The sequence below is a fragment of the Micromys minutus genome (genome assembly GCF_963924665.1).
Source record: "Micromys minutus genome assembly, chromosome: 20".
NCBI classification, from domain to species: Eukaryota; Metazoa; Chordata; class Mammalia; order Rodentia; family Muridae; genus Micromys; species Micromys minutus.
The window spans coordinates 52,158,281-52,302,028 of record NC_137955.1 but is presented as its reverse complement, the minus strand read 5'-3'; the positions used below and the strand labels follow the sequence as shown (position 1 = coordinate 52,302,028).

At 46.3% G+C, this 143,748-nt stretch overlaps 4 protein-coding genes and 2 pseudogenes across 7 annotated transcripts; 2 read left to right on the top strand and 4 right to left on the bottom strand.

The window, feature by feature from the left end:
• Positions 1-26,283: 26,283 nt before the first annotated feature.
• Positions 26,284-26,556, bottom strand: LOC308433554 (barrier-to-autointegration factor-like; annotated as a pseudogene). Its single transcript has one exon. The product of its transcript is annotated as a barrier-to-autointegration factor-like (transcript).
• Positions 26,557-29,142: 2,586 nt separating this feature from the next.
• Positions 29,143-46,553, top strand: SLC6A19 (solute carrier family 6 member 19; the record flags this gene model as incomplete). Of its 2 annotated transcripts, XM_080933767.1 has the most annotated exons (12): positions 29,143-29,344; positions 36,865-37,005; positions 38,075-38,212; positions 39,582-39,763; positions 39,867-39,977; positions 40,293-40,405; positions 42,104-42,232; positions 42,368-42,524; positions 43,898-44,102; positions 44,220-44,379; positions 46,020-46,182; positions 46,350-46,553. In XM_080933767.1, 12 exons carry the CDS (start codon positions 29,143-29,145, stop codon positions 46,551-46,553), a joined length of 1,905 nt encoding a protein of 634 aa, XP_080789893.1. The 2 variants fall into 2 exon arrangements, with proteins under 2 accessions (XP_080789893.1, XP_080789894.1); XM_080933768.1 differs by lacking the exons at positions 29,143-29,344; positions 36,865-37,005 and adding an exon at positions 37,389-37,446.
• Positions 33,704-34,699, bottom strand: LOC308433623 (U1 small nuclear ribonucleoprotein C-like; annotated as a pseudogene). Its single transcript has 2 exons — positions 34,147-34,699; positions 33,704-33,747 (listed from the first exon to the last, which is right to left on the bottom strand). The product of its transcript is annotated as a U1 small nuclear ribonucleoprotein C-like (transcript).
• A 3,651-nt stretch (positions 46,554-50,204) lies between the features above and the next one.
• On the top strand, positions 50,205-62,785 carry SLC6A18 (solute carrier family 6 member 18; the record flags this gene model as incomplete). The annotated part of the gene is made up of 12 exons (XM_080933702.1): positions 50,205-50,361; positions 52,090-52,230; positions 52,378-52,515; positions 53,385-53,566; positions 55,190-55,300; positions 56,377-56,489; positions 58,136-58,264; positions 59,216-59,372; positions 60,260-60,464; positions 60,872-61,031; positions 61,237-61,399; positions 62,594-62,785. The coding sequence occupies 12 exons, from the start codon at positions 50,205-50,207 to the stop codon at positions 62,783-62,785; spliced, it is 1,848 nt and encodes a 615-aa protein (XP_080789828.1).
• A 16,945-nt stretch (positions 62,786-79,730) lies between these two features.
• TERT (telomerase reverse transcriptase) lies at positions 79,731-100,152 on the bottom strand (the record flags this gene model as incomplete). Its single annotated transcript, XM_080933521.1, has 16 exons — positions 79,731-79,834; positions 80,276-80,400; positions 80,585-80,713; positions 82,185-82,246; positions 82,698-82,824; positions 84,367-84,555; positions 85,990-86,061; positions 86,273-86,386; positions 88,107-88,192; positions 88,700-88,795; positions 90,334-90,492; positions 91,137-91,316; positions 91,941-92,121; positions 93,158-93,353; positions 98,504-99,830; positions 99,934-100,152. 16 exons carry the CDS (start codon positions 100,150-100,152, stop codon positions 79,731-79,733), a joined length of 3,366 nt encoding a protein of 1,121 aa, XP_080789647.1.
• Positions 100,153-108,309: 8,157 nt separating this feature from the next.
• On the bottom strand, positions 108,310-124,568 carry CLPTM1L (CLPTM1 like). The gene is made up of 17 exons (XM_080933653.1): positions 124,218-124,568; positions 123,605-123,705; positions 122,306-122,495; positions 120,857-121,005; positions 119,755-119,833; positions 117,609-117,726; positions 117,180-117,274; positions 116,422-116,506; positions 115,201-115,304; positions 114,280-114,345; positions 113,751-113,801; positions 112,931-113,013; positions 112,109-112,143; positions 111,262-111,317; positions 111,132-111,176; positions 110,392-110,507; positions 108,310-108,874 (listed from the first exon to the last, which is right to left on the bottom strand). The coding sequence occupies exons 1-17, from the start codon at positions 124,377-124,379 to the stop codon at positions 108,790-108,792; spliced, it is 1,620 nt and encodes a 539-aa protein (XP_080789779.1). The 5' UTR covers positions 124,380-124,568; the 3' UTR covers positions 108,310-108,789.
• Positions 124,569-143,748: the final 19,180 nt, after the last annotated feature.

The following is a 143,748-nucleotide window of genomic DNA, read 5'->3' as shown; positions in this document are numbered from 1 at the left end:
AGGGTGTGTCTCCTCCTGCCAGGAATGGGTTTTCAAGGAAGCCTGGTGATCAAAAGGCAGGAAGGTAGGAGAGTCAGAGAAAGGAAGTCACAAAGATGTCAGAGAAACAAAGATACAGAGAAGTGTGGGTGGAGAGGCAGGGCTGTGACCAGCTACCTCTCTGTAAGATGACAGGTGCCCCACCTACCACATAGTACTAGGTCTTTTGGGCTTGGTGGGCATATGTGTATGTGTCAGGCCTTTCATGGAATGTAGAGGCAGCAAGAACAATTACCACTGCATAAGCTAGAGGCTTAGCCCATGGACTAAAATGCTGCTTCCCCCAAACCCAGTGTGGTTCTTGTAAGTCAGTCTCATTGGTACCCATTTGAGAGGGGTCTCTGTGTTTGGCTGCAACTACAGTAGGCGACAAAGATTGGAAGCCCTGTCCAGAAGAGGGCAGTGCAGTTTGAATGCTTCTATGGTCCTTATTTATCTTTGGGTCCCCAGTCACTGTCCTGAATGGAGATTTGTGTCATGTCCTGTGCATAACCAAGTGCTGATAAAGAAGCCTGGCCCTGAACAAGGAGACCCTAGATGCCAATCAGAGGAGGTTTGAAGCTTGCCTATGGTCACAGTCACCTTAGGACAGGACTATGCCTGGTGATGTCAGCAACCTTCATCACCATCCACCTGACCAGGGAGTAGCCTGAGAGATGTCAGCTGTTTTCATGCCCCAGTGCAGCATTTCTTCTCCACAGGGCAAGATCAACCAGATCTGTGAGCCAGAGGCTGCAGATCTGGTGTGAGCCAGGGTCTCAAGGGAGCCTGTCTGGTTAGCTGCCTTTGTGGGGAGGTGAGAGCAGGAGCTGTTGCTTCACACGGATATGGTGCAGATAGTGAGATCCTGCCAACTCTCTTGTCCATTGTCCCGTTCCTCACCCTGCACCATAGGTATTAAGGTGGACCAAATCCCAGCCAGCAGAGGGTTTGCGTGTACTGACTGTAAATATTCACAGATCCTTGTCAGTTTTGGAACTTGCCACCCATGATAACAATTCCTGGATGTTCTCATCCGGCAGGAGGTCAGCCTTTCCCCGAGGCCCCGTTCCCACAGTAACCAGATCCAGCCAGTTATGGTTTTAGGACACCCTGCTGCCAACCCTGAATTCTCAGAAAAACAATTGGCCCCTCCTGAGCCAAGGAGAAAGGAAAAGGCGATCTGATCCACAGTGTGCCACTCTGAGGCTTTCTGGGCAGAAAAGGAAAATTCCACTTAAAATGGCATCCTTGCTTACCACGTGCTCCTATGGGATTTCCTTTGATTTCGGCCTCCTCTTCTGGAAAAGGTATTTTCTCTGAGGTCTGTATCTCCAAGGCTTATGGGAGCTGCTTGCACTGAGACACCTCTCCTGGAAGTCTTGGACCTCATCTCCTTGTTTCAAGGAGTGGCCGTGTTGAAGGTGCCGAGTCAGACCTGGGATACTGAGGCAGAGCAGTCCCTCCCCATTCAGCTCACTATTCAGTTCACTCTCACTACTCCCAGCTCCACGTGGACAGGAGAGATTAGAGGGTAAGTAAAGGCCAGATGGTCCTGAGCTGATACTGGTATGTTTGTGCGGCTCGGCATTGCACGGAGGTTGTGTATAGCTCAAAGGGAAGCAGAGTTTACACTTGAGCCAAACATGAGTGACCACAGTCCCAGAACACAGATTCAGGTTGCCCCAAAACACCAGACACCAATGGGGAAATGGTTTCACAAAGCGTTTTAGTTATAAATACGGTCATAGATCAAGGTATTTTCCAAAAACATTGGTTCAGAGAGACTATGTATAGAAAAGTGGGGGAATCTCCAGCAGAAGTCTTAGATGCTATCTGATGACATTTTTAGGTTTTGGGTTGGTGAAAGTTAGCGATCTGCTAAATTAACACATTGCAAGAATGTATCTAATAGTCATAAGGACATTATTTCTGACACAGAGGTGGTCAGTAAGTAAGTAGCTAAGTATTAAAACCCAGAATGATTTGACTCCAGAGCTACTACATTCCAAATCTCTGAAATCTCAAGACACTTTTGTCAGCCAGTGTTCTGAATATTTATCAAAGGTGTGGCTTTTTTTTTCTGTGAATTCACTGGAACAATGGGAACAAGGTTGGGGAGACAGACATGTGGAATCTGCCTTGTTCTGTCCACTAATTCTGTAACTCTAAACTTCTCTTTAAGATGAGATCTAAACTCAGAGTCAAACCAATAGAACACATTAATTCTTGAGACACTGGAAGGAGTTAGCTAGCATCTTAGTTGTATCTGACACTTGGCCATGGAAGGAGGCCTGGGAGAGCTGGTATTTTCTTCCTTTATGACTCTGGAAGATGCTTTCCAGCTACAGGGGCCACAGTAGGTAGGCAAAGAGTCTCCTGAGTTTTACTGTGCATTGGAGCAGAAATAGGCTTTGTTCAAACAAGACCATAGTGGTATTCTTGGCACACATGTGTATGTGTGTGTGTGTGTGTGTGTGTGTGTGTGTGTGTGTGTGTGTGTGTGTGTGTGTGTATTGTACAGGGATTTTAATCCAACAACATATTCTGGCTGGAATATAGTCACACCCTTAGTACACCTTTAACCCCAAATAATGAAGGTAAAGTTAGTTTGTAGAAGGAAGCAGCCATGTTTGAAAGTGATGTTTAATGAAGAAGCAGAAAAGTGATGAATTAGAGGAAGATTAGACACAATAGATGTGCTCAACTCTCATGAGAACAGAGGGAAGAGAGGCTATGTAAGAGCAGCGCAGAGAGAAGAGAGGCAGTTTTACAAGGACAGTTGTACAAGAGACATGTTGCAGAGATAGAACAGGCTAGACACGGGTGAATACGGAATGAGCCAGAGAATGAGACGGAGCCAGAACTTTAGAGCATATTGCCGAAAGTCAGTATGAGGCCAAGCAGAGCAATTCGGGAGAAACCAGAGAAAGTCAGGTAGAGTCAGTCAGCTTGGGAAGAGTTTGAGCAAAAACAGCTGAGTTAACTCAGCCAGCCAGAGATCAGAAAGAACTAGGAAGTGGTGAGCTTACTCAGCAGCAAGTCTCAGAGACTGAAAATATTCTAGGACTAGATAAGGTTGTACAGAGGCTAGAAGCTTCCAGGATTAGGACTAAGTTAGACATAGTAAGCCTCTGAGACAATTATATCAGGTGAATAAAAGATACTTTTACAGGATATATATATATTTCATTCATGAAACCCCACGAGACTGGCAAGAACATCCCACATGTTTTCTTGATGTGTCATAGTCTGGCTATAAATGCCTACCTTTCTAAAGAGGTGCTAGAGCGTCTCAGCTGCTCCTCTCAGCTTTTGCTCAGCATGTGATGTTGGTGGCATCTTCCTAGTGACTTTGAAAAGGAACTTGGTGAGAGTGAGGTGTGGGTGCCGGTGGACCAGGCAAGGTGTGCTCATGCTGGGTCTACCTATGGGAGACACGGTACAGTCAGTGGAGGCGGCTGGGTTCTTGCCTGGGTTTACTGAGCAGTGGTGTCCAGAACCTGGCAGTCAGTAGGCATATCACAGGTGTTTGAGAACTCAGTATCAGTTTTAGGAAATCTCCAGGTCATGATGCCCAGATGCTCTCAAGAGGACCCACCCTACATCCCTGGCTGCACAACTCTCAGGTCAGCTGCTCAGCTCCTGGCTATGACCTCCCTGAAGAAGCCTGCCCACTTTGAGTAAACTTGGGCCTCTTGACATAACAACCAGGTGGGTCTCCTGTATTTCTTGGGTCCTTCCTTCCTTGGCAAAGTCTAGTTTTTCAGATGTCTCAACTGGCAAGAACCCTGAGTTGTCCTTGGCTCTGGCTGCTTGAGGTCTCCCACAAGGCTTGGAACAAACAAGAAATGGGTCAGAGTTTATATAGCTCATAGTGGGTTGAGCTCTCTTACATCAATTAGCAGTTAAGAAAATGCCCCCTCAGACATGCCCACAGGTCAATCCCATTGAAGCAATTCCTCAGTTCACAATTTCTAGGTGTGTCAAATTGACAACAGAAGCGACAAGATGCATCTTCCTGGTGGTTCCTCAGTGTTCTGGATAAACCAAACTTAGGCCAAAGATTTCTGGGTGAGTGGATGAGAAGGCTCTTCGACAGGAGCATACTGTAGCAGTAGTGAGGTAGGAACATTGGGACAGCCAGGACAGTAGGAGAGACCTGGGAGTCCCAAGCAGAGTCCTTATGACCTAAGTGGACTAATCCTGGGTGGCTTGAGTTGGCTAGGGGTGACACTTCTCATCAGGGCTTCCTGGACTAGTGTGCAGATGGCAGGTCTGGGGAGCTGATTATTCTTAGGATCCTGACTCTGTCTGAGGGGGCTCCTCCATGTAAATTAGATTGTCCCTCTGAAAGCATTAGTTGTAATTGTCTCCAGAGGCATCATGATGTATAAGGGCTACTCAGCCTGATGAATGTGAGACAGGCCCATCTCTAGTCCCATGATAAGGCAGTACCATTCCCCAGTGACCTAGAGAAATTTTGGCCAAATTTGCTCTTAGTCCTGTACTTCCAGCATGATCAATAACCCACACCCAAGCTGTATAAATCCCACCTTAGTACAAAGTTGTGAACTTGCTCTGTGTTGCCACCCTCTACTGGTCCAGTCATGTGGTTGCTGCAAGCTGTTTTCCTGGGTTAGCCTGTTCAGCACAAACCCACAGGGCTCCACTCCCTCCTCATTCCCCACTCAGTGCTCTGAACCATCCCTAATTAAACCTCCTGCTCCAGCACGAGGGTCAGAGCTGGAGTAGAGTTCTCTGGGGTCAGGAACAAGACTGCCCAGCAGCCAGTGAACACTGCCTATATGACCCTAGGTGGCTATTCAGGCTTGCCAGCAAGAAGCAGCCCTGAGGAGGAGGAGGAACGTGTCCTCTCGTGAGTAACAGTGCTAGAGGTGAGGTTGCCTGCCAGGTTGTAACTTCCCTACCACTCCCCTGGTCGGCTTAAGTTGTCTGGCTCTGATCTTTGGGTGATTTATCAAAGTTAGAGGTTTTGGTAAACAGGCCTCCCAAGCCTGTACACAAACCCCACTCCCTATCCTCCAAGTTTTCCTTCTGCTCTGCAACAGGGCACCTGCCCTCTCATTTCTGCCAGGCTCTGTCTGTCCAGAGCAGCACCGGCCTGAAGCCGCTGCCAGCAACAACAGGGGAGCAGGCCAGAGACACAACCCACATCTGCCTGCAGCAGCCGGAAGCAGTATTTTTCCTTTAGGGACCTCCTGTTATCTCTCTGTTGTTTTGCTTGAGACAGGGTCTCCCCACATTCCTGAAACTCACTGTGTAGAGCAGGTTGCCCTTGAGCTCACAGAGATCTGCCTGCTTCTGCTTCTTGAGGGCTGGGCTTAAAGGCATGAGCCACCATGCCTGTCTCCTTTTCCTTGTTTTTAAATCCTTTCTCTTTTTTTCAGATACTAGGAGGCTGGCTGGGCATGTTTCCTTTGATATTCTGGCATTACTTACTCTTTCTCTGATGTTTTCCCCCTCCCCTATGGGGATGCTTGTCTGCCACAGGTCTTCTTGTCAACCTCTACTCAGAAGGCATGGCTTTCTTCATCTTTGCCTCTCATCCAGGAAGCTATGGACATTTCCACCTTTCTACCTTGCTTGCCCTGTCCTCCCCTTCCCTCCTCTCCCCCTCTCCTCCTCTTCTTCCTCTTCCCCTTTCTCTCTCCCCCTCTCCCCTTCCCTCTGACAGGATATCACTGTCTACTCCTGCCTTGCCTAGAACTTGATATGGAGACCAGGCAGGTCTCACAGAGTTCTGCCTGTCTCTGCCTCCCTACTGCTGGAATCACAACTTGCTCACCCTTTCTAGTTCTTCCTGAGATCTGGCTGGCTGGTTCAACTCAGATGTTCTGGCTCAAGCTCCTCTCTAAGCTGACTGATTCAAACTGGCTTCTCTCTTGGCCTCTGACTTTTTGCTCTGCTTAGCCCCAAACTAACTCTAATCATCTGGCTCTGTCTCATTCTTTGGCTCATGTATGCTAAGGTCCAAGCCATGCCACAACTAAAAACAGTTTTTCCCCCCTGTAAATAACATAATTTCAGGGGTTCACAGTGTGATCAAATAGCATGTAATAAAACTTGAAAAAAATCTGATGGGTAATAGAATATGTGGCCATACCTTGAAATCCTTGAGAAATTTATGAACTGATGCTCAGGTTCCACTCACAAATTTTAGTTTAATTTGTCTAGAAGAGAATCCAAGCTTTGGTAATTTCTAAACTTCCCAGATGCTATTACTGGGTAGTTGTGATGGTTAGTCCTGCCAGTTGAGAGACTCATTTAGGAGACAAACCTCCAGGTATGCCTGTGAAGAATCCTGGAAATAGTGTTAGCCTCTGAGGGTATCAGTAAGGGGTTATCTTGAGTATGTTAATTGACATGGCCCGACTCAGCTTTGTGGGCAGAACCATCCCCTATGCAGGAGATGCTGTAAAGTAGAGAAAGCATGCTGAGTGGCTTTTTGCCTTCTAACTATGAATAGGATGTAACCAGGTGATTTTTTGACTTAACCCCAGCAGGAGAAACTATATCCTTGAACCAGAATAATCATCCTTTTTACTTTAACTACCTTCTCAGTATTTATCACAGGAAGAGGATCTAAGATATGATATAATTAATGTCTCATGTAAATGTAAATTCTTTATGCTGTTTGTTCTACATGTATGCTAGACATTCTGTCAAACCCAGTAATAGACTTGGCAAGCTTCAGTGACAGTAGATGCCTTGTGATAAGCAGGAAGAGTGGACAGCATTTCTGAAGAGTCCACTGATTGCTCTTCCAGAGGTCCTGAGTTCGATTCCCAGCAACCACACAGTGGCTCACAACCACCTGTAATGGGATCTAATGCTCTCTTCTGGTGTGTCTGAAGACAGCTGCACTGTGCTCATATACATAAAATAAATAAATCTTTAAAAAAGAGTCCCACTTTGACAAAAGCTTTTACACGGAGTATTGCCCAAGGTCAAAGGACAGGTTGGGCTGGTACTCTGTAGTTCAAGCTAGGCTTGGGCCTTACTCAATGAATGTGCTTCTGGGGATTGTGTGCAGTGGTTTTAGGGATTTTGCCCAGAATTTGGCTTCTATATTTAGCTGAGTAGTTTATGTTGATTGTGGCTGGGTTGTTTTGGTGTGTGTGTGTGTGTGTGTGTGTGTGTGTGTGTGTGTGTGTGTGTGTATGTGTATAGCCTTAGCACATGTGGAACTACCTATATAGATCATGCTGGCCCCGGTGATCATGTGATATACCAGCTTCGTCTTCTGAATATTTGTTCTAAGGGCCTATGATACCTCCCTAGGCTTTGGCTTTTTGGCTTTTTGAAAAGACCAGGTCTCATCTTATCTTGTGGGCCAGTTTCTTCTTGAATTTGTTGCACTGTGGAGACTGGCCTTGAAGGATCAGAATCCTTCCACCTCTACCTCCTAAGTAGTTGGATCACCTGTTTGTGATGCCCTACCCAGTTAGCATTTTATTTTCTTGTTGTCATTATAGGGTCTTACTAGGTAGCTTGAGCTGACCTGGAATTCTATGAGCCAAAGGATCCCAATTTCTCGAATGACAAACTCTAACATAATATTTGGCTGACTTTAACATTTTAGGGGCATATTAGCCAGCTTTTTAAAAAGTAAGCCTCAATTTGATCTTGCCTAAGATTGTTAATGACACAGCTCAAGATTCGTTTCATCAGATATGCACAGAAGGGAACACAGAGTGCCACTCTAGTTCAGTGCCATAGGACACTCAGGATACTGAAGTCTCCCACAACAATAGTGGAAACTGGGAGGAAGGGTGGTTCTTGGGCTCTATTAGAAGAATCAAAATCTATATATAAATAGTAACCTTGGGGTGCTGGAATGATGGCTCAGGAATTTAGGACACACACTGCTCCTGTAGAAGACCAGAGTTTGATTCCCAGGACCCACTTCAAGTATCTTTCAACTGACTCCAGTCCTAGTATAGTGTCAGGAAAATGTTAGTGATCCCCCCCCCCAAAAAAAAAATCAGACAGGAGTTGATCTGATGGAACTCACAGCAGGGTCTTTATTCAGTTACCATCCCCCCGCCCATATGCAGGACAGCTTTGGTGATGGAGGAGCCCCAAATATCTATCTGGGCAAGGCTTTATAGTGAGCAGCAAGTGGGGGGGGTAAGTGTGCAAGCATCTAATTGGAAAGCTACTGTGGCCTTTAACATAATTGGCTAGTACTGGGAGTCATAACATAAACTTAATTTCTGCTTCCCTCTGCATTGGTGGTCATTAGGCTGGGGATGGCTTGTAACCTGGGGGTGCAGGTTGTTGGGAGAATAACATGGAGATGCTGGTCTTGTTGAGGATTAGCCTAAAGACTAGAGCTAGGCTCGGGTTTTGTTGGGGTCAACTTGGAAACTAATGTTAGCTACCAGCCTGTTAGTTTACCTGAGTTCAAGCTTAGGTCACATTCTCTAAAATGGAATCTGAACCTTAAAAGATTTGGCCTCTCACTAGGAGGACAACACCCCTGGCACATGAACATGTGTGTGGATATCACTTGAAACAGTAAGAACAGAGACTTCCTCTTGGGGAAGCCTTCTTTCTTCCCTCTTCCTTTCTGCATCTTCTGTCTGTTTATAGTCTGTGGTGGGTTTCTAGTTTGTCTGTAGTTTGTGTTCAACCCTGTTGTTGGTCCCTAAAAATACCTTTGGCCTATTTTTATTGAGCATCACAAAGAAACCTGTTATGAGAAAGAAACAGGGAGCACTTTTTTAAAAAAATGACATATTTAACAGAGGTTTACAAGAGAAGTTTCTTTTTGGCCCAGGACAGCACTCATAACCTCACACAGATGTTATCAGCCTACACCCACAGACTACTTTCAACCCTTATGTGATGTTTGTTGCCTTTAAGGTTGATTTAAGTTTGTTGGTTGCTTTCAGGAAATGATTAATACCACCACAATCCACACAAACACATTCTGGGTCAAGGCATGGAAAAGTACATTATTTAAGAGTAAAGTTATACGTTCAGCTTTGGTTGTAAAAGTTGATTACATGGAGAATTTGAGGCATGGTAAGGTTTGTTACATTGTTTTTCTGAAGACACGTTATGTTTAAGCAGGTTGAGTACATAGTAGATAGAGTATACAATTTTAAATTACCTCAAGGTCTATTATCAACTTAGTTGCAAGGTTCGGAAAATGTTTAGTCTCCTCAAAGGCAAGAGGTATTTTTAGAAAAGCATACACACACACACACACACACACACACACACACACACACAAAATTTAAAAAAAAAACTTGTTTATGTTAGTCATAATACTTGGGCAGTCAGTAAACCCATTTGACAAGCACTTCTTAAGGGGTCTTCCAGCTCTAATTGCAAATGCTTCTAACTTATTTCTGGTCTGTCACCTAATGAGAAAGAAAAATTAACCTGTTTGCCTCATTGGTGGCTTTTCTTTAGTTCTAACAGCCTGTCTGATTTGTCCGTTTGCTCTTAGGAAACAGGAGTGAAGCCATGCTGCCACCTTGTGGCCATGTTTGGAGGCATGCTTAACTAGAAAAGAGGTGGGAGGGAGAACAGGTGAGTAGTTGAAGCCAAGTTAATTATGTGATATGTAAGTACACCAAGCACATTATCTACAAGTGACTGTCAGACATCTCAGCCTGCACCACAGAGCAATCCCCAGGGGGCACAAGGCAAAGGAGAGAATGTCTGTAATAAAAAGCCAAGTTTAAAATTTTTGTTACATGTTTATTTAGTGTGTACGTGTGCGTGTGCGTGTGCATGTGCGTGTGCGTGTGTGTGTGTGTGTGTGTGTGTGCATGTGCCACAGCTCAAGTGTGGAGGTCAGAGGAGAGCTTGCTGGAATCAGTTCTCTCCTTAATTGAGTATGAAATTGCAATTTCTATTTATTTTGAGATGGATGATGAGCCTTTCTTCTCTTTCCTCACATTTGATAGGAAGGCAGGGTTTGAACTTTTTGTTGTGCCACAGATAAAGTGCTCTAAGCTGGAAAGAGACAACTCAGGGTTAGGCTTAGGGAAGGATGCCATATCTGAGTATTGTATTTTAGTAACAGAGCTTGCTCCCAAAATATAATGTGCTTCAAGGTTTTCCTTAAACTTGAGCTTGGGTTTTTCAGAATCAGAAGTGGCAGTCTCATGTAAGCAAGAATGCATTTGTACTATTTCAGGGACCTTGTTTTAAGATTTCTTATGAAGACCATGAACTCGTCAAGGCCACTATAAGCCAAGCCAAATAGAAAAAAAAAATCAGAAAGTGTGACCACTGAGCTCCCAGAACGCTCCACACCTACCCCTGTCCTGGGATGGGAGAGACCCCTCACCATGATCTAGGCATGGTGAAATTTAATCTCTTCTTTCTTTCTGACAGGCAAGGGCTCCTCCTTAGACCATAGGTTCAATGCCTGCTTAGGAGAGCTGAAGGGTTTTTTTTTGTTTTTTTTTTTTTTTTTTTTTTCCAGTTAGTTCTGGTCAAGCCCCCAGCTGGCAACTATCCCCTTGGGTCCAGGGCAGAGAGGTCTTAGACTTAATATCTGATGCCTGGCTCCAGTGAAGTTTCATGAGGTTTAGCCTTGAATGGGATTTTCTTCATCTTTATTCTGTTAAGCATAGTTTTCTTTTGTTAGCCACAGGATTTTTGTCTGAAATTACTTTGTGCTCATCACACCTCTAAATGAAAATGCAATGGTCTGGCTCTGTTATGGGCTGGGGTCTGGGAGTCGCTGTGCAAACCACTCAAACACCAATCTCAGCCAAATAGGTGGGACTTGTTGAATGCCACACCCCAAAACTGATCAGTCAGGGCCACCAGGAGCTGGAAACTATGACATTGAGTCAAGGTCCTATAGGGGATCTTTAAGCCTAAACTCTATGAACACACGTACCAAGTTATTCTCCCAATAAGGATCACGTGCTTGTTGTACACTTATCGTGTTCCCGTTGGTTGGGGTATTCAATTGTAGCAGGGGACTTCCCTTGTCTAACACTCATGTCTCAACTAGCCAACCAGGATGTCAGTTGTCTACATATATGTCTCTTTCTGTTAAGTAGGATATCAGTTTCCAAGAAGGTCTTGGGAATCTAAACTTTACTTGACCCCTACTCAAAATGGAAGTCTTTTAAAAAAAAAGATTCATTTATTTATTATAAGTACACTGTAGCTGTCTTCAGACACACCAGAAGAGGGTGTCATATCTCATTACAGATGGTTGTGAGCCACCATGTGGTTGCTGGGATTTGAATTCAGGATCTCTGGATGAGCAGTCAGTGCTCTTAACCACTGAGCCATCTCTCCAGCCCCGGAAGTCCTATTCTAAATAAATGGAGGTGTTTCTCTTATGTTGGGGTCCATCCCAGGAGCAGCTTATAAAAACAAATACCATAGGGATTTATACACAGTTACAGGAAGTGCTGTTGGGTGGTTGGTTCCGAGTCCAAGCTTCTTGTGGGTAACTACACAAAGCAGCTCAGCTAACTTGTAGTGTGATTGAATTCCAAGGGCACAGAACACAATAGAATATGTAATCAACTTGGACATGAGAAAGTTTCCTAGTAACAGCAGAAACAACATATGAAAAAGTTTCCTTATAATATTAGTAACAGCACAAAATGGCAGGCTAGCCAGGTAACAGTTACCTAAACCTTACCATTTTACCTAGGCTTTAACATTATACCCATTAATCTTGAGGAGCCCTGGACAGTTTTGAGCGTGAGTGATTGTGAGCTTTGATTTATGATAGTCTCTTCAGGGAGATTCTATTCCTTGACCTTCCCCCCTACTTAACATCTTGAAAGTCCACACCTGGGGCTGGAGAGATGGCTCAGCAGTTAAGAGCACTGACTGCTCTTCCAGAGGTCCAGAGTTCAGTTCCCAGCAACCACATGGTGGCTCACAACCATCTGTAATGGGATCTGGGGTTCTCTTCTGGTGTGTCTGAAGATATCAACAGTGTACTCACATAAAATAAATAAATGTTTAAGAAAAGAAAGCTCACAACTATTCAGGATGTACTGGGGTGGTCTCAAAGATGGAGCTCCATTTCTGTCATTTCCCTTTGATTGTTACTGGTACCTTGTCTTTTCTATTGGAAAGTACCTCTTGTCTAAACTCACGGTTAAACTACTTCTCTCTCCAGGGCCAAGGTCTCAGTAGAAATAGATGCAGGTAAGATAGGAGGGATTAAAATGGCCTCTCCTCTGGGCATACATTTTAAGAGCATTACCTCATTTTTCTATCAAAAACACTATCTCCTCAAACCTAGAGGCAAAATAGGATTGATTTCCATGATAGACTGAAGAAACGAGGATGCCTAGTTGAAAGTTCTAACTCATATCATACTCTCATTCTTGTTGTTAAGAAAGGACCCAATAGGGCTGGAGAGATGGCTCAGCAGAGATGGCTCACAACTATTTGTAATGGAGATCCGATGCCTTTTTCTGGTGTGTCTGAACACAGTGACTGTGTACTCATTTACATCAAATAAAAATATAAGTCTTTTAAAAAGAAGAAAAAAAAGAAAGAAAGGACCTGATAAATAGATGTTACTTTACCATCTCCATCTGATCCAGAAGGTTGTGGGTCCATTCCACATGTAGTTTCTTACTCTTAGTCTCTCCTCACCCAGAGTCCCTTTCTTCTGACCTATCTTTTTTTTTTTTTTTTTTTTTTTTTTTTTGTCCCATCCAGTTAGTCACTTTCATTCTCTTCTCAGGGTGTGCCATCCAGAGAGAAGGGCAACCTACTTGCATTGTCCTCCCACCAAGGTTCCCAGACTGTCTTTACTTATTTGGCTTAGCATGTTCCCAGAACTTGAAGGAATAGTTTGTTGGTTGGTTGATTGGTTGGTTTCTTTGTGTAGCCCTGATTGTCCTAGAACTTGATCTGTTGACCAGACTTGTCATAAACTCAGAGATATGCCTGCTTCTGCCTCCTAAGTGCTGGAATTAAAGGCATGCTCTACCACTGTGGGGCCTGAAGGAACAGTTAAATACAGACACCACCTTCACCCACTGTACAGATAATCCCCTGCTATGCAGGCCAGCAGAAGAACTTACTGCCTGAGGAACAAAATCCATTCTTAATTTCTTGGCTGACAGGAACTACGGACTGTCTCAAGGAAAGACCCAGCTATGCGCAAACCAATGTTACTTTGGATTTACTTTGGTTTGGGGTTCTGTTTTGTCCAACAAACCAGAGCCCTGGAATCTGAATAGATTTAATCCATGTCAATCATCTCTCAAGACAACAAACAAACAAAAACCCCACAGGTGAGAACATTTCTAAACAGAGCAGGATATTCTAGAATTTGGGTTCTTGGTTATGTGGGTAGTTAAGTCTCTACACCAGGCCCTCAAGGAAACCCAATGAGTCACAGGGACTTACCAAACTTGAATGGATTTCTGAGTTCTAGAAGGTTTTTCAGAACTTAAAGAGGCATTAACCAAGGACTACTTTCTTCTACAACCCAGGACCACCTGTCCAGGGTAGCATCATCCACAAAGAACTAGGCTCTTTCATATCTATCATTAATCAAGAAAATGCTCCACAGACTCACCTAAAACCTAATCTGATGGAGGTATTTAGGTATTTTCTCAATTGAGATTCCTTCTTCCTAAATAACTTAGCTTCTGTCAAGTTAGTATAGAATATATATAATCTGGACAGATGCCCAGAACAATAGATTGAAGCCAGATGAATGGACAGAGAGCTGTATCGCTTTATTGAGGTCTCAGCTGTAGCCAAGACCTTCAAGTTGACCATGTAGATGTGGGAAATGAGGCAAACTAGTTTATAATCTGTATAAATATAAACTCAATTCTCTTGGGACAGTTCCAGAGCTCCAGTAATTAATTATTAATGCCCTACTAATCAGTAAGATTGTTACTAAGCCTGTGTTTCATGTGTGTGTGTGTGTGTGTGTGTGTGTGTGTATGTGTGTGTGTGTGTGTGACTGAGAGACAAGGCATGACTTTGAGGTGATTACCCAGCACACAAACCCTCTTCTCAGCTTGTAAGATACCTCAGTAAGAAATTAGATCAGGTGTCAAAGGTATGGCTTGGATGCTTATGAGCCATTTCTCTTGCTAGAATCTTGACTCCTGAAAGCCTGAATTTATCCTTGTGTACTTCTTCCTGGTCTACAAGCCTTATAACACAGGTCCACTACACTTTTCAAGGGAAACCTTTAGTGGACTGACAGCAGATTCCTTACATATCAGTCCTTCATGTGGGAGGAACCCGAAATTGCCTCCAAGACTTGCAAAAACTAAACCCAGCCATACGTCTTCCAGAGGATAAAGAGAAGCCTGTTTACTCTTGTGAAGAAACCCTCATAGATAGCAGGGCAGAGCATCCCAGTCTCCCAGATCAACTTAAAGCACTCCAGCTTGATCCAGTACAGATGGAAGTTACTTTGTGAAAGCAGGGATCTGATATCCTAGTTATGTAACAGTCCTGATTCTGATGTACCCAAATCAGGACTGACACCTGGGAGCTCAAATGTTCAGCTGTAGAGCTGCTAGATCTCACTGGGGCTCTGGAACAGTCTCAAGGTAACAGAGTTGATATTTATACAGATTATAAATGTGCCAGCCTTATTTTCAGTTCCAACATGGTCATTTGGAAGGTCATAGCTACAGCTGGGATCCCTATAAAGCATTTAAAAAAATTCTTAGGTTTCTGGATGCAACCTTTCTGTTCATTCAACTGGCTTCAATCTATTGAACTGGGGCATCTGTCCTAACATATATATATTCCCAACTTGACACAAGTTAAATTATGTGGGGTGAGAAAAAGGCTTCCATCTGATTGGCCTGTAGGCAAGTCTGTGGAACAATTCTTTGATTAATGATTGATGACATGGAAGAGCCCAGTTCTTTGTGGGTGGTACTACAGGTGATCCTGGGATGTATAAGAAAGCAGACTGAACAAGCCACTGAGAACGAGCCAGCGCGTAGTCTTCTTCAGTGGCCTCTGCTTCACTTTCTGCCTTTGCGTTCCTGCCATGGCTTCCCCTGAAGAGATATTGTAACACGTGTAAGCCAGATAAGCCCTTTCCTCCCTGGAATGGCTAAGCTTGGCTGTCAACTTGAGCACATCGATTAAAACCCAAGTAGCTTGGGCACACCTGTAGAGGATTTTCTTGACTGGAACATTTGAGATTAGAAGATATTAGAAGCTAGATCACACCTTTTGGTGACAGGCCACACACACACACACACACACACACACATACACACACACACACACAACAAAAACAAACAAACAAACAAAAAAACAAAAAAAAGATATGGAAGAAGGAAGTGTTTGCTTTTTGCCTGCTTGCCTTCACTCTCACTGGCGAGACCATCAACCCTGCTGCAGAGGCATTCGTTAGCTACTTTCAAGGTTTCTAGGGAGATTGGGTAGTACAGGGGTGTCCTCCAGACCCTCCTCTTTTCATGATGTTGCTTCCATACGACCCTTGTGAGCTCGAATTCTAAGCACTCTGTGAACTGGCTAGTTTTATGTGTCAGCTTGACATAAGGAAGAGAAAGGAGCCTCAGTTGAGGAAATGCCCCCATTAGACCCAGGTGTAAGTCATTTTTCTTAATTAGTGATAAATGGCTAGGGCCCAGCCAGCCTATTATGGAACTGGTATCTCTGAGTTCTATAAGATAGCAGGATGGACAAGCCACGGAAAGCAAGCCAGTAAGCTGCGTTTCTCCATGGCCTCTGTATCCACTCCTGTTTCTAAGTTACTACTCTGGGTGAGTTCCTGTCCCGACTTCCTTCACTGATGAACTATGATCTGGAAGTGTAAGCTGAATAAATCTTTTTCCTCCCCAATTTGCTTCTTGGTCCATGAAGAAGCCCTAACTAAGATATTCTGTCTCTGGTATTGCTGTTCTCTGTAGCTCTGGGGTCCTTTCCAGAGAGGTGAGTTTTGTTTGTCCTTTGGCACTTCAGGTAAGGTAGTTCTGCATCATGACCACTGGAGGGAGTCAAGTAGAATCTGCCAGCTTGGGAGTCAGGCCTCTGCACACGCCAGAGTTTCAAGAAGTCTTCATTGTTTTCCTGAACTGGGAACTAAGGGCAGAGCTTGGCTCTGGGTCCATGTGTTGTCAAGCTTTATCCAAAGCAAGGTAAGCTAGAAGGGACACAGTGTAGTGAGTGGGTGATGGGAGTGACCAGGCAAAGTCCTAGGAACAACAGGCCATGCCTTCTCTGAATGGGGAGGGGAGGAGGAAGGAGAGGAGGAAAAGATGGATGATGGAGGGAAAGAAAAGCAGAAGTAGAGGAAAGAGAATAGGGAAGAAAAGGGAGAGAGGACTCAGTAAAGGGGGAGGGATTAAGGAGGGGAAGGGATGTGGTTTCTCTCTTTACCCTTGCCCTCAAGGAGTGAAACGTCATGTACTTGCCAGGATATGACAGGCAAGGATCCTGACCCCTCACTGAAAATTCCTCCAGATGTCCCCCTTCCACTTGGATGGCCATCTCTTCTTCCAACTTCTGGTGACCTTAGCACCTGCCACCCAATTCCATTCAGCACCTGTCTCATTCTTCAAAGTTCTAAAATGACTCATTACACACCCCCCACCCCAGTAATCACTCCCCCAGCTTTGTCCTCTGGACCCTAGTTTCCAATCTCAAGACCACACCTTGCCCTTGACAGTTCCAACTGAACTCTGGCAGCCACTGCTGCTCCATCTTGCGACTCTGCCTGGTCCCCCAAGCTTCATCTCGTTCTCCCCTGGGTCTTGGTCGCCAAAGCCAGATCTTCTTAGATCCCTGGTACTTTGTTCTTCTCCTTGGCCTCCCAGGGGCATTCCTCCTACAGTCAACCCTTTTCTAGAAAGCCCAGTTGGCATCCCAGATGAGACAGTGAGTCCTCCATCCTGTCCAGCTGGGCTCTGCTGGTTTCTCTGGTTTCCCGTCACCAGTTCCACCTCTATCACCATGCCCTGGGTCCTTCCCTCTGCCCATACCAGCACTTCCTGCCCTTCTGAGTTCTGTATTCTCTGGTTACACCTCATTGCTTCACCCGAACATTCGTGTGAGCACCCTACCTCACTACTTTACCTGAATGTGTTTCTCTCTTCTACATTCTAAACTCTCAGTGCATAGGACATTCCTGTTGGGACCCTGCATACAAAGGTTCTCATGAAATCCTTGCTCTGGATGTGAGGGCCAGGCCTTGCAAGCTCCAGCCAAGCTTACTGTCAGAACCCCAAGGAACAGAGGCCTGCTTTCTTTTCTTCAGAAATGTCTTGGATATAAGTGACACATACACACCCTCCCCACGCAAGCACCAACAGACTGTTTACAAAGATTCTGGCAGCAAGCCCTGGTGACATAAAAAGGCTCCTGTTTCCCCAACTCCAGCTACCTAGGCAAACTCCTTTCCTGTGCTCTAACCTCTTTGGAAACCTTCCAAAGTTTCCAGGGACAGAAGTTCCCTCAGGCATAGCTCTGAACTCTCACAGGAAAAGATTCAATACCCCAGACTTCTTGCCACCACTGGCCACCTGTAACACGTGGGAAGGCCCTTGAGTGTGATGCAGTAGGAGTTTTTAGAAACTCAGTCTTATACTGTTCAGTCTTACACCATTTATAAGAGAAAAGCAAAGGAGGGTTTCAGTGCTAAATCTTTGTTGGCCCTGGGACCTCACAGTGTATGAGCCAGAGAGAACTCTAAAAAAGATTCAGCTGCTTTTGCTCATGGTGAACTTAAATCCTAGTGAGAACTATGGTAGAAGGTGGGATCCCCTTAGGAAGGCTGGGAACATCCAGAGGCATTTCTGAAGGCTGGTTACTCATGAGCTGTGAATTCTGTTTCTGAGATGTCCTCCTCATTCTGAGCTGTCCTCTAGCCACTTCCATTTGAAAATACAGTTGCATGTGGCCTTGCTTTGTCTGCAAGATTAGCAAGCCAGCAAAAAAGGCCAAGCCCAGTGACTTTTTAATAGTGGTTCCTTTTTACACAAGAAGTCAATTACACTGCAATTACACAGGACCAGAACTATAATTACTTGGAAGCCAACTCCCAGGTCAGGGCAAGATTTCAAATGCTGAGATGCAGGACTCTTAGGTTCCTAACAAGTACAGTCTGCTGGAGAACAGTGACCGGGATAGTCTGGGGACATGCAAGTCACAGGCAGGGCTCTTCACATCATGGAATTGAGCTGGTATTTGAATGTGGAAAGGCACAAAGGGTGAAGGATAGGGTTGGCAATAGAAGATGCTCAGAAAGCAAGAAGACCTGGAGGACATCCCAGAAGGTTTGTGGGCAGGGATCAGACCCCCAGGAACAGTGTGTCTGCTCTGAGAACAGAAACAAGCAGATTTTTGGAAGCACTACTGGCCTCAGGACTTCAAACCACAAATGTAAGGCAGGCATGGGTGTTAGGCCCCATCTTTATGCTGGCTTATCTCAGAGATATTTTCAAGGCATGTATTCATCTTGGAAAAGTACTGACCAGAGAGCATGCCCAGAAGACAGGCCCTTGGTTGATGGTTAATCCGGCACGGGCCATTTACCTAAAGACCATTTTGCAAGTTTCTAAACATGACTTGAACAGGAGCCAAATGATAACTCAGATTGGGGTGGAGTCATGCCATGACCTTGGGGGCTGCCCTTGTCCCATTCATAGGCTGGAGCACTGAGAAGGTCAGATTCTAGCTCCTATCATGGCTCCACTTTCCTGTTGGGTCTCTAGTGTTAGGCTGACAGACCAAGAACTCCCTCCCCAGGAGGTAAGCAGCCATGGAATTTCTCAGTCCTCTCCTTCAACAGCCCTTGACCCAAGGCTTAGTGTTTACTCCAGACTTCTACCCCCAAGGATATTTGACTCTTTGCTGGACCTTCAAGCCCTTGGCTATTCAGACTTCAGTGTCAGCTTTCCACCTTCACACCAGACCTCCTGCAAGGCCTCTTGGAGATGTGGGGAATCTGCCAATCTACCCTGATACGATGGGCTAAACTAGCTCCCAGTGTAACATCCAACACAGCTTGATAGCTACCTAAAGGTCACTCACCTGCATCATAGTAGGGAGCTAGTGCTCTGGACTCACAGGAGGGCTTGGCTTAGAGTCTCTCTATACAGTTCCCATCCTCCATACCCAGTGCCTCAGCCCAGTAGCCTGGGATACATGGGCCCATGGAGGCTGTACTGAGCCTATGCCTTTCAGTTGTGACATGCAAAAGCTCAAGGGGGCCAATGCTTAGACTGCCAGCTCATGGAAATAGGCAGAATAACTTGTCACAGAAGACCTACAGATGCCCGTGAGACTGCCAAGCTAGCCAGAAGTTAAAGAGACATAAACCAATGCCATAACTTATGATTTTCTATTTCTTAAATTGGGCATGATTGAAATGATAACTAACCGATGCTCCCTGGAGGCTGAGGGAACTCCTCCCCAAAGCCCCTTTCAGTGCTCCTAGGGGGTTGAGAGAGAGAGACCCTCCCTAGGCCCCTTCCTGGAAGTAGCTTTCATCTCTCTTAACCATCAGCCACTTTTTGAGAAATCCTGTGTACAAAGAATATAAGGAGACTTCTGAAACAGGGTGCTTGTTGCAGCAGCATTCATAATAGCTAAGATTGTAGTGAAGTCCTGGCCACGAGCAGCAATGTGGCAGATGGCTCCAAGGCTGAGTTAGTTGGTGTGTTTGGGGAGGTACTGGTCATTCTGGCTCCCCTTCTTGTCTGCACAAGGTCAAGGGTCAGCTGTTGCTATAACTCAGAGTCCAAGTCAAGCTGCATCCTGGATTGTTTCTGCCAAGATCCATAGTAAGAAATGCCTGGATGGCAGTAATCACAGTTTAAATGCCACCTTGCTAGGTCTGAGAGGTAAGGAGCAGGGCTAAAGTCTCAGGTAGGGCTCCATTGGGGAAGGCTTCTCCTAGTAATCAGAGGCTCAGAGTAAATTTCTGATGCTTTCAGCACCAAGGACTACTCTCTCCCTTTGTTTCTGTCCTGTTCGCTCTGTTTCTCCTCCCCCATGTCTGTTTCTCCCCCATCTCTCCTCTCTCTGCACTCCACTCCGACCCTCCTGCCACAGAAAGATTTCAGGGAAGACAAAGGCAGGAGACTCAAACAAATGTGCAGAGATGACTTTAAGGGGTGAGGCTAATATTGTGGGCTTAGCTGCAGGCTCAGAGTCAATACTGAGCTTAGTGGAGGCTGGTGCATCCGGAGTCTTGTGACTTCTGAGTGCTGCTCAGCAACTCTGGCCTCCAAACATAGCTCCCCTGTAAACAAACTGCTCCAGACAAAGGTTAATGACTGCCCATCACGAGCCATCTCTTGATGGCTTTACTCCATGGCCTTCCTCCAATTAGCTGTTCCTGCAGGTCCCACGAAGGAGGGCTCAGGAGAGCCATTGGAGTAGATTCTGCTCTGTGTCTCATGTCCCAGGCATTGGGGTTTTCAGAACATCACTGCTCAGTCTTCGCGATGGGCACCCTGCTCCAGCTCCTCACCCAATTCCTGCCTCTGCTCTCATAGGAAAGGCACATGGTGGATATCGTTGAGGGCATCATGGCTGCGTTTCAAACTCCTCTCCCTGTTCATTCCTCAATATAGTCAAGAATGACTCAAGCTCCAGCTATTCACCTTGGTCAATGAAGGCCTGGGTGGCTGTCAGCCACAGAAGATGGGATGTCACTTTGAATGATTATCCCTCAACATGGCCCTCCCTCTGTAGGACACAGGAACATGCCAAATGCCCTTTCACACTGGCTGCTCAGATCTGGGTAGAGGCTGCACAATGCTAGGTCCTTTAGGGACATTTAACCTTGGGCTGGTGGTGTCCTTGAGACCTGCTTTGGTAGAACAAGGATAGTGTCTGGCACAGAGATCAGTGGCCAAGCCTATACATGACATTCTCCTCTCCCTGAAAGAATAGCCCTCTGTAACTGTCCCCACCCAACAGGGAAGTCATTCTTCTTGGGGGATAGGGAGAGTTGAGAAGAAACCCTAAGACACAGTCAGTGTTAGGGGCAGACATTCTCACCAATGGTTCTTCTGCTTCCTAGCACCTTGGTGGGAACCAAAGGGATTCTATGGTAGGATATGTCATACAAGTATCTGTGAGGGCCAGAAATGTTCACAATGTTGATCACTTAAGGACCAGCTCTTGGACCTGGTGATGCAGAAGCTTTGTCCATTTGTGAGAACAAGGCCATATGGCTAACCACTTCTTCAGCCATAGTAACCAAGCAGTTGTTACAAACTTCAAGATCCTGACCACAGAGCTGGGTGGGCTTACAGTCTGAAAGGGCATCATCCTTTGGACACAGAGCCTTCTTGCTCTGTCAGGATGCTCAGGAACAAGTTCCTAAAGGTTGGGTGAGGCTACCCTGCACAGCAATAAACACTGTAAGGACTCTGGCTCAAAGCATGAGGTTAGGAAACTACATCATGTCTAATAAACCATCATCTATTCTGGTAACTGTGAGTGCCTGTCACCAGGACTTTTCATCCCCCACTGTGCCTCATGAGCCTGCCCTCTTCACCCCTTGAAGAAGCTGGTAGATATGTGATTTCTTTTGTCAGCATAATGGCTCATCCCTGCCCTTTCTCCTCAGTCATGATATAAAGATATAGATGTCCTAGGGTCAGCCTGCAGGACACTTTCTGTGACTCATCAACACTTGTTGTTTTGAGTGTTTGTAAGTGCAGCTGTGGCCAAGCTGGCCAAGTTGAATAAAATGGCATCTTCATGATTTGAACAGCAGGTATCTACAGTACTGAAGGGAAGGACCCATTCTTGTCAGCTCTCCATTGGTGTGACAAACACCAGAGTTAAGCAGCTTACAGGAGGAAAGATTTCAGAGGTTTCAGCTCATGGTCGCTGGGCTCTGGTACTTTAGGTCTGAGGTGAGGCAGTATATCATAGTGGAGCACCATTGTTCTCCTCATGTGTCTGTTGGGGACATGTAGTCAAATTTTGGTTTCTTTAAAAACTTAGTTATGTTATGTAAATATGTTTTTGTTTTAATCCCAGGTGTGGGATAAGAGGCTACTTCACAGCAGTTCATTATGATTTGCCTCATGCTCTATCAGAGGAGTGGTTTTGCCAGCTGCAGATAGTTTCTGTGAGTGTATGACATTTGGAGTTCTGGGATTTTTTTTGAGAGGGCAAAAATGCGAGGGCCCTTTGAGGGGTCAGGGGCATGTTCTGTGGAGGCTGCTGGTTCCTGCTGTTGTGCTTTGTCAAGTGGTTGTGAGCAAAGAGATGAGAAGAAGAAATTGGATATCCAGATATAGATTGGACTTACCTACAATGAACTCAACACCCCTAATCAGCAGGAAGTAGTCTAAGGTCTACTCCTCATTTTCTTCTAAGCTTCTTTCTCTCCTAACTAGCAATAGGGGGTTGGAAGGGTTGTAGATATCAGAACCCAACAAAATAAAGAAGCCCAAAAAAAGCTAACCTACAGAAATGGGATTTTATATCATGGTGGTACTGGACTTTTATCCTCCTGAAACTAAGTTCAAATAAATCATTCCTGCTATAAGTTGCCTTGGTTGTGGTGTTTTTATTGTAGCAATAGGACACACACACACACACACACACACACACACACACACACACCTCTTACTGAAGTGGATCAGTGTTGGTCAGAAGACAACTTGTAGAAGTTCTCTCCTCCCACTATGTGTGTTCTGGGGATTGAACTTGGTCATCAGCCTTGGCTGCAGGACAACTTCACCTGATGAGATAAGCCCTCCTGTTGGCTTTTATATATATTTCTTAAACTGAAGGAATTAGTTGGAGGTTGGAGATAAAGCTCAGTAGAGGAGAAGGGGATGGAGAGAGAGAGAGAGAGAGAGAGAGAGAGAGAGAGAGAGAGAGAGAGAGAGAGAGAGTTGGATCAAGGAACAGCATATCTTTACTCCAGTGGTGGGAGGAAGCCTGGCTTTTTGCAGCAACATAGGCACATATATTACTGTAGAGACTTTTGACTTTAAGGAGTAACCTAGAAGAACCCCCCCCCCCCAGCAACCAGGATTGTGTGGATAGGATGGATGGTGGAGTCTTAGAGATGTAGAAGTTGATTTGTTATGAGCTGATCTCATCCATGGGTATGAAAACTACAGCCCTGGTCCAGTTGGGGTCATCCTAGGAATGGAGGAGTGGCAGAACTCTGAAGGAAATGTGCAATCACTTTAAGAGAATGGAGGACAGCCTACTTGTCTCCACAGTGTAGAAAGGAATCTCATTGAGGAGCTGGAGTGACAGTTGAGTGTTGGTAACTGGTGGGGAAAAGGCTCCAAATTGCCTGAAGAGGAGATGAGTGTGGCCATGAGACCTGGACCATTCATTAGACATCATGGTTCTTGATGAAGCTGTAAGGGTGGAGAGAGTATAAAGCCAAAGGGAAGTTCAGGAGCCAGAGTGAAGGACTGACCACCTTCACAGGAAACAGCCTCTCAGCAAGGCAGCCTGTAGAATTCAAGAAAGGGCCCAGGGTAGCTCAGCACCTTGAAGATATAAAGCTTTTTGTAAAGGATGGGTGTGGTCGGCTTCATACTAAAAGCTTCTCTCCACCAGAAGTGGAAAGGCAACATCCAAGTATGTTGAAACATTCGTAAGGGACCAAATTGCAAAAGTAATCCCCAAAAGTGCACGGAGAAGGGTCACCATCCTTTAGAAAGTGGACTGGGAAGTGCTTTAGGTGATGAAGCCTAACAAGGCCCAAAGTCAACCACTCAGTGTCAGGCCAGCGTGGAACAGCAATAGAACCCATGATTAATATGGGCTTCTGTGGTGAAAATGTAAGGGCAAGAGAGGTATGGAGCATGAGAGGACCCATGTAGCTCTGGAGGATCTGAGGATTTTCCCCTTGCTCTTACAAATGTTTTGGCAGCAGTTTTTGATAGAGTCTTGGTGTGTAGCCCAGGCTGGTCTTAAGCTCTCAATTCTCCCGCTCTGCCTCCCAGGTGCTGAGACTATAGGCATGAACCTCTATGCTGGATTTACCCCCCCCCCCATGTGAGAAATCAAAAATAGGCTTTGTGCACCCTCCTGAGCTACCCCTAGCCCTGGCAGCACCTGAGAAGTCATTTGAGACTTGGGAGGCAGTGATGCTCCCATGGATGTGTGGCTGGGAAGAAAATGAAATGAAAAACCCAGACACATATGTGCTAAGAGGCAGTGGTAGCTTTGGCATGATGAAGATGAAGATAACCATTCCTGGCCATGGAGTAACAGAATGGTGGACAATGATGGCATGTCCCCCAGGAACCAACACTGACAGGACTTGCTCTACACTCATTTGGCCTTATCATAGTGCTGAGTGAAAGCAGAGATTGCATAGACTTCACAATGACCAAGAGCCTAAAAACAAAGCTACAGTCTCAGGAGGAGGGGGTCAAATTCCTGGGATAGAGCAGGAGCTTTGGGATTATGGAATGTTCTGGGTATTGATCTGAGTTACATGAATCTATCAACACCACAAAGAGTTGTCCACCTGAAAAAAAATAAGTTTGAGTCAACCAGTTTTCTGTTACTGTAACAAACACCTCTGCTGATCCACTTACAAGGAGGATAAGCCTTGCTTAGCCTCATAATTGTGAAGGCTTTAGCCCATGGCTAGCCTATTGCTCTACTGTATGACAGTCTCATACAGTAGAGCAGAGCCCCCTGTCATGGCCAAGAATGAAAAGAAAAAAAAGGGGGGGCAGGCTCCCACTTTCCTCTTTGAGATCATGTTCCCAGTGACCTAAGGTCTCCCAAACCCCAGGCCCATCACTTTCAACACTGCCACCCCAAGGACCAAGTCACAGCATGTGGCCTATGGGAAATACTCCAGACACACATTATAGCAACAGGTGTTTCAACACAGCACCACAGAGAGGAGACTGAAGTCAGGTATATATATATGTATATATATATGGACTTAGGATGGAAGCAAGGACGGACAGACAGACAGATGGATGTTTGGATGGATGGTGGGAGGTAGGGAGGGATGGAGGAAGGGATGGAGGGAGAGATAAAGTATCCTACACACTCAACTGTGAACTAAGGGGCAAAGAGGATTCACCATGTCTTTCTCCAGCTTGGAACTGGAAACACCTGTTTCTCAATATAGTGGGCATTGTGTTTATAGTAAAAAGTGTTCCTGAGAAAATGAGCTAGTCATCTGCTCCAGGTGTTGGCATAGGGCCACCAATAGGGCAGGCTGTGTGTGGATGCAGTCGCATCAGTGTGTGGACCCATTGTGCAGGGCCCTATCCTGCTTGTCCCGAACACATCGTCAGCTCGGGTGCTGACCACTGAGATTTGAGGACTGAGTGAACAATATTTTCTGCAAGTTTTAATATTTTGTTTTAAATTTTCACATGCTGTTTTAGTAAAGCAAAAGGTTCACGCAGACACTCCGCCCTCTCACTTGCTGTCATGAATTGTCCCAGATTCTGAAGGGGAACTTGCCTGTCTGGAAGGCCTTGTGTGGCCAGTCTCCTGAGGTCGTACTGAGCTGCTCCCATGTATGTGCTGAGAAAGGAGAGGTTAAAACCTCAATAGGTTATCTGGGGCTGGATATATGGTTCTCTGGCCGCATGAAAACTCTTCTACTGGAAAGAGACCCACAGATCTCCTGGATTTGCCAGCCTTAGACACCAGCTCAAGACTGCAATTTGCCTAGAACCTGTAAGCTATATAACCTAGGGTAGAAACAGCACTGTGCAAAAAGAGAGACTTAGATGGGGCTTCAAGTGGGGTGAGGACTGAGAACAGGCCAGAGAGCTGACTGAGAGCCGGGAAGGTCACACCTTCTGACTATCTGGAGGCTAGTGGTCTCTGCCGATAGTCACATTGGAGCATTCTGAGCAAGAAGCAGAATCTTGTGACAATATCTGGGCATGCAAATGCTGTTCTGGGCTGCTCTATAACTGAGGAGCTGAGCTCACAGAAGGCCTTTTCTGCTTGAACCAACAACAACAAAGCAGGGATGCTGTGAGACTCCCCTTTTTAGTTTTTGAACGCCACTAAATTTATCAATTAAAAAATCTTTTATAAAGACAGTGACTGTATTTGAAAAAAAAAAAAAAAAAAGGAAAAGGAGTCAAAGGGCATCCAACAGATAATGAGGGAGAAAGGGGACAAGGAATCTATTCAGGAAACCTGGTAACTGTTGCCATGGAACTGCAGGGGGAGGTAGAAGGGGAAGGCATACAAGGTCAAGAATTCCAGAAAAGTTGAAATGCCCTGCTGCAGACTCTGGAGACTCTATGCTGTGGCTGGGGGCTGAGGGATCCCCAGAGAACATTACAAGAAGGCATCACACCATTCCTGAAGGCACCTAAAGCAGTCCCAGGACTGCTTGGCATTGGCACCACATGTGTCTTTCAGCCATTTTCGAAAGAGGTCTTCATCTTTCTTTAGCACCAGGGACTGGCCAAGGACCACATAAGCCTTGTCAAAGCCCCTTTCCGCCAGCTTCTTGCCCAGGACTTCACCAATCACAGCTGGGCTCCCCACTGGCTATCCCCCCATGGGCTCTGCCACGAAGTCTTGGTGCTTGATCAGACTTAACCCCATTGGGAACTACCACATGGTAGAATAGTGAGAGGATCTCGCCACTCTTAACGCCCTCCAGAGGCCCTCTAGGAGACCCTTAATGGTGGTATCACAGAGGGCGGTGTCTGCCTGAGCCTCACTCCATGCCCAGCCACAAAGCAAGATCCACAGATAGAAAAAGGCTAGGTTCCTGCCCTCATCTGCCCACTCAGGTTTGAGGCAGGAGAGACACCCATCTTCAGTGGATTAGGTACAGGCAGGGTTGGGGAGGTGCTCAGAAAACTTAGGTAGTAATGATAGGACTCCACAGGGTTCATAGTAAAATCTCCATCTGGAACACAGCCCCACTTGTCCACTCAGCCTGGGCACCAGCCTTGCCGTGAGAGTAATTTCCGCCATTTTCTCAGGAAATGACTGGCATTAGACAGCTTGTGTACAATTCACCCACAGGATGTAAGGCCTTTGCACTAATTGTGTAGGCCGTTGCCCAGGTGACATGGGCCCATAACCCAGTTTCTCCATTTCATTTCTTTTGTGGAAGGGCCTAGAGGAGTTGAGGGGAGAAAAAAGTGTGGTCTTCTTAGAGAGGCTTGCATGGATAGAGTCCTCCGTACCCCCCTCCCCCACAGGCTCACACTGTGTCTCTGATGTCTGGGGCCTCACTTTAGCCTCCTTATTGGTCTTCTGGGCTAGGCTACATCTCCTTCCCTGTTCCCAGGTCCTGTCACCTGGCCTGGTTCTTTCCTCTCTGTCTCTGTATTGTTATGTTTCTATCTCTGTCTGTCTCTTTGTATCTCAGTCTCTTTGTATTCATTTATGTCTCTTTTCCTATCTCGGTCTATCTCTGTATCTCTGTCTCTGGTGCCTTTCTCTATTTCTCTGTGTATCTCTCGTGGTTTCTGTCCCTCTCTATTTCTGTCTCTGTGGGTCTTTTTGGGGGGAAGGTCTTTGTATCAGTGTTTCTTTGTCTCTGTTCTCTTCCTGTCATCTCTGTGTTTTTCTATCTCTTCCTCCATATCTCTATCCCTCTATCTCTCTGCATCTTTTCTCTAGCTTTGTGTCTCCTCTTCTCTGTCTCTGTCTCTCTGGATCTTTCTTCACCTTATCCTTCACATTCTGTGAGGCTGGGTATTTCGAGTGTAAACTTCATCTCACCTCTGTCCCCCACCCTATTAGTTTCCCAACGTGTTTGGTCAAAGGTCAGGCTCCCGCACTTGCTCTACCCTGAGTGATGCCCCCCTCCTTCATCTCTGTTATTCAGGAATAACAGGAGGAACTAATGTAGGGGAAATGGATAAAGTTGGGCTTTGAAGAGCTATCATCTAGTGGTGTTTTGATCAGCGGTGAAATGAATACACAGAGACAGAGTTTAAAAATCCCATCATCATTTAGAAAAAGAGAGGCCAAAAAAGGAAAAGGGCAACAGAACACTAAAAGTCCTGTGAATTCTAAGAATATCACGTGTGCCAAGGACATGATGTGTGGGAGGCTGGGCCAATAGAGTCCAGAAAGGGCCCCCTGGAGAGCTGACCCTTGAGGCTGGACCAAGGTAGGTGGGAGGGGAATTTGAGAAGGGAGGCCTGTAGGGGGCATAGGGTAACATTCTCTGCCCCCAGGAAGCTCAGGGTAGTTTCCAGGGGTGGGGAATTATAGGGTAGGCAGGAGAGGCAGAGAGGAAGGGTTCAGAACAGAAGGCATGCCCCACCTAAGTCCTATCCTGCAATGTTTGAAACGAACACTATCTCTATTTCTGGTCTTAGTTTAGACATAACCTTTGGGAGCTTCAAAGGCCGAGTGAGGCCCTTTACCCCTCAGGCTTTCCTGGCAATTGTTGGTCATCCCTGAAGTGATGCTGGCTTCTTTGTATCTCCCAAACTGGTCACTCTGTCAGTTGCAAGACTTTGTCATTGTAGCTGCCTGGCACTGGGACAAGCAGTCTCTTCATCCTCTAAGTGCCCCCTTGCTGAACAAATACTGTAGGGTGCTAGAAACTGGGGATAACCAGAGGTCCTCCGAGGGACACTTAGAGCACAGAGCTGTGCCCAGAGGAACCTGAGCCATACTGTGGCACTTTGTGTGAGTAGCAACTAGGAAACAGGGCTTCAGCCACCTCCAGGAAAAATGATGGGGTGGGCAACCCCCTGCTCAGTTTCCTACAGGTGAAACAGATTGCTCGGAGCTCCAATAGTCTGCAGAGAACCAGTATCCTGCTGGTCTGCAAGGACAGCAACAGATATCATCTATTTGGTCTATTTGCTGGAGGTGCCCCCTCTTTACTGGGGAGTGGTCTGAGACTGTTTTCCTCCACACCAAAACCTGGCCCTATGTCTGGGTTTGTGCAGCGGGAGGGGTGTCCAGCCATCAGCAGGACCTCCTGTCAATGAACGGAGGGGGTGGGTGAGCTGGTTAGGCTGGGTGCCTCTGCAGATAAGGCATTAACAGTGCTGCAGGACGCGCCCCAAGGATCTGCTGACGCCTCCTTTCGGCCCAGGTGCTTGGGGTGAGGTGCCAAAGGTTCTCTATAAAGAGCTGAAGCTCCTGGATACCAACACTTGCCCTTTGGCTGCCGAACTGTCTGAGTGTGCCAGGCCCAGCCCAGCGACCACCATGGTGAGGCTCGTGCTGCCCAACCCTGGCCTAGAGGACCGGATTCCATCTCTGGATGAATTAGATGTCATTGAAAAGGAAGAGGCCAGCTCCAGACCCAAATGGGACAACAAGGCCCAGTACATGCTCACCTGTGTGGGCTTCTGTGTGGGGCTGGGCAACGTGTGGCGTTTCCCTTACCTATGCCAGAGCCACGGAGGAGGTAGGACCTGGGACCCTGGTCGGTGGGTGAGGTATGGGTAGAAGCCAAAGCAGGAGCCCAGGAGTAAACAACATGGACCAAGGACATGGGATGGACATTCCTCAGGATTCAGCATCAAAGAGGGTCACAGATGGGGAAGGAAGAAGTAGGGTAATAGTCTCAAGTTGTTGGTAAGGGAGATGTGCTTGACTCTTGCCAGTGTGAACAAAGTGGTTTATGTGGGGCTGCAGAAAAATCTCTCCCCCTGGAAATGGGGATGGTATAGGTAGTTCCCTAATGCTCCTCCCTGAGAGTAGAACACCCACCAACTTGGGCCCACTGTTGGATGAAGGAGAGTTGGGTTCTCAAGGGTGATCCTCAGAGGACAAGGCATGGACAGAGCCTATCTTATTGGACTCCTGTCTGGCCCTGGACCTGCGTGCTTAGAGAGGAGCTGCTGCACTCAGTGAATCACGGGCTTCCACTTGTGTGGCAGCCTTTAAGAGAACCTTGGCTTCCCCAGTGAGGCCCCATGTCACCCCAGCTGCACACCCTCTTCAGCCCCCCCCCCCCAGGCTCTAACCCTTGTTCCACTAAAGGTGTTCCACAGCACACATCCAGATGGCTCAGGAAGACACAGCTTGGGCACAGAGGTCACAGGCATAGCTGCCCCATAGCCTCCTATATTACAGAGGCAGCTTCTTCTAGTTGGTACTCCAGCTTTTTTTAATCCCCAGCCCCACAAGAGCTGCTGTACCAGGAAGTGCACACAAGCCCTCTTGCATGTACATGCACATTCACATAACACTCACACACACTTGCAAACAGCATCACAAACAAACCTTGTGTGCAAGTCCATCCGGGGTGCGTCTGCCTTTGCCTCCCTACCTTGAGCCCAGGTTCTGCCTTCTTAATGCGGTGATGTCAGTGAAGGTCTGGGCAGGCCTGGCTGCTGTAGAAACTGGCTCTGCTGGGCCTGGGGTGTGCCTCAGGTGTGGTTGTATGGGTTTCAGACATTCTCTTCTTCACTGGGATTCTCTGACTCAGGAGCTTTCTTTACTCCCATTTTGTGCAGTAACACACTGGCATTGTGATGGAAAGTTGTCACAGCTAAGCTGAAGTGGCCACTGTGTTGTTGGGTAGTTGTGTAGGTTGGCTGTTTATGACTCTGCCAGTACATTTCACTTAGACCAGGCTCTACAGCAAGTGAGAGAACTGACAGTCCCAGGCTTTGCTGCCCAGGTGACCTCACCTAGATCCCAGGTGGTTTCAACAGAACTGGCTCAAGGCTTTCCAACCTCCTGTTCTTGAATCCCTCCTTTCTGAAGACCACATTTGGATGTAGTACACTCCCACAGCAAACAGACTCTGGCCTTCTTCCCACTTCCACCCAGGCAGGACACCCTTAGGTTCTCCTGCATTACCCTACTGTAGAGTATCTCTGTAGGGATATGGAGGTGTCAGATGGATGGAGGGTAAGAGGCAAGGTGCAGTTGTGTCAGGTCCCTCCTGTGCCTAGGAGAAATGGGACTAGGCTTGAGCTGTTCCAAAAGCAACTGTTCAGGATTTCCACAAAAGAACTGTGACTATGGTTCGGATTTCAGTGGGAATCTGATGGAGATTCCCGGCACCTGAGATCACTGCTACGCCCGGGGCACTGGGCCCACAATGAGCCACTCTGAGCCAACAATGCACAGGGGACTGTGGGGTGTGGCACTGTCCCTGTAGGTGTGTGGTGCAGTGGTCTATGGATCAGGCAGGATTTCAGGTTTCTGTCCTAACTCTGGGAAGACAGGAGGGGAGGGCAGTGAGGGCTCTGGCCACAGCCTTGGTTCTTTGGACACACTGTTCTGAGCCTTGACTTTCTGAGAGGGCTTGGCCTTAGGTGTTAGAGGGGCATGCTAGGTAAAGTGGGGGAAACACCTCTTGAAGGAGCCATGTGTCTTTGGGTCACTCTGGCCTGTGTTGACACCCCTCTTCCCTCACAGGCCAGACAGAACCCAGAGATGGTCCTCCTGACCTGAGGGTTGACTTCTTGCTTTAATGACTTTTACAAACCGAACCGTTCTATTAAAAGGCAGCTTTGGTCTGGCTTGAAACTCTGGACCTTAGCAAAGAAAGCCTGCAGGTGAGGCTGCTCCCCTCATCTAGCCACCAGAGGAACCTGACTAAGGTGACTGAGGGCACCCCCATAGGCTCTTGGAGGGGGGGATAAGAGACTATGGCAGGTACTGGTAGACAAGGACAATAGAGCTGGGTGGTGTCCTTGGGGATCCAAGACTTAGATATTCTGCCTCCTGATAGCTCTTGGGTTTGTCAGTAGCACAGACTCCCAGTGCATCATGGGCCAGTGAACTGAGCAGACATAAGAAGCAGGCAGCTCTACTTCCTCTACAGCTTCACTCGTGGGAACTCTGATCCTCCACCAAAAATTATACAAGCCAGTCACCAGCTCCCACAGTGAACCTGGCTGAGATGTGCTTGCCCTGAGCCCTTTTCCTGAGGACTGTGTACTCAGAGGTAGTGTAGGCACAGAGCCATCCACGATCAGCCTCTTAAGTCATCCTGGTCCTGGTGTGAAGTGGGAAGAACATGATAGGAAATCTTGAAGGACCCCTAATCCTACTTTCCCGCACATGGAAATTACCATACCTACTCAGGGTACTGGAGAACCTACATTCGTGGAACATACACACAGTAGGCATATTCCCTGACCCTGGCTACAAATCTTAGGACACTGGAGGACCCACTTCTCTGTGTCTAGGTAACAACAGGGCTTGTGGTTGAGGTGGGTGCTGTGGGTGCCTGGCTGGTTACTGCCTTCCTTCAAGAAGTAGGTTGGCCCCCACGGGAAGTTCCTAACCTTTTCTATGCATCTTCTATACAGCTCTACAGCGAGTCCACCACCCCCTGTCTAGACTGGGTTACCTGTGTATGACAATAGGCAAGCGTGTGCAGCACACAACCTTGCTGGAAAGAGAGAATGGGAGAGACCTCTCCACCTGAAGCACTTGACTTCGGTCTCTTGGCTCCTCCATTGCTTTCCCTTCCTCTCTCTCCTTTCTCCTACTTTCCCAGCCACAATCCAAAGACAGAACTTGTCTTGTTCAAGCTGTATATTCTATTTCCCTTTAGCCTCACTTTGCCATGATCTCTGCTGGTGCTTCTTTTTGTGTAAACAGCAAATGCCGGGGACTACAGGAAGCATGAAAGGCCTTATCTCTCACAACCTTTGGACATTAGTCCTTAGTACTCCATCCTGGAGCCCCAGTGTTGACATGGCCAATGCCTGTACCCTGCTCCCCTGCCCCGAAAACCCTGTAGAAAGGTGAGACAGCAGCTCAGGGATGAAGACCCTATCTAGGGCTGGCACCCTGTCAGCTTCCATAGACACTCAGGTCTTGCACCAACTTTGCCACTCTGAGGTGGGAATACCATATGGGCACCACTGCAGGAACCTCAAGATTGTCAGCAGCTGAAACCCCCCACGTGACTGACTCCCCTGAATGGGGCACAGGAAAAACAAGGGCTGGCCTAACATCCTTGGTTCACTTACTTGGTCCACCCCAGGGAGCCACAGACCTGTAGAGAAACAAAAAGATCTCTCTCTACCTTCCTTTATTTCTTTGTCTCTTTCTGTGTCTGCTTCTCCTGTCTGGCTTTCTATTTCTCCTTATCTCTCATCTCTGTCTCTAATTCTCTGTGTCTCTCTGTCTCTCATCTCCCTCTTCCCTTGTTTCTTTCTGTTTTTTTCTTGCCTGTCTGCCCCAGTCTCTTTGTTTTTATACCTTCTCATCTACCTCTCCCATTTGTCCCTTTCTACCCCTTTCTGTCTCTCACCTCGATTTTCTCTTTGTGTCTCTTCCTATCTCTGTTAGGTTGGATGATGGTGATGGCTTGGAGAAATGTAGCTGCATCCTGATTGGTGTTCCTTACCTGAATGTTGGGATATCTTGGTGTTCCTCTGTTACAGGCCCAGTAGCCTGTACCAGAGACACCTGGGCATGAAGGGCTATAATGTGTATGGGACCATGGTGGGCTCATAGCTTTTTGCTCTGGACCATTCCCAAGGGACCGTCATGAGTCCTTGCAGGATAGAATCTCGGGTCAGTGAGTCTTAAGTGTTGAAGAGAGTCAAGGCCTTGGCTGGGCCTGTACACTCCCAATTTCAGGCTGCTCTCAAATCTAGGTTCTTAGGCCTTAGCTTTGGCTTGAGCTTTGTCCTTATTGAGGCTCACTGAGACCTCTAACAGAAACAACAAACAGTGGCAACTCTCAGCTGCACTTCTCTGACTATGTTTTTCTAAAAAGACAGAATGTGATGCTGTTGGGAGTGAACACCTGTGAAAATTCTCCTAAGCATTGTGATCGGTCCAAAGCTCACACCAGCTCTTTCTGCCAGCAGTAGCCTGGTGCTGCCTTTCCTACAAGACACATGTGGGGATGAAACCTAGCCTTCATGGAAGCAGTACTTCCCACAGGGCAGCATAGGTTGATCTTTTTTTTTACAAAACAGTTCCCAAGTACTTAATCTTTCTTCAGTCTTCCCACTGTCATGGAGGCATCTTCTGGAACAGGTCATCTTCTGTCTTGTTCTATCCCAGCACTGATCTACAACTGTTTCCAAATGCCCACAGAGTAGCATACTTCAGAGGTCAATTCTTTTTTTTTTTTTTAACTAAAAGAGCTGATGATTTTATTTTCACGTTTCACGATGTAAGTAAAAACTGTACTTTTTTGTATCACTTCTCTCTCCAGAAGCATTCTCTCTGTTAGGAAGGAAGTTCCTTGTCCTGCATCTAGTAAACACTCAGGTGCAGCACCAAGACCTCCTGGTGAAACAACAAGAACAAAACTATAAAGAGTGATAAAGAGCACTTCTGCTCTTATCTGTGGCTGGGTCATCCCAGGCCATGTGGGCAGCATCATAGGGCGGGCGGGTAGGCAGGAGGAGGTCTCATCATTGGAGGCCTGGGAATCATGGGCATGTGGCCTCCCATGGGTGCTCTCATCCCAGGAGCTGGTCCCACAGGCACCATACCAGGAGGAAGGGGGCCCATCATTGGCATCATGGGAGAGCCTCCCATGTGGGGTACAGGCATCATGCCAGGCCAAGAAGAACCTGGGAGACTGGGGGTGGGGTGGGATCATAGCCCCTGCAGGCAGAGGAGCAGAGGATGGAGCTAGAGGGATTTTTCCTTGTTGAAAAGCAGCCATTGTTTTGTCAGCCAGGCTCTGGACCTGCTCTTCTGTCCATTTCTGGTAATAGTCTTTCATATTCTCTTTGTGTTTTCGACCACTGCAGTGTGTCTTCCTCACAGATGGAGAATCATGAGTAAGATATGTATCACAATAGTTGCAATAAAACTTAGGCATGTTGTTCCACAGGCCGTTGGCTACCTGGGTTTTCCCCCTCACCCACTCCCACCAGGAACTCTAAAGGTCAATTCTTAATGCTCAAAGGCCAAGTGTGATAGCTAAAGTGTCCCTCAGAGGAGCAGGACTTGAGATGAATAAGATTGCCTCTGTGGGTATAGAGAGGGCTCATGTGCTTTCTGCTCTCAGCTTCCATGTGTGGGAAAACACGCATTGTAAAATGTACCTCTTGGCTATTTTTAAATATCTTGTTCAATAGCCTTAAGTGCATTCATAAGGTTGTACAATATGACCACTGTCCATACCTTGAACACTCATACTCTCCAACTGAAACTGTCTCCATTATCACCACCCCACGTTGCTTCCTGCCCCTCAACACAGGCAGCAAACCCCTCATTGAGGCTCTGCTTTTGGTTCTCTTGGGGACCTACAAATGGAATTTATGGCTAACATGGTTGTTCTGTGTTTACTCATGTTCCACAAATGACCCCACTGCTCTACACGGTGGTTGTACTATTCTGTTTTCTTACCAACAGCACTGAGGGTTTTAGTCTCCACCTCTCCTGACCTTATAATCTTCTCTCTGCTTCTCGTAGCTGTCCTCATGGTATGAGCTGGTAACTCACAATTTGGACTTGAGTTTTATGCATGCTCAGTGATGTGAACATCTTCTTATGTGTTAATAGACTCTGTGTGTCCTCTCTGGGTCAACATCTTTTTGGGGGTCTGTGATCATCTTTAAGTTGGATTTTGTTTGACTTCTGAGAATTCTAATACGTCACCAGACTTGTAGTTTGCAAATCTATTCTCCTATTTGACAGGTTCTCTGTTGGTAGTGGTATTCCCCACTCCCTCTTTTCTTTCTTTCTTTCTTTCTTTCTTTCTTTCTTTCTTTCTTCCTTCCTTCCTTCTTTTTTTTCTTTCTTTCTTTCTTTCTTTCTTTCTTTCTTTCTTTCTTTCTTTCTTTCTCTCTCTCTCTCTCTCTCTCTTCCTTCCTTCCTTCCTTCCTTCCTTCCTTCCTTTCTTCCTCCCTTCCTTCCTTTTTGCTTGTTTGAGGTAGGCTTCTCAGTATAAACCTGGCTGTCCCGGAACTTGATAAGTAGACCAGGCTAGCCTAAAACTTAAAGAGATCCTCCTATTGAGATTAAAGGCATGTGCCACCATGCTCAGCCTTTTTTTTTCTTTTTAAGATTTACTTAGTTATTATATGTATAAACATTTTGTCTTCAAATATGTTTATGTATCGTATGCATGCCTAGTTCCCATGGAAGTCAGAAAAAAGGGCTAGATATCCTGTGACTGGGGTTCAAGATGGTTGTGAACCACCACATGGGTGCTAGAAACTGAAGGAACATGTAAGAGCAACAAGTGCTTAGTGTCCTTTGAGTCATCTCTCTAGTTCAAATATTGTTGTTTGGTATACATTATTTACATTTCTTTCATTAATGTAGCTCCTATAGAAATATAATTAATATACAGAACACCATTGAAGATTGTTTTCTTAAGTCACAGGAGAGACACACTTCCCAGTACCAGGGTTTGTTAGGTTTATAGTACAAAGGGGTCTGCACAGATGAGGGCCATGTGGACAGTTTTTTGAGACCATGACTGTATTTGTCACACTTTCAAGTAAAGAACATATACCAGAAAATGAAGCTGCTCTGAGCCAAGAGGTGCTTGCTTCCTCTCCAACTTGTCCAGCACCACGAGTATAGAGGTCCTTTTTCATGGTGTCTGACAGCAGATTTAGCATTAGTTGGCTGTGCAGTGACACACTGTCTTCAGTACAGCTATTCTCACAAGCTGTGACTCTGTCCACAAGGCTCTGGTCAGTATGAGGCCTGGAGCCAGCCAGTAGGCCCTTCTGGGTTTCTGTTACTGTCAGTGAGCATGGATGGCACAGTCACACGCTTTGTTTACTGGTTGTATTCTTCAAGCCAGCAGGGCATGTTAACGTGATGATGGAGACCGTCTACCTGCTGAGGGATACTTCTAGGCTGTGAAGTTTGCTGTGGCCCTACTCACACAGCTCATAACTGCTTATAAGCTTTGTTCAAGTGCTATAGGGTGTTGGTGGCATCTCATCATCAGAACAAAGGTTTTAAGTGCTTGTTCCCAGGTGGTGTTCTGGATTGTAATGACATATCTTGCTTCTTCCCATTCAGGGGCCTTCATGATCCCGTTCCTCATCCTTCTGGTCCTGGAGGGCATTCCCTTGCTGCACCTGGAGTTTGCCATCGGACAGAGGCTACGCAAGGGCAGCGTGGGTGTGTGGAGCTCCATCCACCCTGCTCTGAAGGGTGTAGGTGTGTGTCAATGCTCCCAGATGGCCTGGGGTTTACAGGGTTTGTCTAGTTCCTCCTTAGCTTTCCCAATCAGTTCCAGGTTTATGTTCCTCCAGATGCCCTCTGCAACTATCAGACTCCATGGGGATGTGAGTTATAGCATCTAGGCCAGGCTCATGGTCAACAGGGAACAGACAGAGCAGAAGAGTTCCCACAGCCTAGGGTGCAAGGAAGATCTAGATGCTGGGGGAGAGCAAATGACTCCACCTTCCTAGAGCAAAAGCCTCCAAGGCCAGAAGGGGGAGCTGGATGACTGCTCTGACCACTCCTACATGCTCAGCATGGATGCCCAGTGCTGCCACCAGCCTAGGTGTGGTCACTCATTTACAAACTCTGGCTTGGAGATGATCCAACCTCTAGCCTTACTAAGAGGACATGGCTCACTGAGAACTCAGAATGCAAGTAAGTGGTGTGGGCTCTCCATCCAGGGAAGAGAAGTTCAGGGTCCATGGACAGAGAGTTCAGATATGTTTATCCCAGCAGACCAATGCTGGACGGTCCAAAGCCCAAGCAGTGGCCTCTCAACCTTCCCTCCCTTCTCTTTCTTTTCACACACATTTGGTTTTTAGTTTCTACAATCAAAACAGCACATTCATAAAACTCCTTACAGGTCCAGCCGTTCTCCCCAGATACTGAGTCATTGCCCACTACGATCTCTGCTTGCCCCTCTCCCTACTTCTTCACAGAGATTTTCCTGAATCTTCTCACTTGTCTTTGGCTTGGAACTTGCCATGTAGGAATCCCTGAGGCAGAGCCACCCTGACTGACATTGTCAAAAGGCTCTTTGCAAGGGCTCTGTGACCTCTTGCCTTTTGGGGCCATAGGTGGAGCAAGGGAGAGTATAGCGTGCTGAGACCTAGAGATCACTCTGGGAGAGTGATCATTCAATGGTAACCCACTTCTAGGTCCAGGCTGTATCAGCTCCCAGTGTCCTACCATCTCCCTGGGGTGGGACAGCATAGATGGGTCTCTGTGCACTCACCTGCTAGAGATTCCTATACGCCTTGCACAATGCTATCCCTCCCCACAGGCATTGCTTCCATGTTCGTGTCCTTCATGGTGGGCCTGTACTACAACACCATCATCGCCTGGGTCATGTGGTATTTCTTCAACTCCTTTCAGGAACCTCTGCCATGGAGTGAATGCCCACTCAACCAGAATCAGACAGGTGAGTCGCTGGCCCTACATAGTGGAATGCAGATCCCCCCCATCTCTGTCCATCAGACATGATTTAGCTTGTAGAAGACTGGGAAAAATGGTTGCCAGCAACTTCTGAGACAGACTGTCCATACCTTGTGACCAGATGCCTTCTCATTTTCTAAGAATTAGATCCCCAGAGACCAGGGTTAGCAAAACACCTAGAGCAACTTTGAAAGCATGTAACATTTAAAAAAATTCATGTTGTATGGGCCAGGGAGATAGTATAGTATAAAGTGTTTATGATAAAAGCATGAAGACCTAAGTTCAATCCCCAGTGCCCACATAAAAAGCCAAGCTGGTGTCGCCTGAATGCCAGTGAGCTGGGAGAACAGACAGGATTCTAAGGCCTAGCTGGCCATCTATCCATCTAACTTAATTAGTGAGTCTAGTTCCCAGTGAGAAACCCTGTTCCAGGCTAGTATGGGCTTTTAGTATCAGACCCTCTCAAAACAAAACAAAATAGAAATCCACAGTCCAAGATGAAAGCTTTATACAAGATGATTTCTTGTCTCACTGGTCACATGGCTGAGACTATCAGTAGAGGAGCCACAGGAAGTGTGCAGGTGGCTCCAGGTCACCAGGCAGCACTAGCAAGAATAGAGGTCACAGATCCTTGGTAGGAGACTTTTTAGTTCCTTCCCCCTGTGCTCCCTGTGTCTCTGCACAAAGAGATCACAGTGCCACAGTGCCTTTAGTCAGGCCCTTCTCTTATGGATACAGAGAAGCACATGTCTTTGCCCAGGACCTGGCTCACAGATACAGTCCTGAAGAGCATAAACAGCCTGTTTGGTAACTACTGCCCTGACTACCAGCATAGCTCTGAGTGCATCACATGAACCATTAGGAGCCCATCAAGACGGACCCATTTTGGTCAGAGGACAAGTCCTCGCTAGGATCTTGATTTCTTCAGATAGGAGAGCCCCAGTTGGTTCTTTGAGAAGGAGGTGATGAAATAACCATCACCTATGAGCATGACCACAGAGTCCCAGAGACCATGTGCCAGCCACTTCAGTGGTCATAGGAAGTTTCTTTCAGGAGTCAGGAGGAGCTGGTTCTCAAAGGCCTGGGCCTATATCAGAGCCCAAAAGTATCTTTTAGCAGACTTCACATAGGTGAGCACTTATGTACAAACAAGTGTGTACATGCACATGTGTGTGGTATGTGGATATAGATGTGTGGGTGCCGTGTGTACATGTGAGGCTATATTCATATGCACAAACATAATTCCTATTATGAATGCCTCAGACAGTGGCTGAGGTTTCTGCCATTTCCCCTGGTTTATTTCTAGCCGGTCCCCACTTTTGACCCACACCTTGATGTGTGCTCTGCTTCCTCAGGCTATGTGGAAGAGTGTGCCAAGAGCTCTTCCGTGGACTACTTCTGGTACCGAGAGACCCTCAATATCTCTACCTCCATCAGCGACTCAGGCTCCATCCAGTGGTGGATCCTTCTCTGCCTGACGTGTGCCTGGAGTGTGCTCTATGTGTGCATTATCCGTGGTATCGAGACCACTGGGAAGGTGCGGTACACAACTGGACATGCTGCATCTCGAATCAGCCCTTCTCCTTGTCTGACCTCTGCACCCATCCCACACCTTGTCTTCCCCATCCTGTTTCTCACAGGCTGTTTACATTACCTCCACCCTGCCCTATGTTGTACTGACCATCTTTCTCATCCGTGGCTTGACTCTGAAGGGTGCCACCAACGGCATCGTCTTCCTTTTCACACCCAATGTGAGTCTCTATCATCCCAAGGAAGAAGTCTGTGCTGAATTCTCTTGGCTTCAAGACCAGCTCATTTCTATATAATGACAGCCTATTGTCTGATGCCTAGGCTAGTGTCCTGGTTGAGAAGGGCCTGGCAAGGGGTCAGCCTATGGGTGGGCCTTTAACATATGTATCCTGGATGGGAACTCTTGGGTGGTGTGCCTTTTTTTCTCTCTCTCTTCTGTGTAGAACGGCACCCACTTCTGGGGAAGGAGATAGCTTCTTCCTCAGTGGAGGGAGAGGCCTGCTTCCTGTGGTCACAGCTGAGTCCCTGTATGACAGATCACGGAGCTGAGCAACCCCAACACGTGGCTGGATGCAGGGGCTCAGGTCTTCTACTCCTTCTCACTGGCCTTTGGGGGCCTCATCTCCTTCTCCAGTTACAACTCTGTGCAGTGAGTATGGAGTTGGGGGAGGGCTTTCAGCATAGGAGCTGTGGGACCCCTAAGAACCCCATCTAGTTTCCCTGTCAGACCATGTGTAACTCTGCTATGTGGTTAAGAAGGAGGGTGCTTTCAAAAGCACAGCCCTCAGAACTAATGTTAGCCAGTGTGACTCTGCAGCTGCCCTCGGCCAGCCCTGTCTAAGCACAGAGCCGGCAGGGATAGAAGGAACAGGCTTTGAGAGGATCTCCCATTGCTGGTTGATAATCTCTGCTGCTTGGTCTAGTATGCTTCTTCCTCCACTCCCAATTGATGGCTACATTGCTCTCAGTCTACCTCAGAACTCCAGGCCCCAGGTATGTTGGTGCCCCCAAAGCCCATCCTGGACCCAGGATAGATCCTGAAAGCTGTGGCCCCTGACAGCTTTAGACACACATTCCTTCCTCACATCTTCTGGAAAGTCCCTAAGCGATGAAGAACCCTCACAAACATTCAGAGAGAGTATCACTGATATTTATTGTTTCCCACCAAGGTTTAGGGAACACCAGCCAGGCTTGGTGCAACCAGACCTGTCCTCTGCGACTAGTGTTGCTCAGGAGGAAAGCGTAGGATCAGTTGGTAGTTTGCAGTAATAAACCTAAGTGGAGAGTGGGATGGAGGCTCCTGGTATAGCAGAACTTCATGGGCTCAGGATAAGCAACCCCATGGAGAGATCTAGGCAGCAGACAAGACTAGAGGAGAGGCAGGACCTGACAGTCAGAGAATGTCTGCTTTGGGAGGTGTTGTTTTCAGTAGGCATGAGACAGGAACAGTCTGTTCTTAGAGGCCACATCTATGGTCCCTATGGTCTGGGAGAGCCGGCCCTTAGGAAGGTGTGATGAAATTGGGTAGATGGGCAGGTGTTATATCAGACTAGGGTCTTTTGATTACTGACTGATGGATCTCGGGCTTCAGAAAACCAATTCTGGTGTCATGAAAAATAGACATTGCAAGGGCAGATGTGGTCCTACCCTGCCTCAAATGCCAGCCAGGATGGCCAAGTTTCATCTGGAAAATTCTAGACTCTCTTTTCCTCCTTTTTACTCCAGGCAGGTAGCCCACTCAATTCTGGGATTCTCCCAGGCCTGGGGGCTATAAACTGAATTGCTTTTATAAATACCAATCCAAATTGCTCTTATAAACAAAACCCTATGGCATAAATAGTAAAACCTCGTCTTTAGAGAATCCTGGGTTGGGAGAGGCTTCATGCAGTAGAGAACCTGGCTTGGTCTCTTTCTCTTGGCCATAGAAGACCTGTGCACCTTGTAGTGTGGGGTCAAGACCAGTTCCTTTTGTGAGGGTGACTTCTTGCCTGAGACCTAAGGTGGAATTTGATTCTAGAAATCTCTAACCCTTGGCACCCTGTGCTTTAGAGTGTCTCCATAGCTGTGGTCTGTATGTTTAGGAGAACTGGAACACAGCAGACAGCAGCTTGGTCCAGGGTCACCTTGAGTCCTCATAGTGGCCACTTGTGTCCACATAGCAGGGCCTGGGTTCCTCTATATCCCATTAGCCTATTGCCAAATGAGGAGCACTAAGGAATCCAGCCTTAGACCTGAACACACTGGATCTGCTGTGCTGCATTCTGACTTTCAGTGGGTTGGGGTGGGGCGTGGGCCTTGTGAATCATCTGTGTTGTCCTGGGGTGGGTGACACTCCTTTCATCCTCAGCAATAACTGTGAGATGGATTCCGTGATCGTGTCCGTCATCAATGGCTTCACCTCTGTGTATGCGGCCACCGTGGTCTACTCTATCATTGGCTTCCGAGCCACCGAGCGCTTTGATGACTGTGTCAACACGTGAGTTGCCAACCTCAGCATTTGGGGCTGCATTCAGACGGCATGCACATCGACCTCTCTCTCTCTCTCTCCTCCAGTTCGGCCTCTGAGCCGCTCCAGTCTAGGACACACAACAGCCCTATTCTTCATTTCCAGGAACATCCTGACCCTTATCAATGGGTTCGACCTGCCCGAGGGCAACGTGACTGCAGAGAACTTCGAGGCTTATCAACAGTGGTGTAATGCCACTAATCCCGAGGCCTATGCACAGCTGAAGTTTCAGACCTGTAACATTAACACCTTCCTTTCTGAGGTAGGTGCAGAGATCTCCACACCACCAAAGCCTCCTGTATGGGGAGGGGGAGAACATATTCTTTTGGTCTTTCCGAGTCGTACAGAGAGGCTTTGTACAGTCAGCATCTTGCTCTTCAAGAGTGGCAGGAGTTTAAAAACCAGGCAGGAGGAAGGAGCCACTGTCTACCCATCATGACTCTCCCAGCTTGATTCCTCTCAAATCAATGATACAAAACACCCCCTGTTCTTCCTTTCAACCCCTCCCCTGCTCCCCCGCCCAGTCCTCAGATCCATGGCCTCTTTTTCTTTGATTGTTACTGCCATATATACACATATATGCCCAGTTATATAAACACAGCCTGCTGAATCCATTTACCTCAGCTTGTATGCATATGGTTTTAGGGTTGATCACTTGGTACTAGGTAACGGGTGATGGGGCTTTTCTTTGGGGAATTCTATTCTCTTGCTCTCAGAATTCCCCTAGTTACCTGTAGTTCTTTATGGAGGGGTGATTTCCTCCTTTCCCTCTCCCCTCAGTGAGATTTACAGTCTCCACAACCTCATTATCATGTTGGCTGATGTTTTTCTCGTTCAGGTCTTGTTAGGCAGGTGTTATGAGTGTTGCTTCCTTGTCATAAAAAAAAAAAAAAAAAAAAAAACCCACACAAAGCACAATACCACATCTGTTTTCTTGATCTTTGACCTCTTACAATCTTTCTCCCCCTCCTTCATAATGTTCCCTGGACCTTGAGTATTTTAGATATATCCACTGGGGATGGGCACCTCAAGATCAAGTTGTTCAGTGCATTTTGACCGATGGTTGTTTTCTGTTAATAGTCTTTAGCTGATTCAAAGAGAAGTTTCGTGATGAGGGGTGAGGACTACACTTATTTGCGTATATAAGGATGGACACTTAGCATGCAGTTAGGAATCTTACTGTTTTCTTAAAGTAGCTCAAATTCTTCTTTTGGATCCATGACCTCAACATTCCAGGGAGTGGGCTTGGTCCAGTTCCAGGCATGATTTACCTCCTTTTGAGAGGACCTTAGGTTCAGTTAAATAGCTGTTGTTTGATGCCAAGATATGAGAGCCACTGTTGAACTTTCAGAGGTCATTGTTACAGTCCAGAACTGACGGGGACTATGGTTTTGCCTTCCTCCCTTGGAGGCTCAATCAATACTTTTGGTGCCACAAAACCTGGTCCTTGGGGAGGAGGTTTTCAGATCCTACTAAGCTAGATTCTTCAGAGTCCCATGTCCAAAGTGCATGGTGCATTCAGCAATGGAGACTTAACCTTTAATCTCTGGGGAGGCAATGAAGGGCAACAGCAATAGCTGACCCAAGAGGGAGGAAAGGAACAAAAAGCTGAGATGATCTTGTGCATTGGTACAGGGTGTAGAGGGCACGGGCCTGGCCTTCATTGTCTTCACCGAAGCCATCACGAAGATGCCAGTGTCCCCACTGTGGTCAGTGCTCTTCTTTATCATGCTCTTCTGCCTGGGCCTTTCCTCTATGTTTGGGAACATGGAGGGTGTGGTCGTGCCCCTTCAGGACCTCAATATCACCCCTAAGAAGTGGCCCAAAGAACTGTTGACAGGTATGTATGAAGCTTACCATCTAAGGGAGACATACTTGTGTTCCTCGTGACAATGGTGGGTGCAGCTCTGGCTTGGGCAGCCTTGTAGCCCCAGCTCTGCTCCCTGTCTGACCACAGGCCTCATCTGCTTGGGGACATATCTCATCGCCTTCATTTTCACACTGAATTCGGGCCAGTACTGGCTCTCCCTCCTGGATAGCTATGCTGGCTCCATCCCCCTGCTGATCATCGCCTTCTGTGAGATGTTTGCTGTTGTCTACGTGTATGGAGTTGACAGGTAGGAGTGGTCAGCTCTGTGGCAACGTGCCATCTTTAACAGAAAAGCTGAGTCACAGAATCTCTGCTAAATGGAGCCAGCCACGTAGGCACAAGGGACGTAGGCATGCCACGGGCACAATGTTTTCACTATTGTGCAAGAGAGCAGAGACTTCCTTCCTAGGAGTGGGTTGGCATTGGATCAGTCCTCACACTTGGTCCAAGAGGTGGAGAGAGGTCAGAGGATGAAAGGTTAGCCTTGCTGAGATGGTGCCTCCTTTCTTATTAGATGTGATCTAAACAGTACCTATAACTCCCAACGGCCCCTGCTACATGTCCAAGGACAGTAATTTGCAGGTGTACTAGTAACGCACATACACATACATACATACACACACATACATACACATGACCTTCAGTCTGGAGCCCCAGATGCAACACTGGCTCTAGAACAAAAGCAGGAAGAAGGTAGAAAGTGAGGAGGGGAGGGGAGACAGCAAGGCAGCAGGACTTGAGCTCTGTAGGACATGGACGCCACACTTGAGGCAAGAAGGAGCTCAGTGCCCTTCATTCATTTGGAGGCTATCTGCACCAGGAGTACTTCTGGAACTGGGCATAGGCTCTTTAGGCGGAAGGGGGTCTCAGAAGCTTTCTAGAACTCAGGCACAGAGGGCAATCATTTAGGGCCACATCCAACTATCAGTTTGACCCAAATATCTCAAGGCATCATTGCCATTGCTGGACAGGGATCCAGGAAGCTACATCTTCCAAAGAAGCTGTGTTGTGACCACTGTAAAATGATCAATCAAGTGCCATCAAAACTAAGTGGGTGTTAGTTCAAGTCACTGAAAAGTGAAAGGCCACAGGGGACACAGGCAAGGTTACACCGGCATGAGTGGGGACCAGACTCTAAACCTGAGGAAGTAACATGGAGGCTGAGGAGCACAGGGCTGGCCATGTGACTTTTGTGATGATAGGAGGCATCAATACGGAATATATCAACTGATACCTGGAGTGGCTGGAGCTAGCACACGCACAGTGGTCTGAATTCCACACCACTGTGAACAGCACTGGTAAAGTGATTGCCCAAGGATGTGAAGAAAGGAGGTCACATGACTAGTGATAGGCTCAATGACAGCTTCTCAAAGGTTATCACCAAACCTGCATCTAAGCCCTGGTGTCTGCTGGGGTTCCGGACAAATCACCAGTAGTTCTGTACGTCTCATTGCAATCACAACAAATCCCAAGGCTAAAGGGAGTTCTGCCACAGAGTTGCCTTTGAGCAGGCCAGGAAATGGTTTGCATCACCTGACTTCAGGTTGCTGTTGCTCACACGAGTGATGCTGAGTCTTGTGTGAGTTGGAAGGAGGAAAGTCTGAGGGTCCCCTGCCCTCATTGCCACATGACAGGAAGTAGGTGATGATGTATTCATATCACAGTGCTGTGGAGATTCCAAGAAGGTCAGATGGCAACTGGTGACAGTGTCAATCTGGATTCCCTCTGAGTGCAGACACATCTCCTCCTGCAAAATTAGAGGACTTTATCAAGGGAAGGCTAAGGCACAACATCTCAGGATAACAGCTACTGTTTACATATAGAAAACTGGTCAGTCTTTGGCCTTCATTAGCTACCAATGACTCTGCCCTCTGGCTTCTGCTACAGGTTCAACAAAGACATTGAGTTCATGATCGGCCATAAGCCCAACATCTTCTGGCAAGTCACGTGGAGAGTGGTCAGTCCGCTGATCATGCTGGTCATCTTTCTCTTCTTTTTTGTGATTGAGGTCAACAAACGGCTCATGTATAGCATCTGGGACCCTGACTATGTGAGTGCCTGGGCAGTGGTCGAACGGGGAGGGAGGAGACCTGTTGGGGGAAGAAGGCAGGGAGTGGGACAAAGGGCAGTAGAAGGAATCCACTTCAGGAAACAGAAGATGAGATCATGGAGGTGGCAGACCTTTTCCACACGCGTTACCTGTGGTTCTCTCCCCAGGATGAGTTTCCGAAATCTCAGAAGGTTCCATACCCCAACTGGGTGTATGCAGTCGTGGTCATTGTGGCTGGAGTGCCCTGCCTCACCATTCCCTGCTTTGCCATTTACAAGCTCATCAGAAACCATTGCCAGAAGTCTGGTGACCACCATGGGCTGGTCAATGCGCTGTCCACAGCCTCTGTGAATGGAGACCTTAAGAACTGAATGAGCCTAGTCTGCATAGGGCAGAAGATGGTGTGTGGAGGAAGCAAGATGCAGGACCCATGGGGAAAGTAGGCTGTAATATGTGTGAATGTGTGAGTACATGTATATGTATTCATGTCACACAGATGTGTACACAAGTGTTAAACATGGGGCACATAGACATGTTTATGTGTATATACCAGGTTTACACATGTGTATATATGGATGCACATGTACCACATGTGTACAAAAGTGTATATGTGTGTAAGTGTGAGTTTATGTATACATGATGTGCATATGTTTGTTTATGTATTCTGAGGAGTGCATATTTATCTACTCATGTATATATGCACATATGTGTCATCTACATGTATATATATATACTCACGTGTTAACACATATCTGTGCACACATGAGTATATAAAATATTCACAAACAGAATCTATCAATATGTGTATATGAATGTGTGAACTTGCACTCATAAACTTATTATATGTATGTCTGAATGTATGTGTGTACCTTCATATGTGAATTTTGTGTGCTGTATGTGTATATACATGCACATGTTCATTTGTGTTTGAGCATTGCAAATAGGTATGTGCACATGTCTATGCTATCTTTGTACATATGACACACATGTGCAAATATTTTTACATGCTCTTGATGGAAGTGCCTACCACTCTGGCCCGGCTGCCCTCTGCTTACCCTCACTGTAACCTGAGGACAACATAGCTCAGGACCTAATTTGCCCTGCAAAACCCTGGCAGAGAGCCAGAAGTGAATATGTGGAGCGCCCAGTCTGGTTTCCTTCCCTCTGAGTGGAAGGTAGGGAGTGAGGACATGCTGCTGGCCTGGCTCCTGGGAATGTTGTCACTACCCTCTCCCAGCCAGCCCTCTGCCCCTTGCTGTGAGGGCTGGACCAAGGCTCTTCTGATCTTTAAGAAGCACAGGAAGCTGGTGGACTGGCAAGGTTGAGAAGACCTGATACACCCTCACTTCCTGCATGCCTGCTTAATCATTGGTCCTTGAACAGGCTGCTGAATAGCTAAGCTGACCTTCCCTTTTCTTCTGAGGCAGGGGGCCAGCCACTCTGTGAACTTCTGAAGAGGGCATGAGCCCGTAAATCTTTAGCCAAATGTTGGAAGGGAGGGTTACAGGGTAACTCAGCTGTGGCCACTGTTGTTGAGAACACTCCAAGAGAACTCGGCACCCCACCGACCGAAGCCTAGAAGTCTTCAGTCCTGTGACAGGAAGCCAGGGAGGGCTATGTATACCCTTTCCCCAAGCAGGCTGGTTGTTCTTGGGTTCACATCTACCCTCAGCCACACGTACTTGCAACTTTGGGTGTTTGTTACAAACTACTGCCCTCCTATTTCCATGGGAAAGCCCAAATTTAAGTTAAATTGGACTTTCTGAGAATCTTCACAGGAAAAAAAAAGGGTGAGAAACTGTGGTGGGCCCTGATGTTAGTCATGTGCTTCCTCTTGGTGACACCAGGCACATTTCCTCCACCACAAAGCTGCAGATCTTATTGTTGAATCATGGAGTCCTCTTACACCCTTCTTTCTATACACAGTGATCCCGATTACTGTTATCCCAAGAACCATACAGAGGCATAGCATGAGGGTTGGCCCTGGATGAATATGAAGAGTGTCACACCAGTAGTTTCAGTTGGTCCCACCTCTGGGCCTCTGAAGCCTCAGCTGCAAAAATACTGCTGGCGCTTATAACCATCAATATAGGCCCTGTTGTGTGCATAAGAAAGATTCCTTTCTGGTCCTGTGTGGTCTGGCTGGAGGCTACCTCTGGTCCTTGCCTTATGTTTAGGACTCTGTGTGACAGGAATCCAGGTTGGTTGTTGAGTCTAAAATACATCTTTCTCAATAAAGCACTCCTATCTAATATTCTTGGAGTAAGAGTCATTTTGCTCAGGTATAGAAGGTAAACCTGGCCTATGGAAGGCACCAAGAACTTGCAGGGATGATGTGGTCAGCAAGTCCAGCCCTTCCTCTCAGACGGCTCTGGATTGGGAGATTTTTCTGAAGAATTTCCTACAGCCCAGAGGGATAGACTAACACTAAGACAGTGGCAGTATAGTCTTACACACTCTGCTATCTACTGGCAGGTGACCAGCAGGTCTTTGGACTTGGGACATGGGGGCTGCATGGGAATGAGGTCAGCTGGAAACAGAGGTGGAGAGACAGGGGAAGTAGGAAGACAGAGAATCACAGAAACGTGCCCAGCATATGGGTAATACCAAGGGATGCTTCTCCTACCCAAGTCTTGCCTCCATACCCTCCACTTCCCTTTATTTCCTGCCTCTTCTCAAGCATTTGCTTACTTTTACCCTCATGCTCAAAATGGGATCTCCTATAGAGCTTCTGCAACAGACATATTTGGAATTGCAACTGCATAGTTGACACAGCAGTGTGCCGGAGGATAAATTATAGGTACCAAGGGCTTAACATGCTCTTAGCTTGTCTCCAGGGAGAAGCATCATGAGGGAGGAGTCTCAGAATCTGGGGAACATCACAAACACACATGGTAGCATCATTCTGTCCTTTTCAGCTACCCCAGACAACAGTCAGGTCACTAGCGCAAAGGATGAAGTTGGGAAGAAGCCCCTTAAACCCATGCACATGAGGAAAAAGCTTTCTGTGCCACACCCATTCACTGATGACTGTGGGCTGTTCTCAGCCAGCGTCTTCTGGGATATGCCAAGGGTCTGGAGCAGGTGCAGCCTGGGGCTGTAGGTGGGGCTTTTCTTGGCAAAGTCAAACCATGGAGATTTAGAACTTGCCACAAAACCATAGACAGACACCTGAAAAAAATAAGGGTGCCTGAAGATCAAGCAAGTGGTAGATCTGTTTTGATTTCATGTCTCAGGGAAATAAAAACCACTTCCAACATCCATACAAAGCCAAGGTCAGTTCCTCATTGCAGCTGTGCCTGTGGCAGCCTAACAGGACTGGCACAGCGCCTGTGTGGTTTGGGCAGTAGCACGAATTCTGGGCAGTACATACTGCTCAGTAGGAGAACCCAAAGAACTGCGGGCTGTACTGGGCAAAGGCAGCAGGTGTAGGCTCAAAGTCCACTTACAGAACCTTCACAAGAGAAGACTGCAGACTATTTAGGCTGCTGGGCTACCGGGATGGGTGAGCAATCCAGAAAGAGCAGCAGGTGGCCTGGCATAATGTGGACTGTCCACATGCTGTCACGAGCTTCAACGTATTACCTGGAGGAAGGGAACAGTTTGGGGAATGCTCTACTGACTCTTAGGGAAAGTGAGCATGCATCATAGGCTTAATTACAAAATTAACAAGTTTTATCAGCCTATTTGGAATTGAAATTCCCATTCTGGGAGTCCTGCAGGTTTCAGGGAGCATCTGGCCTATGCTGAGTGTGGTGCTAGCCGGTTCTGCTACTCACTGATAATACAGCACAGAAAACCTCAGCTAGGCCAGTAGATGCGGGTGTTGAAAATAGACTGTGCAGTAGTCAAGAACTTGACGCCAGTTATCAATTAACTGGGCTCCTTTAAATAAATGGAGAAATGCCTCAAGGAGGGGCTGACTGCTTTAAGCTTTCCCAGAGGGCCTTCTGGACTAGTGTGCTGCAAAGTGCTCACTGTACACCCAGCCTTCCCAGCCATTCCCAGAGTAACTGCTCAGAATGGCCCAGGTCTCAGGGCTGGACCCACTTGTGGACATCGAGGATGAGAGACCCAAATGGGACAACAAAGTCCAGTACCTCCTGAGCTGCATCGGCTTTGCTGTGGGACTGGGGAACATATGGAGGTTCCCCTACCTGTGCCAGACCCATGGAGGAGGTAGGCTGCCTGCTTCATACCATGCCCCCTCTCCGTGGCATTTCCTGCCGTTGAGTGGCAATTTTCCCTTCTTGGAAATTATAATTTGCTTTTGTCCAAAGAATAGCTTAGTGTCTTTGAGTCCATCCTGGTATCCAACCTTCTGGGTTTGTGAGTAGGGGTAGAATGTTCCACCATTGCTGCCTGCTACATCATACCTTTTGTTCTGAATGCAAGCAACAGCCTCTGGGTTTCCCATCACCTCCTTGGTGTCCAGCTGGACTCAGAGCTGATTTCTTCCTGGTTCTTTGCAAAATGTTACAGCTAGTTGCTTGGCTTCACCAACGACTCACCCCAAGGCAGCAGCAATCCCTGAGAGCACAGAGGTTCTGAAGGACACCTAGTACTATGAACACTTTGTTGTTGACCATTAAACTGTTATGAGAGTCTATTACTTAGTAAAGGACCCACACACCCCCATACACATACAGAGCTTCCCTCCGTCAAGCACTTGTTTCTCTTCCCATAGGTACTAATTCATGGCACCACACCGATATTTCCATACTGAGGACTCAGGAGGAGACAAATAGGCTGTGCTATCTATCTCAAGAGCTAACAAGGAGCATCTCTCAATCTTGTCCCTAGGTGTCATAGGACAGTTGTGACTTTGTGAGACCAGACTGACTTGTTACTCAGATTTCTCAGCTTCTCTAAGTTCTGGGGTCCCCAGGCCACACAGGTCTGTCTTCCTGCTCCATGGTATCTTTGCTTTGGTTGCAACAACATGGGGGACATCATTTTCAAGGACCATGGTTCTAAGTTCCTGTCTGGAAGCAGACAGGGGTGTGAGCTTGTGGGATCAAGACAGAGAAAGCTGTGGTGGAAAAGTGTGTGTGTGTGTGTGTGTAGCAGACCCTAGCTCCCTGGGCCAAAAGCAGATAGAAGAACAGATAGGGCCATCCCATTTGATAAGAAAGCACTTCTAAGATTCATGGTGTGTCAAGCCTTTTGTAGTTCAGACAAACAGGACTAAGGAGAGGGTAGTAGGACTTCTGTCAGTTCATAGGGGTTTCCATAGGACTGGGATGGGGTTAAAGTACCTTGGCCTTGAATCTTCTCCAAACAGCCTCTTAGGGCATTTCAGTAATGTCCTTGGAAGGCTAAGACAGGAACACTATGAATTCCAGCTTGGGATATGTAGTCTATGTTGAATGTGTATGAATGTGAATGTGAGTGTGCATGTGTGTGTCTGCACACATGTGTGCAGGCCAGCGGGCAGCCTCATCTGATATTTCATCTACCTTGTCTTTAACACACTATCTTTTAGTGACCTGATATTTACCATATAGATGTTGGCCGGCTGTCCAGCAAGCTACCAGGATCTGCCCATCTCTCTCTCCTAAGAGCGTAGATTACAATTGTGCAGAACCATGACCAGCCTTTTTGATGGATTCTGGGAATTGAACTCAGATCCTCATGGCTTGCAAGATGAGTATGTTAATAGCCTGGCTATACCCTCAGCCTGCAAGACACTACCTTTAAAAAAAATTAGCAACAAAGGCCTTAAAGTCTGGGTGGGATCCACAAGATACCTGAAGCCCCTCTTTCTGGTAATGTTGCCAAAGTACACGTTGGGCACATACACTGCATTTAAACTGTTCTAAGCACAACATAAATATGTCATTTCATCAACCACACTGATATACTACGGGCATCTGGGAGTTATGACCTCACCCTGTGTCTTTTCAGGGGCTTTCCTCATCCCCTACTTCATTGCCCTGGTCTTTGAGGGGATCCCACTTTTCTACATCGAGCTTGCCATTGGTCAGCGCCTACGGAGGGGAAGCATTGGAGTGTGGAAGACCATCTCCCCCTACCTTGGTGGAGTAGGTATGCTTCCTTCCCATACTTTGTGGGGACTTCTTAATTGTGTTTGTGGGGGGCACACACCTATGGTGAGAGACATGGCAGGCCATATGTAAGGGAAGAGTTCCACTCACTCCCTACCTGGTCCTGGGTGCACTACCATGTCTGCAGGCCTGGGCTGCTTCTCAGTGTCCTTCCTGGTCAGCCTGTACTACAACACTGTTCTCCTGTGGGTCCTATGGTTCTTCCTCAACTCCTTCCAACACCCGCTGCCCTGGAGCACATGCCCATTGGATCTCAACAGAACAGGTGAGAGCCCACTGGGATGTGGAGGTTCCATGTGCAGCACAGACACACATGCATATCATGCTACAGAGCATGTACTCAGCTCTTCCCTGCAGGGCACATTTGAAATCCAGTTCTTCACTTCCACTCTTGGCCTCTGACAACCCACTGAGCCCAGAGCCATCTGGGCAGATTGGCACATAGAGGCACCTAGTCTCTTGAGGAGTTCTCCCTCTTAACCTTGAGTCCAGAGAGAAACAAGGAAGGGCTCCTGGGGACTGAGGAAATAAATGAGTTGGCAAAGTGCTTGCCTCACAAACATGAGGATCTGAGTTTGATTCCCAGAACTCAAGTTGTATCTTGTGGTGCATACTTATATTCCCAGTGCTGAGGGGGTAGAAAAACAAAGATCCCTGGGGCTCACTGGCCAGCCAACCTAGCCTCATTGGTGAACATCAGGACAGTGAAAGACCCTGACTCAGAGAGGATGGATGACATTTCTAAGGATGAGACCCAAAGTTACCCTTTACCCTCTATGCGCATACTTTGTCTCTGTCTGTCTCTGTCTCTGTCTCTGTCTCTGTCTCTGTCTCTCTCTCTCTCTCTCTCTCTCTCTCTCTCTCTCTCTCTCTCTCTCTCTCTGTGTGTGTGTGTGTGTGTGTGTGTGTGTATGAGAGTGTGTGTGTCTCTCTTTCCCCGCCCCACGACTCCTGAGCCCAAAAGAGAGGCAGTAAAGACAGCTCAGGTAGGCCTTTGCAAGGGCAGCTTGAGTGACCGGTCAGTTGTGAAGGGCCTGTTATACTGGCACCCATAGTTCTTGGCTAATACATGAGCCATGGTATAGGCTGACCCCAGACCCTGTGGCTAGCCAGTGACAGTACTCTTGGTTCCAGGATTTGTGCAGGAATGCCAGAGCAGTGGCACCGTGAGCTACTTCTGGTACCGGCAGACTCTGAATATCACATCTGATATCAGCAACACAGGCACTATCCAGTGGAAGCTATTCCTCTGTTTGGTGGCCTGCTGGACAACTGTGTACCTGTGTGTCATCAGAGGTATTGAGAGCACGGGGAAGGTGAGCTGCACACTGAATGTGAGGAGCCTTGTGTGCCAGAGATGCTTTGTAGACTGACTTCCTCTGTGGCGATTCGGGGTTCCCTTTGCCCAGTCCTGCCTTCACTGAAACTGATACTTGATGGGAATTGGCTTTCGTCTGTGCATTCACATGGCATGTCCACACTCCTCTGGGTGTATATGTCAAGTGTGTGCTCTTGTTGAAAGCATCCTGTTGGGTCTCTTTCATCCCATTCTGACCACTTTTGACAATGTAACCACTCATGCCACTGTCCGTGACTGGGACCAACTTTCCATCAGCTTCTCTTCCATGAGTTCTGACAAGTCACTGCTTCTGTTGCTTTCTCTGAGAATGCAGGTCCCACCTGTTCTTGGATTGCTACAGAGCTGCCCAAGCACTGACTGCTCCATTCCTATTCTGCTCCTACTCAACACTAGCTGACCCCACATATCCTGTCCCTTTAAGAACCTCCTCCTGCTTCTGCCCCTTCCTTTTTCCTCTTGGCTTGGCACTGCTTTTGCTTATAAAGTGTTAATGGCACAAGCCTTGTCAGGCTCTGCTATAAACAGGGCACTGTCTTTCAGAGACTGAGAATAGAGATACTTCTGGTTACATAGTTCCTCTGGAATGAGAGGTTTTGGAAGTCTCTCATGCTGTCATGGGCAGGTTTCTGTTCAGGTGGCTGTTCCACCCCAGGCTCTGCCTTTGACTGATGACTGCAGACCTTCTTCTGCACAGAGTCCACATAGCCTGCCATGTTCTCAGCAAGCTCTTGAAAATGTAGCAGGCAGCAGATTCTGTGGTCTGTGTCATGGGGCCTATGCACACACAAAGACAATTGTCCCTTGCAGATCCTTTCACACAGACACTTAGTGAGCAGAAGCCTGAAGTGCCAGCTGAAGACTTATGCTGAGCTAGTGTAGGAGGGAGAGTGTGGGCAGGAGTAGACAGGGTCTATCCCTGTGGCCATCTGGAGTATCAGGGGAAGGGGGATGGGATAGAGAGGGCCCTGATGGGCTTAGAGGGAGGGCTGGAGAGAGTTTGAAGAGTTCGGAAGGATACGAGGTCACAAACAAGGCTGCCTAAGAAAGATCAAGCAGAGTCCATAGTTATTGCAGAAAAGAGGCTGGAAAGGAAGGTGTAGAGGAGGCGGCTATGGGTTGTGGAAAGGGAAGGGGAATTGAAGAGGGGAGTCTAGGATATAAAAGGAGGAGGCTGGGGAAAGGGAACAAAGGCTGGGGATGAGGGAGAAGAGACTGAAGGATAAGAGAAGGGCTGAGTGTGGGAAGGAAGGCTAGAGAAAATACTAGGAAGAGAAGGCTGAGGATGGGTCACCTATTTATGCAACCAGTCCTTGTTTCTGAGAGAGCCCTGTGTGTCCTAGGACCTCACTGCTCACCACATTTGACTCCATGGGGCTCAAATATGAAAATGGAGGTATACCATGATGTTTGCTCATGAGCCCAAATCATGAACTTGACTTTGCCCTGACCCCAAAGCACCCACTGCTAGCTTGGTCTCAGGAGAGCACTAGTACACAGGCCCTGAAGTCTTCCCAGCTGCTCTTACAAAGGCTTTATTGTGACACATGCCAGGTCATATTTCACACCTTGTTATCCTCAGGTGATCTACTTTACAGCCCTGTTTCCTTACTTGGTGCTAACCATCTTCCTCATCAGAGGTCTGACCCTGCCTGGAGCAACAGAGGGCCTGATCTACCTGTTTACTCCCAATGTAAGTAGTCCTTAAATGTCTCTGGGGATCATGGTCAGGGCATGTTGTAGGTAAGGACTGCCAAGGTAATGCAGGGTGAGGTCTAGGAACTAGGAGGGACATCGTAGCAAAATGCAGCATGCCCTGGATCCAGGACATGTAGATAACTGCGTGGGAGGCACATGAGGGAAGGTAGCGAGCAACTGAGTGCACTGCAGGGAGAGGCTGACTAGGGACCATGTGTCCTACATCTGGAGCAGGTACTGACCTCTGCCCTGCTCCCCATAACAGGGAGCCACAAGACTCAGGATGTCTGTTTCCATGTAGATTAGATGTCCTTGCAGAAGTATTCTTTCATGACCTTTGTGTGAGGTTGTGGTCCATGAGATTTCCTGTAATAGTGACAAACTCACAAACACATATACTCATAAGGGAACAAATATATGTACATTTGAACATACATATGTGTGAACACACACACATATATATTTGAAAACATATATTTGAATGTAAATATTTGAACATATACACACACCACATACATATATGTATATATACGCATATAGTCTCATAAAGAAACACATATGTTTATATATGTACATTTAAACACATATACACATATATAAACATATATATATTTGACACATATCTTCAAACATAAATATTTAAACACACACACATATTCTCATAATGAAACATATATATGTACATTTGAACACACACATATATATTTGAATGTAAGTATTTGAACATACACACACACTACTCGCACACATATGTTTATATATATACACATACACACATATACACACATATACACACATATATACACACACACACACACATATATGTATGTATGTATGCATGCATGCATGCATGTATCCTGCTCCCAGGACCCCTCAAGGCACCCCAAAGCCCTGGGTCTGCAAGTTCTTGAGTTAGGGGCTTGCCAGACATACCTCAGAACTGGGTCTGGTGCTACCCCCAGGCCTCCTCACTTCTGAGATGTTAAAACAAGCCACACCCTCCTGATCATCAGATGGACCAACTAGTACAATCTTCCCTCTGCATAATGTGGCCACCCTTGTTCATTCCAGATGAAGATTCTTCAGAACCCACGGGTGTGGTTGGATGCAGCCACCCAGATTTTCTTCTCCCTGTCCCTGGCCTTTGGAGGGCATATTGCTTTTGCAAGCTACAACCCGCCCAGGTATGCAGCCCATTTGCGGCACGGATTCTTTTACAGTTCCAATGTTGAGCCAGCAAACCTGAGACAGACACAACCAAATGGAACCACACTGTTGGATAAGGGAACCCCTGTGAAGTCCAAGTGAGAACCTCATTCCGAGTAGGGCTTTTGTTAAGACTTCCCGAGGTAACACTGAAGACAAGGCAGGGTGTCCTCTAAGGTTGCCAGGTTGGGCCTTGGTGGCAGTGTCTGCAGTCTACCAGAATACTCGGCTCACCCAAGGCTGGACAGAGCTGTAAGCGGTATGCTATGAAACCAACTGAGGATGCTTCAGGAATCTTGGCATCCATTTGGAAACAGAGCCCCTCACTCGGAAGGTGTGTACCACGTGACTCGGTAGATCACAGTCAGATTCGAAAGAAGTTGGTCCTGGCACAGTGACCAACAAGAAGTTAAGACAGGATTAGTAGTTGTCCTTTTAGAAGTGTTCTTTGGTGTCCTCTGTGTGAGGTTGTAGTCAAGGAGAGCTCCTATATTAAGCAATTGTGCATGAACTCTCTTCTGTCTTAATTTCTGGTTTTTCCTTTTGTTATAGCTGACAAACATTTTAATGACTTATTTTAAGTTTTTATTAACATATTTTTATGTGTATGGGTATCTTGCCTAGTGTGCACACATGTGTGTCTGGTGCCTGAGGAGGCCAGAAGAATATTAGATCTCCTGAAACTGGAGTTACAACTGTTTGTGGGTGCTGAGAACTGCACTGGTGCTCTTTGAAAAAGTAGCAAGTATTTAACCCACTGAACTAGCTCTCCAGCCCCAGCAACTTCATTTTTGATGACAGTATTCATGTGTCTTTCACCCTGGGCAGAATGCTGACCCATATATGTATAATATGTGCATGAACCATAAAAGCATATATGTAGGGTTAAGCTTACTGCTCTCCTGAAACAGCCATGATGCTGACACATGCAGATGGTGCGGCCAGATACCCAGGGTGCACAGCACCAAGGGTGCAGTGTTATTAAGCTAAGCCACTGGGTCACACTATGACAGACTCTAACAAGCCAACTTTCTGTGGGATGGAGGATGTTTCTGAGTGGCTCTTCTATACCAGCCTTTAGAGAAGGCTGGCAATCTGGGACCAAAGGAGTGTTTGTCATATCTTACTGGCCTGAATTCACTCAAAGTGCACTTATATGCATTCTTATTGGAAGATGGTCTTAAAAATAACCCACATGGGCTGGAGAGATGGCTCAGTGGTTAAGAGCACTGACTGCTCTTCCAGAGGTCCTGAGTTCAATTCCCATCAACCATATGGTGGCTTACAACCATCTGTGATAAGATATGATGCCCTTTTCTGGTGTGTCTGAAAACATCTATGGTGTACTTATATAAGAAATAAATAAGTCTTTAAAAAAAACCCTGCATTTATGCTCACCACCCCATGAATGTCCAGACCCTTAGAGGCCCTGAGCTGGGTTGTAGTGTAGTAGTGTGTGGAGAGCCTGAAGTCATCCTGGGAACATGAAACCAACATCCTCCAGGTTCAGAGTGAGCACATCTCAGGCCATAGAGGTCCTAAGGAGGGGACCATTCCATTTCCTCCTATAGGAAGCCTGGTTCTAACTCAGGAAGTCCCATGATAGCCATATGCTTATGTACAGGAACAACTGTGAGAAGGATGCCGTGACTATTGCCCTGGTCAACAGCATGACCTCCCTGTATGCATCCATCACCATCTTCTCCATCATGGGGTTCAAGGCATCCACTGACTATGGGAGGTGCCTGGACAGGTAAGCATAGGTTCTGTGCTGGGATCTTCAGGGCAAGGCCATCAGGCAGATACCCACAGTGGAGTCCACATATGCACAGAGTGCATGGGTGTGTCCTCTTTCTCCAGGGCAATGGGATGAACAGTGTCCTCTGAAGGTGCCTATCTACTGGCAACCTCAGAATGTGACTTGGTCAGAAGTAGGTTTAAGAAGTCATTTTACTTTTTGGTGGAAGTAAGGTAGGAATTAAGATGAGGTAGTCCTGGAAACATTCTCATTCTAAAAGGGAGAACCAGGAGAACAGCAAAGAAGAATCAAGACAAAGCAAGACTGAAAACTAGAAGAGACAGATGTGAAATCCCTCATGACACATGGTAGCAATATGAACTCCGACAGGCCTTGGCAGCCCCACTTCTGTGGCATGGTCAGCTGTAGCTATATGGCCTCTCCCTTGTACTAGTTCTTGTTGCCTGCGGCTTGTCCTAGCAGAAGTTCTAAGTATCTCCAGCTTCTTGAGTCCACAGCAACTTAGGCTTCACCTTCACAGTTGTCCATGCTTGTCTCCTGGCTTCCCATTCTTTTCTTAAAAATCTGGGGGTGGGATGGGGATGGAGTCTTACCTGCTCTATAGCTCCTATATTTTGCACACTCATAAAAGCAGTATTGAGTGGATGATGCCAAGGTTGGCTACCCCCTTACTGCTGGATCTCTCACTGATGAAGTGAGAATCTGCCTCTTCCTCACCCATGCCCACATAAAGATGCCCCCATTCTTGGTTCACAGGTATAAATAACACTCCCTTTCTAATTCTGGCCAGATTAAGGTATCCATGAGACACCAAAGGGTCCAGGAAAGTTGGGGTTCTCATCTGGATGCTGCTATTTGCTACAGAGCTTTCCTGGAACATTGGAACATTTGCTGGATTGTAGAGTATCCAGTCCCATCCTCATTGGCCTTTTCCTGCTCCTGCAGAAATATCTTGAGCCTCATCAACGAGTTCGACTTTCCAGAGCTTAGCATCTCCAGGGACGAGTATCCATCTGTCCTCACGTACCTGAATGCCACTCAGGCTGAGAGGGTGGCCCGACTTCCCCTGAAGAACTGCTATCTGGAAGATTTTCTGGATAAGGTACAGGAGGGAGGGATGTCCCTAGGAAACCAGGGCCACCTAAAGAACATATGAAACTGCAAAAGGCTGGGGACATATCCACAGGGAATCCCCAAAAATGTACCTCCAACTATCTGCATCTGGCAGATGGGATGACTTCAGCAAGCCAAGAGGAGGGAGTAGCTAGAGTCTGGTCATAGAGGCCAGTGGATGCTGGGGACACACAGGCACCAGGATAGCGATGGCCACTCAGGGGGAAGATTCTCAGGGAAGTAGCTCCTGGTCCCTGACTCCAAGAGCATAGATTCCCTGTTCAACTGTGCCATGTTTCTTATTCGAAAAGAAGCCTCCCTTCTCTCAGAGGTGTGCGTGTGGCATGCCATCCCAGAAGGGCAGGGTAGTACTCCTGACACCAGAAGGCATGTATGTGTACTTAGGTCATGGTGTAGAGTGTGTATATGTCACAGTATGTGACACAGATGGTGGGTGAGGGGATGCACAAATGTGATACTGTGGCTCAAGCACACTTCACAGTGCAGGGTATACTTATGTTATGGTGTGGGACATGTTTATTTCCCAGTGTATAGTAAAAACATGTCATAGTGAGGGTATACAGTGTCATGGTGTGGGTGCATATGTGTTATAGTGTAGGTGCATGTGTGTCATAATGAGGGTGTGTATGTGTTATAGTGTGAAACAGATATGTCACTCTATAGGGCACATGTATGATGGTATGGGGTATGTACATGTTATGGTGCTATACACACATGCCCATGTGTGTACACATATGTCACTGTGAGTATGCACGTTACAGTACAGCATTCACAGGTCATGGTATGGGGTGTGTACATGTCATGATATGAGCTGTGTGCTGTAGACATGTACACAGCACAGACTTTGTGTTGCAGAGTGCCTCGGGCCCAGGTCTGGCCTTCATCGTTTTCACAGAAGCTGTCCTGCACATGCCAGGTGCTTCCGTGTGGTCTGTGCTCTTCTTTGGGATGCTGTTCACCCTGGGTCTGTCCTCCATGTTTGGGAACATGGAGGGCGTCATCACACCACTATTTGACATGGGGATCTTACCCAAAGGTATACCTAAGGAGGCTATGACTGGTGAGTAATTGCCTGGAGGGCCTGTCCTCACTGTCTACTGTGGCCTGTTGTCCATCCTGCCCACTGTTCAACAGTCCATCTAGAAGCAGAGCTCTGGGGCCCATGTTCTTGGAGAAGGCTGTGCCAGGCTGACTTCTAGAGACTGTGAAGTCCCAGTGCCCCCAAGTTGTGGAAATAGTGAAAAGGAACGAATGGGAGGGGAGATAGGAGTGGGGATAAGGGAGAAGGAAGAGCCTGACTTTTCCTCCCCTATTCTTATGCAAGCTGAGCCCCATTTCTAGAAGGTCCTCCCTGTTGCCAGGAACAGCACCTTGTGTGTATGGGGACCAAGGGCTGAGGGCAGGGATAGCCAGAGCCTTCTGGCCCTTGACACCAATGTCTCTCACCTTGCTTACCTTTGTCCCCAGGGGTGCCCTGCCTTATCTGTTTCCTCTCGGCCATCTGCTTCACACTGCAGTCTGGAAGCTACTGGCTGGAGATCTTTGACAGTTTTGCAGCGTCTCTGAATTTGATCATCTTTGCCTTCATGGAGGTGGTGGGCGTCATTTACGTTTATGGGATGAAACGGTGAGCTATCCCCATGTGCCACCCTAGGGCATGGCAGGGAATGGTATTATGATACAGGGTATGTATCCACAGCTGTCCAGAACTTGGGGAACACTCTGAGATAGTACCCTAAGATCCAGGGTGGGGTCAGGGTGCCCACTGTTCTTGGTTTTTAAGGATTTTCAATAAGGCCATAAAAGAAAGCATGAGCCAGTGTCTTCTGCAGGTTCTGTGATGACATTGAGTGGATGACTGGGAGGCGGCCCAGCCTCTACTGGCAGGTGACATGGAGGGTGGTGAGCCCTATGCTGCTGTTCGGCATCTTCCTGTCCTACATTGTTCTTCTGGTCCAGACATCACCCAGCTACAAGGCCTGGAATCCCCAATATGTAAGTCCTTACCACAGCGCTGTAGGGCATCCCTCAGGCTTGACCTAGCACCCGTGGAATCACCCACATAAATGACCTACACATGGCAGGGTGGTTTGACCACTTCTGGTAACTGGGAAATTATGGATGTAGATACGATGGTTGGCCATAAGGCCTAAGGACACTGGCATTCCAAGGCAAGGGCTTTGGTAACCAGAGAGTGGATCCCATAGTGTCTAGACTCTAGGGCAGCTGTTCTCAACCTGTAGGTCATGATCCCTTGAGGGAGGGGTCCAGAAAGCCATTTTACAGGGTCACCTAAGACCATTGGAAAGCACAGATATTTACATTATGATTCATAACAGTAGCAAAATTATAATGTAACAACAAAAGTGAGTTTATGGTGGGGGTCACCACAACATGAGGAACTGTATTAGGTCATGGCATTAGGAGGCTGAGGACCACTTGTCTAGGGACATCATAGGTCCTAGTAGCCTCCATGCTACGGACATGGCCTCGTTTCACTGTCCCAGTGTGTTTGAGGACAAACAGCCAGAAAACTGCTCATGTTCTATCTGTAAGAAGACAAGTGATGAGCAGAGGAGCCTTGTTAGTAGCAATATGACCCCAGTCTTTGCCCAATCTGCTAAGGTGGGTTAGTCTCTTCCAGCTTTGAGTCCTGTCCTTTACTCAACTGCCTGGTCCTCAGAGGCACAAGTGCACACAGTTCAGAACTTCACCTGCACCCGTGCCTCTCCTCATCATGAGAGCAATCCTTTCCAAGTCATTCCTAAAGAAAGACCCCAGCAAGGACTAGCAAAGTAGGCTGTATACTTGAGAGGTTTTCATGAGAACTGTCTCATTAGATGTACCTTCTACTTGCCCACACAAACACACAAGAAGCATCTGAAGCCGGGTGAGCGGCGTTGCCATGTCACAGAGGAGAAAGTTGGGGACCCAGAGTGATAGTTGTACAGACCCAACTGGCCTCTTCGTGGTTTTCATTCTCAGGAGGGGCTGGGGTAGAGGAAATTCTTGCCAAACTTTTTTCATTTTTTCTCAAGAATTTATGTGCTTGGTGTTATTTCAGGAAGGGACATGGCAAAGTGGCCACCTACATTGGTGGTGGCCAAGTATCAGCCTGGCTCCACTTGGAGATGGGTGGTGTGGTCTCTGTCAGGACACATATCTGAGCATACTCTTTTGTTCCCACAGGAACATTTTCCCTCCAGAGAGGAGAAGCTCTATCCAGGCTGGGTGCAGGTCATCTGTGTGCTCCTGTCCTTCCTGCCCTCCCTGTGGGTCCCCGGAGTTGCTCTGGCTCAGCTACTGTCCCAGTACAAACAGAGGTGGAAGAATACACATCTAGAAAGTGGTCTGAAGCTACAGGAGAGCAGAGGCTGCTGAGGTGCAGAGCCGGGGTAGATCAGGGTTGGGAGGAAGACCTGTGCCTCTCAGACATGGCCTCATTACGCTCTGTCCACTGCTGAGACCATGTTTGTCCAATAATGAGACCATTATTGCTTCCCCAGCTTCCCATATGGTAGAAAACTCATAGAATCATGGTAGCTCCCAGTGGGAGTCCATGTGATGCCATTCCTCCGAAGCTAGGTTCCATAGGGTGCAGTCTGTATGGACACGGATTTCCCCTAGAATCCATGCTGATGTGGGAAGAAACTTGACAGGTGGGAAACTTTTCCTCCTCCCATATCATCCTGGTGTTACCACGTCTATGAAGAGACCCACAGGTGCAGATAACAGACCATTAGAGGAGTGAGCATCCCATGCCTACAATCAGTGCTGCGGAGGTGAGGTGGCCACAGCTGAGGAGATGCTGACTTGTACCCTGACTCACCAGACATATTGTCGTTTTTATTTTTCAAGCATCTAACTTTTTGCTTGTGAAGAAGGTAGAAAATGGCTTCTGGACGGTCAGTTACTACTCTCATGAGAGTGAAAACCAATTACTCACTCACATCTGTTCACTCACTGGTGCTCTTCACTGGCAGACCTCTGCAGCCTTGCAGCATAGCCATGGCTCCAGAATCACAGCAGAGAGCCCCTCCCCTTCTCCCTCCTGTTTTCTGCCCCTCCCATCAACACTGTGAAGCCAGGGTCATCTCTGAAGCCTGGAAACTTGGGCAAGGAAATTCACTTCTGATGAGTCCCTTAGAGCCATCTAAACCAACCAGTGGCTTTGTGATTTCAGTAACTTCCCAGGCAGACCCTGGTGCCTTTGGGGGTAAGGTGTGTGTGAGGTGTGTGTGTGTGTGTGTGTGTGTGTGTATGTGTGTGTGTGTGTGTAAAAAGGAGCATGGCACTGTCCATGGTGGTCAATGCAAGAAAGGTTTATGTGTGTGCAAAGCTATCTTTGTCAGGGCTAGCCCAGAATACAAAGTAAATGAAAGTCTCTGTGACTGTCTGCCTGCATATCCACTGAGCACTACACACAGGTCTGGTTGGTAGTGCCTTCATTCCTGGGCTTGGCCCTTTCCTCTAGCTCAAAGACAACAGTGTCTGGCTTAGTGTTTCCATAACCCAGATCTACTTAGCTTTCCCTTTTACTGACCCCTATGATGAACTCAGACCCACTCAGATAAACAGGATGATCCATATGTACAGGAAACAGAGCAGCCCCCTTGACTCCATCTGTAACTTTAGTCACATGTCATGATCAACTCCTGGGGCACCAACAGGTCTTTGTTATCATTGTTTTGCTCACCCCAATTGTGTTGGCTAGTTTTATGTCAACTTGACACAAGATAAAGCATCTGAGAGGAGGGAACTTTCAATTAAGAAAATTAATCAATAAGATTGGGCTGTACACAGCTTATAGGGCATTTTCTTAGTGACTAATTGTATTAGTCAGGGTTTCTATTCTTGCACAAACATCATGATCAAGAAGCAAGTTGGAGAGGAAAGGTTTATTCAGCTTACACTTCCCACATTGCTGTTCATCACCAAAGGAAGTCAGGACTGAAACTCAAGCAGATCAGGAAGCAGGAGCTGATGCAGAGGCCATGGAGGGGTGTTACTTACTAGCTTGCTTCTTGGTCATGATGTTTGTGCAGAAATAGAAACCCTAACTAAGACATTAATGTAGGAGAGCCAAGTTCATTGTGGGTGGGGACACTCCTGAACTCGTGTTCTTGGTTCTATAAGAAAGCACACTGAGTAAGCTATAGGAAGCAAGCAAGAAAGCAGCACTCCTTATGGCCTCTGCACCAGCTACTGTTTCCAGGTTCCTGTCCTGACTCCCTTTGAGGATGAACATTGATGAAAGTTGCTTTGGTCATGGTGTATCATCACAGCAATAGTAAACCTAACCAAGACAATAAACTCTTGGGGATGAGGGGATTTTGAAATGTCCAAGGTTTGGGAACTTCCTTTAGTTCTATGGCATCCTTCACAGATTGTCTTAGTTAGGGGTTTTTTTTGTTTGTTTGTTTGTTTTTGCTTTGTTTTTATTGCTGTGAAGAGACACCATGTCCAAGGAAACTCTTTAAAGGAACACAGTTATTTGGGGCTAGATTACAGTTCAGAAGTTTAGTCCATATCATCATGGTAGAAGGTGTGGCAGAATGCAGGCAGACACAGTGCTGGAGAGGGACTGAGAGTTCTACATCTGTATTTTCAGGCAACAAGAAGGAAGATTGATACTAGGCCTGAGCAGGAAAACTCAAAGCCAACCCAACGTGAGGTCACCAACAAGACCACCATACTCCAAGGCCACACCTCCTAAAAGTGCTTCTCTATATGTGCCTATGGGGACAATTTTCATTCAAACTAGAACACAGATGAACACCTAGGTGCCAAGTTTTGATCCCAGTGTGTGGGTGTCCAAAGAAAGATAGAAAGAAATTCTTACCCTCCAGGGGAGCTCATGACTGGCTCTATTGCCACTGACTCTCAAATCCTTTCCATTCCTGTTCTTTGACTCTGTGTGCTTGTTGGTTAGGTCAGAGAACAAAGTGTCCTTCCTCAGGAGTCATCTGTTTTAGGGTTTCTATTGCTGCAACAAAAACACCATGACTAAAAGCAAGTTGGGGAGGAAAGCGTTTACTCAGCACATACTTCCAGATCATAGTCCATCACTGGGGAAAGTCAGGACAGGAACTCAAGCAATGCTGGAATCCAGGTGCTAGAGCTGATGCAGAGGCCATGGAGGAGTGCTGCTTACTGGCTTGCTCCCCACGCCTGGCTCAGCCTGCTTTCTCACAGAACTCAAGATCACCAGCCAGGGATGATACCACCCATCACGAGCTGAGCCCTCCCCCACTGATCACTAATTGAGAAAAAGCCTTAGAGCTGAGTCTTATGGAGGTGTTTCCTCAACTGAGGCTCCTTCCTCTCTGATGGCTGTAACCTGTATCAAGTTGACACACAAAACCATCTAGTATGCCATCCATGTTTTAAAAATTATTTGATTTGATCTTTAGACTGGGTCTCCAAACAGGCATCCAGGGAGTACAAGGACTCAATTGTCTCCACTGAGAAAGAGAGAGAGAGAGAGAGAGAGAGAGAGAGAGAGAGAGAGAGAGAGAGAGAGAAGAAGAAGAAGAAGAAGAAGAAGAAGAAGAAGAAGAAGAAGAAGAAGAAGAAGAAGAAGAAGAAGAAGAAGAAGAAGAAGAAGAAGAAAAGAAGAAGAAGAAGAAGAAGAAGAAGAAGAAGAAGAAGAAGAAGAAGAAGAAGAAGAAGAGGTGGGGGGAGCAAGAGCTTGCTTTAGCTCAGATCTAGGAGAACCCCCATAATGTTGCTATTTTTGTTTCACCCTGAGCAGATCTGACAGGCTCCATGCTAGTTGAAGAAAGAACTCAGTAACTTTGTGATTTGGGCCCACCAGAACAAGGAGAGCTGGAACATGACTAGAAATAAGATGCTGGCACCTGGTGGTTTGAATGATGATACGCTGTTACTAGAGCACCCAAGAGCCTGGGTATGCCCAGGCAAGGTGGAAGATTTCTAGTCTCATGCTGAGCTGTGACTTATCTCATGGGATTTCCCAAGCCTATTTTGATTCTATTACTGAATGTCCTCTGCCCTGGCAGGCTGGCTGCCAGGAACTCCAAACATATACCTTCCATATGGAAGTTCTAGGAACCTGGGTGCATTTATGATCCAGTCCCTGGACTTGGCTCTGCTATAAATGCCTTGGGCTTAGTCACTTTTAGATACACTAAAAGGCAGCAGATGAGTAACGTGCTGGCTGCCATAAGGCCAGCCGAAGTCAATTAGGCTGCATCAGCACTGGGAGCTCTATCCAAGGTACAATTTCTGTGAACCCACAAGTGATAATTGCTCAAAGCTAGTGGTGACTGAGACATCAATGAATCCAGCTTAGTCAGTTCCTTTGGCAGTGGAGGGCTGTTCTTCCCACCTCTGTGCCCTTTATGTTGGCCTTCCTGCTCCCTGTGTTATCTGCAGGGTCTCTCTTGAATGGGATTTGCCTAGCTTTGCTAAGACCTGCCTTCTCCCCAGGGAGCTGCTGTGTTACCCTGTGGGGACAGGTGGTATCTCAGTAGACAGAGGGACCCCAACTGATGACTATCTCCTGGTGTGCATGAGTTGTAGGAACGAGGACAAATCCATCCTAGGTGTTCCTACAAAAACTTTACTGTAGGGGCCCCCAAGGCACACAAGCAGGGGTAAGGACAGAAGGCTAGATTCACCAGAAGCCCCCAGAGATTTCTACCCTTCAGCATATCCATGGCCTTGCTCATATCCTAGGTTATGCCTCTGTGGCCTGTCCTCCTGTGTTTTATCCAACCACCCTAACATTCCAACTTGACTTTGAACAGAGCTTGTGGCTGTTGGCTCCACCCTGGGGCCAGAGCAAGAAGGAACCATGCATATTGATGGTAGTTTTGTTCGGGTCTTATTTAGGCAACCATATTGCTTGGGTATATCAGGCGTAGCTTCCCTGCCATTCTAGAAAAAAAAAAGTTTTTTCTGACCCTCTGGCTCTTACAATCTTCTTGTCCCCTTATCTGTTATGTTCCCTCAGGGGTTGTGTTGTAGAATGCATTGGGCTGGGCCCTTGTTTTCAGCATTTTGTAGAGTTGTGGGTTTCTGTAATGGTACCTACCTATTGCAAATAAAAGCTTCTTTGATGAAGGTTAAGGATTAGACTTACTATGGACATAAGGACACATATCAAGCCCTGCAGTTATAAATTATGCTGGTTTAGTAAAGCGGCTATGTTAGGTTCTCCTTAAATCCACGACCTCACTAACCTTGGGGAGTTGGCAAGATTTCCAGTACCAGGCATGATCCCTCTTATTAACATTTGACCTAGGCCTTAATAGTCCATCTAGGCCTTAATATTCTACCTAGGTCTTAACAAATTAAACACTCTTGAAAAAAATCAAATTACACAGTTGTTGATTACTGCCAACATGAGTGCTACTGTTACACCTTTATGATTATCTTGACATGTGGTCACTGTTATGTTTCAGAGCTGGGTAGCACTACTTCTCCCCTTGGCAGCTTGCTTAGCATCATCCTGGGCTACGAAGGCTGGTCCTCCGGGAGGAGGCTTTCAGATCAGATCCAACTCAAACCCCCCAAGTCCTGTGTCCAAAGTGTATGATGTCTTCATCAATAGGAACTTACCTTCAACTTCTGAGAGGTTATCAAGAATAACAATAGACTATATTATTTTGGCCTCCCTTGATTAACTCAAAAGGGAGTTTTTAAATGTCTGGTACTAGTTCCCCCTCCTCCCCATAGTCTTTTTTTTTTTTCCTCATGGAAAATGTTAGCATTTAGTTAACCTCTGAAGTGGCTTTATGCCACCAGAACACAAGCACCTCTAACACCCTTTATCTTCTCTTCAGCTCTTCTGCTGGAGAATTTAGCCTTCATGGTGACAGGTTGCTTAGGGAGCTTTCCCTTCCCAAGAACTTTGTGTAGCTTGATTGAACCACATCAATGATGGGAGCAGCTCCAGTCTTGTTTTTTGCTGCATTGACTGCTCCGCGTCTACTTGCTGACCAACATCCATAATTTATCCAGGCTGACAGCTGGGCAGAAGTTCTGGTTACTCTTCAAGTGGTAATGCTGCATACTTTCCCGAAGTAACCTGGGTGATATTTGTCAAAGTTGGTCCTATGGTGATGCATGCCTCCTCCTGGGTACTTGCAGTGTTTACCGATGTGACAGTGGCCATGGCTCATGTGGCCCCAGAGTTTCTGGGTCTTTGTCAGTCTGGATGGCATGGTGATGGCAGAAAAGAAAGAGGGAGAAGCCCACAAAGTCTCTCGAGGTAGCAGGGGCAAGGTGGAATTAATGTTTTACTTCTTGCCAGGAGGCCGGTCTCGGGAGGGGATCCTGACGTCTGTAAATGTAAGTTTTATTCTCATGTAGTAATTGTCAACTCTGAAGCTTACTGCCTCTCTAACCTAAGTCTAGTCCTGGAACCTTCTAGCCTCTGTACAATTTTATTGAGGCTTGAGATGTCTTCAGCTTCTGAGATTTACTGCTCAGAAAACTCACCCTTTCTAGTTCTTTCGGAACTCTGGCTAGCTGGTTCAACTCGGCTGTTCTGATTCAAACTCCTCTCCAAGCTGACTGACTTAATCTGGCTTCTCTCTTAGACTCTGACTCCTTGCTGTGCTTGGCTTCAAACTAACTTTGGCAATCTGTTCTAATCTGGCCCATTTTTATTCTGTGGCTCATTCTGTCTTCACTCGTATCTAGCTTGTTCACTCTGCAACCTGATTCTCTAATACTGTCCCAGTAAAACTGCCTTTTAGGACCTAGGTAAAATATTAAGACTTAGATGTAATGTCAAGGCCTAGGTAACATTTACCTGGCTAGCCTGCCATGATAAGGAAACTTTCTCATAGGTTTCTGCTGTTACTAGGAAACTTTCTTTCCCAAGGTTGGTTACATATTCTGTTATGTTCTATGCCTTTGGAAACCAATCATGATAGAAGTCAGCCGAACTGTTTTATATAGTTACCTACAATAAGACTGGGCCCTAACTAGTTATCCAACAGCACTTCCTGCAACTGTGTATAAGCTTTTATGGTATAAACTGCCCTTGAGATGGACCCCAACATAAGAGAGATACTCTTTGGAATAAGACTTTCATTTTGAATACTGGTCAAGTAAAGTTTAAGTTCCTAAGACCTCCACACACATGGGTAACTAACATCCTAGTTGCAAAGCTAAGATATGAATGTTAGACAAGTCCCATGCTGACATATAAGTTAAGACATAAATATTAAAATATTAGACAAGTCCCTTGCCACAGTTGAGTACCCCAACCAATGGGAGCAGGGTAAGTGTTCAACAAAGACATGTTCCTAAGGAAATCCTCTATCCCTAGATCTTGATTGGTGGAATACCTTGGCACAGATGTTTGTGGATTTCAGGTTTAAAAACCCTGTAGGATCTTAACTTGGGGTCACGGCTCAGTTCCCAAATCAGGACGATGGCCCTGATCAATCAGACCTAGGGTGTTTGTTCAGTAAACTATCCCTGACTGACTGAGATCAGTGTCTGTGTGGTTTGTGAGGTGTTTCCTAGACCCCAACACTGCCTCCTTCATCACTTTCTTCCCTGTTCTCTTAAGTAGGTTCCCTTTCCTCTCTGCTCTTGTGAGAGTTGGGCATATCCTGTTTTGTTGAATTTTTCTCTGATTTGCCACTGTTTGCCACTCAGACATCACTTTCAAATTTGGGTGCTAACTTCTACAAACTAACTTCACATTTGTCTTTTTGGGATTAACAATATGTAGTAAGAGTATGTCTGTATTCCAGGCGGAGGAACTAAAGGTGTGTGCTAAGGGATGAGCCACACCACAAATAGAAACAAGCTTTTACAGCAACACAATCTTGGGGTTCACAGTGTGATCAAATATCTTGAGTCTATGGCTCTTGGTGCACGCGTGCACACACCCACCCACCCACCCCCACACACACACATACCACACACAGGTGAATTCAGATGGGGTTTTCTAAACACTGTCAATGCAAATGGGAACCTTAGCATGTTTATTAGGTACAACACAGGGGAAAGGGTTGGCTAGTCTCAGTACAAGGTCTCTTCAACAGTCTTGGGCTTTAAATATTTAGGACGAAGCTGTAGTTGCTAATCTTTGTACACACTGGTAATCTTTATAAACACTTATACTTGACATGCCAAGAAAAGCTTTGCTGCTGTTACTCTTGAGCCTGGCAAATTTGGATAATGGCTTTGCTCTGGGTATGAGGCATGCCCCCCCCTTCCCAATCACCTTATCAAAGCACATATTCTCTCAGAGCTTCTTCAACTCCCTACATCCCCCCCCCATTCCCATGGTATCTTTTTACTTTCCTGGTTTCTGCAGTTACTTCATATTATACAGTAACATCTGAAGATTTTGAGCTAGGAATCCCAGATGTGGCATTTGTCTTTCTGGATATGAGTTACTATAGTACAACCAGTCTAAGCTTATCCCCAGTTAGCTTAACTACAAATAAGTGAGACTCAAACACTGGTTATTTTATTTGGCTTTGACAATTACTGGGAAGTAACCCCTAATACTTTTCTAACTTATGGCCTTGCTACCTGTGCCATGTGCTCATGGTCCATCTCCCTTCCTGGTGGTTTCCTCCTCCTTCTCCCCCTTGGCCTTCCTCCTCCTCACTCTTCTCCACCCCCAACCAGGTAACTCAAAAGCCACCTACCTCTAATCCCTCTAGTAATTGGCTGTAACTAATTTTATTTAACCAATAGTTTTAAATCAAAGAACAATGTTTGTACCACCAAAGCCTGTAAATGGGAGAATTCACTGGTAGGTCTAGACCTTCAGGTACAGAACTTAGCATTCAATACACAGAAACAGACAAAACCTCAGCAAATTACTCCACTTGATATATTTTCTAGTTCCCTTCCTTCACCTCCAAATTTCACGATTTCATTTTTCTTTACAGCTGAATAGTATTTCATTGTATATGCATATTTCATTTTCATTATCTATTCTTCTGCTCAAAGACATGTAGGTTCTAGTCTCCATTCCCTAGCTATGGCTAATGGACCAGTAATGAACATGGTCATGCAAGTATCTGTGAAGAAGGACACTGATCCTTCGGGCATATGACAAGCAGTGATAAAAGTGGGTCACATGTATGGTAGATTTGTTTTTAGATTTTTTGATAATTCTCTATTCTGATTTCCACAGTTACTACACCATTTGTAACCCACAGGAAATGCAGATGGTTCTGCCCCCATCCTCACCAGCATTTATTGTTGTCTTAGTCAGGGTTTCTATTCCTGCACAAAACATCATAACCAAGAAGCAAGTTGGGGAGAGAAGGGGTTATTCAGCTTACACTTCCACATTGCTGTTCATCACCAAAGGAAGTCAGGACTGGAACTCACACAGGTCAGGCACTTTGAGGCAGAAGCTGATGCAGAGGCCATGGAGGGATGTTACTTTCTGGCTTGCTTCTTCTGTCTTGTGCAGCTTAGAACCCAGACTACCAGCCCAGGGATAGCACCACCTACAATGGGCCCTCCCACCCTTGATCACTAATTGAGAAAATGCCTTTTAGCTGGATCTCATGGAGACATTTCCTCAAGGGAGGCTCCTTTCTCTGAGATAACTCCAGCTTGTGTCAAGTTGACACAAAACCAGCCAGTACACTGACCTTAGTTGTCTGACCAGGGTGAGATAAAATTTCAAAGTTGTTCTCATTTAAATTTTCTGAATTTCCTTGAATGATGATCTTTGAGTTTTTTAAAAGTCATTTTTAGTTCTTCTTTTGAGAACTCTGATCAGATCATATCCACAGCCCATACTCTGAATGGCTCCTTTGTTTTTACAATTCTGTATATGGTGTGCATATTTATCCTGTTGGATGTATAGCTGGCAGATTCACTCTCACTGTTGCCTTCCTTTTCTCTTGACTGTTTCCTCAGCTCTGCAGAAGCATTTTAGTTTTATGAGGTCCCACCTGTCAATTGTTGGCCATAATTCCTGGGCAAACGAAGTCCTATTCAGAAAGCCCTTGTCTACACATTTATCTTGTAGGATAGGGCCTATCTTTTCTTTTCTTTTTTCTTTTTTAAATTGGAATTAATTTTTATTTGGTAACCCTTCTTTATTCTATTTAGTAAAATGTTACTACTTTCTTACTATTATTTATTATATTGACTTATGTGCTATGAATTTTATATAATTTTAAGCTAGCTATTTTTTATTGGATATTCTCTGTATTTACATTTAAAATGTTATGCCCCCTCCCCATTTGCTTCCATGAAGGGGTTCCCTCTCCCAACCACCCTCTCCACCTCAGTGCCTTGGCATTCCCCTACACTGGGAAAACACATCTTCACTGGTCAAAGCCCTCTTCTCCCATTGATGCCAGACAATGATATTCTCTGCTACATATGCAACTAGAACCATAGGTCTCTCCATGTGTGCTCAATGTTTACTGTTTTAGTCCCTGGGAGTTCTGGAGGGTTTGGTTGGTTGATAATGTTGTTCTTCCATTGGCTGCAAATCCTTTCAGCTCTTTCAGTCCTTTCTCTAGCTCTTTCATTGGGGTCCCTGTGTTCAGTCTGATCATTAGCTGCAAGCATCCTCAACTGTATTTGGATGACTGATAGGGCCTCTGAGGAGGCATCCATATCAGGCTCTTGCCAGTAAGCACTTCTTGGCATCAGCAATAGTGCTTGGGTTTAGTGACTGCATATGGGGTGGATCCCCAGGTGAGGCAGTCACTAAATGATCTTTTCATCAATCACTGCTCCTCTATTTGTTCCTGTATTTCCAACTATGAGTGTTTTGTTCTCCCTTCTAAGAAGTACTGAGGCATCTACAGTTTGGCCTTCCTTCTTTTTGAGCTTCATAAGGTCTGTTTCTTGGGTATTCAGAGCTTTTTGGAGCTAGTAACCACTTATCAGTGAGTGGATACTATGTGTGTTCTTTTGTGACTGGGTTACCTCACTCAGGATGATAGCTTCTAGTTCCATCCATTTGCCTAGGAATTTCATAAAGTCATTATTTCTAATAACTGAGTAGTACTCCATTGTGTAAATGTGCCACAATTTCTGTATCCATTCCTCTGTTAAAGGACAGCTGGGTTCTTTCCAGTTCCTGGCTATTAGAAATAAGGATGCTATGAACATGGTAGAGTATGTGTCCTTATTATATGTTGGAGCATATTTTAGGTATATGCTCAGGAGTGGAATAGCTGGGTCTTCATGTAGCACTGTGTCCAATTTTCTGAGGAACTGACAGACTAATTTCCAGAGTGGTTGTACCAGCCTGCAATTCACACCAACAATGGAGGAGTGTTCCTCTTTCTCCATATCCTCACCAGCATCTGCTGGCACCTGAGTTTTTGATCTTAGCCATTCTGACTGGTGGAAGGTGGAATCTCAGGGTTGTTTTGATTTCCATTTCCCTGATAACTAGGGATGTTGAGAATTTCTTTAGGTGCTTCTCAGCCATTTGGTATTTCTCAGTTGAAAAATGTTTGTTTAGCTCTGTACCCCACTTCTCTGGAGTCTAACTTCTTGAGTTCTTTGTATGTATTGGATATTAGACCTCTATCAGATGTGGGGTTGGTAAAGATCCTTTCCCAATCTGTTGGCTGCTGTTTTGTTTTCTTGACAGTGTCCTTAGCCTTACAAAAAACTTGCAATCTCATTAAGTGCCATTTATCAATTCTTGATCTTAGAGCACAAGCCATTGGTGTTCTGTTCAGGAAAATTTCCTCTGTGCCTATGTGTTCTAAGCTCTTCCCCACTTTCTCTTCTAATAGTTTCAGTGTACCTGGTTTTATGTGGAGGTCTTTGGTCCTCTTGGACTTGAGCTTTGTACAAGGAGATAAGAACAGATCGATTTGCAATATTCTGCATGCTGACTGCCAATTGAACTGGCACCATTTGTTGACAATGCTGTTCTTTTTCCATTGAATGTTCTTAGCTCCATTGTCAAAGATCAAGTGACTGGGCTGGAGAGGTGGCTCAGTGGTTAAGAAAACTGAGTGCTCTTCCTGAGTTCAAATCCTGGCAACCATATGGTGGCTCACAGCCATCTGTAATGAGATCTGATGCCTTCTTCTGGTGTTCTGAAGACAGCTACAGTGTACTTATATATAATAAACAAACAAATCTTAAAAAAAAAAAAAAAGATCAAGTGACCATAGGTGTGTGGGTTCATTTCTGAGTCTTCAGTTCTGTTCCACTGATCTACCTGCCTGTCTCTGTACCAATACATTTTTTTTTTTAAATCATGATTGCTCTGTAATACAGCTTGAACTCAGGGATGGTGATTTCCCCAGTAGTTCTTTTATTATTGAGAATAGTTTTCTTTTTCTTTTTTTTTTTCATTTTTTCCTTTATTTATTTAATCCACATCTAGGAGGTTCAGACAAATAGTTAAAATGCATAATTTATTTCTCTATGTCTGTGTTCTTAGCTGTTCTTTTATCAGAAACCCCTTTGAACAAAAACAGGTGTGAAATTAGGGGATTTTGATGAAAATTAAAAGCTAATTAGAGTACAGGGCCTTTAAAATATAAAAACACTGTTAAAAGCTGAAACAATATGAAAAGCATAGTTGTCTTGAAAGTAAGATCTTGGTCCACAAACATGAAATAAAGGCACCATTCACAGACAAAGCAACATAATCCCACAAAGCAGTGTAGCTGAGCTAATGCATACACAGGGTGAAAAGCTGACCTACTTTTTTTGTTTTTCTTGAACTTCACACAGTCTGTGACTTGTTTCTAGGGTGTTCAGAGCTTTCTGGGGTTAGTATCCCATTATCAGTGACTGCATATTATGTCTGTTCTTTTGTGACTGGGTTATCTCACTCAGGATGATATTCTCTAGATGCATCCATTTTCTTAAGAATTTCATAGTCATTGTTTCTGATAGCTGAGTAGTACTCCATTGTGTAAATGTACCACAATTTTTGTATCCATTCATCTACTGAAGGACATCTGGGTTCTTTCCAGCTTCTGGCTATTATAAATAGAGCTGTTATGAACATTGTGGTGCATGCGTCTTTGTTGTATATTGGAGTGTCTCTGGGGTATATGCCCAGAAGTGGAATAGAGAATAGTTTTCAATATCCTGGGTTTTTTCTTATTCCAAATAAATTTGCAAATTGCTCTTTCTAACTCTATGAAGAATTGAGTTGGAATTTTGATGGGGATTTCATTGAATCTGTAGAGCAATTTTGACAAGATGGCCATTTTTACTATGTTGGTCCTTCCAATCCTTGAGCATGGGAAATCTTTCCATCTTCTGAGATCTTCTTCAACTTCCTATCTTTTCTTCTAGCAGTTTTAGGCTTTATATTGATAGCTGTGGCTGTCAGGACCCCACTCTGTAGGTCAGGCTAGCCTAAAACTCAGAAATCTGTCTGCCTCTGCCTCCAAAGTGCTGGGATTAAAGGCATTCGATACCACTGCCTGACAATTCTTTTTTCCCCCGTCTTCTATTTCTCTGAAGAATGTTGTGTTGTTTTTATTAAGCTGTGTAACATCCATAAATGCCTCCGGTAGAATGGTTATATTTTCACAATAGTAATTTTGCTAACCTGTTAACATGGGGAGTTTTTCTGTTTTTTAGTGTCTTCCTCAATCTACAGAATTTAAAGTTTTCATGGTAAGGGTCTCTTATCTCCTTTGTTAGGTTGTGGTTTGAAGGAGAATGGCCCTTATAGGTTCATATATTTGAATGTTTGGTCCCTATTTAGTGGAGCTGTTTGGGAAGGATTAGGAGGTATGGCTTTGTTGGAGGATGTGTGTCACTAGGGATGGGCTTTAAGGTTTTAAAAGCTCATGCCAGATCTACTCTCTGTCCCTGTCTCTGTCTTTCCAGTTCCTCTCTGCTTGGCACTTGTAGATCAGATGTGAACATTCTCAGCCACTGCCGGATGCCACATATGCCTGTCATTTTGCTCTCTGACAGGATGTTCATGGACGAACCCCCAAAACTGTAAACAAGACTGCCAACAAATAATCTTCCTTTTTAAGTTGCCTTAATCATGGTTTATTCACAAAAATAGAACAGTAATCAAGATGGAAGTTAGTACCAGGGACTGGCCTGGCCATTCTGTTGTTTGGAGAAAATATAAAAGACTTTGGACTAGAAAATCAGTTGAATGCTCTAAGAGGCTCTAAACAGGCTGTCTTAGTAGGAGCATGGAAGACAGTTGTGCTGAGAGCAATGTGGGTCATAGAGGCTCAGCTCAAGGTTTTAGAAGGGCACAATATTAGCAGCCAGGCTACAGACCATTCTTGTGATATTTTGGCAAAGAAAGTGTCTGGTTTTCCTTGCCCTAAACATCTGCCCAAGACTGCATTAAAGGTTTTTTGAACTAGCATCTTTGGCAGAGGAGATTTCAAGATAACCTAGTAGTGACTGTGTCATGTGTCGTATGGTTATTATTATTATTAGTGACCACTCTTATGTCGAGCTACAGTGGAAAGGTGTGAGGGGGTAAAAACAAAAAGTTTAAGCTAACAAAGAGCACCATGTAGGAGCCAAGCCTTGTACTCAAAAAGATGGGAATCCCTGATGATAAATGGAACAAAGTGGGTGGTACCTTCAGGGAGAAACTCCACCCAGTTAAAGCTGCAACCTTTCAAAGGCAAAGGCTGAAAGTCACCACAAACATAAGTCATGGAGGGAACCAGGTCTTAGCCAAACCAAGCAGAAGAACTCGACAGCATCAGTACAGTGTTACTGCTTTGTCAAGGAAAATATAGGTCAAGAGGAGTTGTCGGATCATCTTCTGTGATTAAGGAAAGCAGCTGAGGCCAGGTGTGGCCAGGGGAGTCTCTTCATGGAGACCTGGAGAACATATCACATAAAGCTGTGAAGGTAAAGTCTGAATTGCATGCATGGGAGACCCTAAGATGTTGGAAATGCCAAAGCCACGGGACACCTGCCAAGGAGAGCTGCAGCCAGCATATGAAACCAGCCTAAGGGAAAGAAGTGTGTTGCAACTGACAAAGCTGGAAGGAGTGGGGTATGGAGAGATATCTGATAAGCCTTTTGACAGTGGGCACAGAGATATGAAATTTGTAATTTGCCCTGATGGGCTTTGGTTTTGCTTTGGTTCAATAGTTCCTCCGTGAGCCCCCTTTCTTATATTTTTGAAACAGTAAAGTATATTCTGTGCCATTGTATGCTGGAAGTATATATACACTTTGCTTTTTGATTTTATAGGGGGTTACTATTAAGAGATTGTCTTGAGTCTCAGAAGAAACTTTGGGTTCCCCCAACCTCAGGTAAGAGTTTTTCTGTATATAGCCTTGGTTGTCTGGATTAATCTGAACTCAAACTCAGGATATACTTGCCTCTGCCTCCCAAGTGCTGGGACTAATGCTGTATGCCACTACCACCCAGCAGGGACCTTAGACAAACAGTTTTGAGACAGTAAATAACTATGGGGACTTTTCAGTTTGCCTGAATGGATTTTACATTATGATCTGGCTACAAGTCTATGTGGGCCAGGGAATGGAATGTGGTAGTATGAATGAGAATGGCCCACATTGGCTCATAGATTTGAATGTTTGATTCCCAGTTGGTGGAACCGAATCAGAAGGTGTGACCTCATTGGAGGAGCTGCGCCACTGGGAGAAGTCTTTGAGATTTCAAAGACTGTGGAAATCAATATGGCAGTTCATCAGGAAGTTGGCAATGACTCACTTGAACCACTGTTGGTCATATATCCAAAGGATGCTTCATCTTATCACAATAGCACTTGTCCAACCATGTTCATTATACGGATAAACTGGCAAATTTATTTATTTATTTTTTTGGTAAATTTATACAATGGAGTATTATTCAGGCATCAGAAAGAGACATTATAGAACTTGCCTATTCATGGGGCTCTTTTCCTTTTGTTGGGTTGCCTGGCACAGCCTTCATGTGATGGTTTTTGTCTTATCTTACTATATTTTATTTTGTCTCATTTGGATGTTATCTCTGGGCTGGCAGTTTGAATAGGGCTTTGTGATGAAGGGTGAATAATGTGGAATCAATGGTTAGTAATTGAGGAAGCAGGCTGGGAAATGGTGTACATCTTTAATCCCAGATCTGGGGAGGCAGAGGCAGGTGATCCAGGTGAGTGTATGTATTCAATTCTCAATCCACAAACCCTCTACACAATGAGATTATATCAAATAGACAAAAAAAAAAAAAAAAAAAAAAAACAAAAAAAACTGCCCTTCTGTAAGAGATATTATTAGACCTATAAAACCCTTAAATGTTCATAGCTATTTAATGCCAATTAAGCTCACCTGGATCTAGCTCATCCTTACGGAGGTTCATCTTGGAACTTCTCTTCCATCCAGCCTCTTTCTCTCCACCTCCCTTACCCTGGCTCTCCTTTATTTTACTAATTAGAATGGGAAGGTTCAGAAGGAGCCACCTCGGGACTGGGGGTCCCTTCTTGGGGAAGTGGAATTAACATTAAAATATGAACAGCTTCAGGAAAATCTACAGAGGAGAAATCATCTAACATATAAATAGAAGTATTTTTGAGTGGTAGTTTGAATTAGTATGGCAGACAATAATTCTACAATTTAATCTTCATATACCTGAGACTTTCCAGTTAAATACAACCCCCACCCCCTTCACCCTATTTTATCTCACAGTGATCTCAGTAGATACTCACCATGGTTACTATCAAATGCTGCTAAGGAATCTTAGCTTTAGAGAACTCATGGGCTATTCCCTGTGGATTTCACTGTAACCTATTGGGTTTCAACCTCCACCTTTCCTATCTATTTGTCAGACTACCACTGAAAATTAAAGTTAAAAAAAAAGATTTCCACTATTCACAGATCTCTGTCTGTCTGTCTGTCTTGTGCTTGTGGATCGAAATTTAAACTCTCAGCTACTGCTCCAGTAGAAAAATCCTGCTTTTATAAGTTGTCTTGGTGTTTTATTACAGCAGTAGAAAAGTAGCTAAGGCAGTCAGTCGCCTGAATTCAGAGTATATTCAGGCTGTGATTTAGGTCACTGGCTCAATGTCCTGTGTCATCTCTGAGACACTCTGATATACTGGGAAAGGCTCCATGGTTAGGTGTGAGGACTCCAGGGCCCAGGAATCTCACATCTGTCCACTGTCCCAGTGCCCATGTGTACTCCATGCACTCTTCTTAGTGCTGGCACTAGTGTCTCCCTGACACTCAAAGGGTGGGATTTGCTTCCCATAGCATATCAGGAAAGACATCAAGTCCACTACAGAAAACAAGGCACTGAGACAAATTCTCATACTACTGCCCAAGGCACAGAGGGTTTGCAGGACAACCTAGCTTCATTCTCGTGACATGGATCGAGGAGTGCTGAGGCTACAATGCCTATGTTCATCCAGCTGAAGGGGAAAAGGTTAGTCCAAAATGGTCTGAAAGTCTGTGCTTAGGGTTGGGTCAGCTGCAGCCTTAAGGATGGTCATTGTCGCCTCTGGGAGCTTCCGGCACAGCTGTTTTTGGGCTGCAACAGAAGATGTACTCAACTTTCATTCCAAAGGGGTGAGGTAGTTCCTCAGCCTGCCTGGGTCAAGTCCTGACCATGTGTAGGCCAGGCATAAGCAGGAGTCCCACCCAGGAACACATCACCACCACTACCACTCTGGGCACACAAGGACCTCAAGATTGACAATCCAGAAACAGGAGCAAAACAAGAACCAGAGGACCACCCACCATCCACCGCATTTAGGAAGCAGCCAAGCAGAGGTGTGAAGGGACTAGGAAGGGATCAGAAGGTTCCTGAGTGAAAGGTGTCTCTCCTGAAATAAGAGGCAGAGTCAGAACAGAGGGAGCAGGAAGAAGGAAGCTGTGAGTGGGCCCCTCCCCAGCAGATGGGTACGACATCCACAGTCTACCTTTGGGTTCACCTAGGCACTCACTGTTTGAGGGGAAGGGGGGAGCTCACCTGTCCTAAGAGGTCCAAGGAGACACTTGTAGATGACAGAGTGAGTAGCCAGCTTGAACAGGAAGGCTCGGTAGCAGAGCCAATGTGCGGCTTCAGGAGGAAAGGAGCCTGAGGCACCCTGGGCCCTTTGTCTCATTCCTGGGGGAATCAGATAAGAGGCTGATGAACCCAGCTGGCCACAGACCCTCATGGCCTCCAAGGAGCTCTCAACAACCCCCATATGCTACAGCTGAGGCCCAGGAATGATGGCTGGTTACATTAGCTCCTGGGTGAGTGCAGGGAGAGTCCCACTGGCTCTCTGCCATCTACGCACCTGGATTCTTGACCTTCAGGATGGCGTAGCAACAGGATGCTAGGTTGGAGATGATGCCCAGAAAGAATACGAGGTTCTTCCTAACATTCTGGCCAAAGGGAAGCTGAATCACACATGCATGGAACCTGGGTGGGAGTCACGGTGGTGGGGAAGAGCACCTGGTAAGTGTTCACATGCATGTGTACAAGTGCAAGCTCTTATCTGTGCATACATGTGAATTATATATAGAGAGTTATTCAAGCCACTGTAAGATGATGTCTTTATGCAGGAAGGCAGGGGCAAGATAAAACGAGGCCTGTCATTGGACAAGAAGGAAGGATGGGTGGGAACAAAATTTTAGAGAGGGAGGGGCCAGAGTGAGGAGGAGGAGCTGGGAGCAGCATGGCAGCAGATGTAAAGATTTTTCTTTGCGCATAGATACAGGTTGCTATGGGTATTTTATAAGGGATTGGTATATACAATCTAGATGTCTAGATGGGCAAATTATATCCTATCAGTTGGATCAGAGGTTACTGTTTTAAGAGAAGGTACAGTGGTGGGATGCAACAAGCCTGCCACAGAACTGGGATGTGTGGGAACGGCGCGGTAACAACCCGCCAAGGTAACTGTGAGTGGGTGCTGCGTGGCACCAGGGAGGTGCCATGCTGAAATGGCTCGAGGACCGCCTGGGTCAGAGAGAGCTGGAGGAAGAGCAGAGCGGCATGTGCTAGGAACCGGTCACACCATTTTTTGTTTTGTTCTGTCTTTGTTCCTGTACACTGACTGCCTAGTCCCTTCCCAGGCGCCCCGTGCACCTGTTACATTATTATCACACCGGGGTAGACTGCCTGATGCTGAGATTGTATTTTCTATAGCACAAGCTCTTCCCCACACCCAGCCCCCGCAACCAGGGAGGTTACTTAAGAGGCGGCCAGATCCATGGTGGCATAAATCTGACCTGTGGTTGGTGTGACCATCTGCCGACTCCCAGCAGAACAGTGCCCTCTGCTATAGCTCTCTCTTCATGAGTCATGGGAAAAACCAATCCCATCCCTACAGAAAGCCTCAGAAGGAAGGGCCTCTGCTGTGTGCCTATGGTCATGTAGAGTAGTGGCTGAAGAATGGATGAATGACATTGGTCTGGCCTGATGCACTTGGTTTAAGATGCAGACAACTAAGGACAAGAATGCACCAGGATGGCTAGGCTGCTTCAGCTGGGTGCTTGTCATGTCTTCTAGCTCGAGACTGGCTTCTCTGCTTTCTGGGGCTTTGAATCCCCCTGCTTCCCCCTTCCCATCCTATTCCTTGTGAAGTGCTTTCTTGGGGGACTCCTATACCAACATCCTCTCCTGTCTCAAGACCACAGGCTCTAGTCAGCACATAATGTTACATGTGCTCACAGCACAGGGAGACCAGAAGGGGTTCTTATCTCACAAATCTGGGGTTGTGTGGAGACTCGAATAAATGCTGTTTTTTTCCTGACCATATTTTAGCATGTTACCCAATCAGGGGGAGCAAATAGCAGCTCTGCCTTGAGCTAGAGAGCCCCAGCAGACAGCATGGCTCGCATTTCTCGACTGTGCCTCCCTCTAGTGGTTGTACAGCCCCCCGACTCACCTGTAGGCCTGAAGCAGGAAGATCTTGTATATATTGATGCAGACTGTCTGGAGGCTGTTCACCTGGAGTCCCAAGAGAAAGAGAACCATCAGCAACGTTCCTGAGATCACGAATACTTTCTGTGTTATCGTCGGATAGGATAAGAAAGCCACTTATGGGGAAAACCCAGAAAATAGAAACAGGCCCCTGTAGGGAGGAAGCAGGAGAGAGCTAAGGCCAAAGCCCACCACGGTGGCCTCTCCTGGACAGAGACCTCAGTAGCCATGCCTAAGAGTCCAAAGCCAAGGTCAGGATCCAAGAAACCTCTCTCTGTGTGGGAGCAGATGTCAGTATTGGAAAGTGATGGAGATGAGCAGGGTGAATGCTCAGGGGTCCTTGGCATACATCCACCTTCCTGCGCCTCACAAACATGCTTATGCATGTACACACATGTGCATGTCCATAAACATGCCCCCATACACAGAACAGGACTTATACTAAGACCTCATAAGAGGTGGCTGCCTGTTTGCTTACCTGCAAGTCTAGAAACAGACTGTGACACTTCAACCGCAAGACTGACAAGAGCTTGTTCCGCATTTTCTTCCCAGCCTTGAAGACACACTGGAAGGTGAGGCTCCTCTTAATTGAGGTCTGGGCGTAACTGCAGCACAAAGGTATCCTGTGTGATTCCCACACTAGCTCCTCTTGAGAGACCAGCACCAGTGTCCTTCCTCCTCTTGTCTCTCTCTGCCACACACTGGAGGCTTAGATGGGGTAGAACCTTCACATGGAACCCATTACAGCTCTTGGTACTTGCTTACAGTACCACCAGAAGCCCCAGACAACCAAATCCAACCAGATGCAGTGAACTTCTTTTAAGTAGCTGCAGCCTGACAGAGCAACTTCCCAGCACAGGGCTCTGACTGGAACAGATTATCTTCAGCCAGATCTTGGTGACAGTAAATAGTAAGGGAGTGCCTACAGTGGTGTTCAGGTGCCCAACAACCTGCAGACTGCAGGATGCATCTTGGTCACCTTGGGATGAGAGATGATGGGACGTGTGAGCTGTGGTTTGGGGAGAAGCAATTCCTATAACTATGCTTTCTTTCCCTTTAGGATGTTTCTAGTCACTCTGGCTGGCCTCCAGAAACTTTGCACCTGGCTCAGCTGATGTGCCCACACCGAAGCCTCAGAGGCTAAGCTCACAGCCACTCTTAACATGGACTCTGGAAGCAGGGACCTTATGGTCTACATATGGTCCTAAATGGCTCTTATCCAGGGCCTGCCTGGCTTTCTACAGGGGCATGTTGTTTTTAGGGTCTAGCAGTATGCTCAGGGGGGAAACTTCTTTGATTGATTTGCCCATGACTCCATGACACCGAAGAGTACCAGGGGCAGGAGCAGGTAAATTGGTGTGCTCAGCACTGAACTGGGAGCTGGGGCAGCAAAAGTGGGTCTGGGAGGCAGAGGTTGAGGGAAAAATGTCTGAGCTGAGGGGTTGGGGATTTAGGTCAGTGGTAGAACCCTGGGTTTGGTCGTCAGCTCTGGGGGGAAAAAAGAAAGAAAGAAAGTAAGAAAGGAAGAAAGAAAGGAAGGAAGGAAGAAAGAAAGGAAGGAAGGAAGGAAAAAATAGAGCTGAATCACAGTGACTGGACCAACTCGGTATACAAAGGCAGGGAGGCTGAGGAACCCAGGCGTGTGAGGGCACTATACAGTTGGCTTATCTGCATCCACCTCTTCCCTTACAATGTGACCCTCCAAAGAGCACAATGGACATGGGGAGTTTGGATCTGAGCTCAGAACAGACAGCTATCAACATGGTGGGCTGTCAGGCTCCTACTGTAATGTCAGGATTTCCATACTTTTCACTCATAAAAAAAGAAATGGTCCAGCTCGTTTTAGCTGTGCCTATCTCAAATCCATCATGTCTACACCGAAGTAGGCGAAGACCAGCTCCAGTCCCCTCCCAACTCCTTATTCTTCATAGAGAGGAGCACCTTGGCTCTATGGTCTGCAGGAGACTTGGGACAAGGTAGAAGATGCTTTCATATTGCCCATGCCCATCTCCACAAAGGAGGGAAACCACCTTTGGGCCTCTATCACTTCAGGCCTCGTGGTCACTTGTGTCTAGAAGTCGGAAACAGAAAGAGGCACCCACAGCACCATCTGCTCTCACAACCTCATGGCTCCTCAGTGTGCTTACCCTGAGTAGTCACAGAATACCTCCAAAGTCTGAGTGTCCAGCAGTAAGCCACACCAGGGAAACAGGCAGTGAGCAGGCAGCTGGTGTGGAGCCACACCACCCAGGGCATCGGTCTCCATAGGGAAGTTCACCATCGTCTTCTTCAAGTTTATCATGCAGCCGTACTCGGGAATGCCATGGACCAGGGTGCTGAAGAAGAGAAGGAACGGTACTTATGAGGGCCTGGAGGCACCCAGCACGTGCCACACACGTTCTCAGAGGTGTTCTGGGACCAGAGGGAACAGATGCTTGTGGGTGCCCTGATGGAACACCAGGCACTCTTGCTCTGGACTGTAGCCTTGTTCCCATCTTCTGTGTAAGCAATGGAGTGATATGGCCATCTGGCCAGACCTCAGACAAGTGGAGAGTTTCACATGACTTTATGGGTCATATCTTAGCATCCATGTGGCAAAGCTCTCCCGATTACCCCCAAAGCCTGTTTTCTTATAGCTACTTTGGGATGTTTGCAGATACGCACTGCTTCTCCTATCAGCAAATACTAATCAATAAATAGACTGCTTGCCTATGGATAGACCTCCCCAGTAAGTTGAATTCGGAATTATTAAATAAACATTGGTGTCTTGAGGTGTGGCTTTTGCATCAGGAGTGATCTTTTCTTCTTACACAATATTCACACTAGTGGGTTACAGTGTGTATTCTAGGCTGTGTTTATAGTATGTGTGGGTTAGGCCAAGATGTTGGACATACCTGGTTGTAAAGTTAATTTCTGTGGCTCTAACTAGAATCAGGTATTGTGGATCAGGTACTGCAGCCTTGCTTAAGAGCAGTGGCCATACATTGGGGTCCCTCAGGTACTGTGAAGTCTGTAGGCTTCTTTTTAGGATAATTGACAAGAGATGAGAAGCCTGAAAGGGGTTAGTGAAACTGAGTCTCAAGAAGTTGTCACCACCAAGGTACTGGTGTTTCCAGTGCTCTGTGCAGACTACATATACTTGTAGCACAAGGATCCAGCGCCTGATAGGTCAAGCTTATCAAGGTCAGTAAGCTATCCCCATTGAAAGCCCCCACATCTGTAGCACTGAGGAGCTAAATGGCCCATAGGCAGTGGCCACTCGGGACAGAGGACACTGTTGTTGAGGAAATTTTCAAAAGTCAGTTTTGGCCCTAAGACCGTGTCAGGGAAATGTCAGGATTCCCTGGGTGAATATCAGGGCAACCTAGAGGGGATGATAGGTGGGGTTGTCCATGCACACCTGTGGGACAGACTTACTACAGGGGCTGACCAGTCACAAGGATGTAGAGTGCACAGGCAAAGGATAGCATCAAGTAGTCACATTCATGGTATAGGAACCAGACCGCTGCTGTGAATTCACCTCAGGGGATAGACCAAGCTGGACCAGCCATGGGTGTCAGACTCTCTTCCTTGGTGCTATAGGTGTCCCATGCCTGGCTGCACAGGTGAGGTGCCTCTGCCACTCTGTAGAGATGCCACTAGGTCTTAGTGACCATATGAGCTTCAGGCACACAAAATTACTAACCAGTTAAGTACCTTATACAGATATGTTGTACATATATACATACATCCTGATCTGACAGCAGAAACCCAGGCATGATGGTCCTTACCTGAGGAAGGCTTTTGCATGGGCCAAGTGAGGTGTCACCAACAGAAAGTCATCAACAAGACGTAAAAGCAACCTTTGGGAAAAAAAAGACACATCAAGAGGTTTCACATATCTACCTTTAAGTGAGCCAACCAATAACCCTTTAAGTACAGGAATGCACAAGGACAAAACAAAGTGATTCTTCAAATGACAGTTTCACCGTCCTAGCAGAAATGGTTCCGGGAACCCACTCAGTGACCCGGCCCCCGAGAGCGAGCGAGCAGTAAAAGGAAGCATTTATTTACCCATCCCGCTGCACCTCGGCAAGCAGCTTGTTCTCCATGTCTCCGAAACACAGACTGCAGAGCAGGGTGGACAGGCTGGAGCCCTGGGGGATGCCCTGGCATTGCACATAGCACCTGGTGGTGATGATGATTGCAGTCAGAAGCAGCAGCCATAGTGTGTTTCACACTTGTGTCTGACACCCCTCCCCATGTATGCATGAACAAACAGACACCATTCAGTAAACATGCTTACAGGCCACGTATACAAAGAGCAGAATCTACCACTGTCAGTTGTTAAGACCTAAGAAGATAACAAATTAAGTACCACCCTTATCTCTTCCATCCCCCACTCTTTTGCTACAATCTGGGGTGGTGCAGACCACATCCCTGTCCACTGACTCCATGGCTCTCCTAAATTTTTAAACAAGAACGACAGGCAATCGGTTTCCTGAACTGAATATTTATCTGGGACAATTCATAACAGGAACATTCTTGGTGACGGCTGTGTGAAAAGAAGTTAATGCCTTCTCAGAGAACACAATGGAACCAGACATACATGCAGGTGCAGACACACAGGTGTAGACAGGGGTGGGTGTCATCAGATGGTCAGGACAAGAAGGTCACCCAGGGAGTCTCCTCTCACATTTACTCAGATCCTCTTCACTAGAGTAACCATCAGGAAACTCTGAGGCACTGTGCACATGGATCTGACTTTTAAGGGTACCAGGCTGAACCACATGAGGATTGAGTTTCCTGCTACCATGGTCAGACTCATGAATCTGCGCTCAGTACTATCAGGACTCAGGAGCACCCACGGCTATGAAAAGACACTTGGTTGTATGTGCATAGCATCCCAGCATGTTCATCTAACATTTCCAACTACATCCTAATACACTGTGGCTTTAATAATAGCCCTTGTCCTGCCTGACTTCATCTCTAATAACCCTGGAATTCTGTTCTATATGGGCACTCATAGTTCCTATCAATCAGCTCAGTAAAAAAAGGAGACAAGTACATACTGTTTTACTAGACTCCGGGTCGGGACTTTGGGTAAAAACGGTCCAACCAAATGCTCAAGCACTCAGCCTCACATCTGATCCTGACACACAAAACAGGCCTTTGTGGGCTGGCGGGCAGCTCCAGGCCAGAACCAGTCTGGGCTCTCTTCACCACAGCAGTGCTTTCTAAAGAGTACCTGTTTATCGATCCCCCCCCCCTTGAAAATGGGTTATAAGCTTAATTATTTTACAGTGCATTCCATATTTTGCAAATGTTAAGTTACAGAGCCTTTGAGTTCTATTGTCAAATGCCTTTACTGCATCTATTGAGATGACCATGTCATTCTTTATCTTTAGGTGCATTTGTGTCAGTGTATGTGTTTATAGGCTTACGTACATCAAACCATCCTGTGCCTCTGTAATAAAGACAAATTGTTTGCAGTGGTGGGGGAAGTGCCTGTTCTGGCTTGTAACTCATGGTAATCTTGGGTGGACATAGCCATGGGCACTGACTGTACTCTTTTCTTCAGCAATCCATGTGCCCTAGGCCTAGCTACACAGGTGAGGTGCCACTTTGATAAAATGGCCAAGGAACACTAAAATCATTAACTCCACTGGAGCCATGCTTATCCAGGAGCTCCTAAGGCCTCATGGGTAAGCAGCTCTCTGGCCCAAGAACCAGCAGAAGGGCAAAGCAAATCTATGAAGAGGAGTAAGGAGGAAGGAATGAGGAGGAGGCAGCCACTCAGAGTTCTAAGTGCTGTAGCCAAGTCAGCCTGCTCAGCAGCCAGGATAGCCTCTACCTACCTACCTCTACCTGTCCTGCCTCTGCCCACATGCCCCATGCCTGTGCCCACCTGCCACCAATCTTCAGGACACTGTGACGAATGAAGTGCAGGAAGAAGCCAAACAGGTTGCTGCTGGTCTCATTCATAGAGATGCTCTAGAAAAACACATCGACAGACTAGCATGAGGATGCTGAATATGGCACTGGGCTGCCACCAGATGCCCACTAGGTCTGGAACCTTACAGCTCACACAGTACCCCCAACGAGCCAAGACAATCCTCCAAAAGTCTCAGTGAGCACGGCTGCCCCAAAGGAGATAAGATGGGGACCGCAGATCAAGTCTAACCTGTCCTCTAAGAGCAGGTGAACTGCCCTATGGTCATGAGGTCAAAACTGAGAAAGAAGATATTTTGACCAGTTCACTGATGGAGCCACTGGTTGGGTAGGGGGGACAGGAGGGTGAAAAGGGTACAACTCTTAGCATGCCCACCTAAGATGGAGGGTTCTGGTTATGTCATGAGGAATGCTAGCAGTCCTTCAACCCTTGCTCACGGAACCCACTACTGAGGAGCATGATGGTCACATCCCTGCATTGTAGCAAACAGCCCAGTAAAGGTGGAAAGCTCCCTCCAGGTATGAACCATCAATACGGAGCCCGAGGACCTGCTCGATGATGACGGAGTCCCTCAGTGCATGTGAGTCCTGCAGATGCTTCACGAACTGGCCCATGTATGGCTGGAGGTCAGACAGGGTGGAGACCTGTAGCAAAGAAGAGAATACTTGAGGGGAAACCAGAGGGGCACATGGTTTTCTGACAGGGACAAGCACAGCATAGCCCAACAACAGAACAACAAGGGGACCACTCCATGGCAGAGCCTTGTGTGGGAAAGAGAGACTCCAGCACCCCAGCAGGAGGCGCCACAGAAACAGCAGCTTCCACCACAGTCAGCTTTCCTCAGGTCAGGAGGCTCCATAATTGTGGTTTCCAATAATGGCGATGCATTATTTTTTCCTGTTTTCTCCACAGAGACAATGTGTGGCCAGGAGGAAGATATGACGGGTAGGGAGGGGATGGCTCCTTAATCCCCTGCAACAGACCCTCAAGGAGGCCTGACTTTTATCATCAAAGTGGCCACCAAAACCTGTGTCTGCAAGACAGGCTGTCACCAGAAGGAATATAGCACCATCTACTGACACGGCATGGGAACAGGCCTGAGCATGCCAGGTGTGGGCAATCTAGAGGAGTGAATATGGCAGTCTACTTACAATCCTGCCTCATTCTCTCATAGGCTGAAATCACACACCGGCCTTGAACTTTAATGCATTATGTATACACTTACGAAGCTATCATCATGAAGCTTATGTACGATCAGCATGTGACAGCACAAAACAAACAAAAGTCTCATGTGCCAAGTGGGTTCGTTATAGTGTCAGGAGTAAAGACACCCAGAGCAGTTAAAGCACAAGAATTAACCTAGAAGAGAGAGACAAGACATATTCAAGGCAACTAAGTGACATGGTCTTAAATAAAATCAAGAGGTTATCTAAAGTTATGGTAAACAAATGAAGATTTTGAACAGGATGATAACAAAGTGGCAACAAGCCAGAATGGGCATGACACTACTAAGGGCTGTTAGAGAGAAATGTGTAACTTCAGGTGTTTTACCTGGGGCTGGTGCATCAAAGGCTCAACAAGTAAAGACACTCAGGGCCAAACCTAAAGACTTAGTTCAATTCCCAGAATCCACATGGTAAATGGAGAAAACTAACTCCTCCATGCTGTCCTTTAGCCTCTCCACAGGCGCATGGCGGTTGCTCTGGTTGAAGCAGGGAAGGAATCTCCTGGGTGCAGTGATTATGGAGATGCCCTTGCCACAGGAGGCACATGGCCACTACACATAGTCACACATGTATAAGGTTTGCCTCAGAGAGAAGCACTGTGCCTCTCCCAGGCCTAAGTACAAACTCTTCCACCTTTAAACCTGCAGACCCCACCTGCCTACTGAAGAGGTCAATGGATGCATAAATCATTAAGCTGCCCCAGAGATTTGGAGAGGACAGTTGCTGGCATCTCCTGAAAGGGGAAGCTCTGTTGGGAGTTCCCGTAGATTGAGGCAGGCTGGGCCAGACAACTGGTCACTGGCACCGTGAACACCCACACCACCATGGACATGCCACAAATGTGGACCTATCACAGCCACACCCATGTCACTGACAGATACCACACATCCATGATGTGAACAGGCCGGTGCCACTAACATGCTCATGGGACTGACAAGAATCCACTATGGTCTTACCTGTCTCCTAAAGAACTTGTGGTCTTGGCCTTGGCTATCTTTCTGGACTACTGCGTACTGGCGGATACAGTATGTGTTCTCCAAGTGCCCGATTATATTGGCAACAACCTCCATGAGCTTGTCCTGGGGGATGGCATCAAATGCCCCAGACACGTCTACCTGTAGAACACATGTGAAGACCACTAAGCATGGTTGGGTCCAGAGTCAGGGGTCCTGCAGGGAATGGGGGGATGCAGGAGGATACGCCACTCTTCTCTACTTCACTATTGCACATTCTCATCCCAGAAATTTCCTGTTCCAGACAAAGAACCCTGGGGCATAGTGGGCCTATAGTCCCCTCTGTATTCCCTCTCTATCCCATTGCCCCAGATTAAGGACCCTAGGAAAAGGAGAGCCTACATTATCCCTGAAGAACCTCAAAGGCCCTGGCTAACTCAGATACTGAAGCATCCAGGCCCTGGAGGTAGTAAGGCTTGGCTGCTTCTCTGAATAGGACCCAGCATCCAGAGGGAGCTCCCACAGAGCAGAGCTCAGAGGAGTTGGAAGGTACTATCCAGGGAACCCATACAGAGCTCAACGCTGTTCTGGGAGCTAGTTACACCTCCAAAAGGGGGCCCCCTGATCCTGAGAAAACTGGAGGCCATAACATTTTTGGCCTGTAAACACTCACAGACCAACACTCCCAATCACCCGCTTGAGGCGCAACAGGGTCACCCAGTGTTGGCTACTCCAAGGAGGTCTCTAGAGCCCAGTCCATGATAGACAAGAGTCCAAATGTGATAGACAAGAGTCCAAATGATGACCTTAACAAAGTACATCCTGGGTGTCTGGTCCAGAGCACGCACACGTAGCACGAAGGTCCGCCAGGTCCTGTAGATGTCATTCAAACCCAGTACAGAAGCCCCCATAAGGTTGGGGTGTTTTGTCCGCTCATAGTTGAGCACGCTGAACAGAGTCTTGAGACGATGGGTGAAATGCTGGGTCTGAGCAGTAGAAAACACTTTAGAAAGGGACCTGGCATACCTGACCACCCTGATTTCTCAGAGTAGACTCCTATAGCTCAGCCCAGAGCCAGAGTCTTAGAAGACCTATCTCACTAAGTCAACTGACTGTATTTGGGACCCTAATCCAACCTGCCTCAACCTGTTCTCACCCACCCACCACTGCCTTCTAGAAACATGCCTACTGGGCTAGAGTCAGGTTCAGGGTCACCTTCAATCACAAAGGTCCACAAGCTGAGCTGAGGCATCAATAGCTTCACATTGTCCTCTGAGGCATTACTAATGACCACACAGGCGCTGGTAGGAGTCAGAACTATTACTGACATCCAGATATGGGGATGGGTGGCAGATGCCCCCTGGTTTGCCCCTTAGCCTAGAAGCCATATAGTGCCTACCCTACCTGGCAGGATCCTAGAGGGATCTCCAGGGCTTGTGTCTCAAGCTCTCTGGCTCTTGGGACCATCTCCCCATCTCTAGGACCTTTTCACATGTTGAATTTTTAGACTCGGGAACAAGAAGTTACTTAACCTCCCGCAGAACTTCAAGAGCCCTTATACAAGTCAGAGTATAGACTTAACCAGTAGTACAGGGGCCAAGTTCAGTCACCTGCTTCTTTTTGCCAAAGGCTCTGGCACCCATGCTATAACTCATGTTCACAATGGGCCGGAGACCGCTGGGCTTGGGGATGAAACGCAGTCTGCAGATAGGCGTGGCTAGCCAGGTGTCCTCATAATGCCTGAGCTCCTCTTTTGACAGCTCCCGTAGCTGAACTCTCTCAAGGTGTTTCCTGTTGCAGAGAGCACTGTGGGGTTATGATATGAGCAAGCAAGGAGTTCATGACACACATCCTATCAGGGGGGTTGGGAACTTGGAGCACTTGACATCCGACCATGCTACGGGGCTACATCTACGACCATAGCAACCCACACCAACCAGACACCCCACAGAACTGTCTGCATGGGGTACATGACACGTAGCCTGGGTTGGCACCTGGGACATCTAGTCCCATAGTCTACCTTTGGTGTTCCATTCTTGGGGGTGGGGGTCCCTTTGAAGCAATCTGCCAACTCTTATGGATATTCTGGCTTAGACAAGGTTTGAAAGTAAAACGTGTCCCTGCCGCCCCCCCCCCCCCAGGAAGCTTGTGCTCGTTGCTAAGGATCCCCACAAGCACAATATGCAGGTGATGTGCCATACATAGCCAAGGCTGTACCTCAAGAAGGCTAACATGGAGCTGGGTGGTGGCAGAGTACACCTTTAATCCCAGCACTTGGGAGGCAGAGGCAGAGGCAGAGGATCTCTGTGAATTTGAAACCAGCCTGGTCTAGGGAACTAGTTTCAGGACAACCAGGACCACACAAAGAAACCCTGTCTTGAATAAACAAATAAAACAAAAAACAAACAAAGAAAGTTAACAAGGTACTGGTTGCTCCTCTGCTCCCTCAGCTTGGCCTTTGTAACTTTCCCTGAGATAGCAAACTCCAGCTCAATCAGCACAGAATCTCAGCCACCCAGAGCCCTGCCACTTCTCAGGGGAGACCCTTATGGTTTCCCACTGAGGAGACACTTCTTTCAGGGGTAGCCATGAGATGGAATGCATCTGCTCCTGTTTGATTAAAAAAGTTCTCTTACTTCAGGGATCCTGTAGATGGTACTCCAACTTATGGTTTCACAAGCAAGAAAGCAGCATCTCCAGTCCATGGCTACAGGGAGTCCATACCCTCAAGGTGCATGCCCAGGCAAGCAGGTGCCACACGCCGTGGGCATCAGTGCCTCTGTGCATGTAAACAGGAGACACTGGTATCAGAGAGGCTGTGTGGTACCTGATTCCAATGCTCTGCAGCTTGCTCCACACACTCTTGCGGTAGAAGAAGAGGCGGTTCTTCTGGAATGTGGTCTCTGTGATGTAAAAGAATGACCTAAGCAGCTGTATCACATATGTGTCCATCAGCCAGAACAGGAACATAGCCAGGATCCTCTCCCTCAGACGGTGCTCTGCAGCAGGGACACAGTCCTTCCCTGAAAGTAGTAGATATTCAACATCCATGACTCACCTCAGACCCACAGTATCCAACATGGAAGCCATGGGTCCCAAATGAGCCCATGGGGTGCTGCTCTGGACATGCTGAGCTCTAATAAAATGTATTAATAAAGTAACGTAACCTTTGCTTGTACACTTTTTTTAGGTTGTAAACTAAAGTTCCTGACAAAGCCATGTCTGTGGTGGGGATCCTGCAGTACTACTGACTACAGATGAAGAGATGCTGACTGACAGAAATGCTCTTAAGGCATCCTTCATCCCCCAATAGCCATTCACTACCAATCTCTGAATCTGACCTAGCACCACTATGACTATCCAGTGATTCTTTCGGGCTAGACTTAGCAAATCATGGCTTCTACCAACTCTAAATACAATTATGTCTTCAGATAGGAGATAGGGACAAGGCTCAGTTGGTAAAGTGCTTGCTGGAGGGGCTCGAAAACTGAGTTCAATTGTCAGAACCCATGTTTTAAAAGCCAGGAGTGGTGACATGTGCCTGTAATTCCAATACTACAGAGGCAGAGACTGATGGACTCCAGCTGACTCAGCAGGCTCCAGGTGATTAAAGAGGATACCTGGTGTCAACCTCAAACCTTCTAACACACACCTCAGGCAAACCTCAGTGGGAGCTGGTGCTAATACTACTGGGTCACTGACCACACACACACACACACACAACCACTGATTAGTGCAGTTCAGAAATGTCTAGAATGAAGTAGAAAACTTCCATGCATGGAAGTTATGAGTTCCAAGCACCATAACAGCTGTATATACTTTGTGTATCTCCAGATACCATAGGGACCTCTTTACCCAGGAAAAGGTGGGTTGGCCAGCAGTGATGAATATGAAAGACACTTGTGAAGGAGAAGGGGAGGCCCAGGACTATAAACTAGAAGATAGAATAAACAAAGAAAGAAGGAAACAGGGTTGGAGAACTCAGTGGTTAAGAGCACTGGCTGCTGTTGCAGAGGATCATGTGGTAGCTCACAACCTCCTGGAACTCTAGTTCCAATCTGGTCAGCTCTAGCACCAGACAGGTCATGGTGCACATACATACATTCAGGCTAAACATTCATACACATAAAATGATCATTAAAAAACTGGTCATTATATGGAGGAAACAGTGTAGAAGGTTAAAACTAACAAGCAGTGACTTTAGCAAAACAAGAGTGATGTTCTAGTTTGGGAACAGGGATGCTGAAGGCAGACCTAAATCAGGAGAAGGATAGGGGCTAATGGAGAAGCTGTCAGAGTTCCAGGTACGTTAAGGCTCAAATGTCAATTGACCACTGACAGAGAGCAGTACATACAAGTTCTTACTGCTAGAAGGTAAAGACAGAATGAAAACATGTGCAACAAGGTAATGTACTTTACTCAGATAGCAAGACACAAGGGGCACTGTAGGAACTAAGGGCAAACTGGCTGAAGAAATGGCTCAGCTGTTAAGACATTGGCTGCTTTTCCAGAGGACTGGGGCTCGATTCCCAGCATCCACATGGTGGCTCTCAAGCATCTGTAATGCCAGTTCAGAAAGACTTGATGTTCTCTTCTGGCTTCTGCAGATACCAAGCACAGAAAATTGTTTGCAGGTGTGAGTGTGTGTTTGTGTGTGTGTGTGTGTGTGTGTGTGTGTGTGTGTGTGTATGTGTGTGTGTATTCAAGTAAAGCACATATTGTAAACTAATGAAAACTGAAAATAACAGAGGCAGCGTGTTCTGACATTCTTAGAGAGACAGACAGACAGACAGAAGCTAAGCTTCTCAGCTAAGTGACAACTGTCAAACTGGCAAGACAATATAAAAAATCACCTGCATGCTGTGAGAAGACACATCTAAATTCCAGGAATGCAAAAAATTTGAAAGCAAATTTTAAAGGGGGAAAAAAAGGCATAACAGGGAAACAGCAAAGTGTATAGCTCTTGGTCAGGTCACCTAGGGACAAGCTGCAGTTGTCCCCCTCCCTGGGACTTTCCAAACATCCAAGAATGTTGTGAGGCTCTTAGCCAGGGTAAGTTGCCCCTGCTCTGAGACTTTTCCAAAACACTCAGTTCTGAGAAACAAAACAAGGACTGGCTGATAGCCACAAGGTTTCATAGAAAAGTCCCAAATATGCATCATCATCAGCCTAAACCCTCCTCATCCAATTAATCCAAGGGTCACTGTAACCCACCAATGAGACAACAAGACCCCATGCTGTTGCTGAAATCTGCCCTCAGAACTGTATAAAAAATTGTGTACTTTGAAACCTCAGGGTTGTCTCTGTCCCACTTGCAGAACTCATCAATTAAATCTCTTGCTTATTGCATTGTTCTTAGTCTCTGTGTCTTTGTGGGAGTAGACACCCCAATCGCTGGGCTACGTGGGTCCAACAAAAGCAAGCCCAGTTCAGTCAGTTTGAGTTGATGGTAAACTCAGCAGGATTACACACCATTAATCTCAGCTTTGCCAGAAGCTGGTAAGAAAGAGGGTTGTAAGTCTGAGGGCAGCCTCAGTAATTTATTGAGAACCTATCTCAAAAAAACAAAACAAACAAACAAACCCAAAAAGTAAAACCTCTTTTATGTTAAAAAAAAATCACTGTAGACATAATTTATATTCTGGTAATCAAAGATCTTCTAATCAGAAAGATAAAAATTCCAGCTGGATGTGGTGGCAGTGGGCAGGGGTGGGCAGATCTCAGTCAGCCTCATCTACAAACAAATCACAGGTCAGCTATAGCACTGCCTAGTAAGATCTTGTCTCAATTTTAAACATAAAATGAAAAAATTGTTAACTAGTGCACATGCTTAACAATGCTGCATGTAAATACCACCAGAATAAGAAGAAATTAGCCCATCGAGAAACATAGGTAGCTCTCTTCCTATTTCATGACCAGAGGGGATATGGACTTTTCCTGTATATACTTGACATAGTAGACACAAAATTCTCAGGATTCAGAAGTACAGTGAACATTTAGGAAAACTGCCTGTACAGAGGTGCAAGTTTGTAGCACCTTCTAATAACATCTCCAAAAACCAGAAAATTCTGATAACAAAATGGCCACATCAGAAGCACTAGATGCAGCTAAGGCAGTAAACAGAAGGAAATGCATAGCCAAATACCCAACTTATGACGTTGGGGTAGTGGTGGGGAGCCAGAATAAACCTGAAGAGACAGGAATAAAATTCTAAAGAAAACTCTAACAGACAGCACACTTAAGTTTCCACATACAAAGTGAAGGTCAAAGGAGTTCTTAGAGCAGGAAAGAGACAAGTTCAAATAAGTCTAGAAGGGCAATCATAAAATTGGATGTAAACTGGCAGGATCTGGCAAAGTCTAGTCTAAGCAGGAAGGAGCCTGTGTCCAGAATAAGGAGAGCTGCTACCTGTCGGAGGAGACAGATGTTGACCAGCTTCAGTATCTCCTTTCTTCCAGGGGGTTAGTAACCCTAGGCAACCAACACTGACAGCTGTGGGTAAGGGAGCCAGAGAGACTTGAAGGAATGAGAAGTCAGGGCTCAGCTGGTGGGATGACTTGCAATAGCCACACAGGCTCTGTGCTGCAGCTGGAGAGTTAGGGATGTTTTGTTTCAAGATAAGGTCTCTGAGTGTAGCCCTGGCTGTCCTGGAATTCACTCTGTAGACTAGGTTAGTCCCAAACTCTTAGAGATCTGCCTGCCTCTGCTACCAGAGTGCTAGGATTAAAGGCATGCCCCATCACCTCCAAGGCAGGCATGTGTTTTGTTTGTTTTCGAAACGGTGTTTCTCTGGGTAGCAGAGCCCTGGCCATCTTGGCTGTCCTTGAACTCAGAGATCCACCTGCCTCTGCCTCTGAGTTCTGGGATTAAAGGTGTCCAAGACAATGCTCTGCCAAGCATGTACTTTTAAAGGCTTACTTCGTAGCTTCCCAAGATCATCCACGGTGGATAAACATGGCTGCATCATCTTTTCTCAATAACTTGTTAATATCTTAGGAGTTTGGGAGAGGGGAGAGCAGGATAGGGAGCTTAGTCCCTTCCAGGCATGCACAGGTTGTAACAGGGGGGCTGGCTGAAAGGGAAAGGGCCAAGTCGTGACCCAAGAAAACTAGGCAAGGAGGGCACAGGTGAACAGTCCCCTTTACACACCAGGCTCACTTCCCAGTCCCTTCTCATCTCTAAGATGGGACAGGGATCTTCACTGTAGGAAATAATCTTTTCATTTATTTCTCCTAAGTTCACCCTACCCTTTGTGGACCGAGCAGCTGCAACATCATAACTTAAGCACACATATGCACACTGGGACAACCAGAAGAACCTTTGAAACTCAGGTGCCTCACTTCCCATGAGGACAATGGATTCCTGTGTTGGTCTGACATTGTTATCAGTGAGGCACCATTCCACAGGGGGATTATGGGTAACCTGGAGTAGTGAGACAGGCTGACTCCTTACAGCCTTCAAATTGATAGTGAGACTAGGCCTAAGAACTGGGCAAATCCAGGCAAGTTACTAGAAAAACAAAACAAACAAAAACAGGCTCTAGGTAGCTAGTCAGAAACTATCCTGCCATTAGAAGCTGCCCAGCCACTTGGCCTGAAGCAAGGACAATGGGTCAACAAGTTTCCAGACCTCCCCAGTAACAGTTTCCAGTGCCCATGCCCTAGTAATGGAATGCCCCTAGAGATGGAGTAAGAAAAAGGCCACCTACCCCAGAATCTACTAACATGCTTTCAATCTAGCCTGAGCTTACTTGGTTGTCTCCCCATCTTGGAATAAGAGGACCGCTCCCCACCCCCACCCCACCCCCGGATGCTGGATTTCTGCAGAACAAAATGCTCCTTGCTTCTGCATACTACTTTAGTCTGGGTAGTCATTCTTCGGCAAACGAACCCTCACATTAGCTCTCACTAGTGTTTCCAGACTCTTTTCTTCTTACCAGGTGCCAGGACTCTCATCCACCCTGCTCCTGGACTGCTCATTTGTTCACCACAAAGTCCCCAGCACTGAGAACCTGCCCAGGGCAAGGTGAGCTGGAGGGAGCTTGGGGTCAGACACTATCAGCTGGAACTCGTCCAACTGTTGACTGAATAAAGCCACCACACCACTGGGGACCTGGGTTGCTGCCACCCATTGTTTCCCTTTTCTGGGCCCTCAGTGCATTCATCATGCTCACCTGGGCTGCTGCGGAGCCAGTGGCAATCTTCCACTTTCATCCTCCACATCAGTTCCTGCAGCGATAGCTTGTCATACTTCCCCAACGAGATGAACTTCTTTACGTTCTTTAAGAAGCGGCGCTCATTGTGCCTGGTACCCCAGAGACCAGCAGGCACCAGCTTTCGGAGACAGGCCCGAAGGAAGCCATATACCTGCCAGGGGTTGCTGTGCAGGCTGAGTAAATTCATGAGGTGCGGTGGGCTGGCATTCAAGGCACCTGCCCCCTGATGGTTTCCTGTCTGAAACCTGCAGTGCGACCTGAGGAGTCTGACATATTGGCACTCTGTGTGGTTCTCAAGCAGCTGAAGGAATAGGGGCCGCATCTGCCAGTATCGGCGTGCTAGGCGGTTTGTCCCACGGAAGGGTCCAGATGTCCTAGGCCTCGAGCCCAGAAAGATGACCTCCACCAGCTTCCTGGCCCCAGTCAAGCTAGGCTGAAGGTTGTTGAGTAGAAATGACGGGTTTAGTTCCTCTTGGCCACCTCCCCTGGAGTAAAGGAAACATCTAGCCTCAATAAATGGCCTGAGCTGAAAGGCAACTTGGGGTGGTGGTGACATCGGGGTTTTGGAGCTGGGCTTATGTTTACAGCACACCGACCCAGTGAGACTTAGGTCAGATGCCTTTCCTTTTGAAGACAAAATTTTCTCTGCTGTAGGCACCTCGGGCGACTCAGCAGGACTTGGCACCCATGTTTTGCCTGACGGGGCTGGTACCACTTGCCTGTGGGATTCCTTCTCCACTCTCAGGGCAGGTTCGCACCTAGCCTTCTTAGCTGAAGGCACACTTGTACCGGTGAGACTCAGATGCCTCTTCGTACCTTGTGATGGCAAAGCCAGTGGTTTTGGTGCTTTCTGTTGATTACTGTTTTTGATCTGGTGTTCCGACCCAAGGTTTGTGAAATTCCTGCCCACGGGTCGAGTGGGCCCATAACTATCGGACACAGAGGGTCCACTCGACCCGTGGGCAGGACAGATTTGGTACAGAGGTGACCCACACACCTGGTAGGCACAGCTGGGGGGCACCAGCAGGTAGAGCGCACAGTGCACCAGCAGGTAGCCCAGCAGGTCATCGCCCACTCGGCTCAACAGGAGCATCCATGCACCACTGACACGCAGGGTCTCAGTAACCGAGTTGGGCAAGTAGTTACGCACGCTGGTAGTGAAGGCCATGGGAGGCCCACCTCTGGCCCCGTTAAGCAGGGCAAAGCCAAAAGTCAGCACGTTCCTCTCGCCACGCTCGCAGAGTCTCTGCACAACCCTGGCGACCAGCTCTTTCAGGGATGACACCTGGTAACGAGAAGATGGTCTCGACACATGAGCTAGACAGCGCTGTTCCCCGTCTTCAAGGCTTTCCGCACCCGACCCATGGAGATCCCACCTGGAGGCCCACCTGGTGGAAGGAAAGGTCAGCCGGTGGAGGCTGTGAGCCCCAGGGCACGCACACTAGGCACTGGGCAACCAACCTGCGGAAGGCCTTCGGGTCCCCGGGTTGCACAAGCCGCCTGCCCTCAAGTCCCAGGCGCCCCACAAAGGTTGCCAGTGGCCACACCTCCCGATACCGGCTGCGCAGCAGAGAGCGCACCGCGGGGCAACGAGGAGCGCGGGTCATCGTGCTCAAGGTCGGGATGGGTCTCCCACATGCGGGAACCAAGATGCAGGCGTGTGCCTAGAAAATAGTTAGAAACCCGGCCATGGAGAGCCCGCGGCGGGGGAAAGAAATGAAGCTGGGATCGGAGGAAGGGGCGGGATCCTAGCAGACAAAACCTGGTAGCGGAAGGGGCGGGGTCGCAACAAGAGCACTTTTCGGTTGATGGTCCCGCTCTACTGACCAGGTGTGTTCCCCAGCCAAATTAAGTGGTTGCCGGAAGTGTAAAAGTAATGAGGTTTCTTGTAGGGTTTCTTTTCCTCTACAGAATGCTTCTCGGCTTCCCTTTTCGCCCGGAGCTGGGGGCCCCCAAGTGGTCTAGACGGGCTGGGGTGTGGCAAGCAAAGAAGCCTATGCTTGACCTAGTGAAGGTTAGGATAGGCGGAAGGACCTAAGGCTGACAGTTCCTGAGCTGGCCGCTGCTGCCTGCTGTGGTCGACAAAGACAATGACTGGGTGGAGTGGTGGCAATCTCAGTTCTTCTCAACCAGGCTTCAAGATTACAGCCGGAATGCTACTGTACAAGTTCTTAAGACTTTATTATGGTGTTACCATACGCTCAGATCCCAAATATGTTCCGTTAACACTCACCACCGAAGGAAGAGGGCTATGAAAAGCCCTGCATTAGCTTTTCTTACTGTTCCAGCGGCCTTCACCCCAGGGTCCAGAGCATCTCAACTCGCAAACCATAATGAGGCCAGGGCCACTGGGTGAGGGCGCTTTAGTGTACACAGCCAAAGCAGCGACCTCGACCTTAGGATGGCAGCCTCCTTAGTCTGACGGTTGCAATGGTACCTTCACTCGCGAGGTGGGAAGGGGGTGGGAGTTGTTGGTGTGGTGTGTGTGGTGACACTACCCCTAGCCATAGCTAGAGGGGGCGGATGAAATTTGCATCTCTGGGAAATAGGGAATCTGTGGTCTGCACAGTAGCTGAATTTGGCAAACACTGAAATGCTAACAAATATAACCTTTGGTGCCTTCAGCTTTCTGAGGAAATTGCTTCTATCCACCGGCCTAGCATTTGAACAGGAGCTTTTTTGTATTTACTCCCTTATAGGAGGTCTGCTGCCTTGTAAATGCTCAGGATTACAGGAGCTATTTTAGAAGTCTGTTTAGTGGGCATCAGTCTTTTCGAGGGGTGTGTTTGAGATTTGCTTAGTTCTGCTACTTAGGAGATATGGGCCCGGACTGAGAAATTTATACCAACAACAATGAAGAAGAATCCAGCACAGAAAACAGTTTAAAAAATAAGAATATGGCTGGGCATGGTGGTGCACACCTGTAATCTTGGGAGGTAGAGGCAGGATGAGAAAGAATTCCAAACCAGGCCAGCTACATGGTGAGATCAAGGTCCACTTGGGCAAAGTGAGACCCTACCTCATAAAACAAAGAAGAGGAGGGGATGGGGTGGTACATGCTGACTACACACGAAGCCCTGGGTTCAAGCATCAGGATCAAATAAAAACAGACTAAAAGACTGAAGCAGAAAACGTGTAGAAGTTGTCTATGATGAAAAAGAGAGCCTTCTTGCAACAGGCCAGCTTTAGAAAGCTGTTCTTAGAGACATGAGGCCAGGTAGAGATTCTTTTGGGAGTGGCTGCACCCCAGGAGCTATCCCTGAGACAGACAGTGGTAGAGGTTATAATCGCTCAGGGAAGGAGGTGGAGGAGAGAGGACCCCAAGTGTCCCTACCCACATAGGAAACTGTGTAGGAAATCCTCAGGGACCTGCCATGCTCTCCAGTCTGCTACTCCAACATGCTGGCAGCAAGTGACTCCCGCTGGATTTCCCCATCCAGAACCAGAGCAAGGGTCTGGATGGTGCTGCTGTTTGGCTATTGCTGGGCACGTTTGGAGATCACTGGCACTGGTTTACTTCTCAGTGGTCAAGATGGAAACAATAATTCTCATTTACATAGTTTGCCACCGACACAGCAATTTCATACCCACTGTTTCACCAACGTCAAACAGCCCAGGAAGCATGTGAGTGAATGCCACCACACACTTTTACAGGTCCCAAGGCGGGTGACTCCCTGACTTCCCAAACAGCACCTAAGGAGTGTGTACTAGTTTTGGGCATAAGAGTCCTGGCACTAACCAACTTGACCTTTCCTTAGATGGTTACCTTGTCCTGTTCTCTCAGTACCCCTTCCTTCACAACTGATACCACTCCCATCTCTGTTTGCTTCATCCTGCACATTAAACCATCTATGAAAACCAATAAAAAGTACTTAGGGCACAAAAATCTCTTTGAATGTCATTATTTAATCCTCACGGCTTGGCAAACAGAGCTCAGTTCCTTTTTTTACATCTTTGGATTTTTGAGCCCTTGGAAGTTATTTGACGAGATATAAGAAAACAGTAAGATAAAATCATCCACTTGGTCTTGGAAAGGTTGTATTTGCTTATGGAATTAAGTCTTTTAATTGTTCCCTTTGTAAGCACAGGACTGGCCAGGCTATGCAGTCCTTTCTCGGAGGATGGGGTCTCTGTGAAGCCTTTCAGAAGAGATGTTTCTTCCAACGTGAGCTGGCTGTAATCATGAGTAGCAAGGGAAGGGAGAGAGGTGTAAGATTAAGCCACTGGCTTCGGACACTGCTCAAGAGCAGAGGAAGGCCTAGCTGAGCCCCTGTAAGGAGATGGCTGCCTCTAGCCACTTCCAACTCTTCTCCCACTTCAGGAGGCTTTTAATGGTTCTCATTCTTCTGTGCCACAATTTAATAGCAGCTGGAAAGATCTTTGAAAGATATATGGGGGGACTGACCTGTTTAATAAACCCACCACAGTCTGCTTGTTACCTACCAGTCGTTTACTCTAGGTTTCTGATCCTCACTCTATGGCTTCTGGCTCACCACAGTGATGTGTGTGTGTGTGTGTCTGTATGTGTGTATGTCTGTATATGTGTATGAGTGTATATGTGTCTGTGTGTGTTTGTCTCTCTGTGTGTATATGTACAATTGTATATGTACAATTGTATATGTACAATTCTGGAAGCAGTGCTGGTTCCTGCCAAGTCTTCCCTAGACTATAACAACAAATGTTTCACATTTTAAGTCTTAGAATTCATAGCTTAACAAAATATGAAGAAAAACCGAAAAAAAAAAAAAAAAAAAAAAAAAAAAAAAAAACCCTCCAAACACATAGAACTTAGGAGGCCAAACAGGATTGACATGAGTTCAAAGCAATTCTGAGCTACCAAGCAGGAGTATCTCAATTAAAAAACAAAACAAAATTTAAAAAGTCCAAACACAGAAGTGCAAGAATGAGTGTAGGAAGAAACAAGAAAAATGTGCCCACAGTGTTGTTAGATGTAAAAACTCCACAGCTACTGAACATAGTCATTGCATGAGTTTATGTTTAGAATACAAAAGCTGGAAGGCCGAATCTAACTGAGGAGCTGGTCAGAAGACTTCAAGAAGCCAACAGAGCTTCTTGAGATAAAATGCACATATAAATTGCACCAGGATTGGTGGCACATGCCTTTAGTCCCAGCACTTGGGAAGGAGAAGTAGGTAGATCTCTGATTTTGAGGTCAGCCTGGTCTAAAAAGTGAGTTCAGGACGAGGGCTGTTACATAGAGAAACCCTCTCTCAAAAACAAACAAAGACAAACAAACAGCACCCCCCATAAGTCAAAGGAACAAAACGTTCAATAAATGAACCAGGTATCAAGTAAAGTTACCGTAAAAAGAAAAGAATATGGAAGTAAACTTAAAGTTAGACTCAGCACAGATTGAAAGGATAAAGTCATCCAGGAAAGCACATACATGTTGAAAACAGGCTAAAATTTTTCCGTTGTTGAGTAGACATAGATGAATTATTGATATAGTACTTACCAAAGAAAATTACACAATGAAAAAGAAAAGCCTAAACTCAGACAGAAAGAGAAGACTTTTCGCCATGGGTGACTCCCCCAGACTTCAGGGATTCATGATGATGGGATGGCAGAGGGAGCACATGCATGGAAGGGCATGGCCAAGGGGCCACCCTCCTGTTCATGTACCAGGAAAGCCAGGCTTTCAGGAGGGGAGTGAAGCAAATGTTTATTCAGTGGGGAGAGGCCTCAGAGTTAAGCTGTGCTGGACTTCTGACACTGAAGCACTTCTGAGGTAAGAACCTTCTCTGGGCTTTTCTTCCTTGTGAGATTTTATATAGCAATGTTTCAAAGGGAAAGAGGTGGTCAAAAGTACCCAAGTCTGAGGTCAAATTATCTGTGTTTTGCTTAAACTGTAAGATAGACTGGTACAAAGCCACCCACAATATACTCCTGTTACTTCCAAATGTGCAGACTGGTGACTTGGTGTCTCTGCTTCACCAACCTACCTGGTATTGTAGCAGTTTCTTAGTCTTTTAAACCAGCTTTGGAGGTCCTAGCTTTCACTGTGGGTTTTCTATTGTTTCTTTGAATTCTACGATTTTTATTATATCCTTTTTACTTCAAGATTCATTTCCTTGTCCTTTTTTTTTTTTTTTTTTTTTTTTTGGTCTAACAGAAACGCCTTGGAGATTTAAACCATTTTCAGTTTCTGAATTATAAGAGACACAGCAAGTTTTCCTATTACCCAACTGCCATATGTCCAGCTTAGCACATAAGTATTTTGGCATTTTGCTTTCAATTCAGGTGAAAATATTTTCCACATCCCACCTTTTAAGAGACAGGGTTTGTCTAATATACCCCAAGATAGCCTCAAATTTATGGTGATCTTCTTGCCTTAGCCTCTCAAGTAGTGTGATAACAAGTAATGTCACCATGTTTTCTTTTTTTTTTGATCCATGGGTTATTTCAAAGTTTAATTGAACTTGATACTTAAATTGTCTGTCAGGAACATTGCCTTCCTTGGTAAACCTTCCATGTGTTCTTTAGGAATCTATTTTGCTAGTGTCTATGGGGGTAGAGCCTGTGAATGTTAACTTGGTGGTATGGGGAGTGTGTCCTGCATGCCTCTTGTATCCTTACAGACCTACTGCATGCTTATGCTGTCAGGGCCATGGGACTTTGTCATTTGATGGATATAGATTTGACTTTCTCCTTGTAGGCCAATCTCTGATTACTTGTTTGAAGCTCTGAGGCTGGGCATATAAATAAACATACCATTTTCCTATGACAAACTGATGAGAAGACATATTTTACTCCCTGGAAATGTTTTTCTCCTGAAACCCATGTTCCCTGATATCAGTAGGGTCAGCCTAGATTTGTTTTGCTGAGTATGAATGTGGTCTATAACCTATTCTTGCCTTTATATTTAAAACAGGTTTCTTAAAGGCAGTACACAGTTGGGTTAATCCAGTCTGACAATCCTTGCCTTTAACTGGAGCTGTGCAAGCCATTTATATTTAATATAACTAGCAAGAGCCTTTGACTTATTTACTCTATTTTCTACTTGACCCATCCACCCCTCCTTCATTTTCATGTCTTGTTTTTTGCCTGTTTGCTTTTTTTTCTCTTTTTTTAAAAACAAGTTCTCAGGTAGCCCAAAACAGGCCTTAACCTCACATACAGAGATGAGGCTAGCCTTGAATTCCTGATCCTGCTTTTCAAAGACTGGGATTATAGTTTTGTATGACTTGGGCCGAGTACTTATTGTTGTATGAGGGCTTAATGGAAATACATGTTTTTGGTTTAGAAATTTCAGGGTTTGTAGTATGTATCTTTTAAACTATCCCAGTACACCTTTGATTTGTACTGTATCTGTTTAGTCATATGCAAAATGCTAGAAGATGCTTTGGTCATCACTGGACCACATTTATGATAGTATTGTAGGACAACACTGCTTAGTGATACTGCAGCCAACTCAGGTTGTACAGCATACTGTTTACACAAGGACATTTTCTCAGAACCTGTCTCTGCCATTGTGACTCACGATTCTGTGAGAATCTAGTAACTGGAATGCTATTGCTGCCTTCCCTGCTAATGTAGACATAATTTCCAAATGTTATGATCCTCAAAGCAATGTTTACTTAGCCTGATGTGGTTGCCAATGAAAATGATTTAAACAACATGCAAGTACATTTTCTAATGTCATCATATGAGCACTCCCCACTGGGCAGATCTGAATTCCTATCAGTGTGTTTGTCCCCCTTAGCCACTCCTGCTTCTGTTTTGTGTTAATGAACTTTGTGAAACCCCCCTAGGATCTGAATTGTATCTAGCTAGACTGGGTAACAAATTCTAAGAAGAATGCATTCATTGCAGTGGTTTAGGTCTTTTCAAGTTGTTCCCACAAGACAGCCTCAGCTTCATTTTCTGTGCTTTGTATGTCACACATCTTACAATTTTTCTCTGGCTGCATCTCAGCAGTTTGATGAATACTGTGATGACTTGGAGTTTTATTTTCCCTCAGAGTTCTCTGATTTACACCTCTTCCAGTTTTCATCATGTTTTGGGGTTTCCCAAATGTTGTTTGTTCAGTACCCCATGTTTTCTCCTCAGCACTAACCGATTTGCTGGAAGCTCAGCTCCACTGACTGCTACTTTCTGTTTTTAGATGGCTGTCTATATTTCATAGGCTAGCCTAGAAAACTCCTGAGCCCAAGTGATCCTGCCTCAACTTCCTGAGTGCAGGTACTATAAGTGTGTGTCATACCCAACAATAATAGCACTACAGATACACACTTACGGGAAAAACAGAAAAATAAAACAAGCATTTCAGGGACCAACCAAGTTAACAAGGGCACAAAAAGGCACCCAATCAGGTCAGTCACAGTGAAGTCTGAACTAGACCACTAGACTTCTTTACTTTGCCATAGCCCCCATTCTATGAAAATAAACACTTAATCCTTTTAGAAAACTTGCACTATTGAGCTGAGCACTCACTAACAGTCTGTTGTTGCTCCTCGATCCTCAAATGAATGATATGTGGACAAACTCCTTATCTCACCACAGTCCATGTGGGAACTTTTAAGTCTGTCTTCAAGAGTCAGTTTGCCTTGTGCATACCTAAGGGTGGCAATGAGGTGTGAGACAATATCACAAGGGGAGTAGAAGAGCAAGAGGAAAGGATGAGGATGGGCCAATAGGCCATGAAATAGAAGTTACAGCTCGAGAAATTGAAAAGGTAGGTAAGAAAGTTCCCCAGAGTCCCCATGCCCAGATTTGTCCCTCCTCAGAGCTGATCTATGGAGACCCATCTTGTTCTAAGCCATGGAGTGTCAGCTGACTTTATATAGCATTCCAGGGTCTTTCCATGGTTGTGTCTCTTAAGAGTTACCATTGCTGAAGCAGCTGATGTAGTCATGTTCCTTGGGGCAGGAGAATGTTCTGACACTGGTATGTAGAGAGGCCTCTACTCCCTCAGTGCTCAGACTGGCTATGCTATCACAGGCACCCTCCACATCTGGGTGACCCATCCTCATATATCCTAAGCAGATCTTATTGCCTTTGACTTCTGCTGTCTGGTGAGGACCTCCAATTCAGCCTCAAGACTTCCTCCTACCCCAGAACCCAGTATAATGAACCTCTGAATGTCATGTGCCTTGCTGGGGGTACCTTTAAAGATCTTTAGGGATGTCACCCACTATACATATCTAAGACTGCATTTCTGCATCGGCATTTTAATTGCTAATACTAAAGGGACTATTTGAAACCAACGTTTGTCTTTTGAGTCACTGAATCAGGTTGATACTAACACTTGGATTTCAGTTTACTACCCCCAAACCATACCTCATCCAGGAAGGTACAAGTAAGGATGAATGTGTCCCACTTACAGTAGCCTTCCAGGTGACCAACTCTCAGAGAAAAGCCTGGCACCTAGGACAAAAAAGAATGCGTAGAGGAGCAAAAGAAACCATTTTTAACTACCCACAAACCTCCAGGGACACTAAGGCCCATGTTACCAGAGCACATTCCAACTGTTCCCAATATAGTCCTCTTGCCTTTGGAAGCACTTCTTTTCAGCCTACTCCTCTCCATAGCATTTCTCCTAAGAATATGACCAACTTAAATGCTGGCAGCTTTAAATGACAACATGAGCTCCTAGGACACTTGTGGCTTCATAGCTGGGAAATACACTGGACATTTGCTCCTTTCAATGTAGAAACAAATCTATCTTTTGTATTGACCCCTAAGAAAGGTTTAATGTGTAATATCTGCAATATTTTCTATATTACTATAGGTTAAGAAAAATATCACAGCCAAAGAAATTTATTTTAAAATAGAAACATACATACATTAAGCTTTAAACAATCAAATTTTAAACAAAAGGGAAAAAGAGCCATTTGATCCCAGAGTTGGTACAGAACGACTTTTGTGTGTGTGAAATCCACATAAGGAGCACTTGGACAAGCTGACGTGGAAGTTCATCATGCTCCCTTCCCTTTCGTGCTCAGGTGTCCACTGGCTGCCATGGGACACTCATGCACTGAGAGCTACCCTTGGGTGACTGCCCACTGGCACCATCACCAAGACCCAAGTTCATGTGGGTGTATGGTTAAGTGCTATGGTTCCTTCTGAACAAGAAGAGAGGGTGTCAGGGATACTGAGAAATGCTCAGAGGGATTTGGCAACGCAGAAGACGTGGTATCTAGGAATTCTCCCAAAGCCCCCAGGAATACTCATGGCCCAACTGTGCTGTGCAGTGCCGCCTGGGAGCTTGGGCTGAGAGATGCTCAGTCTGGATGGGGCTTCCGCTTGGGCTGCTCCTCATAAGACTCCCCAAATTCATTGACCCTGCTCTTATCCACAGGGTAAAGCCTGCAATGGTAGGGATGGATGACTATTAGCAAGGCAAGTCCTTATGTCCTCCAGAGAACATGGCTCCTCTGAAAACATCCTCTAGTATCTGAGCCACTTCAACATCTGGGACCTTCACACAGGTCCTGGGGCTGCCTCCCATTCTCTCATGTGCCCCAGCCTGCAGGGTTAGGAAATGAGAACTGGGCTAACTAGAGAAGGACAGCAGCCCTGCAGTAGGGTGGGGCCTGGAGAGTCCTTCATGTAGGGAAGTGTGCAAAGTTCCAGGCACAGTTACAAAAACAGTAGTTCTAGAAGCTTCCATGGCTTTAAGTGCTTTGCTCACAGTGGCTATATTCTTCAATCCTGAGACTTCCTTTCCCATTCCCACAGAAGCAACATATCCTAGGTAAGGAGGAATGTGGTGCCCACTGTTTGAAATTTTTCTTGGTTTCCCCTAAACATTGAGACAACCAGACCTCAACTTTAAACTAGCCCACTTTCACCAAAAGCCCTGGGCCTGGGTCTCTGCATAAACACTTGGAACCACTTCAAGGGCCCTGTTGACTTGATATAGAATTCCTAAGAACAACCCTGTACCAGGCAAGTCAGGGTTCCCTACAAGCTTACTTCTACCTTCAGGTGTATCACAGGGAACCAAGTATAGATATAAAATCCTTGGATCCAGACCTCATTCAGCATGTGGACGTTGTACTGTGTTATGACAGTTCTTCTCAGACACACAAGTACAACATCTATCTGTAGGCAGGTGAAGTAGCCTTGGGAAGATAAGCTCATCCTGCATAGGATGGCCACAGCTTAGGAAGCTAGAGGAGCTGTCACCATATGAAGATTGAGGAGGTGGGAGTATGGGGGGAGGGCAACCTCTAGACTCAACTATTGAAGGATGGGAGGTGAGGTGAAAACACTCCACACAGAAGCCTTTTCCTCAACATCAACTCAAGCTCTGAGGTCAGAGGAGATGGGGAGTCTACACTGCTATCATTTTAAGCTTTCTTTTAGGAAATCCCCAAATCTGGTCCTACCCCAGGCACAGCACACAGGCTGGGGCTGTATCTAAACAATGGAAAGGCCAGATGCCAGCCTAGAGAGGGAAAGGGAAGATAGGCAAGCATTTGCATTTTTGTATATGTCCTAGAGACTCTTCCTTGGCTGAGTTGGTAGCTTGGCTGTGCTACTGGTCTGAGGTCCTCGTTGCTACTACCTATTGCTGCTGGATACAGTCCAGGTGCAGGTGAGGGAACCACTGACTTTCACCTGCAGGGCATGCAGCCTAAGAGATGACCAGTACTCTACTACCACTCCATACTGGAGACCTGTGCTTGAGGACTATTTGCTAGACTCTCAAAACCAACACAGGACAACTGTGCATGGAACAATCCTGCACTGTGTTGTCACAAGACACAGCTGGAACCTATTTTGGGCAACAAAGAAAAGCTACCACCTGCCAAGTCTGCCCTAGAAGACAGACAGGTGCAGGTCTCTACACTGAGGAGGTGCTGTATGTACACACTCACCACCGCTGGTAAAGGTAGACCAGGAAGACCACGTCATCTCTGAAACAGGCCAGTCGGTGGGATGTGGGCATGGTGATGATGAAGGCAAAGACATCATCAATAAAGGTATTAAATGCCTGCAAAGCCAGATGGAGCAGTAAGACGACCACAGAGCTGGAGTCCTATGTTTTATAACCCAAGTCAGTGAGCTGCCCCTCAACAGATAGATGACGGGACCTGTAACTGTAATGGTCACAGGAAGGGAGTGGAGATCTAGTGCAGAGATATCAGAGCAGCACCAGCAGGACAGCAGCTTCTCAGGCCCACAAGGATCTGCAGCTCTGTGCTGTGGAGAAGTTAGCTGGGAAAGATGAACAGAGCAACACGGGCTGGCTCCTTAGAGAACTGAAATTGCTTCCAATCAGCTCAGCCTCGCCAACTCTTTATAAGGGTTCTGGGCACTGCTGGGAAGACACAGGGCTCTGGTTTCAAACACTCAATTACTGAGCCAAAACACATTTGTATTTTGATAATACTACCAAAAAGAACATGACCTTTCACTCAAAATTCTCCCTTATCATGACAAGGAGAATTTTCATCCTGCATGGTTTGTAGCTGTTCAGAGTTTGACAAGATGTCTTAGGTTTGCAACAAAGTGGTCAGGGCCAAAACTACTTTGTGTCTGTGTACATAGGTGAGCTCATATGAATGTACCCCACAGAGAGTCTTCCAGCCACTCTTGGCATAGAGCTGTGGCTTACCTTGTAGGTAAAGGCCTTCCAAGGCAGGTGCGCCACTGATTTCATCTGAAACAAGGAAGATGCCATAGGTCAGCCAGAGGCAATACAGAGAAGATAGGGTATTGCCTTAGTAGAGAAACCCTGGCCTTACCTTATAATTGACAAAAAGCTGGGGCAACATGAAGAGGAAGCCAAAGGCATAGACACCTATGGAAACAGAAAACACCCATGAAAAAGAACCAAACATACATTCTGCTGGGGCTTTGCACACTGGGACACCAGTTTTCAAAAAGACCTCTGCTGGCCCCATCACAGTGCAGCTTGCTGGCTAATAAACTCACCAACAGCCAAGGACAAATCAGAAAAGCAGCTCACTTTTTACTGATTGCTGTTGACTTTTGTCCCCAGGATCAAGCTGGGCAACCCCAACCCTGCTGGGCACCAGGGTCATCATAGGTGCATTGGGGAAGGTGCCAGGATTAAGTCTGGGACTCAAACCTGGAAGCATGGCCATCCAGAACTACCTGCTTATTGTGATGCTGCCTGACCTTACTGCTGCTCATAGTTATTACACTCCATAACACGAGAGTGTGACTCTGTGACACTTAGCCATGAGACACACTAGTATACAGAGACCATGTGCTGTGAACCACACACAGAGCACCAGGGCATTGACTAGCCTCCTAGCACGTCCACAAAAGGTAACTTAACATACACTGGGAAATTCTATGGATGAAATGTCAGATGGAATCTAAATGCTAGTATTGCCTGTTTTTAGGGAAGTAAACAGATTATCCATTGGAGTATTTATTCAAGTTTGGGAACAGGCTTGTTTGATGCTCAGGCACCACAGTACTGGGCACTGCGTGCAAGCTAAAGGTAAGGGATTAACTATAACTAGTCTCTCATCCTAGAAACCTGTCCCACAAGTAATGGAGAGGAACAGGAAAGGCAGTGCCCACTAAAAACACTATTACTAAGGAGACACATGTACTTACCATTCACAAAGCTGTTGATGAGCCAGGAGTACCAACTGAAATAGAAGTAAAGGAGTTGTGACCCCCAGAGAGGCCATAGGCATGTTGCTGAATATTAAAATGAAAGGAAAGTACCCTCCTGAAAAACCATTTTAACGCCTAAGCACTCAGGGTAGCTAGGATGCCAAGGCAGCCTGCAGATAGCTTTGTATGGAAGCAGACTCAATGTGGGGAATACCACTCTGAATAGACATATTTCATTCTGTACATTCACTGTACTTCAGTAAGATATGAACCTACATACAGCATTCAACCCTAGAATCCTATCTGGCTCATGCTGCTCACCCATCCTAACATCGGCCTGGCCCCAGAAACACACTGCCCACATCTGTCCACCTGACACAGGGTCCAGAGCCTTCTAGTCCTGATTCTTCTTGTCCAGCTGAAACCAATGAGCACAGCAGCAGCCTAGTGTTAGCTTTTTCCTCTTTCAAACCATCTCTGTACTCAAAAGTCAGTGATGCAGTAAGGGAAAGCTTGCACTTCCCAGATTGAAGGTATGTATTATTCTTCTACCCTGTGGTCCCTGTAGCCTGAGTCCCTGAGATGCTTAAGGGCATGTCATGGTTCCTGTCCTCTTCACAACCCAGAGGAGATAAAGGCCTAGTACTGACTTTCAGAGCAACAGCAGATCCTGGCCTGCATCTGAGGGTCCTGAGTTCCTAGCAGCTCAAGGGTTGGGGACTTGGGGGAGGGGTTATCAGATACAGATGCCTTGTGTTCAGAAACCAAACTAGGCTTTCAGGTGAGAAGACTTGAGGGCGTAAACTCTGCAGTACCCACCTCTTATACTTGATATTCAGGAGTGAGTAGACAGCGCCCCCCACACAGAGAGGATAGAGCAGGTAAGACAAGTACTTCATGGCCTGTGAGGAAAGGCAGCTTCCAGTTAAATACCCCAACCGCCAAACACCTCAGGGGATGCATTGTCCAACTTGTAACAACAAGAGCAAGCAAAAAAGATGGGACCCCAATAACATTTCAGGTGATAGCACAACTGTGTCTAATGGCCTTGGAATTCAAGACCCTAAAGCGAGACCCTGAACGCACACCACAGGCAGCAGTGACTGTGATGCATCAGACAATGCTGCCTGCATCAGAGTGGCAGATTCAGTCAGGAGAAACCAAGGAAGCCTGCAGTCACAGACCCAGGCTGCAACTGCACCAGAAGCCTGTATTTACTCTGATTTGGTATTTGTTATCATCTCACTAAAATCTGAAATGCAAACATCTGAGCTTTGAACTGAAATACTAAAACCATCCTGCACAGAGACATCCTGTTAAACCCAACATGTCCAACTCACTAGCAGCAGTGAGAAGCTACTAGAATCTAGGTACTAGAGAGCTTCTTGTGACCTCTGTATAAATGCGCAGAGAAGCCAGGCTGGTAGAAATTATCTCCTAAGCGGCAGGAATTGTCTAGGTGACAAACTGGGGAACTAGTGGCCTGGGAGCACGTTCCTTCCTTTGGAAGAGGGTACACCCACGTGTTTACTCTCAGGGCTGCTATTCAGGCTGATTCTATTGCATTCCCAGGACAGGCTCCCTGAATTACTACAAAAATCCAATACTTTTTGGTGTAATAGGATTCTCAACTGCTTACCTGAGCATCATATTTCTCAGTCTTCCTCTCAGATTCACTATGGGTTCCAAACTGTTGTAAGAGTAATAAGATGTCAGTTGACACAGGAGACTATCACCACAGCAAAGCTAGCACTGTAGCAATGCACAGTGTACGACCACCGCACGACCCTCAGTGCCAATACTGGTTGTACCCAGCTTCTGACCTAGGCACTTGTCACTACTGCCCCGTCCCACCATCACAAAGGCCCAGAGTCAGTCCAGTCTTCTGATGAATCAGGTGAAGAAAGAATTAGCAACTGATTAGAAAGCTGAAAGGAGCTCTATTAGTGAAGTCCTGAAGTGAAGAACCACAAAGTCTGCCTGTGTGAGGACCCTCCCCGTCCGTCAGGGCACTGTTGCATGCATTTGTCTGTGTGCTGGGAAGCTCTGTACTAGGCAGCACAGACAGGATGCAGTATCTCCAGAAGATTCAGCACTAACTTGGAGGGGACTAAAAATGACAGCCTGGCCAGCCTGCTCAGGAAATCTGGAATCATCAGAGGTCTCACCTGAAACACAGGTCTCAAGCCCCTCCAGGATACTGTCATTTTCAATGCCTTCTTCACTTTCCAAAGCTAAAGGGAGAGAAGGAAAAACCTTTAATTCTGAGATGCTGGTTAATGACAAGACTAGCACCCTCACCCCTGGGTCCATTAGTCACTGACTCTCTTCCCGCCACCTCTCATGGCCATCTGTGGACTGGGAAGGCTCTGCACCACACTCATGGCTGTCCACTGGTAAAACACAAGAAAACCAGGACTCACACCTACCCTAAATCAAGCCAGTCTTCATCCTAGGCCCCAAGTCTTTTCCTAGACTCACTAAGAACCATGGGCTCCTCAACATCCTCACTGTAAACTTGTGCCAGCAGCATTTACTAAGGTCAGGTCTAGAACATGGCCTTCGAGAGGATTTTTCATGCTGTCACTGTGACAGACACATTACTGTCCATGGAGTTCTACCATTAGTGAAACCCATCTCTTAACAAGCATTCACAGGGCAGCTACTCAACAGAACTAACTTTGAGAACTAGACCTCTAGATCTGGTCTGCTTGGTGCCTTCCTTCCAGACTGGGCTCCTATGGCTCCTTTCTACAAGCACCTCACAGCAGCACAGAGCTACAAGGTGTCAATGGCATTAACTACTGTTCACATGACTGTTCCATCCCAACTTCCTATCAAACCAGGGGCATCTTCAGTGTCATATCATCCTTCTGTTTGACTTAGAGCTTATCAAACTTGTTAATATGGGGTCTGCCTAACTCGATATACTGTTCCAAGAGACTTCCTTACCCAGCAGCTGCCTCTCTAAACCTGTTTCTTGAGGTGTGTAGGTCCTCAGATTGCCTGTTTCAGCACTCAGAGCAGCTGAAGTTCACAGACCTCACAGAAACCCGTCCTTCTGACCAAGCATGGTGCCCCAGACTCACCTCAATGGCAGCCCCAACACCTGCAGGGATTAGCACCAGCAGGCTTGTCTGTTCATCCAACAGGAAGAGAAAGATGACCACAGTGCTGAAGCAACGCCAGAGCACTGGAGACATGAACATACAAGGAGGTAAGGGCAAACTGCATTCACCCCTTGCACACACCTTCAACCACCTGTAAACTATCTCCTCTCTCCTCCTCCCTTCAGTCGGCTACAAACAGCTGTGCTGAAGGCGGAGCTTAGCAGTAGAGCCTGTAGCTAAGAGTGTACAGTCCCTGGGTTTTATGCCTAGTACCAGGGGAGACAAACCATGCAACTCTTCAAAGCACTTTATTATCAGAAACCAGAGTGGAGCAGAGGGTAGAGGGCCTGGTCTAAGCAAGTACTAGATCTGAGTGACAGTCAAGACATTAATAAGCAGATACTGGGTTGGCTGCCGGGTTGAGTACTCCCATACTCTACACTTTCTCTTTCTGTACCATTCTAGGGTTTGTTTGTTTTTATAAAACTATGCTTTTGCTCACAGGACGGATTCTGCAGACATAGTATTTCAGGGCTAGTTACCAGAGTCAGCAGAAAGGTTCTCCATAGGTACTTGATGAGACACTGAACAGCTTCCCTGAAAGCCTTGTGTTTTACACTCACTGGGCCAGATCCTGTCAGTCAAATCCAGCTCTTGCCGGACAGCCTCTCAATTCTATTCTTTACACTTGCACCTATACTCACCTCAAAACCTGCCACCATCATGACAACTCTACCTACTGGCCCATGTCCCTTCTTTTATACAGCAAAACCACCATACTGGATCTTATTTAGTGACACGATTCTGCAAAGTCAGGTCTCACTGATGAAGACTCTACTCCAAGTACTGGGGATTTATTTTGAAAACTGACTCTAAAGCCAGCAGCCAGGGCCCTATCAAGCAGGAGGGAGCTGGCTGACAAGTCTGGTGCTATATTGGAATCTATAAGATTCAACTCTAATCTATAAGACTAACTCCATATCCTCACACTTTTAGAAGGCCTGTGCCCTGTGGCCTATAGCCTCAGTGGGATTCAGAAATGCTCTCTGGCTGCTTAGACTGCTGAGACAGGGCCTGGGCTTATTCTGCCCAACTTAAGAGACATCTCATAGCCAAGCACAAACCCAGGACTGCTGAGTAGACAAGGGTTGCAAGCTTCACAGGGAGCCCCTGGGCAGGTGGACTGTTCCTGGACCCTACCTGCTTTGGTAGACATTCCAATCATGCTCTTCTTTTTCTTCCAGAAACTGATGTCATTTTTAAATGCCAGGAAATCAAAAAGAAGCTGTAAAGAACAGAGAAGACAGCAGCTTGCAGTCTAGTCACTTACAGCACTTTCACTGACTGAGCAGGAAGTCTACAAGTACACTACTAGGCCCAAACCTCAGGTTTAGCAAGACATGTTTACTGTCTACCAAACCCACTGCTACATGCTTCAAAGGCCAGAATTGTGGAACTTAGAGGGAGACATTAGTGGGACATTTTTCAAACATCTATCTTTGACTCAAATTTGGGGTGTGGCCAATCAGGTACCCCAATCTAGGTTTCACCCATTACTTGTAACAGTCCAGTTTCTCACCGTGTGATTTCTTATAGTCATTCTTGTAGACAGTTACATTTGCTTTGTGGTAACTAGTACCCAGAAGGTCCACTATACCCCATGCCTCCCTACTTTGCACCCTGATTGTACCCAGCACTGTCAGAGAGAGAGCTCTCTAGTTCCTCTGTGCACCACACACGACACACACAGGTAGGACTACTCACTTTCCTAGCTGAAGAATCTACTAGGAGCCAACACAGTTCTAGAGGTATTGGCACCTGGACAACAATAGGGGCCAGAGGCTGTGGAAGAACCCAGGAACTAGGTCAACTGCCCCCTGCTATATATGCCATTGCCCAATGAGCTACCCCAATGTCTGTCCCTATTCCCTGTGACAAGAACCCAGGGGACAGCTCACGTGAAAGGCTGCAACAAAGAAGGTCAATGCTAAGAGATATAAGTTGGTGTCTACGAAAATTCCCTTCACTTCATCTGCATCTTTTTCTGAAAACCCTGTAAGGAAAACACATTATAATTCAAGAAGAGCCATTTTAGTCTTATCCAGTGTCACAAATATTCTTCCGACTGTACAAAATATACATCTTGTTGGAGAAAAAAAGTCAATAGAAATTGTAGTTCTAACTCCTACAGTCACATTCTCGGGATAAAAGGAACTGAAGCACTGCAAGTTTCTTGACTGCAAGGCTAAAGGTGACCCCAGAAATGACCCCTAGCAGGAAGTACAGCAGTGTGGGTCTGTGTCAGCTGTTGAGCAAGTAGCCACAGCATGGCTTGGATTAACTAAACACCCCATTCCACCCTGGCCTAGGGCCCTGGGGCCACCCACCGAACTGCTGCAGGGAGTACACGGCATCCTGCATGTGGATCCAGAAGCGCAGCCGCCCCAATGAGATCTTGTCGTAGGACACAGTGAGTGGCAGCTCAGTGGTCGATCGGTTTATCACCTGCCACCAAGGAATTCATAGGTGAGGGAGGGCCATCAAACATGGCCAGGATTCAGTACAACACCCTGCAGACATGCACCAGATCTCAACAGACCTTGCTATCCTGACAGGTCCCTGCACAACCTGTGCAGCTCCATGCCAGCCCCAGTGGGCCTTGCAAGGTTCAGGGTCTGATGAAAGGTCATTCTTCTTCCTAGGCTCTTTCATGTTCAGACTGAGCCTTTTCCACAGGATCGGAGCTGTCTGCCAGCTACAATCTCCAATCTGAACCACCCACTGACATCTCTGAGCACCCATCTTTTTCACCAACTATATTCCAATGTATTACTTCTAACTATGAGCTCAACATTTTAAGTAGTACCCTGTTCCATGTGTCTCCAGCATTTTCCAAGCTGCACAAGCCCTGACAACTGAAAGACAAGCTCACAACTAGCACTGGCTAGAAACTGGTCAGCTTACCAAGGAAGGGTAAGAATGCCCTATCCTAGAAGAGTAGAAGACTGAACTAGGTGAACCATGAAGGGATAGCACTTCAACTCACACCCTATAGCAGGTGAAATGTGGTCATGTTGATGATGCAAGACATGTCATAAGCTGACAGCAGAGGCTTCTGAACACACCCTAAATGGCTAAACTTGTCCCAGGGATGACACTGTAAGATCCCATCAGACAGCTTGTTGGCTGGACTATGCTAGCAGACTAGGCTGTCCCCTAAAGACAACATTCCGGAGGAATGGCTCACATGAGACAAAGCATGAGATACAAAAATAGGCACTAAAACAAAGCTAGTTGCCTACATGCTCACTCTTATGTCTAAGTAGGGTTTGCCAAAGGTACTGTAGTAGCAGGTAAAGATTCCAACAAGAAGGACCACGAGAACACACAATCTACAGATGTTGGCCTATAGCTTCTATCTACATATGGATACCTAGGCACAAAAACAGTCACTGGACACAATTTCCCAATTGCTTACAAGAAGTCAGTACTATTAAGTCTTGCAGCATATTTAGACAGCCCTAGGTTTACAAAGTGCAGCTTCTACATTTCACAGAACCCAGTGTCATAAGCTTTAAACAAGAAGAAACCAAGTCAGAGAAGGGGGTAGGAGTCAGTCAGACTTCCTTACTACAGACTGCTCTGTCCCTAACCCATAGGTCATCCAGGTACAGGTGACACCCTAGCAAAGTAGAGGACCCTATATTAGGGACTGTGGGGGCTTGTCATCCTGAGCCACATCCAGGCAGGCTCTGAGGGGGATCCTATGGTAAGCTCCCTGCTCCCTAAGCCTTGATTCTGTTCAAGAGGAGATCTAGAACTAGGAGATCTAGGCTGTTAGGGAATACTAACAAATGACAGTGGGAGACACACAGGTGCTCACTTATAATCTTTGCTCATGTGACCCCAAAGCTCTCCTTTCCTATCCCAACCTATTCCCACTGGAGAAAACACTGACACAGCTCCTGGCAGCAACTGTTACAATGAACCTGAGATATTTTGCATGGTACTTGATTCAGTGTTAACCACTGTTATTTTCCTTATAATGAAAAGCAGAAATTCAGCCAATTTCTTCTACTCTCAAAACACTCTTGTTCTCTTTGGAAAAATAGCATTTTTATGGCCATCAGAGTAGCCATTTCATCTCCACAGGACATTGGCACTGCCAATGGCTATATTAAGATTTGCGGCTCCCTCCCAAGCTTGGTTCAGATATGGATCTCTGGCCCCACAGCAGGACTATCCCTAAGGACAAGAAGATGTACAAGAAACTACAAAGTATCACAGGCATCACATACTAGGAGCAGGCATGCAGGCCTTTCTAGTGGAGCTCTGTGGGGCTGCCACCTAAGATCCTGATGAATACCATAAGAGTCTATCACCAGAAAGAGACCCCACAAGCAGCTATCACAAGAACTAGAGCCCAACTAAGTACTGAGACCTCTATGTGGGCCCAACATGTGCTAAGAGGCATCACTCTCCACTCTGAAGGCATCTCTGAGCTGCATCCAGAGCATCGAGAACATGGCTCACCATCAGGTCTTTCACCCGGTTGCTCAGCTGGTCAATGAACAGGATGGGGAGGTAGTGCACTGTCTTCCCAAGCTGAATCCTGGGGGTTTGAAGCACAACAACCCAAGATCAGCATCAGATCTACCCCCAAGTCACTAAATATGTTGAGAAACCAGGAGTATCCCATCCAGCACCACTGTTGGCTGCATCTTGGCTACTGGAATCTCAGAAGAACTTTCCAAACAGAAGTAGGAGATGGTAGCACCCCATGACCACAGTTATAGCCACAGTAGTAAGACCCACACACCTCCCTCTAAGTGAGTGGTAGGATACTAGCTATGGCACAGGGTAGCCTGGAAGGAGGCTGCCTGAGAGGAAGGCTGGAGACAAGGTCAGAGCTGGCCTTTTCTGTACCACACAAATCAGAATTTATAAACAAAAAATGTAGCTTTGGGGATTTAGCTTGGTGGTAGAGTTCTTGTTTAATAGGTACAATGTCCTGATTTGATTTCCTAGCACCATATACACATAAAGATTTAAACCTTACAGAAGAAAATATGAAACCTTTGACAACACCACAGAAATTATATGTTGTGAACAGAAGAGACTGTCAGCCAGCCACTCTCAGAAGCCACATGACACTGTGAGGGCATACTGATGGGTCAGCACTGGCCCTCCTGAACACCACACAGGCACACATAGCTAGGGATGGCAAGCAATATTTAGGTCACAACCTGGAGATGAAATCTTTAAGTGAATCCAGGTACAGAACTGGGATATTTCATGACCCAGGTAGCATGAGGACAGGGCAAAGCCACAGAGTACACAGTAGTCACAGCTAACTTATGCTTTCTGTTTCAGTGAGGTGGGTCACTTTCCTAAAGAGCAAGATGCACAAGCTGGAATTTTACTCTTTCTCTCAATCCTGTCAGCTACCTTGATCATCATTACCTCCAGGCGGTTAAGCAAAGAGCTGGATGGGTCCTGTGGCAGAGTAGCTCACAACACAGGCAGGATCCAGAAGTCAGGTATGGCATACTCTATTTGGGCTCACCAAACTGATGCCTGCTCTGCCATCAGTTCTAAGAGTAGCTTCTCTCCCTGGGTTCCATTTGAAACTTACATCTTCATGTACCGATGCACATCTGCAGGCAGGGAGGAGCCATCAAAGACAAAGTCATCCACCATCACATTCAGGGTCAGCCTCGGTCGCCAGTGAGAGACGGGTTCATCCAGGGCATTCAACGGCTTCTTCTCTGCTTCTATCTGCTGCTATAGGATAAAAATGGAGGCTATACTACCATACTGAGACAAGCCTGGGGCAACAGGATGGTCTTGGCCTCCACCTGAGAAGCCACTGGCTCCCTAGTCTGGCAGAAGTAGGAAAGAAGGCCTACTTGGCTGTTCTAGCGACCCTGGGCTATCAGTCTCAGAGCGCATCCTCCTTCCTCCCATCTGGTTCTATGAGACTAGAGGAGGCAGCACTGAGGGATCAGGGCTGGGATCTAACAGGAAGCCTGCATCCCTTTGGGCTAGGGAAAGACTATCAGGAGACAACACTAAAGCAGGTGTGAGTATAGTGCAGTCTTGGAAAGAGATGCTCAAGTTCAGGCACCTGTTCTAGATAAAACTATACTCAGGGAGAAAACTCTGGGCAATCAGCTTTATCTCAAACCCCGATGACTAGGAAGCAGCATTACCCTTCCTTCTGAAAAACAGCTCTCACACAGCACTTCACGTCCCCCACAACAACAGTCACCCACCTGAGTTTAACGGTTCTAGAAGCTCCACACCCATCAAGCAAGATACCAGCCTGCTCCCAAAACTATTATCACGAAGCCCTCTCCACCCACCCCAAGGAGATGTAGCGGTGGACCGCAAACAGAAAGAGGATTTGAAAATACATTCCCACACCTAGACTATGGCTGTTTCCTGCAAAGTTGTCATCAGCTGTTTTGTGTTTTGTCTCAGCTTCTATTCAATATGGAGCCAGACACTGAAGATCTCTTGTTTTCTGCCATGGGCCCATGAATGATTCCCTTGCCTCCAACAGTCTTAGTCTATGTTCAGACTGATCTGGAAACTATGGCAACCCTCCCGTCTCGGCCTCAAGTACTAGGGTATCAGGAATGATCCATCTTGCTTGAACAACTACTTTTGTGAGTAAAATTTCCTTTGCACAGTTTTCTACAAGTGAACAAAATATAAATAGTACCTATACTCTTCCTATAATTTTGAATTACAAGCATAAATACTCAGGAATGCAGGCACATGCATGTGCCTGTATATACATGATGACTCTCACCTAAATGTACAGGTGAACTCTGAAGAATAAATGCTCTTCCAAAAAGGCACACACACTCACCCAAAGATGCAGAAGGCCCTGAGCCAGAGAGGGAATCTGCTAGGAATCACCATTCATCACTAACCTGATGTACTATATCTACAAATCCATGGGATACAATTCAAATGAAAAATAATTCAAATTCCTTTAAGCTGCCATTATAAGACATGCACACAAACTCTGAGCAAGAGACACAAGCCTGCTACAGTGATCTGTTAAGACCCTTACCTGTGAAGCAGACTCCCCAGTGAGCAAGTTAATTTCTTCTGGTTTGGGGATCATGTAGGTAGTCAGAGGACTGACCAGGTGTACCTGTTTCCCATCATGCCAGGGCAGAATCCCAGCATGATGTAGGAAAATATATGCGTACAGCGTCCCATTGTTTCTTGTTTTCTTTGGTACAGAAACATTAACTGTCCTAAAACAGAAGAGTCATTTTAAACATGCGTATGTTAAGTTTCATGTTTATTATGTAGTCCAGACAGTCCTCAAACTCAGGTTCTTGCTGCTTCAACTTCCTAAGTAGCTGGGATTAAAGGTGTGCACCATCATCCTGTCTTACACTGTTTATACACATATCAGCTAATCATCTCTTTAGACTTACACAATCTAATTTTAGTTCAGAATGACTAAAAATGAAACCCACCTGCCCATGACTTTACTGACATCAGAACACTACTGTGTCCCAAGCACTGTGAACGTTACAGCACTCCCCACCCATTAGAGCCTCAGAAGGGACATGGTGGGAACCGCTACAGAAGCACACAGGGTGTAGACTCCTCTAAAGCTTCTTAAAAGAAGTGTCTCCACTGGGGAACTGAGAGGACTCTAAACACACAACTGCTGGCTCTATGCTGTGGTGTTTCTGGCAGGTGCAAACAGAAGTGGAGCCGAGGACAGGTTGTTCATACTTCTTCAACTTCCTCCAGGCTCCAAAGTGCATGTTTCACTATCTATCTATCCTGGCACAGGTTGATAAACAGGAAGCAAAATTCACTCCTATAAAACTAGTGAATGGCACCAGGACGTCCAACCTCCATTTCAAGAGGATAGGCATGGGTAGTCAGTAACTACCCTAGGGCCATGGGCTGACAGGCCTGGACAGTGATGCACTGGGTAGGAGCTGAAGTCTGGCTTGATTTGATGAGCAACCTTACAAATCGTATTTGAAGTTTTACAAGTTAAAAATCATATGTCAAATGCCAAACCATGTTAATTCTCACAAGTTACTGTACATAGTTGAGCAGTGAGATCTATATTCTAACGCCAAAGGTCACTTATATCAGGTGAACTACTACTACTAGGTAGATCAACATGTCACTCCTTGGGAGACTACATGGGTTGTGGTAGACCACACTGCCATAAGACAGCAGTAAAAGCTACTTTCTAGGTGACAAACTTAGCACCAGTTTGACTGTTTACACAGACGCTAGACAGGAGTACTTCTATAGGATGTCCTCACGCTATACACAATGCTATCTATGACAGCCTGGAACCCATCTCTGGCAATCTGACCCAAATCCACACCTTTCAAATTTGGACTCCACATCAAAGTCTTCCACGTTCAAGACCAGGTCCACATTGTTCTCTGCACCAAGGCTGGACCGTGTGGTGGTGTAAACACTCAGCTGGAAAGAGTGAGCAAGAGTGAATAGCCAAAAGGTCCTGATAGAAAACGTAACTTGTGAGAGGGAAGCAATCTGAGGGCTATCTCTCAAAGGGTGAGCTTGGGCAAAATAGCCTTGTGTGACACCGCTGTGAACAAAGACCCTAACTGTAGAGCTGACCTGTCCTGAATTCCCACTAGAACCAGGAAGTGACACAGGTGATGAGAAGGCAGAGCTAGCAGCCTGATTCGCGTATGGCTGGAGATCTCCTGGTAGCGTCCACTGGGGTCCCGTTAGAAAACACGTGTAGGGCAACTCAATTTCAGTTATAATGGGGGCAGAACAGGGCACCAAGGGGTAACAGAGATCAGAGAAGTCCAAACTCTAGCGCTCACTGCCACCTAACCAGAACATTGGGAAGTGACATCAGTGATAAGGGGAAACGCTGGTAGCCCGCAACCCGTCTCTGACCAGTGCTAGTAGGGGTGGTAGCACCGGGCTAGGAGGCGCCTTAGGGGCTCTCCGACGCTCACCTGCAGTTTGGGCCGCCGGGCCAAATAGGGCTGGATGCAGTTGGCGTCACCCGAGCACGGACGGGTATAGACGATACCATACATGACCCAGCAGGTATGCACCACGTACACCACGAACACGCCCACCACCAAGCTGGTAAAGGAGCTGCGGCCGCTCCACATGGCGCCGCAACCTGCGGGCCGAGCGCCGCCGCCCGCCGCTCACGGGAGAACCACCGCGCGCCGCCGCCACCGCCGCGGGGAAACCAACGCGCCTCGCGCGGGCCGCCGGCCGCCCCGCATGCTCCCGATACCTACACCCGGCGCTGCGGGATTCGCCGGATTTGCCGGCCACCGCTTCCGGGAACCGAGCCGCCGGCGGAAGTGGGCTCGCGCGGCCTTCTGGGAGCCGGGTGGTCCACTACGCACGCGCGACCGCAGGACAGGCGCGCGTACGTGACGTCAGCCTCTTGAGCCGTCTTCCCAGCATGCCTCGGGGAGTGCAAGTGGGTCACCTACCTTGGTGGCGCCCGGTTCTTGTCAAGATTCATTTCTGTGCGTTGCTCTCTTTATTCTGGGACCTCTGCAGCCTTACACCAGGTCGACAGCTGCCATAATGCTGGCCTCAAAGTCTACGATAGCGTCCAAAACACGGAGGAGACTCAGGAAACTCAAATACTGATTTCTTGGGTGTGGGGTTACTGTGTTGATAACATGTTGATGGCCAGAAAAGGTCAAAAAGACATTTTACAGGTCAGTTGCCCCTTTCTTCAGAAAAATGAGTTCCGTTGGGGTAATATAAATGTTGGTACTGTCTAACATATGCAGAGGTAGGTTATGTCTCAAGGACTTACATACCCATTACCCACAGAGATAGAACCATCTGAGCTCATTGATTTATTTATTCACTTTACATCCCGATGCAAGCCTTCACTTTCTTCCCCTCCCCTCTCCACAGCTTTCCCCTCTTCTCTGAGAAGGGGAGGCCCCCTTGGTTACCAACCCACCCCTGGCACATCAAGCCACTGCAGGACTAGCCACATCCTTTCTCACTGAGGCCAGACAAGGTAGCCCAGTTAGGGGAACAGGATCCACAGGCAGGCAACACACAACACACTACCAGCTCTTGGTTCATTTGTGGGGAAACTTGAATGAAGACCAATCTGGACAACTACATATGTGTGGGGGTGGGGTGTAGGTCAAGCCCGTGTATACTTTTTGGTTGGTGGTTCAGTCTTTGGGAGCCCCCAAGGGCCCAAGTTAGTTAACTCTGTTGGTCTTATTGTGGATTTCTATCCCCTCCAGGTCCTTCAGTCTTTGCTCCAACTCTTCCACAAGACCCCCCAAGCTCTGTCTAATGTTTGGCTGTGGGTCTCTGTATCTGTTTTGGTCAGCTGCTGAGTAGAGCCTCTTAGAAGGACCATTATGAGGCTCCAGTCTACAAGCATAACAGTATCACTAATAGTATCAGGGGTTGTTTCTTCTGGGCTTCATTTTAATCTCCTTAAATATTTCTTGGTTTACAGTATACACAGTTTCTAGAGTGAAGTGGCTAGTGCTGGGACAGAGCTCAGAACCGTGGCCAGCAGGGATCAAAATGAAGAAGCAGAAAAAACTTTTTTCCTTCTATTTTCAGAAGCTCCTTGAAGATTTGGAGCTCATTATTCACATAGGCATGCTCTGTGTCTTGACATGTGCAATCAGAAGTGTGATTGGGCATTTTGTAAAAATGGTGCTGTTAAATGAAAGGTTCTAGAAATGGAGCACCTATTTCAGCATAAAAGTATCTTAGGGTTTTTATTGCTGTGATGAACACCATGACTGAAAGTAATTTGGAGAAGAAAGGGTCTATTGTGCTCATACTTCCACATCACTGAAGGATATAAAGGAAGGATCTGAAGCAGGAGCCATGGAGGAATGCTGCTTACTAGCTGACTCCCATGGCTTGCTCAGCCTGTTTTTCTATAGCACCCAGCATCACCAGCCCAGGGGTGGTCCTGCCACATTAATCATCAGTGGAGAAAATGCACCACAGACTTTCCCCCAGGCCAGTCTGGTGGGGACACTTTCTCAGTTGAGGCTCCCTCTTCCCAAAAGACTAACTCATGTCAGACTGACACCAAACCTAGTAGCACAGGGCTTGGGAGGAATCATAGAGTAGCTGGATAGGTCCAAATGGGGGCAGGATTTGTGGTTACAAAGATGGGTGATACTTGGTCACAAACTCCAATGGGGCTAAAGCAGAATTATTGGATCCATCTGAGACTCCTTATACCCCTACACCTTTGTCAAATGAATCTCTCCAGAGTCACTTATTCCTATGATTTTTTTTGTCAGCCTTGCAGTGACATCTGACAGTCCTATGTCTTTGGCCCCTTCCCTCCAGTTGATCTCAGTGATGGAACCCAAACCCACATGAAGCCTTCAAGCTCTTTGCAAAACTGTCTTGCTCCCAGGTTACTCTTCCTGTTCTCATTAGCCTGTGGATGAACCAATGGTCTTCAATAGACTGGTGGGGTGAGGCTCTTAGCATCTACAAATGCTAGGCTGCAGGGAGGCCTCAGAAGTGGTTTCAGAACCCAGGAGCTCTGGAAATTCCCATTAGTCCTCAAATACCTAATTTTTCGGTCAGGTCCCAGGTCCATTTTCATAACTGAAATGGGCTTGGTGGCACCTTGGTCACTCTCCATTTCTGCTGTCACCCTTGCTGGTTTCAAGAGAGGGAACTTGCTATTTGGGGTCTTACTGAGAAGAAGCTTGTACAACTGCACTGATTTCCTGAAAGATTTTGTATTGTGGATCCCTCTTGGAGCCTGGACAAGTGTTTTCACACACACCCCCTGCCTGTAAGGGGTCGCAGCCAACGCCCTGCAAAGATGGCATCGGTTTCCGGGGCCGTGAGTCAGCTAAAACTGACAAACAACCTAAAAGCGTGTGTGTGAAGAGCAAGGTGAGCCAAAGTCACAGCCCATCTCTGGACGTAATCATCAGACCACCAGCGAGCAGCCAATCAGGTAGAGACACACTTCCCCCCCCTGCCTCCCTCAAGGGTATAAAACTGGGTGCTTTTCCGCCCTTCAGCGTCTTCCTTCATTAAAATTTTGCTGCAGAAGGATCCTTGTGTACCGCGTCTGTTCTTGCTGGCGAGACGGTGGTGCTGGACACCTGCCCTGTTTGGGTCCCGCACAGGAGAGAACTCCAGCTGAAGCTTGGCTTCTGAGTTAGGTCAGCATGCAACAGTATTCCAAGTTGGCACCCTTTGTCAAGCACCAGTTCCAGCAGGGCCCCTTGAATTTACAGTTTGTCTCTCAACATTCTTCACAGGGTAGAAACTTCTTGTTCAAATCTCAGGAACCAGTGTTCTACTTTTGCTGGACTCCTACTCTCATAGCCCATCTAGTCTGGACAACTAGGTATGATTGAAGTCTAGGTAGATGTGTCTGTTCAGACTTTAGAGACAGTGCCCAATTCCAGCACTGACTTCAGCTTCATGAATACTGAGCACGTGTGTGCTATATCCATGCTAGCAGATGATATATTAACTTTTAGATGTCTTATCAATACTATTATTTGGAGTCCCTTAGAACATTCCAGAAAACAGGTTCAGGGAAAAAATTACCTGAACCTTTTTGCTTGTGTTCGAGTGAACACTGTCATTGACATAGTGATAATGCAGGATGATTGGGGAAGTGCAAACTCAAGACACTTTGTCCCTTTGTAAATTCCTGGGGCATAGTCAGAACACAAAGGGAGCAGGAATCCCTTTCCCATGATGCACTGTCCCTTCAGCCTTGGGTAAAGGAGAAAAGATACAGGAGAGTAGGTGGTAGGGTAGGCCCTGGGCTCTGCATGGTACATATAGCCTGATTTGGCTCCACTGACTCAGGACTGGTACTAAATGTCATGGTGAGGAAGGCATGAAATCCCTGCTTCATGTTCACCCAGGGCTTGCATTTCAGACTCCAGGCTGGCAGATGCATTTGGTCATGTTTAATTATAGTCTTAGGTTTGGGGCTCAGAATTCTTCAGTGCTCTGCATAGTCTTGGGGCTGATCACCCCCAATGCTATAGGGCAGAAGATTCTATCCTCTTAATGGGGCTGGGGGACACTAGAGTTAGAGGGAGAGGGTGGAGATGGTGTGCAGTAGAAGCAGGCTTCTAAACATGAAGATTTGGATTTCTTGATTCCACCGATGAATCACTTGATTCAACTGATGCAGTGTGGACATTGCTGGTTCTCTAGGGTCATTACCCTCATTGATGGTCCAATTCTACGGAAGGAAAATCGATGGGGTTGCCAGTGTCAGCTGTAAACCACAGCCCTGTCATTATTGTACACAGAGCCAGGCCAGCCTCCCACAGAGCTGTCAGCGTGACTTAAGTCTGGGGTTTATAGTTACCTCAAGAAATCTGGTTTTGAGCAAATAATAGATTATATTCTCTGGAGCTCATGGGGAGCTAAACAGCTTCTGACAGCCGACAAGCTCATGGAAACGGCCTTTTTTTTTTTTTTTTTTTTTTTTTTTTTTTTTTTTGTGGCAGACATGAGGCTGCATCTGTTGTCTCATCAGGCTTTCAAGCTCAAAGCTAATGTCTTTGCTAAGCACTGGATTGTCCCTGGCTGTCTCTGTAATTGCCCCCCTGACAAGTGCAGTAATGACAGCTCTGGATCTACTACCTCAAGACCTAGTGCTAGGGCACAGAGCCCTTCCTGAGTCAGGAGAAGTTACCACAGACACAGAAGACAGTGGGCTCCTAAGACATAGATGCAGATTTAGGCACCCAACTGTTAGGCACAGCAGAGAGAACACCTCATTACAAGGCACACTGGTGAAGCCCATTAAGAACCAATGTCAAGTGTGTAAAGAAAGATAAGCATATATGACAGTTTCTTGCTGAAACTGGTTCCCATAGCAACTCAGTCAGCTCATGCACTGTTCCCAAGTTAGGATCAAAAAGTCATACTGTATAGATGAGGAAACTGAGCCAGGAAAGGAGTATCTCCTCGAGATCTGAGGCATCCTTTTAAAGGGGTCATCTTTCTTAAGTTAGTTGAGTTAGGGAGGTCTACCCTAAGTGAGGATGGCACCATTCCTTGGCCCTGAGGCCTGGACTTTATAAAAAGGAAAAAGTAAAGTGAGCAGGGCATTCATCTCCCCCTGCTTCCCAACTGCTAATACAACTTGACCAACTGCTGTAATCTTCTGTCATTAGGACTTCCCATTATGATGGACTGGATCCATGAACTGTAAGGCAGAGCCAACTCTTTCTCCCTTAAGTTCCTTTCTCAAGGTGTTTTTATCAGCAGAAAAAGTAACTAAAACACACAGGCATTATCTGGCTTTCACTTGAGAGGACATAATTATTTAAGTAACAACAATAAAACTAGTGGAGAAGATCCACATTCCTTACCTATAGAGATGTTCAGTTCCCCTGGTATTACGTTCTTGACACAGCCAGTGGACATCTGTTCAAGTGTATTCCTCATAATAAATCAGGACATGTAGGTAAAAGATCTCCAGTTCTTTGAGCAACCCTAGGAAGTTATTGAACCCACTGTTGGGGGAAGGAAAGTTGTAGTCAATGTGGGTAGAAATGTGAGTGCTGGGGACTGGAATCTACTTGTGACTGGAAGTCGAAGTTGGGATCTTTATGATGCTGAGCCCTTATCTTGAACCAGGTCTTTGATGTGAGAAGTGAATTAAAAGGTAAGACCCAATTGGTGCGCACAGAGTGCTGGGAGATTGCTTAGGTGAGAAACACATGTCCATCATTTCAGGTGAGACGGATTATGCAGGTTTTCCTGTTCACAAAAGAAAAAAAAATCAGTTTCCTTAGTGAAACACCTCACTCTTCTTGTATATACCAGTTTTCACCATCATGGTGTGGATGTTGACATGTTGGAGACATCCTTTCCCTCTGACTTTGTCTGCATTTCTATCTTAGTTACAAAAGTCCACATTGGTTTTACCAGGCAGGCTTCCATGAACACAGTAGATGACCTGGTTCTTCATAATGAAAAGAAATTTGATAGCAGTTCAGACACAAGACAGCTGGTGAACCAATGAGCTACTTCTGCCACAGAACGAGGCAGCTATGAGTCTGTTGCCTACTGGTGAAGACAGTTGTCATGTTGTTCCATCCCAGGCTAGGACCCAGTGAAGGTATGCCAAGGAAACTAGAAACTCCTAAAGGGCTTTCAGGGATTGTCCAGCAAATGGGCTGGCTTGCCAGAATTAGATGTTGGACTGCCTAAAAGACATTACTGGGATTGCTCTCAGGATACTTGTTCAAGATTTGCCAGGCACAGAGAAGCCTGAGTGAGGTATTAGCCTGCATACAGAGACTCATCATTTCTAATGGTTCCACAACACATTGACTTTCTAGGAATTTGTCAGGCATCACATACAATGAGGGCAGCTCAGGTTTGTTCAGAATGCTTCAGTATTTAGTCATTGTTCCTTATGCTCACTTGGAACAGTTCCCTCCTGGTCTAACTGCTGGGAAATGTGCCCCATTACACCCAGCCCTGTGTCATTAGGGTCCCAGGTGCTTCTCAGGTTGACAGGATGAATCATTTCGAGACCTGTTAGACAGTTGCAGTAAGCAAGAAGCTTTGGTACCAGTGAAGGAGCAGGCAGATGGATCAGCAGAGTAGAGAACATTCAAAACATGGACCACATGAATATAGTCAACTTACCTCTCACTTGGGAGAAAGACAGATCACTGGAGGAAGTATGGGTCTTTCAATAAAGGTCAGGGAGCAGCAGATAGCTACATATAAAAACACAAATTAACTTTAGGCACAAGACCAAAAAAGCTAAAGTGAATAATGACAAATGTCCTGGAAGATAAGGAAAAAAATAACAAAACAAAACAGGCTTCACAGATGCATCTTCTATATAACATCAAAGGCACAGCACAGGAAAAGATTTGGATTGTAGGGGAGAGTGCAATGTGGGAAGGCTTCGCCTTCTCAGTTTTTCTGTGAACTTCTCCAGAAACATGTTTAAGAAAACTAATGATAAAATGTACACAAATTAAGCTGCCATGAGCAAATCATAAGCAGACATCTTTTGGGTCAGCAGAGACATGGGGCAAGGACTGGAATGCCTACCCTGACCAGTGGAGGAAAGAAGTTCAGAAGGAATGCAGATCATAACCTCCTAGCTTTCTGTGGATGCAGCTGGTGAGTTCGAGGCCACAGCCTCGGTATTGTGTAGGACCTGAATTTTGCCTTGTCATTCCTACAGCATCGAGTGGATATGACTCCCTCAAAAGCACCAGAGTAATTGCAAGGCAAACCCTGTGGGAGACCCACCCATAGCATAACAGGGACAGGTTACTTGGACCATCCACAGCCCGATTGTTTTGAGTCACAGTCTAACTATGTTACCCAGGCTGACTTCTCAAGCACCGATGTGGCAAGGTATGACCTCCCTCTGGCTCCTGAGCTCTCAGTGCATTCTGGGTAAGGGCTCTGAATGCACATTTTGCATTAGTCCCCACAAATTATGTCACTTGTTTTGATTACCCATAATATGTTTGTTTGCTTCTCAGTTCTGGAACATACACAGTGATTTCAGAATTGCTAGGTCTCGTTTCTGTTAGACTAGCTTCACAAATGAGGGCAGAACACAACTCCTGCCTTTCATATACTGCTAAAACTCTACCTCCATAAGTGCACTCAGAGAAGTTCACTGACTCCTCGGAGCCACTTTGGGGCTGGTTAATGTAATCCATGTTTCTTTTGAAGATCTGGTGCATTTCTGTGTTCCTTCAGACAGAATACCAAGTCCCTTGTAACAACTAGCACCTGGTCCTTAGGGAAGTGCATCTCTGTTTTGTTCTATCCCATGATTCTCTCACCTTTCCAAGGGATGGAGATGCTCTTAAAAGGAGGAGAAAGATGGCAGGGCTGCAGAGAAGTAAAGGTTCCTATAGGTCCTGGCCTGATACTGGGTGCCCAGTGACTGGCCATGCACAGACAAGGTAAGTATTCCCTGGGCATTTATGTGGGGGAAAGCCCAGCTATGGATGACCAGGTGAGGCAAAGAGGGGATCAGGCTGGGCAGAGAGTCCAGGACCTCATGAGGGTACCAAACTTTATCGGTGCCTGAGGAGGAAGATGTGGTAATGGTGATATCCACTTTAAACCTCACAGGCAGAGGCTTGGGTGAGTTCTGAGGAGACCTGGATGGAGTAAGACAGGATTAGGCACCAGTGGAAGGCCACCCTTTCCCCACCAACACTGATGACATTGAAGCCTCAAGAAAGCCTGAGTGAGACCAAGGTGCAAATGCTATCCATCCAGATGCTGGCAGTTCAGGCAGTCCTTCCATACTTTGCCTGACACACCTGGTCCTCTGACTAGGAAATGCCACCTCTTCGTTAGCAGGATCCATAAATATCCCCGGTCCCTAAGTCAGTTGACTTATATTTTACACACTATATTCAAGGGTAGATTCATGGTAACCAGACACAAAGGGTGGTTGCTATGACTGGGTGGTGATGTCTTGTCTGATACATACATATATGCATATACATATATACACATATACATGTATACATATATACAAACATGCATACACGCATACACACATATTTGGACTCAATGTGATGATATAAAGAGGTACAACAGGGCTGGAGAGATGGTTCAGTGGTTAAGAGCACTGCCTGCTCTTTCAAAGGTCCTGAGTTCAATTCCCAGCAACCACATGGTGACTCACAACCACCTGTAGGGGATCTGAAACCCTCTTCTGGTGTATCTGAAGACAGCTACAGTGTACTTATATATATACATAAATATTTTTTTAAAAAGGAGGTACAACAATGGGCGTGGTGGTACACATACATAGTCCCAGATATATAGGAGGCTGAAGCAGAAGGGTTATATCAGTTCTCAAGTTAGAGACCAGCCTGAACAATAGAGGAAGATCATGTCCTAGTAGAGGGACTGTGGGTACAGTTCAATGGTAGAACCTTTGTATGACCCATCCAGGGCCTCTTCAACACCACAGAAAACAAAAGAAAGGGGGTGAAGGAGCTGGGATCCTTGGCAAATGATCAAGGAGGCAGTGTGTAATGCTTCAGCCCCACTCCCTCTACACATATCAAGTCTGAAAGTGGCTGGGCTCCTGGCTTCAGAGTGATGATCAGTAAAACCTTGTTTAGGTCACCTGTCTCAGGAGTCTGTGACACAGCCTGTCTTCCCTGTGACAGTGTCACTTAAGCATGTTCCACCCTCCTCCTCATGGGGACAAAACAGGTTCCAGGATCCATGGGGGAGACAAGGAGGTTGACTTTCTGCCCCTGTAAAAAGGGAGCACCAAGACACAGCTGTCTCTGAGTGGCTGTGCCTAGAGACTTCTCCAGCTTGGACCCCTTACCCCTGGAAAGCATGCCTTAGTGTCTTGGCAGGGCTGATCGTCACCTGGCCACAAGGTCCTGGTGCTGTGGGGAAGTCTGGGGGTGAATGCTGAGCAGCTCTGGAACCTTTTGAGGGCCTGTTTCCCGCTGTGCTTCAACTATAGCTTTTTTGTTGCTACTTCTGTTCATTCTGTGGACCTTTCCCATTTCTATTAAACTCTCTGGCTGAGGGGGTTACACAGACCCACCTCCACCTCCAGAACCCTCTTTTCTCTAGACTACACAAGAAAAACAGTGCACCTTCTCCTCATTTTTATCTCCCTGGACAACTTGTGATTTTCACCCATGTGTGGCTGACAGAAATAGGACACAGGTGAGTGTTCCATGTTTCTGTGAGTACTTTATCATAGCACATACATACTCAGCTGTAAACACACATGGATCTACCCATACATGCATCCCTATATACAAGCACACACAAAATCACTCCATATTCCCACACATACATGCACTTACACGTATGCCTTGTACACATGTATTACCAACTTGCTGGATGGTACAGTAGTGTTGCTGATGCTGGGGATCTATATCTCTCTTCCCTGCACTTTAGTGTGCTATGTAATGGCCATGGCATCTCCATCTCATGGATTAAGAGTCTAGTAGCTCAGATGAACTTACCTCTACTGTGTTCTGTAGGTTGAAGAGGGTTGTAATGCAGGCACCATATAAAGATGTGTGAGCTCAAGGTGGGAGTGTCCGACAACTCTGTCTGCAACCCTGTCTTGATTGTGACAGTAGATTTTTCAGGTGCATTAATTAACTTTCTCATTGCTATGACCAAAGAGCTGACAGAAAACAACATAGAAAGAAAGGACTTATATTGGATCATGGTTTGAGGGTACCCATAGTGATGGAGAAAGCATGGTGCTTGAAGTGGCTCATAGCAATGGTGGTAGAAGCATGAGGCTGCTTCCTTATCTTAGGAGGCCAAAAAAAAAAAAAAAAAAAAAAAAAACCCAGAGGTGATGGGGCTGGAGCCAGAATCAGGGCAACACCAGTGACCACACAGGGTCTTCCTGTGACCCACTCCCTCCTAAAGACCTCTACCTCCTAAAGGCTCCACAATCTCCCAAAGCAGTGCTATCATTTAGGGAGCAATTGCTTCATTATAGGAGCATGTTATGTACAATTTTCATTCAAAGCACAACGGAGATCTAATCCAACTCGGTTATAAAACTCAAGTCCTCCTGAGCCTCCTGGCAGCCAATCTGAAAGTGATTGTATGTGAGAACATGCAGTGTGGTCAGAGAGAGGCTAAGCAGACATTCCTTCTTAAGGCTCACTGCTGCATCTGGTCTGCTCTAGACATGCCTCTGAGTCCAGGGTTGACCCCTCAAGGGGACAAATAGCCAGGTTGACTGGTGTCTTATTTCTTATGATTCTCCTGGGTTCCACACTGATCTTCCCTTACCCTTTGAGAACAAAGACACCAGAAATGGCTACTGGAGCCTAGTGTGTCTGGCAGAGCCAGACAAAAGGACAATGGCTTTTCCTGAGCCTCTGCTACCTAGCTGGCATTGGCATTTGCACACAGGTATGTACTCAAGCTGCTCCTACCACCACTGCTGCATCAGAAGTCAAGAGTTTTGGCCTCTCTCCAGCCTTCAGTCAGGCTGCAGGGTCACCAGCCGGTCTGTGAGAACTGATGAGCCAGCCATAATCTGGGGTCACATGGATTCAAGACACTTCATGCTCCTTTGTAAGCACTTGCACCATTTAGTGCCTCCAGTCCTTTCAACAACCAACTGGGCTGCATCCCAGGCATCCCAGTGAACAAATGAGAAACTTGAAGCTCAGCAGTGGAAAACTTGTTTAGGGAGAAAGGAACTCTTGGGCCATCTGGCCCCAAGTCCTGCTTGCTTCCTTCCAGTGCATCCCAAGAAGATCAACCATGCAGGAGAACCAAGAAGTGGGAATGGTCTAGAGCAAGGTGTTGTTTGCTGCCCTTGGTCATGGATCATAAGTGGTTGATTTTCCCCTCTCCCACTAAGATTTAAAATGAGTATTTTTGGAAAGATAGAACTTTTTAAGATTTTTAGATTTCATCTCTCTTGAGTCCACAAAGCTTCCAGGATATCTGCATACCCAGGGGCTGATGACCACAGTCCAAATGTCAACCTCAAGCCCAAAGCCAGACATGGGCTTAGCCACGGACCTGAAGGACTTGGTTGATGTAGTGTACAGCTGACGGGCCCATTGAGGCCAAAGGCATGATTTTAAAAGGGCATTTCTGCCTCACTGATACTGTGTAAATATGTACACCATCCAAATGTAATCAAATAAAATGTTCTGTCTGATGGAAGCCTTCGTCTATATGGCAAATAACTCTAAGGAAAAGGGAGCTTAGCTCCTGGAATAAGTAAAATTATTTAAATTCTAGTCAAAAACCCTTGGCGTTTGGTACATTCAACATTTGACTCTGTGTATGAAGTTTAGTTATGAGTGGAATCTTTTGCATTTGCTCAGGAAAACAGCATTTTAAAGAAAGTGTACTTTGGAGATTTTCTGTGCTGGTATCTGATACCTTTATTGGGGGACCTCCTGGGCTAGCAGCTCTAAGGAATGGCCTCTCTAGGGCATGCTGTACCCATCCAGGGGCTTGGGTATACTTTCTTAGAGCATGATGATTTATCCTCTATGATTTTAACCCTTCCAGGGCAGACAGGAAAGAGCAGAAGCATGCTTGCTGCTTCAGTCAGACATGGGGGTGGGCCTGAACTTGGTATGAGATCCTATGGGATATGTATGCTTTGTCTTTGCTTTCTATTTATTAGTTATTTGAAGATTTCATATGATGTGTCTTAATCATATTCAACCCTACCCCAACTCTTTCCATTCACCCAAATTTGTGTCCATCTCAAAATAAACAAGACCAACGTGTGCTTCCCAAACATTTTTGGATATGTGTCCTTCCTCTGGAGTGTGGTCAACCTATTAAGAGTAGAAAATTCTTAGAGAAAACTCTTTCTTCCTCTCTCAGCAGCTAACAATGGTCAATAGCTCCAGGGTGTGAGTAATTCATTGAGGAACACCTGGGCTAGTTTCTTACAAGGATGGAATGCCCAGATCCCCCTTTAATACCAGGATTTGTTCTGGCTTGGGGTTGCTTGTGTTCTATACACACCATCATAACCAACGTGAGTTTATATGTGCAGGTGTCTTGCTGTGTCTAGAAGATAGTGCTTTTGTGTAGTCATGCACTACCTCTGGCTCTTACACTGTTTCTCCTCATTGTTCTACAACAATCCATGACCCTTGAAAAGAGGGGGTTCTTCTGCTGGCAGAAGGCTTGGTGGAAGATACAGCTTCTGAAAGTTTTGTTCACACTCTGCTTACTGAATGCTGAGACACCCAGGAGATCCATAACCTAACTCTGCCAACTCTACATTTGGAGCTCCTTGGCTTTTATAAACATTCCTGTCTCTGAGACCTCAGTACTTCTGAACTCAGGGCATTGGTGTTAAGGATGGAAGTGACCCCTGAAGCCCGGGAAGCCTGGGATAGCTGGTCACTCCATCTAGGTGAGGGCATTCAAGCTTTGAGTCTCATTCTGGCACTGTGAATTTCTTAGGCAGTCTCTCTCTTCATCACCCTGCCACCCACAAGGATTCATAGGAGGACCCGTCCTACCATCAACACAAGCTGACATTTGCATCTTGAGTAATGACCTCTGAACTGTTTTTTGTGTGGCTTGTGTCACAATAGAAAGGTACGGCCCTGGCCCTACCTACCCCAGCCAGAAAGAAACAGGCTACAGAAGGCAGGGGGTCCATTTTATTTCAATTCTTCTGGCTCCCTGTTAACTTGGTGTAGGGTCTTCTGGGAAAGCCTGAGGCCTTTAAAACCCCCAACACCAAGAATGAGTTGGTGTCATAGCTACAGTGTCAGATGGGCTGTGATTGTGACCTGGTACCCTGGGAAGAGGGAAAACAAATGGGCCCAACTGAGGTCAGGTGTGCTGTGTTCTCCAAAGGACCAGGAACACAAACAAGACTTGCCAATTACCCATTCAAAGACAGAACCATTTTTTTTTCTGCAGTTAGTAATCATGGAGTAGGTAGATGCTGTGACCTTTGGGCAGGGCCAGTCAGACAAATCTACAGAGACTGAAGGAGGATCTCAGGGAAAAAAGCCAAACAGGAATCTGTTTACCCTTTAAGCCAGGTATTTCACTGTTGCAGAGCCTTTATTAAAATGCTTCTCTCAGAGGAATCACGTGGCTTTTCTGGGCTTGAATTCGCAGACTCTGTATCTAAAGGTCAGTCAGCAAAGAGCTCAAATCCAATGGTAAAGAGCAGAGGAGGTGGTAAGGCCCCACTGAGCATAAAAAAGCAGTGCAGTGGCCCTCCCCTCCCCCCCACCAGAGCTCAGCTTCAGCACCCAGTTCCTCCAAGAAAAGAATTCTACTTCGTATATTTCAAAATTAACATAGCAGTCCAGGCTCTCTTTAGAGAACAAATGCCCAATATAGCATCCATATTTCGCATTAGACCAGACTTGTGTAATACAAATCCACCTATTCACCCACTTAATATATACACTGGTCTGTCCATATACTCACCAATCAACACACCCATCCAACTATACACCCACCCACCTATCAACCCAACTCATCTATCCATGATCCCTCCACTCACCAATCTACCCACCCATCCACATACCTACTTACCCATCTATCTTCTATCTACTCATCAGATCCCCACATTCCCCCACTCATCTACCCATCCACTTATTCATCCATCCATCCATCCATCCATTCATCCACTCACCCACTTATACATTTCCTTGTACATACATGAACATATTCAGCGTCACTATCTATTGTGTGACAGGCCTATTTAAGACACCATTGTAAATGAATAAAAACAAATCAGCATCTGCTTCCAGCCAAACTTGGAAGGAAGAGAAAGGGCAAGCATTATGCAAAATGACACCTGCTGGAGAGCCTGAGGAGAATGGTGGGTCCAAGGAATATGGACCATGGGCTAGATCCTAGAAGCCTGGGTTAGTCTGACTCCTAGGAGTGATAGCTAGAGAAACCTGGGCTGAGGTAGAGGTTGGAGAGTGGTGGGTGGGGTTGAAAGAAAACTGATTTTTTCAAATGGAGGGACCAAGTATGTGGCATAGGACAAGGAGTGTGAAGCTAGATAAGTACCATATGGCTTTGCAGCCCCAGATTCTTGCTCTGGTGACTTGATTTCTTCAGCACCTGTAAATCTACACCTTGGGGCTTTCTGGGGTTTCTGTGATGGTTCTTCTACCAAAACATGTTTATTTAAGATGGAGACCTTGAAGACTTGAAAAATTGGAAAAACTACCAGAAGAGTTAGGTAGCCTAGAAATATTAACAAAATTGGTCCTGTCTAAAAGAAATACAGGGTCAAAGATGAAGCAGAGATGAAGAAATGGCTGACCAATGACCAGCTTGTTCTGAGACCCATCCCATGGACAGGCACCAACCCCTCATCCTATTAATGATGCTGTGTTGTTCTTACAAACTGGAGCCTAGTATAGCTATCCCCCGTGAGGCTCTACCCAGCAGCTGACTGAGACAGATGCAGATACCCATAGACAAACATTGGATAAAGATTGGGAACCCCTATGGAAGGACTAGAGGAAGGATTGAAGGTCCTCAAGGGGATGGCAACCTCACAGAAAGACTAAAAGTGTCAACTAACCTGGACCCCTGGGAGCTCCTAGAGATTGAGCCACCAATCAAAGAGCACACACGGGCTTATTTGAGCCCCCAGCACATATGTAGGACAGGATGTGCCTAATCCTGCAGAGACTTGATGCACCTGGGTTGGGGGGTACCCAGGAGAGCTAACCTATCAGAGGTGAAGGAGAGGGGGTATGAAGGAAGAACTTTGCAAGGGAGAACCAGGAGGGGGCAGCATTTGGAATATAAAGAAATAAATAATGTTAACAAAATTAAGAAAAAATTGAACTACACCATGAATATGTTAATTGGGTGTAAAATGATTTACTACTAAAAGATACATGGTATAACAATGATAGGCTGCTAACGAAAGCCCAGTGCCAGCTGTGGTCTTCCTCCCCTCAACTTGTTGATTAGGAGTGTTCAGGAGATCCCCAAACAGTACAGGCTATGGCCACTCTCTGGGCTACCCTCAGAACTAGTAAGATCTTAACTGATAGACACTATACATACTGGTCACAGGTCATGGAAGAATCAAATCGATGCTGACCAGGGAACTTCTGTTCCACTGGTTAGCTTTTCTCAGTACTGGAAGGTGCTATGAAGGCTGCTGGGATGGAATAGTCACCAATAGTCTTACACAGCTGTGAACCTTGTGAGTGACAGTGATCAGAGTGATGAGAGATACATGTATGCAACAGTTACAGTGTTACGGTACTAACTAATCCCTCTGACAGAAGGAAGTGCATGCCTGATATTTTCAATCTAACAAACAACCTATGTTTTGTTTTTTTGTTTGTTGTTTTTTTGGAGTTGATAGGCCCAAGGGGTGAATCTACTAAACATTATTTTGCTAAATGGACATAATATCCAATTTCTTTCTAAATAATTCCCATTTCTATACCTATGTATTAGTGAAGCCCTTGATATGATTCAAGAAACGGAACAATAGGGAGGGAGTCTCATCTGGGAGGAATAAAGGAGGTCAGTACAGTAGAAGAATGCAGAACAGGGAACAAATAACACTAAGGTTGCTTAATATGGCCTCAAGAAATCATATTATATATTTACCTAAAATTACACACACACACACACACACACACACACACACACACACACACACAAACATGCACTTGTGAACGTACACACACTTAAGAAAGTTAAACCATGTGGACTGGCAATGCTCCCCACAAGAACCACAGACTAATACAAACCCAAGTGCCAGGCACAAGAAACCTCCATTTGAAGGACCGGTTAGGATAATCCATGTAACTCCCCAAACAAGATAGAGTATTGATGTAGCCCTTGGTTGCGTCTTAGCGGTTGTGGGTAGGAGACTCCTCTTGCTGAAGACATTGCACTTGGGAATTGTGACTCAAAAGACTCAAGTTGGATCTGACCTGTAAAAAGTTTTTTCCTGCAGTCTAGCTTTCATTGTTTTAGAAAAGACTATTCAAGGTGCCTGGGAGAGAAACAATTAAATAGCCCTATTCACCTGTAACACCTATGAACCATGACAATTATCAATATGGCAAGATACACTAAAAGGTGCAAGAAACAACACTCTTGAGAACAAAGAGGAATGCATAGGAAAACTGGAACTGGGGAGGGAAATGATGTAATCATAATATCAAAGAATAAATAAAACAATTATAAAAAGAGGTGGCATTCATGTCTTGATGGCAGCCAATGGCTGTATAATTGGACTTGAGCTCTATTTAGCAGGAAGGAAATCATGTCTGGTACTGGAAACCTAGCCAGCTTCTCTGTGATAGTGAAGTCATAGACTTTAGACAATAACTCACCACTACTGTCATTTTTTCTAGACCAGAACAATGTCTTACTACATTCTAGATTTTATCCTTATAACTGTAGATAAGTGTAGCTACCATCCCTCATTAAAGAACCTTCTCTTTGGAGCAAGTAGAGGCCATCACAGAAGCCCACAACTATTCACAGTGCCGAGACCAACAGGTTGTGGGAGCCCCAATGGATACATCTACATCATAGCTGGCGATGGTTTAGGGGACAGGGAAGATGGGGGAGAAAGACTCTAAAAGCCAGAATTCAGGAAGGACTGGAGGAAAAAAAACTTTCATACTAACATGCCGGGGTGTTTGTGTGTGTGTGTGTGTGTGTGTGTGTGTGTGTGTGTGTGTGTGTGTGTGTGTGTGTAATTTTGTGGAGTCTCACCTCTAAACACAGAACTATAGCTTTTAACATTAGAATGGTTTCTTTTTGCCATTTATAGCTGTTAATGTTGAAACTCAGAATTTTTCAAAACTCAGAGAATAAATATCTGCAGGATGTTCAGCCACAGATGTGACATCTATATTATGCCCCCTACATAGGCTCAGGGGCTATCATGGAAGAACAGCTAGAGGTTGGGAAGCATCAGAGCGGAGCGATATGTTCCATGCTCGCCAGGACTACTGCACTCATAAATCTACAGCAGTATAGTTGCCTGCACAAGATCAAGCCAGTATTCCAACATGGGTGTGTGAAGGGGCCATAAGTTCCTACTTGTAGCTGAGAGGTTACTGACAGTTGATATCTCTTTAGGGCAGAAGAGTCAGTTTTCCTTAAGGGTGTGGCCCCAGTGGGTAGCCCCACAAACATGAGTTTATGGTCAGCACACACACACACACACACACACACACACACACACACACACACGAGGACAGGAAGTTGAGAGGGATTGGAGGACTGGGGCTTGATCTGGGAAGAGTGTGAGTTGAATATGCTCTATACATATTGTACACATATATGAGAATCTCAAAGGACATTAATAAAAATATCATGGTTAAAAGTTAGAAAACATGGTGTTCAGCAGTTATGAGCATTGGCTGCTCCTCCAAAGGACCAGCGTTTAATTTTTAGCATCCACATGTCAGCTCACAATTGTATGTAACTCCAGTTTCAGGGTATTTGACAACCTCACACAAACACATGTAGGCAAAATACCAATGCACATAAAAAAAAAACCAATGCACACCTCTGACTCCATGTCTGGTCCCGTGATATACTTTCCTTGTGTTTCTATCATGGAGGCTTTCTCTTTCCTCATAAGGACTCCAGTCACACTGGCTTTAGAACCATTCATAACAACACTGTGGTAACTCTATCTTCTGCTTAAATCACTTCGGAATCAGCAAGGCAAGATGGCTAAGCAGGGGGAGGCACCAATCCTGATGGTCTGAATTCTATTCTTGAGACTCTTATGGTAGAAGGAGAGAATAATTTTCTTCAAGTTGTTCTCTGACACCAACATGCATGGTATGGTATGTTTATTTGAATGTGTGAGAACATATACAATAAGTTTATAAAAATGTTTTTTAAAATCATCTTCATAGGTAATAGGGAGTAGGACTTCAGATATGTGGGAGCCATTCAACCTATAGTTCAACCTATAGCTCTATCCCATAGGTCAGTGTCACTAACTAAAGGTTCTTCCTTACACTAAACAGGGATGTAAAATGTGTTACTTAACATTAGTTGTACTCAATTTGGACTTTTATGAACACTCATCACCTCCCTCTTTCTGTATGTGTATACACTCTGGTACATTATAGATGTGCTCAGGTTGAGCACATGACTTCTGTTGGATACAAAATGAGAGATTGTGGAGCTTGGGTTTGACATGTGACTCTTGGTGGACACGCTGAGGTATACTGCAGGCTTGGATGGGAGCTCCTGAGAATTCCTGAGCAGGATTCTTATGCCCTCATTCCATGGCAGAGCTCTTGTGAAGAAATTATAAGGGGTTAAGCAAACTGGACAAGGAAGGGAAGGAGTTAGGAGTAAGCACAGTTTCAGGTGAAGTCTAACTCACCCTGGTAACAAAGGGATGTTAGGTGATGTTGGCTTGGTGATAGGCTAGGCCTGGGGCAGACCCTGGGGACAGTTTACAGTATAGGCTAGTGTAGCATCACCACAGTAGGTGGGAGTCCCACAGCTGATTGTTAAGGAAATCTTACACATGGGGAAAGGCTCCAATAGCACCCAGAACTAGAATGTCACACCCTACCCAAGCTACCATACTGATGTCTGCTTCTACCCACAATACACCAGTGTTCTTGTTCTTCCTAGACATACTGTCAGAAATTTTAGGGTTTCCTTGTGGTTCTTTGATAATGAGTGAGTATGGGCCCTTTTCACTAGATTACAACCAGTTAGCCACCTTCCTTTGGAGTAAATTTGCTAAAGTTCAGATATGGAATATACACAAATGTACCTCTGTGCTAAAGGCTTGGTCTCTTGTTTGTTGATTTTTTTAGGAAGCAGAGCCTAGTGGAGGGGGTTAGGTTAGTGGGGGATCCTCTTAAAGGAGACTGTAGTATTATAACAGCTTATTCTTTCTCTATTTCATGCCCCATCCCATGAGGGACTCATTATTGTCATGATGGTTGAGCTGCTACTGCCCTAAGCCAATAGGACCAACCAGTCATGGCCTGGGAATCTCCA

Bases quoted from the DNA above. Each gene is read 5' to 3' on its own strand.
- CLPTM1L (XM_080933653.1), bottom strand. From the start codon at position 124,379: ATGTGGAGCGGCCGCAGCTCCTTTACCAGCTTGGTGGTGGGCGTGTTC. The intron at 117,727-119,754 runs GTGAGCCATGTT...CCTTGGTGGCAG, and splicing joins ACCGGGTGAAAGACCTGATG to GTGATAAACCGATCGACCAC. The intron at 112,144-112,930 runs GTGGGTACTGCA...CTTCTATTTCAG, and splicing joins CTGAATATCAAGTATAAGAG to TTGGTACTCCTGGCTCATCA.